The sequence below is a fragment of the Phoca vitulina genome, unplaced genomic scaffold (genome assembly GCF_004348235.1).
Source record: "Phoca vitulina isolate PV1807 unplaced genomic scaffold, GSC_HSeal_1.0 scaffold49, whole genome shotgun sequence".
Taxonomy (NCBI): Eukaryota; Metazoa; Chordata; class Mammalia; order Carnivora; family Phocidae; genus Phoca; species Phoca vitulina.
In genome coordinates this window covers 11,632,489-11,776,667 of record NW_022589752.1, presented here as the reverse complement: position 1 = coordinate 11,776,667, position 144,179 = coordinate 11,632,489, and the positions used below count along the sequence as shown (strand labels likewise).

General features: G+C 36.2%; 2 protein-coding genes across 2 annotated transcripts; both read left to right on the top strand.

Annotated features, from left to right (window-relative positions):
* The first annotated feature begins 3,182 nt into the window (after nucleotides 1–3,182).
* LOC116621597 (60S ribosomal protein L32-like) lies at nucleotides 3,183–3,656 on the top strand. The gene has a single exon (XM_032387468.1). The coding sequence runs from the start codon at nucleotides 3,183–3,185 to the stop codon at nucleotides 3,588–3,590; it is 408 nt and encodes a 135-aa protein (XP_032243359.1). The 3' UTR covers nucleotides 3,591–3,656.
* Nucleotides 3,657–38,900: 35,244 nt separating this feature from the next.
* On the top strand, nucleotides 38,901–106,500 carry ABCD2 (ATP binding cassette subfamily D member 2). The gene is made up of 10 exons (XM_032432751.1): nucleotides 38,901–40,075; nucleotides 41,848–42,028; nucleotides 51,447–51,568; nucleotides 54,817–54,985; nucleotides 56,188–56,282; nucleotides 59,556–59,701; nucleotides 83,050–83,195; nucleotides 94,462–94,546; nucleotides 99,071–99,196; nucleotides 104,268–106,500. Exons 1-10 carry the CDS (start codon nucleotides 39,137–39,139, stop codon nucleotides 104,485–104,487), a joined length of 2,229 nt encoding a protein of 742 aa, XP_032288642.1. The 5' UTR covers nucleotides 38,901–39,136; the 3' UTR covers nucleotides 104,488–106,500.
* The last annotated feature ends 37,679 nt before the right edge of the window (nucleotides 106,501–144,179 follow it).

Genomic DNA, 144,179 nt, shown 5'->3' with positions numbered 1-144,179 from the left:
GAATAAATGAATTCAGTAGAGTTGCAGGATACAAAACTAATGTGCAGAAATCTGTTGTGTTTCTATATACTAAAAATGAAATAGCAGAAAGAGAAATTAAGAAAACAATTCCATTTGCAATTGCATCAAAAAAAATAATAATAAAATAGAGATGCCTGGGTGGCTCAGTCAGTTAAGTGGGGACCCTTGATTTTGGCTCCAGTCATAATCTTATGGGTTGTGGGATCCGGCCCCACATTGGGCTCTGCCCTCAGCAGGGAATCTGCTTCTTTCCTTCTCCCTCTGCCCCTCCCCCTGCTCACAGTCTCTGTCTCTCAAATAAATAAGTCTTAAAAAACAAAGAATAAAATACCTAGGAATAAATTTAACCAAAGAGGTGAAAGACCTGTTCTCTGAAAACGATTAAGACCTTGATGAAAGAAATTGAAGGCAACACAAATAAATGGAAAAATACTCTGTGCTCATGGACTGGAAGCATTCATATTGTAAAAATGTCCTTACTGGAATGTCTGGGTGGCTCAGTCAGTTAAGCGATTGCCTTTGGCTCAGGTCATGATCCCGGGGTTCTGGGATTGAGCCCCACATTGGGCTCCCTGCTCAGCAACTTCTCCCTCTCCCTCTGCCCCCTGCTTGTGCTCTCTCTCTCTCTCAAAAAAAAAAAAAAAAATGTCCTTACTACCCAAAGCAAGCTACATATTCAGTGTAAACTGTATCAAAATACTGACTGTATTTTTCAGAGAATTAGAATAAATAATCCTAAAATTTGGATAGGACCACAAAAGACACTGAATAGCCAAAGCAATGTTGAGAAAGGAGAATGAAGCTGAAGGCATCAGAATCCCAGATTTCAAAGTATACTACAAAGTGATAGTAATCAAGACAATATGGTATTGATACAAAAATACATCACCAAGACCAAATAGCCCAGAAAAAAACCCACATTTATATGGTCAACTAATCTATGACAAGGGAGGCAAAATATACAATAGGAAAAAGACAGTCTTTTTGATAAATAGTATTGGGATACTGGACAGTTACATGGAAAAGAATAAAACTGGACCACTTTCTTATACTACACGCAAAAATAAACTCAAAATGGATTAAAAATGTAGATGTAAGACCTGAAACCATAAAACTCCTAGAAGAAAACATAAGCAGTAAACTCTTAGACATCGACCTTAGCAATATTTTTCTGAATCTGTTTCCTTAGAAAGGGAAGTAAAAGCAAAAATAAACTGGGACTACCATCAAACCGAAAAGCTTTTGCACAGTGAAAGAAACCATCAACAAAACAAAACAGTAACCTAGTTAATAGGAAAAGATATTTGCAAATGATGTATCCAATAAGGGGCTAATATCCAAAACATATAAGACTCCTACAACTCAAAACCCCCCCCCAAAAAATCCAATTAAAAATGGGCAGAGGACATGAATAGACATTTTTCCAAAGAAGACATACAGATGGCCAACAGACACATGAAAAGATATTCAAAATCAATAATCATCAGGAAAATGCAAATCAAAACCACCATAAGGTATCAATCACCTCACACCAGTCAGAATGGCTAATATCAAAAACACACACACAAAAAACGTGTTGGTGAGGATGTGGAGAAAAGGGAACCCTTATGCACTGTTGGTGGGAATGTAAATTAGTGCAACCACTATAGAAAACAGTATGGAGGTTCATCCAAAAATTAAAAGTGAAAAAAATCATATGATCCAGTAATTCCACTACTAGGCATTTACACGAAGAAAACAAAAACACTGACTAAAAAAGATATATGCATTCCTATGTCTATTGCAGCATTATTTACAATTGCCAAGATATGGAAACAACCTGAGTTTCCATGGATATGAAAGATGTGGTACATATACACAATGGAATATTACTCAGCCATAAAAAAATGAAATCTTGCCATTCACAACAACATGGATAGCCTAGAGAATATTATGCTAAGTGAAATAAGTCAAAGAAAGACAAATACCACTTTACTTCCTTTATACATGAAATCTAAAAAAAACAAATTAACAAACAACATAAAAAAAAAAACAAAAACAGAAACAAACTCCTAATTATACAGAACAAACCAGTGACTGCCAGAGGTGCGGGGGATGGGAAAAAAAGGTGAACTAGATGAAGAGGATTAAGAGGTACAGATTTCCAATTATATAAACTAAATAAGTCATAAGAATGTAAAATATGGCATAGGGAATATAGTCAATAATACTGTAATGACTTTGTATGTAACAGATATTAACTACACTTATATGATTTTAAATCACTACTACAATACTGTATGTCAACTAAATTTTAATTAAAATTCTTTTAATTTAATTTTAATTAAATTACTACATATTTTTTTAAACTGGGAGAGATGGCTATTTTAACTTATACACAGAAACCAAAATAGAGAGTAAAGGAACATTAAGAAACAGAGGAACATATTTCAAAAAAAGGAACAAAATATATTTCCAAAAGAGATCTTAATGAAATGGAGATAACTGATTTGAATGATAGAGAGTTCAAAATAATGGTCATAATGATGCTTACTGAGGTCAGCAGAAAAATGCATAAACAAAGTGAGAATTCCAACAAAGAAAAAATATTAGAAAGTACCAAACAGAAATAACAGAGCTGAACAATATAATAACTTCACTGAAAAATTCAACAGAGCAACAGAAGACTAGATCAAGTAGAAGAAAAGATCACTGAGCTCAAAGACAGAGCAGTGGAATTCATCCAATTAAAAGAGCTGGTAAAAAAAAAAAAAAAAAAAGAAGAAGAATGAAAAACAATAGACTGTTAAGGGACATATGGGTCAACATTAGCTAAACCAATATACCCATGATAGTGGTCCCACGCTTATTCAAAGAAATAACGACTGAAAACTTCCCTAACAAGAAAAAAGAAACAGACTCACATCCAGGAAACTCATAAAGTACCAAATAAGATGAATACAAAAAAATAAACACCAAGACACATCATAATGAATTGTCAAAGTTAAAGACAGAGAGACTCTTAAAAGCAGCAAGAGAAACACAACTTGTTATTCACAAAAGAACCCCCATAAGACTGTTCGCAGATTTTTCAGCAGAAACTCTGCAGGCCAGAATAAAGTAGCACAGCTCTCTTCCTCGGGGCTGCCTGCGGAGGTGGCAGCCATCTGTTACTGGGCATCATGGCTGCCCTCAGACCTCTGGTGAAGCCCGAGATTGTTAAAAAGAGGACCAAGAAGTTCATCTGGCACCAATCAGACCGCTATGTCAAAATTAAGCACAACTGGCGGAAACCCAGCGGCATTGACAATAGGGTACGCAGAAGATTCAAGGGCCGGATCTTGATGCAAAACATTGGTTATGGGAGCAACAAGAAAACAAAGCACATGTTGCCCAGTGGCTTCCAGAAGTTCCTAGTCCACAACGTCAAGGAGCTTGAAGTGCTGCTGATGTGCAACAAATCTTACTGTGCAGAGATTGCTCACAATGTCTCCCCCAAGAACCGCAAAGCTATTGTGGAAAGAGCAGCCCAGCTGGCAATCAGAGTCACCAATCCCAACGCCAGGCTGCGCAGCAAAGAAAACGAATAGACAGCTTGTTGTGCACGTCATATTTGTGTTAATAAAACCATAAAACTACAAAAAAAAAAAAAAAAAGAATAGAGTAGAATATATTTAAAGTGCTAACAGAAAAAGACCTACCAACCAAGAATACTCTACCAGCAAAGTTGTCCTTCGGAATTAAAGAAAGATGGAGTTTTCCAGACAAACAAAAGTTATGGAGTTTGTTACCACTAAACCAGCCTTACCAGAAATGTTAAAGGGAATTCTTCAAACTGAAATTAAAAGATATTACTAACAGGAAAACATATTAAAGTATAAAACTCACTAGTAGAGAAATATATAAATAAATTCAGAATATTCAAATTTAATGGTGGTGGGCAATCACTTATAATTCTCTTATGAAAGAAATAGGATTACAATATAACTACAATAATCTGACAACAGACACAGAATGAAAAAATGCAAATTGTGACATCAAAAAAATGTGGGGGTGTCAGTAAGGGGAGTGTGAGACTCTTGATCTCCTGGTTATGGGTTTGAGCCTCACATTGGGTGTAGACATTACTTTAAGGTCTGAAACACACACACACACAAACATGGAAGTGGGAGAGCTTTGACGTACATCTCAAGTTAGTTATTATCAGCTCAAAACAGACTGTAATGTTTCATATAGGCCTCATGATAAACACAAAGTAAAAGCCTATAAAGAAAAATTTTTTAAAAGGAATCAAAGCATACCATACAGAAAATCATCAAACTACAAAGCAATAGAGTAAGAGAGAAAAAAGGGAATAGAGAAATAAAACAACCAAAAAACACTTAACAAAATGGCAATAGTAAGTCCATAACTATCAATAATTTCTTTAAACTAAATGGTCTCAATTCTCTAATCAAAAGATAGAGTCACTTATTAGATTTTTTTTTAAATGACCCAACTAGAAGTTGCATGTAAAAGACACACCTCAGCTTTAAGGACATGCACAGACTGAAAGTGAACAGATGGAAAAATGATACTTCATGCAAGTAGAAACCAAAAGAAAGCTGGAATGGCATACCTATATCAAGCAAAATGGACTCTAAGCCAAAGACTGTAACAAGAGACAAAGAAAATTATTACATGATGACAAAGGGGTCAAATGATCAAGAAGATATAACAACTGTAAACACTAATGCACCCAAAAATGGAGCATCTAGATTTATAAAGCAAATATAAGCAGAGCTGAAGCAAGAAGCAGCAACAGAATAACAGCACGAGACTTCAATAATCCACATTCAACAAAAGACTGATCATTATGATACTCTGATATATAACAAGAAAAGTATATTTGGTTTTCATCCCCAATCCTGGCTCAGAGCTCCTAAAACCCTTGGAATTTCTTAATGAGAGCAAAAAAAAAAAAAAGAAAAAAAATAACATAAATAAAATGATAAAAGGAAAAAAGGGAAAGGTTCTTTTGTTATGTTAATGAAGTATCTTTTGGAACACACCTGAGGATGGGGACTAGCTGCCAGGAGAACCAACCATGTAATTAGAGAGTTGGAACTTTCAGTCTCACCCCCTTAACTTCCTGCAGGGGAAAGGAACTGAAGGTTGAATTAACTAATAATAACCAGTGATTTAATCAATCACACCTACATAATGAAGCCTCCATAAAAACCAAAGGGACTGAGTTTGGAGAGCTTTCAGGTTGGTGAACACATGGAGATTTGGGAAAATGGAAATGGAAAGGAAATGGAAATTCCATGGAATGGAATGGAAATTCCATGCTCTTTCCCCGTACCTTGCCTTATGTATTTCTTCTATCTGGCTATTCCTGAACTATATCCATTTAAAATAAAACTGTAATCAAGTAGATAAAATGTTTCTCTGAGTTCTGTGAGCTCCTCTAACAAATCCATTGAACCCAACAAGGGCCTCAATGGAATCTCCAATCTATAGCTAGTTGGTCAGAAGCACAGGTGACAACCAGGACTTGCTATTGGTGACTGAAGTAGGGGGCAGGAACAGTTTTGTAGGAATCTAACATTATCTCCAGCTAGATACTGTCATAAATGAGTTTAATTGTATGACACTAATTGTAGGACACCAAGCTACTTTTGGAGAATTGCTTGGTGGTGGGGGGGGGGGGAACAGACACATCAGAATCAGATATAAAATCAATAAGAAAATATTGGTCTTAAACTATACATTAGATGAGATGGACTTAACAGGAAGAACATGTTACAGAACATTCCATCCAACAGCAACAAAATATACAGCCCACATAGATCATTCTCCAGGACAGATCAAATGTTAATCCACAAAATAAGTCTTAAATTTAAGAAGACTGAGATCATATCAAGGATCTCTTCCAACTACAATGGCATAAAACTAGAAATCACAGGTCCCTGGCTGGCTCAGTCAGTTAACATCCAACTCTTGGTTTCAGCTCAAGTCATGATCTCAGGGTCACGAGATCGAGCTCTCCCCTCCTCGTCAGGGTCCATGCTCAGCATGCAGTCTACTTGGGATTTTCTCTCTCTCCCTTTCCCTCTGCCCCTCTCCCTGCTCATGCATGTTCTCTAAATAAATAAGTAAATAAAATCTTAAAAGACAAAACAAAACAAAATAAACCGAGAAATCACTTCCAAGAAGAAAACTGGAAAACACATTTATGTGGAGACTAAACATCCTCCTGAACAACCAATGGGTCAAAGAACAAATTAAAAACAAAATAAAAACGTATCTTGAGACAAATGAGAATGAAAACACAATATACAAAAGCTTATGGGATGCAGCAAAAACAGTTCTTGGTAGCAATAAATGCCTATATTAAGAAAAAGAGAAAGAGCTCAAAAAAACCACCTAACTCTACACCTCAAGGAGCCAAAACAAAACAAAAACAAAGCACAAAGTTTGCAGAAACAAGTCTACAGCACAGAGAGTAAAAACAAATGAAATAGATACTAAAAAGACAATAGAAAAGATCAATGAAAATAGCGGTTGAGTTTTTGAAAAGATAAAATTAACAAACCATTAACTACATTTATCAAAAAAAAAGATATGAATGAAATAAAAAATGGAAAAGACATTACAACTGACATAATACAAATAAAAAGCATCATAAGAAGCTACTATGAACAATTATAAACCACAAATTGGACAACTGAGAAGAAATGGATAATTTGTTGAAATATACAATCTACCAAAACTGAATAATGAAAAAATAGGAAATCATAATAGACCAATACTACTAAGGAGACTGAATCAGTATTCAAAAATCAACCAATAGAGAACAAAGACTAGATGGCTGTACTGGTGAAGTCTACCAAGCATTTAAAAAATAACTAGTATCAATCCTTCTCAAGCTCTTCCAAAAAAAACAGAACACTTCTAAACTCATTTTACCAGACTAGCATTACCCTGATAGAAAAACCAGACAAAGACACACAAGGAAGGAAAATTACAGGCCAATATACCTGTTGAACATGAATGCAAAAATCTTCAACATAATATCAGCAAACCAAATTTAACATAATAGCAAAAAGATCCTTCACTATGATCAAGCTGGATTCATTCCAGGGATGCAATGATGGCTCACCATATGCAAATCAATGTGATAAAACGCATTAACAAAAGGAAGCTTAAAAATCATGATCGTTTCAATAGCTACAGAAAAAGCATTTGCCAAAATTCAACATTCTTTCATCATAAAAACTCCTAACAAAGTGAGTACAGAAAGAACACACCTCAACATAATAAAGGCCATAGATGACAAGCCCATAGCAAATCTCACATTCAAAGGTGAAACACTGTAACCTTTTCCTCTGTGATCAGAAACAAGGGTGCCCACTCGCATCACTTTCATGCAACGTAACAAGGAAGTCCTAACCAGAGCAATCAGGAAAGAAAAAGAAATAAAGAACATCCAAAACAAAAAAAAGCAAGTAAAACTGTATTAATTTTCAGATAACATGATATATAGAGAAAACCCTAAAGACTCCACCAAAAAAAATTGTTAGAATAAACAAATTCAGTAAAGTTACAGAATATGAATATACAAAAATCAGTTGTGTTTCTATACACTAACAACAATCTATCAAAATGAGAAATTAAGAAAACAATCCTACTTACAATAGCAGTAAAAAAAATAAATAAAATAAATTTAACCAAGGAGACGAAACATCTGTATACTGAGAACTACAAGACATTGATGAAAGAAACTGAAGAATACACAAATAATGGTGAGAAATTTCATGCTTATGGATTGGAAGAATCAATATCGTTAAAATGTCCATACTATTCATAACAATCTACAGATTCAATGCAATCCCCATCAAAATTCCAATAGAATTTTTCACAGAAATAGAACAAACAATACTAAAATTTGTATGGGACCACAAAAGACCCCAAATAGCCAAGGTAATCTTCAGAAAAAGAACAAAGCTGAAGGCATCACACTTGATTCAAACTATACAGATCTTCCTTGACTTACAATAGGGTTACATTCTGATAGACATTGTAAGTTGAAAATATTATAGTTGAAAATGCATTTAATACACCTAACCTACCAAATGTCATAGCTTAGCCAAGCCTACCTGAAGCATACTCAGAACACTTTACATTAGCCTACAGTTGGGAAAAATAATCTAACACAAAGCCCATTTTATAATAAAGTGTTGAATATCTCATGTAACTTATCATATGCTGTACTAAACGTGAACAAGAGAATGGCTATATGGGTACAGAATGGTTGTTAGTGTATCATTGTTTACCCTCCTGATTGCATGACTGACTGGGAGCTACAACATGCTGCCATTGCCTAGCATCTTGAGACAGTATCATACTACATATCACTAGCCCAGAAAAAGATCAAACTTCAAAATTCAAAGTATGGTTTCTACTGAATGCATACTGCTTTTGCATCCTTGTAAAGTCAAAAAATTTTAAGTCACACCATCATCAGTCAGGGACTGACAAACCTATGGTACTGGCATAAATGTAGACATACAGACTGAGATTCTGGAATAAAACAGAGAGCCTAGCATGCATATATGTCATAAATTAATTGATGACAAAAGAGCCAAGAAAATATAATGGTGAAAGGATAATAAATTGTCCTAAAATAAATGGTAGGGAAAACTGGATGGTCACATGCAAATGAATGAAATGAAAGTGGACCCCTATCTTACACCATACACAAAAAGTCAGTCAAAATGAAGTAAAGACATGAACCTAAGACCTGAAAACATAAGTGCTAGAAGAAAACACAGGGGGTTAAGCTCATTGATGTTGGTTTTGGCAATAAATTATTTAGATTAAACCAAAAACAAAGACAACAAAAGCAAAAATAAATAGAACTCCATCAAACTGAAAAGCTTCCACACAGCAAAAGAAATCAACAAAATGAAAAGGCAACCTAAGGAATGGGACCAAATATTTACAAATGTTATATCTGATAAGATGTAAATATACACAATCTATACAAAACTCATACTACTCAATAACACACAAAACAAAACAAATTAACTCAATTTAAAAAGAGGCAAAGAGGCAGCTCATCCTGCCCATCGGTCATGGGCAGGGTAGCAGGACCCTTAGCTGACTTCATTCTACAGATACAACTAGATAACACCCACATCAGTTTCAATAACCCAGAAAATGATGCAAGACTAGCAGAACAGACTCTCAACAGTTAAATGTAGAAAAAAGGCCACATCAAAGAGGGCAGGAAGGGCAGAGATGCAGTCCAGAGCTAAATGGACCTGTGGGACTGTGCCTGGAAGGGAGGGACACTGCCCATGAGAAGAGGAGAGGAAAGGACCCCAAACCAGGTACCCCAGGCATGGGGGACCCACACTGGGACAAACAAGCCCCATAATATTTGACTCTGAAAACCAGAGGGGCATAATTTCATGAGTTCTTACAATCAGGGGGGCTTAACATCTAGAATTTACAAAATGAGTTGGCTCAGCTCTGGGAGAGCCAGGATGGCAACAGGAAACTGAGTCCCCACCCTTAAAGACACAGCACAACAGCCCAGTGATGATACAGCATTGAAGTAGCAGTTTGAAAAAATACCTGAGGTATATGGGAGGGAGATTTGTTTACTAATCTCAGAGTGTATGCTGGAGGGGTAGGGATCACTGGGAGATTTCTCTGGAAACAAAAGGTCTGGCAGGTGCCATTTCCCGCCCCAACCCTGAAGCCTAGACCCTTAGATACCTGCAGAAATCAGCACAGTGCCAACACTAGCTACCTAACTTGCCAAAAGCATAAATGCCCCTGCCTTTTCCTGTCCAACTGCCCTCTCCAATACACCCTTGGCCAGATCCATCCAAAGTGGTGCCACAAGCCTGGCAGTGTGCAAGCAGCCCCAACAGGGGCCAGTACCACTCCAAAGTGACTCCTGCCCCAGTGAGAGGGAAAGATAACTACACACACCAGTCAGACTATGGCCCCAGCAGTAGACTGGGGACAGGAATCTGGTCTGACAGCAGGCTCCGCCCACCAGCAAAAGCTTCTCAGGGGACAACACAGGGAAAGCACCTTGCAGTTCAGTGCTACTGCGTTTCTGGCAAATGCCTAGTCTGACTCAAATCAAGACCAAGGCAGCCCCAGACAGGCCCACTAAAAACACAGGGACCTAACCCTGCCCACAATAGGCAAAGAAAACCATTTCAGATGACTGGACTGAAGGAAACATTGGCTCTGCAACAACAGCAAGGGACAAACACACAGGAGACACCCCTGAAGTGCCAGGTTCTGCTAAACAGGGGATACTGCACTGCAGGGCATTACAAAAACCTCTTCTTCATAAGGCCAGTACTTTCAAGAGCAGGAGATGTAGCTTACTTCCTAACACACAGAAACAGACACACAGAGACAAAATGAGGAGACAGAGGAATATGTCCCAAATGAAAGAACAGGGCAAAATCACAGCCAGAAAGCTAAATTAAGCAGATAATATGCCAGGATAGAGAATTTCATAATGGTCATAAAGATAACACTGGACTTGAGAAAAGAGTGGAGGACCTCAGTGAGATCCTTAACAAAAAGATAAAAAATGTAAAAAAGGGGACGCCTGGGGGGCTCAGTCAGTTAAGCATCTGCCTTTGGCTCAGGTCATGGTCCCAGGGTCCTGGGATACAGTCCTGCATCAGGCTCCCTGCTCAGCAGGGGGCCTGCTTCTCCCTCTGCCAGCTGCCCCCCCTTCGTGTGCATGCACTCTCTGTCAGATAAAATATTTTAAAAGTTAAAAAGATAAATAAGTTTTAAAAAAAACAAAAACCAATCAGGGATGAAGAATCAGTAACTAAAAATTACAAACACACTAAAGGGAATAAACAGTAGACTAGAGGGAACAGAAGAACAGATCAGCAACCTGGAAAACAAAGTAATGGAAAGCAATCAAGCTGAATAGGAGAGAAGAAAAAAAATAATAAAAATGAAAATAGACTTAGGGAACTCGGCAACACCATCAAGTGTAATAACATTTGCATTACAGAAAGAGAAGACAGAGAAAAGAGTGCAGAGAATTTATTTGAAGAAATGATAGCTGAAAATTTCCCAAATTTGGGAAAGGAAACAGAAATCCAGATCCAGGAGGCACAGAGAGTTCCCACAAAATCAACCCAAGGAGGTCCACACCAAGACATACAGCAATCAAAATGGTAAAAAGTAGTGATTTAAAGACAATTTTTAAAAGCAGCAAGAGAAAAGAAAACAGTTGCATACAAGGGAAATCACGTAAGGTTATCAGCTATTTTTCAGCAGAAACTTCACAGACCTGAAGGCATTAGCATGACATATTCAATGTACTGAAAGAAAAAACCTGCAGCCAAGAATACTCTACCCAGCAAGGCTATCATCCAGACTAGAGGGAGAGATAAGGACCGTTTCCCAGAAAAACAAAAGTTAAAGGAATTTATGACCACTAAACCACTCTATGGGATATGCTAAGGGGATTCTTTGAATGGAAAGGAAAAGACCACACTCAGTAGTAAGAGAAGTAGGAAACACAAAAGCATTCAAATTAAACATATCTATAAAAGCCAGTCAAGGGATTCACAAAATAGAAGGATGTAAAGTATGACGCCTTGTACCTAAAATGTGAGGAGAGGAGTAAAGAATAGGTTCAAATTGAAGTGACCATCAACTTAATACAGACTGCTATATATGGAAGATGTTATATAAAAACCTAACAGTGGAGCACCTGGGTGGCTCAACTGGATGGGCATCCAACTCTTGGTTTCAGCTCAGGTCATGTTCTAAGGGTCATAGGATCAAGCCCCGCATTGGGCTCTGCACTCAGCATAGAGTCTGCTTAGGATTCTTTTCCTCTTCCTCTCACTCCTCCTCTGCACCTCCCCACCCCACCCCACCCCCATTAGCACGTGAATGCTCGCTCTCTCTAAAATAAATAAAATCTTAAAAAAAAAAAAAACCCTAAGGATAACCACAAATCAAAAACCAGTAATAGATATGCAAAAACTGAAGAAAAAGTAACCCAAGGACATCACTAAATAAAGCCAGTAAACCATGAGAAAAGAAAGCAAAAGAATGAACAGAGAACTACAAAAACAACCATAAAACAAGTAACAAAATGGCAATAAGTACATACCTATCAATAATTACTTTGAGTATAAATACACTAAACGCTCCAATCAAAAGACATGAGTTAAAAAATGGGTTAAAAAAGCAAGACCCATACATATGCTACCTACAACAGACTCATTTCAGACCTAAAGACACATGTAGATTGAAAGTGAAGGAATGGAGAAGGATTTATCATTCAAATGGAAGTGAAAAGAAAGCTGGGGTAGCAATACTTAATCGGAAAAAAAAGAGACTTTAAAACAAAGACTATAACAAGACACAAAGAAGAACACTACATAATCATAAAGGGAACAATCCATAAAGAAAATATAACAACTGTAAGTATTTATGGGAGCACCCGAATACATAAAGCAGCTAATAACAAACATAAAGGAAGTAATTGATCATAATACAATAATGGTAGGGGACTTTAACCACCCACTTACATCAATGGATAGATCATCCAAACAGAAAATCAACAGGGAAACAGTGGCTTTAAATGACACACTGGACCAGATGGATCTAAGATATATTCAGAACATTCCATCCCAAAACAGCAGAATGCACATTCTTTTCAAGTGCACAAAGAATACTCTCCAGAAGAGATCACATTTTAGGCCACAGAACAAGTCTCAACAAATTCAAAAAAATTGAAGTCATTCCATGCATCTTTTCTGACCACAACATTATGAAACTAGAAATCAACCACAAGAACAAATCTGGAAAGAATACAAATACATGGAGATATAACATGCTACAAAACAATAAATGGGTCAACCAAGAAATCAAAGAAAGCAAAAAAATACATGGAGACAAATGAAAATGAAAACACAACAGTCCATTATCTTTGGGATACAGCAAAAGCTGTCCTATGAGAAAAATTTATAGCAATACAGACCTACCTCAAAACGAAGAAAAATCTAACCTTACACCTAAAAGTGCTAGAAAAAGAACAAAACCCAAAACCAGTAGAAGGAAGGAAATAACAAAGATCAGAGCAGAAATAAAAGAAATAGAAACGAAAACAAACAAAACCAGAACAGATCAATGAAACCAGGAGCTGCTTCTTTGAAAAGATAAGAAATTGATAAACTTTCAGTCTCATCAAAAAATCAGAAAAATATATTTTTAAAGAGAAAGAGAAATGACCAATACCATAGAAATACAAAGAATTAGGGGTGCCTGGGTGGAGCAGTCAGTTAAGCATCTGACTCTTGGTTTTGGCTCAGGTTGTGATCTCAGGGTCGTAAGATCAAGTCCCATGTCAGGCTCCATGCTCACCATGGAGTCTGCATGAGATTCTCTCTCTCTCTCTCTCTCTCTCTGCCCCTCCCACTCATGCTTGCACACACTCTCTTTCTAAAATAAATAAATCTTCAAAGAAAAAAAAGGAAATTGGGGTACCTGGGTGGCACAGTTGGTTGGGCCTCTGACCCTTGGTTTCAACTCTGATCGTGATCTCGTGGCCATGGGATTGAGCCCCACATTGGGCTCTGCACTCAGCAAAGAGTCTGCTTTAGATTCTTTCTCCCTCTCCCTCTCCCTCTATTCTCCCAGCTTGTGCTCACTCGCTCTCTAAATATGGAAAAATCTTAAAAAAAAAAAAAAAAAAGGAAATATAAAGGATTATAAGAGAATATTTTGAAAAATTACATGCCAACAAACTGGGCACCCTAAGGAAATGAATAAATTCCTAGAAACATATAACCTCCCAAAACTGAATCAGGTATAAATAGAAGACTGAACAGACCAATTTACCAGCAATGAAATTGAATGAGTAATCAAAAAACTCCCAACAAACAAAAGTCCAGGACAAGATGGCTTCACAGGTCAATTCTATCAAATATTTAAACAAGAGTTAATTCCTATTCTTCTCAAACTACTCCCAAAAAATTGAAGAGAAAGGAAAGCCTCAAAATTTATTTTATGAGGCAAACATTACCCTATACCAAAACCAGATAAAGACACTACCAAAAAAAGAAAACTAGAGACAAGTATCTTTGACAAACATAGCTGCAAAAATCCTTAACAAAATATCAGCAAACTGAATCCAAGAATACATTAAAAAAAAAAAAAAAAAAAAACAACACCATGATCAAGTCAGATTTACTCCTGGAATGCAAGGGTAGTTCAATATTTGTAAATCAATCAACATGATAAACCACATCAACAAGTGAAAGGATAAAAACCATATGATCATTTCAACAGATGCAAAAAATGCATTTGATTAAGTACAACATTCATTCAGGATAAAAACCCTCCAACAAAGTAGGGTTAGAGGGAACTATATCTCAATACAATGAAGGCCATATATGAAAAAACCTCAACCAACATCATCCTCAATGGTGAAAAACAGTTTTTGTTTTTCCCCTAAGATCAGGAACAACACAAGGATGTCCACTCTTACCACTTTTATTCAGCATAGGACTGGAAGTCCTAGCCACAGCAATCAGGCAAGGAAAGGGAATAAAAGGCATCCAAACTGGTAAAGAAAAAGTAAACTGTTCAATATTTGCAGATGACATGACACTATATATAGAAAACCCTAAAGACTCCACCAAAAAACTGCTAGAACTGACAAATGAATTCAGTATGATCGCAGGATACAAAATCAATATACATGTGTCTGTTGCATTTCTGTATACTAATAATGAGGCGGCAGAAAGAGAAATTAAGAAAACAACCCCATTTACAATTGCACTAAAAATAATAAGATACCTAGGAATAAACCTAACCAAAGAGGTGAAAGACCTATACTCTGAAAACTAAAACACTGATAAAAGAAATTGAAGATGATGCAAATGGAAAGAGATTCCATCTCCTGAATTAGAAGAACAAATGTTAAAATGTCCCTACTGCCCAAAGCAATCTACAGATTTAATGTAATCCCTATCAAAATACCAACAGCATTTTTCAAAGAATACAACAAATAATCCTAAAATTTGTATGGAACCACAAAAAAACCCTGAATACCCAAAGCAATCTTGAAAAAGAAGAACAAAAATAAAGGTATCACAATCCCAGATTTCAAGTTACACCACAAAGCTGTATTAATCAAAGGAGTATGGTACTGCACAAAAAGAGACACACAGATAAACAGACCACAACAGGAAGTCCAGAAACAAACCCACACTGATATGGCAAATTAATCTATGATAAAGGAGCAAGAATACACAATAGGAAAAGTCAATCACTTCAACAAATGGTGTTGGTTAAACTGGATAGCTAGACGCAAAAGAATTAAACTTGACCACGTTCTTACAGCATACACAAAAATACTCAGAATGGAAAAAAGATCTAAATCTGAGACCTGAAACCATAAAAATTCCAGAAGAGAGCTCAGGCAGTAATTTCTCTGACATCAGCCATAGCAACATTTTTCTAGGTATGTCTCCTGAGGTAAGTGAAATAAAAGCAAAAATATACTATTGGGACTATATCAAAATGAAAAGCTTCTGCACAACAAAGGAAACAATTGACAAAACTAAAATATAACCTACTGAATGGGAGATATCTGCAAACTGGATATCCAATAAAGGGTTGGTATCCAAAATATATAAAGAACTCATGCAACTCAACATCCAAAAAACAAATAAGCCAATTTAAAAATGGGCAAAAGAAGACATTTCTCCAAAGAAAACATACAGATGGCCAAAAGACACATGAAAAGATGCTCAACATCACTGATCATCAGGGAAATGCAAATCAAAATTCCAGTATCACCTCACACCTGTCAGAATGGCTAAAATCCAAAACACAAGAAACAACAACTGTTGGCAAGGATGTGGAGAAAAAGGAACCCTCTTGCACTGTTGGTAGGAATACAAACTGGTACAGCCACTGTGGAAAACAGTATGGAGGTTCCTCAAAAAGTTAAAATTAGAACTACCTTATGATCCAGCAATCACACTACTGGGTGTTTACCCCCAAAATACAAAAACACTAATTCAAAGAGATATGTACATGTTTATAGCAGCATTATTTACAATAGCCAAACTATGGAAGTAGCCCAAGAGTCCATCAATAGATGAATGGAAAAAAGGGGTGGTATGTACCACCTCACTGATCAGAATGGCTAAAACTAACAACTCAGGAAACAACAGATGTTGGTGAGGATATGGAGAAAGGGGAACCGTCTTATACTGTTGGAGGGAATGCAAACTGGTGCAGCCACTCTGGAAAACAGTATGGAGGCTCCTCAAAAAGTTAAAAATAGAGCTACCCTACAACCCAGCAATTGCACTACTAAGTATTTATCCAAAGTATAAAACACAGTGATTCAAAAGGGCACACACACCCCAATGTTTATAGCAGCAATGTCCACAACAGTCAAACTATGGAAAGAACCCAGATGTCCATCAACACATCAATGGATAAAGAAGATGTGCTGTACACACACACACACAGACACACACACACACACACACACACACACACACACAATGGAATATTACTCAGCCATCAAAAAGAATGAAATCTTGCCATCTGCAATGATATGGATAGAACTAGAGAGTATTATGCTAAGTGAAATAAGTCAGAGAAAGACAAATACCATAGGATTTCACTCATATGTAGAATTTAAGAAACAAAACAGATGAACATAATGGAAGAGAAGGAAAAATAAAAGATGAAAATAGAGAGGGAGGCAAACCCTAAGAGACCCTGAACTCTAGGAAACAAACTGAGGGTTGCTGGAGGAGAGGTTGGTGGGGGGAAGGGATAAATGGGTGATGGGCATTAAGGTGGGCACTTGATGTAATGAGCACTGGGTGTTATATGCAAATGATGAATCACTAACTTCTATCCCTGAAACTAATAATATAGTTAATTAAATTTAAATTAAATAAATACATTTTAAAGAGAGTTGGAATGTAGGATTGGGGAAGAGATGGTGGAGGAGTAGGGGACCCGATTCCAACCAGTCCCCTGAATTGAGCTGGGTATCTACCAGATCACTCTGAACACCCACGAAATCAGCCTGAGATGTAAGAAGTTAGATCTGGATCTCTACAAACAGAATATCGCAGACAGTTGGATTTGAGGTATGGAGCGGGGAACCATGATTCCACGGACAGATATCGGAAGATAAACGGAAGGGGAAGGGAGCCGTGGGGATCCTGCAATGCCAGTGAGTGAGAGCCTCCCACGTTGGGGACAGGGCACAGACTCACAGACCGGAAGCAGCAAGGAAAGGACTTTAGGGCAGCCCCCCGACTGAAACCTGGAGCGGTGGGGCCACGTGTGCGAACTGGGGGTGGCTGGTGGTTTCAGAAGCACAAAGGGCAGAGATGTGCCCCGACCTGGATGCGAGGACTGGGAGCACTGCTGAAGGGGTGCACAACACAGGACGCTTCAGTTTATAGCAGCACAGACAAAAACGGAGAGTGTGGCCTGGAGAACTCACTGAAAAACAGACTGTGATTGCTCTACTCTGAGACACAGGGTTGGAAATGATCTCTTCTGCTCTGATTCTCGGAAGAGACGTGGAAAGCCACCAGAGAATAAAAGCCCCCAAAAAACGGTTTTCACTGCACCCATCCCCCGCCACAGCAGGCAGGGCAACTCTGCCCAAACAGGGTTGCCTGAGTAAGAGCGTGGCAGGCCCCTCCCCCAGAAGACAGGCTGGGAGAACAAGAGGCTGACAACCCTAAGGTCCCTATAAAACAGGTGCATCTTGGGGCGCCTGGGTGGCTCAGTTGGTTAAGCGACTGCCTTCGACCCAGGTCATGATCCTGGAGTCCCAGGATCGAGTCCCGCATCGGGCTCCCTGCTCAGCAGAGAGTCTGCTTCTCCCTCTGACCCTCCTCCCTCTCATGCTCTCTGTCTCTCATTCTCTCTCTCAAATAAATAAATAAAAAATCTTTAAAAAAAAAACAGGTGCATCTTGCTTGGGTTGTGGTCAATAATTTGGACTCTGTACATTCCCTTAATCACCCCTCAACAGAATGACTAGAAGGAGGAACCCCCAAAATAGGAAAGATGCAGAGATTGTGACTTCTGCCACAGATTTACAAATGGATACAGATATAACCAAGATGTCAGAAATGGTTTTCACGGTAACAGTTACAAAGATGATAGCAGGAATGGAGAAATCGATTAATGGCAACATAGAGTCTCTAAGGGCAGAAATGAAAGCTGAACTGGCAGAACTTAAAAATGCTATCAATGAGATCCAATCTAATCTAGATAATCTAACAGCTAGGGTAAACGAGGCAGAAGAATGAATTAGTGGTCTAGAAGACCAATTAATAGAAAAGAAGGAAAAAGAGGAGAAACAACTCAAAATCCACAAAAAGAATCAGAGAAATAAGTGACACCATGAAATGTTCCAATGTCAGAATTACTGGAATCCCTGAGCGGGTGGAGAGACAGAGAGGACTAGAAGATGTATTTGAGCAAATCATAGCTGAGAACGTCCTAATCTGGGGAATGAAACAAACATTCGTGTCCTAGAGGCAGAGAGGAACCCTCCCAAGATCAAGGAAAGCAGGCCAACACCCCGGCATGTAATAGTAAAACTCGCTAATCTTGGAACCAAGGAAACCATCTTAAGGGCAGTTAGGGGGAAGAGAATCCTTATGTACAGAGGGAGGAACATCAGAATAACGTCAGACCTATCCACAGAGACCTGGCAAGCCAGAAAGGGCTGGCAAGACATATTCAGGGTTCTAAACGACAAGAACATGCAGCCAAGAATACTTTATCCAGCAAGGCTGTCATTTAGAATGGATGGAGAGATGCAGAGCTTCCAAGACTGGCAGAAACTGAAAGAATATGTGACCACTAAGCCGGCCATGCAAGAAATATTAAGAGGGATTCCATAAAAGGAGAAAGACCCCAAGAGTGATCTAGAACAGAAATTTACAGAGACGATCTATAGAAACAAGGACTTAACAGGCAACATGATGACAATAAATTCGTATCTTTCAATAATCACTCTCAACGTGAACGGCCTAAATGTTCCCGTAAAACGGCACAGGGTTGCAGATTGGATAAAAAGACAGGACCCATCCATATGCTGTCTACAAGAGACTCATTTTGAACCTAAAGATACATCCAGACTGAAAGTGAAGGGATGGAGATCCATCTTCCATGCCAACGGACCTCAAAAGAAAGTTGGGGTAGCAATTCTTGTATCAGACAAATTAGATTCTAAACTAAAGACTGTAGTTAGAGACACAGGACACTATATCATTCTTAAAGGGTCTATCCAACAAGATCTAACAGTTCTAAATATCTACGCCCCCAACATGGGAGCAGCCAACTGTTAGCCAAAATAAAGAGTCATATTCATATTGATAATAATATGTTAATTGTAGGAGACCTCAATACTCCACTTTCAGCAATAGACAGATCATGTAAGCAGTAAATCAACAAAGAAACAAGAGCTTTGAATGACACACTGGACCAGATGGACCTCATAGGTACATACAGAACATTCCACCCTAAAACAACAGAACACTCATTCTTCTCAAGCACACATGGAACTTTCTCCAGAATAGACCACATACTGGGTCACAAATCAGGTCTCAACCGATACCAAAAGACTGAGATTATTCCCTGCATATTCTCAGATCATAATGCTTTAAAACTGGAACTCAATCACAAGAAAAAACCTGGAAGAAATTCAAACACTTGGAAGCTAAAGACCACTCTGCTCAAGAATGTTTGGGTCAACCAGGAAATAAAAGAAGAACTTAAACAAGTCATGGAAACCAAAGACAATGAAAACACATTGGTCCAAAACCTATGGCATACAGCAAAGGCGGTCCTAAGTGGGAAATACATAGCCATCCAAGCCTCACTCAAAAAAAAAGAAAAATCCTGAATTCACGAACTAACTTTACACCTTAAAGAACTAGAGAAAAAGCAACAAATGATGCCTAAGCCACGCATTAGAAGAGAAATAATTAAAATTAGAAGCAGAGATCAGTGAATTAGAAACCAGAAACACAGTAGATCAGATCAACGAAAATAGAAGCTGGTTCTTTGGAAGAATTAATAAGATCGATAAACTGGCCAGATTTAGCCAAAAGAAAAGAGAAAGGACCCAAATTAATAAAATTATGAATGAAAGGGGAGAGACCATGACTAACTCCAAGGAAATAGAAACAATTATTAGAAATTATTATCAACAACTATATGCCAATAAATTGAGCAACCTGGAAGAAATGAATGCCTTCCTGGAAATGTATAAACTCCCAAGACTGAAACAGGAAGAAATGGACAACCTGAATAGGCCAATAACCAGTAACGAGATTGAAGCAGTGATCAAAAACCTCCGAAAAAAACAAGAGTCCAAGGCCTGATGGGTTCCCTGGGGAATTCTACCAAACATTCAAAGAAGAAATAATACCTATTCTACTGAAGCTGTTTCAAAAAATAGAAACGGAAGGAAAGCTTCCAGACTCATTCTATGAGGCCAGCATTACCTTAGTCCCCAAACCAGGCAAAGACCCCATCAAAAAGGAGAATTTCAGACCAATATCCCTGATGAATATGGATTCCAAAATTCTCAACAAAATCCTAGCTAATAGGATCCAACAATACATTGGAAGGATCATCCACCACGACCAAGTGGGATTTATCCCCGGGATGCAAGGGAGGTTCAACATTCGCAAACCAAACAGTGTGATAGAACACATTAATAAGAGGAGAGAGAACAACCATATGGTCCTCTCAATTGATGCAGAAAAAGCATTTGACAAAATACAGCATCCTTTCCTGATTAAAACTCTTCAGAGTATAGGGATAGAGGGAACATTCCTCAAGTTCATAAAATCCATCTATGAAAAACCCACAGTGAATATCATCCTCAATGGGGGAAAGATGAGAGCCATTCCCTTAACATCCCAGGAACACATTAAGGATGCCCACTCTCACTACTATTGTTCAACATAGTACTAGAAGTCCTAGCAACAGCAATCAAACAAAAAGAAATAAAAGGTATTCAAATTAGCAAGGAAGAAGTCAAACTTGCTCTCTTCGCAGACGACATGATACTTTATGTGGAAAACCCAAAAGACTCCACCCCCAAATTACTAGAACTCATACAGCAATTCAGTAATGTGGCAGGATACAAAATCAATGCACAGAAATCAGTTACTTTCTTATACACTAACAATGCAACTGTAGAAAGAGAAATTAGAGAAACGATTCCATCTATAATAGCACCAAAAACCATACGATACCTCGAAATAAACCTAACCAAAGAGGTAAAGGAGCTATACTCTAGGAACTACAGAACACTCATGAAAGAAACTGAAGAAGACACAAAAAGAAGGAAAAACATCCCATGCTCATGATCGGAAGAATAAACATTGTTAAAATGTCTATGCTGCCCAGAGTAATCTATACACCTTTAATGCCATCCCGATCAAAGTTCCAATGACATTTTTCAAAGTGCTGGAACAAACAATCCTAAAATTTGTATGGCATCAGAAAAGACCCCAAATCGCCAAGGAAATGTTGAAAAAGAAAAACAAAGCTGGGGACATCACGTTGCCCGATTTCAAGCTTTATTACAAAGCAATGATCACCAAGACAGCATGGTACTGGCACAAAAACAGACACATAGACCAATGGAACAGAACAGAGAGCCCAGATATGGACTCTCAACTCTATGGTCAAATAATCTTTGACAAAGCAGGAAAAAATATGCAATGGAAAAAAGACAGTCTCTTCAATAAATGGTGCTGCGAAAATTGGACAGCTATATACAGAAGAATGAAACTCGACCATTCTCTAACACCATACACAAAGATAAACTCAAAACAGATGAAAGACCTCAATGTGAGACAGGAATCCATCAAAATCAGAATATAGGCAGTAACCTCTTCGACATCGGCCACAGCAACTTCTTTCAAGATACATCCCCAAAGACAAGTGAAACAAAAGCAAAAATGAACTTTTGGGACTTCATCAAGATAAAAAGCTCTGCACAGCAAAGGAAACAGTCAACTCTGCACAGCAAAGGAAACAGTCAACAAAACAAAGAGGCAACCCACAGAGTGGGAGAAGATATTTGCAAATGACACTACAGACAAAAAGCTGATATCCAAGATCTATAAAGAACTTCTCAAACTCAACACCCAAAAAACAAATAATCAAGTCAAAAAATGGGCAGAAGACATGAACAGACACTTCTCCAAAGAAGACATACAAATGGCTAACAGACACATGAAAAAATGTTCATCATCATTAGCCACCAGGGAAATTCAAATCAAAACCACATTGAGATACCACCTTACACCAGTCAGAATGGCAAAAACTGAAAAGGGAAGAAACAACAAATGTTGGAGAGGTTGTGGAGAAAGGGGAACCCTCTTACACTGTTGGTGGGAATGCAAGTTGGTACAGCCACTTTGGAAAACAGTGTGGAGGTGCCTCAAAAAATTAAAAATAGAGCTACCCTATGACCCAGCAATTGCACTACTGGGTATTTACCCCAAAGACACAGATGTAGTGAAAAGAAGGGCCATATGCACCCCAATGTTCATAGCAGCAATGTCTGCAATAGCCAAACTGTGGAAAGAGCCAAGATGTCCTTCAGCAGATGAATGGATAAAGAAGACGTGGTCCATATATAGAATGGAATACTACTCAGCCATCAGAAAGGATGAATACCTAACTTTTACAACAACATGGATGGGACTGGAGGAGATTATGCTAAATGAAATAAGTCAAGCAGAGAAAGTCAATTATCATATGGTTTCACTTATTTGTGGAACATAAGGAATAGCATGGAGGACATTAGGAGAAGGAAGGGAAAAATGAAGGAGGGGAAATCGGAGGGGGAGACGAACCATGAGAGACTACGGACTCCGAGAAACAAACTGAGAGTTTTAGAGGGGAGGGGGGCAGGGGGATGGGTTAGCCGGGTGATGGGTATTAAGGACATGTGCTGCATGGAGCACTGGGTGTTATACGAAAACAATGAATCATGGAACACTACATCAAAAACTAATGATGTACTGTATGGTGACGAACATAACATAATAAAATTAAATTAAATTTAAAAAAATGAAAAACATAAAAAATCAAAAAGAGAGAGGTGGAACATACATACAATGGAATATTATGCAGTCATAAAAAATAATGAAATCTTGCCATCTGCAGTGACATGGATGCATCTAGAGAGTATAATGTTAAGTGAAATAAGTCAGTCATAGAAAGACAAATACCATATGATTCTACTCATATGTGGAATTTAAAAAACAAAGAAAAAAAAAAAAGAGAGACAAAGTCAAAAACAGACTCTTCACTATAGAGAACAAACTGATGGTTACCAGAGGGGAGGAAGGTAGTTCCGAAAGTAAAACAGGTGAAAGGGATTAAGTGTACACTATCATCACGAGCACTGAGTAATGTACAGAATTGCTGAATCGCTATATTGTACACCTGAAACTAAGATAACACTATGTTAACTATACTGGAATTAAAACTTTAAAATCATACGAGTGCCTGGCTGGCTCAGTCAGTAAAGCACACGACTCTTGATCTTGAGGTCATGAGTTCGAGACCTGCATTGAACATGGAGCCTATTTAAAACATAAATAAAAATAAAAATTGTAAAACACAGGCAAAGAACCTAAACAGACACTTTTCCAAAGAAGACATACAAATGGCTAACAAGAGCATGAAAGGTGTTCAACATCACCAATCATCAGGGAAATGCAAATCAAAACTACAATGATTTATCACCTTATACCTAGGAAGAATTTTATCAAAGAGAAAAGAAATAATAAGTGCTGGGGAAGTAGAGAAAAGGGAACCCTTCTGCACTGTTGGTGGGAATGTAAATTGGCACAGCCACTATAGAAAGCAGTATGGAGTTCCCTCAAAAAGGTAGAAACAGAACTACCATATGATCCAGCAATACCACTTCTGAGTACATATCCAAAGAGAATTCAATATCTCAAAGACCTAGTTCTACTCCCATGTTCACAGCAGCATTATTCACAATAGCCAAGATATGAAAGCAACCTAAGTGTCTGTCAATAGAGGAATGGATCAAGAAAATGTGGTGTATTGTATGTATATGTGTGTGTACACACATATACACACACAATGGAATATCATTCAGCCTTTAGAAACAAAAAACATCAAAACCACATTTGTGATAACATGGATGAACGTAGAGGGCATAATGATAAATGAAATAAGCTGGACAGAGAAAAATACCACATGGCATCACTTACATGGGAATCTTTTTAAAAGTCAAATTCACAGAAACAGAAAATAGAAAAGTGACTGATGGAGGTTTGGGGAAACAGGGAAAGATTTTTTAAAGGTTACAAAGTTTTTCAGATGAATGAGGTGGAGGATCTAATGTATAACATGGTAACTATAGTTGATAACAATGTAATATATAATGGAAATTTACTGAGAATAGATTTTAAATGGTCTCACCAAAAGAAATAATACGAGCGGTGATGGATGTGATAACCTGATGATGGGAATCCCTTCACAATGTATACAAATATCAAATCATCAGGTTGCACACTCTAAATATCTTACAATTTGTCAATTTTACCTCACTAAAGCTAGAAAAAAATAAGATAGCAAAGGGAGAACATAGCCCCTAAATAAAAGGGGGAGCAAGAATTATACACCTGACAAAGAAAAACGTGCACATAATTAAAACAGTTTGCCATTATATAATATGAATCCCCCAAAAGTCATCTGTTACTTTGACAACTGCAATATTAAGTATGTAGCTAACTACCATAATTATATTTTAGAATTTCCTGGATTTTATTCAAATGTTCTCCAATACATTTCACTATATTGGAATCCCAATAAACACAGCTCTGATTATCACTTAGGGACATGACTTCCATAGTCTGTCCACAACTCAGATTTCAACCTTATTTCCATTCTTCTACTTCATGCATTCTAACACCCAATCAAATAAAAGTATATGCTTTTATTCTCCTTATATGGACACTTCTCCCACCACACTTCAGTATTCAAAACTTTCAATACCCTCAAGGCCCTAATCATATGCAAGTTTCTTCATGAAATTTATATGCACTTATATAACTTTAAGAGCTTCTCTAAATTTTGCCTTTAAATTTAAATTACTAGATAATTAGAGGTGTGGAGGTGGGAATGAGGCTAATCTTTTTAACAGCAATTACTATGTTATTCAGGGAAATGGATTTTTTAAAAAATATATTGCAACCATCTCTTTCAATAGAAGAATGAACAATATTAGTTGCCATTATAGCTACACACTAAAAGAAAATCAGTAGTAGGTCATAACCTGTTCACAGAACACTCTACAAGTTATCAATTCTGGGAAGCAGGAATATAGATATTTGTTACATTATTCATTGTAAGAAAGAATACAGTAAAATAGAGAGGTGTAAAAAGGTCAAGGGAGGGAAAGAAGTTAAGAGATGGGGGAGGGAAGGAGGAAAAAGGATAAGGGATGAGAAAACAGAGACACAGAAACACACAAAGAAACAAAAGCATGCTGACTACAGTAATGTATCAGAGCATTCTGCCCCTTGTTATGCTTTCTAGTAAGGAAAGATTTAAAGAAAAGGGCTGAAGAAATACTTTCTTAAAAAAAAAAAAAGACACAAAGGCAAGAGGTTGACAAAGATAAAAAACAACACTAACATACATTTTACATGGAGTATGCAGGAGATATTGAAACTACAATATGAATTAAATACTATGGGTATCATATGTCTTAACTCTTGAATTGTTTTTTGTTTCTTTTGTTTTGCTTTTTAGTTTGCTGCATAGTTTATTTTTTAGTGGCATGGTGCCATGCAAAAGAAACTGTTTCCAGACTGTTAAGATCTTGTAATAGTATCTTAAGTGTGATTAAAAGTGGAAAATGTAAATAAAATAGAGCAATAACAAATGAAAAACAGTATTTTATAGCTCGTATTACACTGAAATTAATTTAATCTAAAAGATCATAATCCAACATTGTTAGCTAGCAAACTTATTAAGATTCAGGACAGTAACTAGCCTAGAAAAAGTACTTACATTGGCTTTCCACAAAACTAAGACAGGTCTACCTGATGTGTCAGGAATAGTAACGATATATGTAGAACATTATGGCTTTTACATAAATTTTTTTCTTATAATACGAGAAAAAAGTTTTTAGAGATGCATAAATTATAAAAGGTAAGGTATTGAGAAAAAATTGTCAAATCAATAAGGCAGAAATCTAATACTCAAAATACGGGGCCTAAATTAAGTAAGTTCTTACAGACTGAATTTTTATAGTATTTTCACAAAGAAAACATTATTTCACAGTTATAGGGTACAATGATAAACATGAGCAGCCATCTCCTGAGTCACATAGTGGAAGAGATTTTAGAAAGTGAATGATACCCCAACATGAATGTATGTTTCAGGCTATTCACAATTAAATCTCAAAAACTTTATTTTCAATAATTTTAATTCACTAAAGCTTCAAATGTTCAAGTTTTTCCACTCTATTTATGGCATAAAGACTTATTTATTTTGAATAAAGATTTTTTTTAACAAAATGTCACCAAAATTTAGAGGACTTGCTTATAAAAATGTTCAAAACAATGTAAGACACATGGATTGATTTACAAAGTAATTCTTCAAAGACTCAAATGTTTATGAAATTCAATTAATGAAAGGCAGCAGAGAGAGCTTATAATGACATGCCAAAGTATTTTTCAACATTAGTATTGTCTCAGAAACACTGTAATTCAGTTACATTAACTGTGCATATATAAAATTGTTCAAAATTTTGACAACTGCAGCTTCCATTTGGTAAAATATCAAGCTTCTTTGGATGCAACTATGAAATAGGTGTAAACCACAATCAATCCAAGTATACCTTGGTCACATAGGTTATATAATTTAGTAAGAACCCTCTTTAACACATGAGGCTTTAATCCACCAAATGTGTATTCACATTATCATTGCAGATATAATTTTTTATCTTCAATGTTCTGCAGTTACATGTGTCAAATTATTGTTCGCCACTATCATCTCCTTAAAATAACTACTAAATCTGAAAGTAAATCCTGATGCTTTTTCAGTAGATTTGTGTCTTCATCTTGTCATGTAGTCAATGATATAAACAGGAGAGATGCTAAATTGTTGGTAAAAATTTTGTGCATAACTTACAGGTTCATCATCAACTTATAAACAAAATATCAGTACTTAATTTATTTTTAAGCATTAATTTTCCTTTGAGTTCTCTGCTACCAAAAAGATTACCAAAGCATTACCAAACAATATAAAAAAAATAGTTGACAAAAATCATTACAGCAACAACATTCCTACTACTCTTTGTATGCTCTCTAACAGGACAGGAGCTTAGCCTTATAGGACAGGAGCTATTCCTTATAATTTCACTTACATCTAACCTAAAATTTCCCAGGTTTCATACTGACCCCACCCTCTGGTATGGCAGCTATACAAATCACTCAGACCTTAGCTTGCTATAGCACAACTAGCTGGTACAACTGGCCAGCAGGGACAGCGGCATTTAATACCTCTGCAACCCCAACCAGTAAGTTAATTGTCCCTAGCTGCTCATGTCCCAGCACACCCTATCAACTAGTGCCCTCTATTCTGTCTTCAAAAAGAGTAGTTAATTATCTTCGATCTGGAAAGTGTCTTTCCCGAGTTATCATTGCATGTCTTTAGATTTAACCACATGTTAAAGTGAGAACTCTCTTCACTGCACACTCGGCTCATGCACTAATACAGACCATGGCAGCAGAAATTTAAAAAAAAAAATAGGCCACTCATTGAATCTATCTGGGCTCATTTTAACATAAACAGTAATGGTAGTTTCTTTAGTTAAAAAACAAAAACTCCCTAGACACATGCTAAACTGGGCATGCCTCTAGGACCGCAAGCATAAATCATGACTGCATCAGGCAAATAGGGCAATGTTCACAGTGCATTTAACAGATAAAGATGCACAGAGACTAATTTACTATAAAGAGAGTTTATTGTAAAGTTAATTAAGGTTAAGCTTCAGGGCCCTTAACATGAAAATGCCCCTTCCAAGCCCTGTATCTAATTTTGTAGTCGTGATTTTGCATTATTTTTCCATACAGAAGGTTCTGCCCTTGTATGGAGAGGGTTAATAATTAACCGAAAATCACACGGCCCATGAAACCTACAAAACGAGTTAGGACTTGTGTTAATTTGAATTGGAGAATATACAGTGATACCAGAAAATGGAAAAATAGTATTAACTTTTTTTTCCCCCAGCAGAATCCTAACTGGTATCATTATCTTAAAGTTTTTCCTCCACTATTTCCAAACTACATAACACTAATATCACAGTCATTACAATTTTGATTGTGTTACTTCCAAATTTGTATGACTCAATAACAGATTAAATTTCAACTTCTCAGTCTGGCTTTCAACCTCACTATCAAGCAGACACATACACACATTTTAAATATTTAAATATATAATCTTATCTCCAACTACTTATGTAATGTTTATTTGCATCTTTGTTTTCTCCGTCTAAACTATCCTTTATTCTTGTTTCTGACTGCCAAAGCTTCAGCTAAAACTATCCTATATTCTACTATTATTGTTCAGAGTATCTATTTCTTAAAGCATGCATTTTGGGCCCTTACCTTAAACATTTTCAAACTTAATGGCATGTCATATCCCCACCCCCTCAATAAAATATAAATCTCTCAGAAAGAGACTAAATTTCATTATTTTGCATGCCTACCTGGCACAGTGCTTGGTACACAGCACTCAACAAATATTTTGTACAAACGGTCTAGGCCTACATTTACAAATGCAAACCTCTCCCTTACCTAAATTTAAACAGAAATTTATCTGTGTCCATCTTATGACACTGGTTGCATTATTCAATCTAAGTTGCAAATTAATTTCCCCTAATTAAAAAAATTTTTTCTTATACTTCATATATAGTGCAATATAGTCCATCTATAGTCGAACTCATCTAAAACGCATATTGTAGCCCAAAGACTGGATACATCCTTTTACTCTCCTTCCTCTTCTATCTTCCTAACACCTTCATGTATGAGGTGGCTATGAATTTGGTGAAACAAGTCACTGACCAATAAATAGGAAAATAAAAGAGCATCATGTCCAAATTTTAAAAAATCAGTGGTTAGGGCGCCTGGGTGGCTCAGTTGGTTAAGCGACTGCCTTCAGCTCAGGTCATGATCCTGGAGTCACTGGATCGAGTCCCGCATCGGGCTCCCTGCTCTGCAGGGAGTCTCCTTCTCCCTCTGACCTTCCCCCCTCTCATGTGCTCTCTCTCATTCTCTCTCTCTCAAATAAATAAATAAAATCTAAAAAAAAAAAAAATCAGTGGTTATACCTGTCCTGTCTCAAATTTATACCTCAATCTGAGTAGGAAAATACAGGGTCTAAGTGACTTATAGAAAGTATAAAACAAGAATCAGAGTTCTAGAGCAATGATTCCCAGACAAGTAAAAGAAAGAAAAAAAAAACTTTAAGTGGCAAGACTGACAAATGACTGATATTTTAACTCTGTCAAGAAAGGACTTAAAAGGGGAGGGGAATTTTAAAATAAAAAATATATATATAATCTTGGAAAAAAAGAAAGAACAGACTATTAAATTGAAAAACCTGACATTACCAAGATTAGTAAGTTTCAGAGACAGCCGATTGGGAATTGCTATCATAGACATGTAAATTACTCTCAGACCAAATCTCTAACCAAAATGAGACTGAAATGAAATGTTATGATATCTTGCAAAAATGTCCACAAACTATAACACTAAAGCCAAAGCAAGTAATTTTGAAAAGAAAAATATAAGGGAAGCTTACTTCTTCCCTAGCCATCAATCCTTTCCCTTTTTTATTTCACACAAAAAAAAACAAGACACTTTATGTATGACTGTAAGAGTCCCCAAACTGAAGAGTAGCAAAAAATCAAATGCCAAGTTTGTTTTATGCCAAGAAAAACTGTAAAGACCTTTGCAATTATAAAGATTCTCCTATTGGGGCGCCTGGGAGGCTCAGTCGGTTAAGCGTCTGACTTTTGGTTTCAGCTAGGTCATGATCTGGAGGTGGCAGGATTGCGCCCGCATGGGGCTACAAGCTCAGCAGGTAGTCTGCTTCAGATTTTCTCCCTCTGTCCTTACCCGCCCCCCTTTAAAATAAATAAATAAAATCTTTTATAAAAATTCTACCAAATGATTCTGCAATTAAACTTATCAGGTTCCTACAACATACAAGAATACTCTGCTTCGATGTTGTGTATACAATCAGACTGCTATGATCAAAACATAAACTGCTATAACCTGCTTCTTTAATTCCCTTATCAAAAATCTGTAAAGCCCCTTACTGGTTTCCTGTGTTAATGCAGACCCACGGGCTGTCTGACAAATAACCCTTTCAATTTCTTTAATACCTCCCCTCTCAACCCATCTCTTCTAAGCCTTGCTAAAAACTAGGTCTCCAATTTGATCAATTATTTATCTCACCTCCTTTTCAAATTTTAAGAACCTGTGCTTCATTGCTTCTCTATGGTGCTTGTTCTGTGCAATATCACTAGCCTTCAAGGCTTCATGTAATTTCCTGTTTCTCTGTTCTCTAAGTATCCACAGCCCTTTACATGTGCCACTTTTACAATACTCATGTTTCTACACAGCATAGCATAGTGGTTAAGCACATTGTTCTCAAATCCTAACTCTGCTACTGATTAGCTGGCTGACCTTGGGAAAGTCACTTAACCTTAACAGTGCCTCAGTTTCCCCATCGCTAAAATAGGGATAACATCTGTATATACCTCATGAGATTCTTGTTAAGAGTAAATGAGCTAATGTGTAAAAAGCACTTATAACAGTGCTTGTTTTAATATTAAGTGCTATTTAACTAGTCAGTATTATAGTCATTTACCTAATTCTATTCTCACCATTCTACCACAGATTATTTTTGTGGATCAAAATTACATCTTTTTCTTTTCTGAATTTCCCTCCCCCACCCCATACAGAGATTAACAATGCCCTAAACAGGGAGGGATGTGACAACCTATTTGTTTAATTAATGTTGAATGCTCTGAGGGAGTTCTCCCCGCGCCCCCAGGGAGTTCTGATGGAGCTTTGTAAATGTTCTCCAATTATTTCATTTGTCTATATTTAAGTTCTTAACAGTTCTCAAAATTTTCAACCAAAAACCAACTCTAGGGTCACCTGGGTGGCTCAGTCGTTAAGCGGCTGCCTTCGGCTCAGGTCATGATCCCAGGGTCCTGGGATCGAGCCCCACATCAAGCTCTCTGCTCAGCGGGAAGCCTGCTTCTCCCTCTCCCACTCCCCCTGCTTGTGTTCCCTCTCTCGCTGTGTCTCTCTCTGTCAAATAAATAAATAAAATCTTTAAAAAAAAAAAAAACAACTCTAATAATGGAGGGTAATAAGTACTCTAGGATGGACTGGGATATGGATTAAAATGTCTGTTCTATAATAGCTCTAATCAGCAGCTAGTAGTCATTATTAAGCACTGTCTTGGATTCTGAGGCCCTTTAGGGCCTCATGATCATAATATCATGATCAACTAATCTTTTTCACCCTTGCTACTGTGATAGTAGAAAATGGAAATACTCATTGTATCATTACCAATCTGGGGTTTAACCTAAGGAGTCCATTCCCCCAAGAAAATATATTAAAAATTGCAGATTTTACCTTAAAGTATCGCAAGAGTTTTGCACTTTACTCCATAATGTATCCATGTTTGTTTAAATTTAAAAATATTTTCTTCTCTAATCCCTGAGTAAAACTGATGCTCCAGGGAGAGGTGTCATGTTTCTTCTGTGGTTTCTTAAGCCCCAGTGGTACCTAATACCTCCAGGCACAGCACTACCTCATTTTGAGAAACACACCGCTCGACTAAGTTTCCTGCAGTATATTGCTTTTGCATCCTCCCAATAGCAACTAAAATATTACTCTTTAAATAGCCAGAAGTTTTAAATATATGAGAGAATAATGGCACCTACATTTTAACAGTACTTAAGCATTTGTAAAATGATTTCATATCTCATTTAATATTCACATTTTAAAGACTGTCAAATTCAAAAACATCAAATTATAATCACATATCACCTAAATCTTGCGAAGCCTGTAAGTGAATTTTGGAAAATTCAAAGTAGAAGTGTGATGCTAGCACACCAGCCAGAATTAATTCAGAGACATTTCTAAAATACAATGCTAACATATTCTTCAACAGAATAAATGCTTCTGCTAAAATTACTGGGCATAGTTACAATACTTGGTGTACACAAAAGCTGTCTTTCTCCTTACAAAATTCCTTAGAATGTAAATGTATTATATTCTAACCATATCACCACTCCTCTAGGTCTACTTGTGATGAAAATTGTATTTAACAGATTAGTATTTCAATTTTAAAAATTCCTTTCCTCAAGGAATTTCATCAAATGAAATCACAGGCCCACATTATTTCTATCCTAATGGACTGTAGGCCAATAGTAATGAAAATGTTATATAAAACTACACTGTCAACCCATCATGCTTTATGTGATTAATGCTAAATACAAAATAAATTGCAAATTCTAAGTTATTGCAATTAAAAACTGTTCACTTTAGGGGCACCTAGGTGGCTCAGCTGGTTAACCCACAGACTCTTGATTTCAGCTCAGGTCATCATCTCAGGGTCTTGGGATAGAGCCCCAAGTCACGCTCCCTGCTCAGTAGGGAGTCGGCTTGAAAATTCTCTCTGCCCCTCCCTCCGCTTGAGCTCACATGCGCGCATGCGCGCGCCTGCTCTCTCTCTCTCTCTCTCTCTCAAACAAATCTTAAAACTGTTCACTTTACCTCCCTTTAAAAAAGCAAACTAAATTAAATTTATGATTGATACTGCCACCCCCCCCCCCCAATGGATTTAGGGACAGCAAGGAATGGTCTCTTCCATAATACTTTCCAAATTCATGCAGAAACTATATATTGCCCGAGAAAAAAAATTTCTCCCGAGAGAGCGGCAGAGGCGGGAAGAAGGCAGAAGGGGGCTCAGGTGCTGAGAGGCCTCATTAGAGAAGGAAGACGTGGGACACGGGGGACTGAGCGCAGAAAACCTCACCCACGGTGGGCCCCACACATGAAGCCTTTGGAAAGACTGTGGGGAGAACCGATTTACTTTTGGTTTATAACAGAGAGGTGGTGACTAGGGTCTCCCAGCTCGGCTACCAATGAAAAGACACACTGGTGGCAAGGTATCTCCAGCTCAGGCTATGCCTGCCCCTCCAGGGATTAGGAAAGAGGCGCCATTTACGGGAATGAATGTACAGGGACTCAAGGCCTAAGTCTCAAGCTCCAGCAGCACAACTCACCGGGATCCCCCGACCCAATTCATCTCTCAGAAACTTCTGAGGCCCCAAAGGCGGGAGCTCAGACGTCTCCGCTCTCTGCCACTCCACAGCTTCTTCAGCCTCAGCCGACCTCTTCCCGGCCCCTGGGGCGCTCTGATCCAGCCTCCCGACAGCCTCTGCGCCCAGGCCGGCTTCTTGCGAGCCTCCCGAAAGCCTCTGCGGTTTCTGCGGAGACAGTAGCCTGATAGGGCCGCAAGGGACGCTGTGGGAGAGCAGCCAGTCCGCATAAGCGAAGAGGAATCAGCAGTTTTAACCGCTCAGGCAAGGGAAGCCTAAGTAAATGAAGTTTCGGACTGTGGCCACAGGGTTAGTGTTTCAAGCCACCTCCACCACAATTTTATTTAGTCCTGTATTGGTCTCAGCCTTCTTTTTCAGATCAAAGATCAGACTTGGGGGAGAAAAAGAAGGCAAAGACAAAGTTATACGATCCCTAATCCTAAAGATGAAGCTTGCATTCCCACTTATCACACCCCATCCAAATCCTTTAAGTATCTTTCACATACTGTTTTAATATTCAGTAAACAGTTGTTTATTAGGAACGTTGCACCGTAGTGATTTACTATTCTGTACATTTTGAGTTTCTGAGAGTGATCAAAATTTTATTTAACCTGTAAAGGCCCAAAGACTCTCAAATTCTTACTGAAAAAATCTCCAAACAAAAATTGGATTTTGCTGTTCATTTCTGTTATGTTTGTATATCCTCATAAAACATTATCCTACAAACTGTTCTATGATATTTTGGTTGGAAACTAGAAATCTCTTGTCCCAAATAAATGCACAAAGTACCCTCCCCCCCCCATTGTCATGATTATTTTCCAGAATTTAACCTATTCAAATATATTTTCTGTTAAGTCATTGGGAAGAAGTACATAAAATAGGATTATGTCCCAGGGTAGATATCTTGTTTAATCATGTAAATACTGATTTTTAAAATAAAAATTCACCAAAGTATACCTATTATTGGTTTGAATTAGACCAGGTAATACAGCATTTCAGAACAAATTCGTCTTCCACATGGAGTGGCTGGTCATTTTTCAGTAACTAAACTATAAGCCAAGGCAGAAGCAATGACCCAGAGTTATTAGCCTTTCCTACTTTCAACATTTTTAAACAGGTACAAATTGACTAAATTAACTAAAAGGGGAAAATAATCTGCTAAAGGATTAACTGACTCTTTTGATGTATTATATGTGAAAGGACAATAAAGGAGAGGTTGATCAACTTACTGAGAAATCAAGAACTCTCACTGCTTTCCTTCCAGTCACAGAGAGGCAGTAGAAGTGGTAAGTTAGGCTAAGGAAAAAATTAATCTATGAAACACATCTTCGGACAAGATATTTGCTGATTTTTCCTTCACAGCAAAAGACATTTCCTTATTAAACAGTTATTAGGTGGTTATTTGTAACAGCTGAAATGTTGACCTAAGATCTCATCTTTAGTGTTGTTTATGCCTCACATGAATAAGACTAACATGATCCGATAGATAATGAGTCAAACACAGTGCTATTTTAGGGCCAATAGAGCAATTAGGTAATCTCTTGGGTCAGGAAACAGTTCAAGAAAGGAATACAGCACAGATGAATACTTAGCATTTGGTGAAAGGAAATCCATATAAAATTCTTAAACCTTAATCTATCTTTATTACTAAAAAAATATTTACTTCCTGGTGATTTACTATCTAAACGTACAACATATATATTATCTACATTATATATGTTTTTATTTATATGCTTGTATATGTAGATCTACTATAAAAATCACTTCTGATGTTTTACAGTTTATAAAACATGTTTAATATGTTTTATATATATTCTTGAATATATACAAAATCTACTTAATCTGGCTCTTCCATGGATACTGGTAGTATTCACTTTGACACTGACATTAAGAATATCACACCTAAGGGGCGCCTAGCTGGCTCAGTTGGTTAAGCATTTGACTCTTGATCTCAGCTCAGGTCTTAGTCTCAGGGTCATGAGTTCAAGCCCCACACTGGGCTCCACCTGGGCATGGAACCTACTTTAAAAAAAAAAAAAATCACACTTGAGAACAGAGTAATTTGATAACTATTACTTATTTTTAATTTTCATTCATTTTCTAAGATTTTTCTCCCCTCTTAAGAAAATTTTAATACTTTTCCACACAAACACATGTAAAGTTAAAGAAGCTTGAGTAGAAATTAGGCTGAATTACGTTTAGTGTAGTAACAAGTGATTTTTTTCAACCTCCTTTTTCTCACCTAACTTGGAATTCAAAGCAAATTAACATTATCTTTATTTTAACTGTTTATTGCCAGTAGAAAAAATGAAAGAAGTACCTTGACATTCTTACTTTCTTACTTAAGTGACATATATTTCCAGCTGGAATTACCTATCTGGTTTCCTATCATCCTGAATTCTTCCTCTGAATTTCCTGAAGGCTGGAACATAGTCTCAGATGCTAGGACCAAATCTGACCTTTGGGAGCAGGGTGGAATGAAGGGTGGGAGTAGAATTTAAATGGTTTTAGTTAGGTCTGTACTAAAGGGGCTCAACATCAAGTCAAATCTCACATTGACCTCTTCCCCAGTTCTAGCAACTGGCTTTCAACTTTCCTTGTATACAATTCTAGCAACCAAATCTCTGTCTTATTTTCCTCATACCTACATCCTCATTCTAACAAGTCTTTCACTCCGCACGTTAAAAGCTTGCTCCTGTACCCCAGCCTCAGTATCAGTTGGTAAACTGATCAACCTACAACTAAGTGTGGGCCTGTTTGGGTCTCTAATGTTCTTTGCATCTAGAGTCCCACTGCACTGCTCCTTCTATGAAATGGCTGTCCTATGCCAGTCATGTAAGCCACTTTCCTCGACTGCCAGCTTCTTTCTGACCTACACATCCCTCTGTGTAGCATGTTCTGCCTGGCTGAACATCCTCCTGTCATTCCCACTTAAGTTTACCCTGGACTTCCACTTGTCCTGTCACAGTCAGGAGATGTGACATCAAGAATTAAAATTTATAAATGTCAGACAGCCTTATTCTGACACATGAAAAGCATAAAATTAGGAATAAAAGATGTTGAAAATAACCACTATAACACTATGATCTCTAAATACAGACTTAGAAAGTCTTAATGAAATGATTGTGCCAGCTAATATGGCCAACTCTCAAAGAGACTTGCAGGAATTTGCCACTCATGCATTATAAATTTGCTGAATTGAATGCAAACAAATGAAAAGAGACCTGTGATGATTCTTGGAATTAATATAAGTACATGGGAAAAGAATTTTTAAAGTTTACGAATATTGTTACTTATAAAAGTCAGAAGAGTTCTTTACTCATAGTTAAATAAATAATGAAGATCATTCAACACTGAAACAAGTTTTATATTCTATCACAGGGGTTGGCAAACTTCTTCTAAAGGGAGTCAGGTAGTAAATATTTAGGCTCTGTTTCATCTACTCAATTCTGTCACTGTGGCTTGAAAACCATAAACAATAAATAAATAAATGGGTATCAATATGTTCCAATAAAACTTAATCTCTGGATGCCGAAATAAAAATTTCAGAAAAGTTTCATGTCACAAAATATTCTTCCTCTTTTGATGTATTTTCTTTTTTTTTTTTAAGATTTTTATTTCTTTATGAGAGAGAACAAGAGAGCAAGAGCACAAGCAGGAGAGGGTCAGGGGGAGAGGGAGAAGCAGGCTCCTGGCTAAGCAAGGAGCCCGTCGTGGGGGCTGATCCCAGGACCCTGAGATCATGACCCGAGCCCAAGGCAGACACTTAACTGACTGAGCCACCCAGGCGCACCTCTTCTGATGTATTTTCAACCACTTTACAATGTAAAAGCTATTCTTGGCTCAAGGGCCAAATTTTGCTCACTGGTTGGGTTGTAATTTGCCAACCTCTGTTTAATGCATATTTTCCCAGACTTCCAGATGACTAGAAATGTATATGTTTATGCTGTGTATGGGGGAGGGGAGAGGGGGGCAGGTGGGAAAGCAAAAATGTTTTTGCATATTCGAGGATATACCCATCCTTACCTTAAAAAAAAAGTCCCTTTACATTTTTTTAAATATGCAGAATTTTGCTTGACTAGTTAGCAGTTTAAGTCCTCCATTCGTGATGTACAGAATTTTTCTTAACACACTTGGTTTTTATCAAATAACCAAGATGGAAATGGGAAGTAACCAGAAGATTATCTCTAAGCCTAAACAAAAGAAACAAAACAAAAGCTTGAAAAAGACAAAGACAAACAAACAAAACTCTTGAAAAATAAGTAAGGTTCTGGAGAAGCTATTTCCACCATCTAACTCCAGTTGGATTCCCAAATGGTTAACTTTTGATTATAGAGTCACATACCTCCAAGCGACAACTATATAAAGGACACAAGGAGATGGAAGAAGTGAAACATTGCACTGGTTTATTTAATAGTCACATTGTAAATAAATATGCTCCATTGCTAAAAATAATAGTTATGGGGCTGGAAGATTTTTTTTTTTTAAGATCTTATTTATTTATTTGACAGAGAGAGACACAGCGAGAGAGGGAACACAAGCAGGGGGAGCGGCAGGGAGAGGGAGAAGCAGGCTTCCCACTGAGCAGGGAGACTGATGCGGGGCTCAATCCCGGGACCCTGGGACCATGACCTGAGCTGAAGGCAGACGCTTAATGACTGAGCCACCCAGGCGCCCCTGGAAGATTTTTATTATAAGGATAAGTAAACACGGAGATGAAAGCATAGCAAATAATTATTTTTTTATAATACAGAAGACTTCTATTTATTTACCAAAAAAAACCAAAAAACAAAACAAAAAAAAAAACAAAAAAAACCCTCAACCACAACTTGTCTGATAGGTTCTAGGACTTCATGTGATATCACAAAGAGAAAAAAATAAAATGGGGGGAGGGGAGCGGCACCAAAAAAACAGATCTAAGTATTTGATACTTTGTTCTTTCCAGTGTCCTCTAAACTTGTCACTTTCTTCTCTCTCCATTTTAGATTCATTGCATATCCTTTTCAGATTCTTTTTATGTTAACCCTCTTGTCCCTCTTCCCTCATCTCCCTTGTTCCTTCTCGCTCATCTCGTTTTATAGCTCTTGAAAATCTCCCTTTCTTTTTACTCTTCCCCTTGTGGTACCTACTAAAACCTTAGAAAAGAGATGTATGTTCTGAAACTTCTGTGGGCTTCTAAGTGACGCTGAGCATGCTCAGTAGCTGGGGCAGGTTTTGTCGCCAGCAGCTGCCCTGATTCGACCTCTCCAAAAATAGACATTTAACTCTTTGAACTCCTGTTTAAAGATGTAATTCGTTTCGCTCTCTCCTCATTTTCAAGGTTCAAAGGGAGGCAGCGAGGATTCCGAGGTCCCACCGCTCTCCCAGCCAATGAGGAGCCTGAGAGGGAGGAGCCTGGGGCGGCTTGGTGCAGCTTGAGCTTCTGAGGGATTCATCCCGGTAGATGCCGAGCAGCCTGAGCTCTGCTGCATCTGTCACAGCAGAACAAAATTAAAACAAAAACAAAAAGCAAAAACCAGAAGAGGGGAAATGCTGCAGACTATCGAACGCTGTAGGACTTTCTGAAACATTTGCTGGGGATTCCCGTGGAGCATGATCTTTTAAAACCAATTCTTTTTGAAGCCTGTTTGGGTAACTGGGAAAATGACAAATATGCTATATGCAGCAGCTGATCGGGTGAAATGGACCAGATCGAGTGCTGTTAAAAGGGCTGCCTGCCTGGTGGCTGCCGCATATGCTCTGAAAACACTCTATCCCATCATTGGCAAGCGTTTAAAGCAATCTGGCCACAGGAAGAAAAAAGAAGCAGTTTATCCGGCCGCAGAGAACAGAGAAATACTGCATTGCACCGAGAACACTTGTAAAAAACCTTGTCCTGGAGTGAATGCAGATTTTTTCAAACAGCTACTAGAACTTCGGAAAATTCTCTTTCCAAAACTTGTGACCACTGAAACAGGCTGGCTCTGCCTCCACTCGGTGGCTCTAATCTCAAGAACCTTTCTGTCTATCTATGTGGCTGGTCTGGATGGAAAAATCGTGAAAAGCATTGTGGAAAAGAAGCCTCGGACTTTCATCATCAAATTAACTAAGTGGCTTATGATTGCCATCCCTGCCACCTTTGTTAACAGTGCAATCAGGTACCTGGAGTGCAAATTGGCGTTGGCCTTCAGAACTCGCCTGGTGGACCATGCCTATGAAACCTATTTTACAAATCAGACTTATTATAAGGTGATCAATATGGATGGGAGGCTGGCAAACCCTGACCAATCTCTTACTGAGGATATTATGATGTTCTCCCAGTCTGTGGCTCACTTATATTCCAATCTGACCAAACCTATTTTAGATGTAATCCTGACCTCCTATACGCTGATCCAGACTGCTACCTCCCGAGGAGCGAGCCCAATTGGGCCCACCTTGTTAGCAGGACTTGTGGTATATGCCACCGCTAAAGTTTTGAAAGCCTGCTCTCCCAAATTTGGTAAATTGGTGGCTGAAGAAGCTCACAGAAAAGGCTATTTGCGGTATGTGCACTCCAGAATTATAGCCAATGTCGAAGAAATTGCCTTTTACAGAGGACATAAGGTAAGATAGAAATTAAGGTGATGAGTGAAATGTGAGAGTCTTCCAGCTGCCACTGCAGTGCTAGATACCATCTGTTGTCCTGTTGACGGACCCACTTCTTTAGCGTTTTAGATTTCTGTGACATCTAAACCTGTATTGAAATATATGCTTCCTTACCTTTCTAGTTACAAGCTGTTAAAGAACTGTGGAGTGCAAACTTTTCTGAAGTTTCATGGGGATAAGGTTTTCAGCAATCTGAAAAACAGTCTACTTAGCCTCAGTAACTATCCAAATATGCTCAAAATTCTCTCCAAAGCATTTTCCTAAAACTTAAATTCTAACTGGTTGGTCCTAGAGCATTAGAAGAAAATTTTTGTTTGGAAACTCAGTAAACACATTTCCACTGAGATGGAAAATTTAGGATGGTATTCTTGTTGTTGTTCCTTTGTTTTTCAAGAAGGGAAAAAACCCATGCTTTTACGTGAAAGACAAGTTTGACAATTTTGTGTGTCTGGTCAATGGAATGACCTCAGTCCTCAGAATTGCAGGAGAATGTGTCTCACAAATAGCATTTGCATTACTCTTAGTTAATGTTCAGCACCATATTTTGAGACAGATAAAATGAGGCAGTGAAATGAAATTTTGCCTAGCTTTGAGGGAAAAGCTAAGATTAGAGAAAAAATGAGGATGAGAAAAGGAGTTCCACAATGTTATTTTTAAATATTAAAGATTTTCAACATCAAGTAGGTCCCTAAAATAGTTAGCCTAATTACATAAGCTTGCAGTGCATTAAAGTAACTTCAGAATATTAACTATGATGGAAATTTTTAAGGTGATGCATCTGAAATCTTAATACAAGTGAATTTGCCAATGAAATATTAAGGAACTCTAAAGCTGAAAATGGTATTTTAATTACCAAATAGAATTATTTAATTTTGGAAGCATCATCAATTATCAAAAAAATTTTAAAGTAGTAGCAACCTGAAGAAGAAAATTTAAAGCAAATTTAGGACTTCTACTCCCTCTTGAAAATTGGTCTCATGTGTTATATTAATCATACTGATTGGTCATTCCTCTTGAATCATTGAACTCAGTGATGTAAATTATAGCATGCCGTGGGCTTCTTGCATTTAAGACAAAATCCAGTAAATTGAGTTAGTTCAAAAGTGGAGTCTAATTACACATGTGTCTTGTCTTTATTTTTAGATATTTTGGTTTGATCAAAAAAGATAAGGTTCTAACATTGTTTATTCCTGTCCTATAGGATATTATTTATTTTTAACATCTTATACATATAATTTTGAAATCATAGTTATAAATCACTTATATGTATTTTATACTTAACATTATATTGACTGAGTATTATGTTTTTAAAAAATAATACAGGTGTGACCAAAACTAGATAATAATGGTTACTCCTGATATTGATCTATATTTATTGGTTCTTAGAATCATAGATAATACTATACTAAGTGGGCGCCTGGGTGGCTCAGTTGGTTAAGCGACTGCCTTCGGCTCAGGTCATGATCCTGGAGTCCCAGGATCGAGTCCCGCATCGGGCTCCCTGCTTGGCAGGGAGTCTGCTTCTCCCTCTGACCCTCCTCCTTCTCATGCTCTCTGTCTCTCATTCTCTCTCTCTCTCAAATAAATAAATAAAATCTTTAAAAAAAAAAAATACTATACTAAGTAAAACAAAATAATATGTACTTGTCTTTTAAGAAAGTCCTCAAACGTACAATATTTAATTTTATAGCTCATGCTAGGTTAATTCTTATCTCTTTTTCCCTCCATAGGTAGAAATGAAGCAACTCCAGAAAAGTTACAAAGCTTTAGCAGATCAGATGAACCTCATTTTATCCAAGCGTTTGTGGTACATCATGATAGAGCAATTCTTGATGAAGTATGTTTGGAGCAGCAGTGGACTGATTATGGTGGCTGTACCTATTATCACTGCAACTGGCTTTGCAGATGGTGGTAATGAAATTTATGCTCAATCTCAAGTATATGTTTAAGATTAGTTCTCTTGAAGGTGTCACTGCTGGTTTTGTGTGAGTGAAACTGTGTCTGCAGTCATTATTCTATGGTCATTATTGGTCAGAAACAATGGCAGACCTTGCAACATCCAATAATAAGATCAGCAATATAAAAAAAAAAAGACAAGTGGCTCAAAATACCTTTCTAGTTCTGAGATATTTCAGAGATCTCTGATGCAGTGTTGCTAGGAGTTAACCTTGAGCAATTTTAATTATTCTGTCTAACACACAATGATTCTCTAGTTTGCACTAAAATTCAAAACAAATTAATACCTTCAAAGAGAGTATTATACAAGTTCTCCCCATGTGTTGTAAACTTCAGTTCTGCACGTCCTATGCTTTTAGTCTATAAATATTCTATAACTGGATTGGCCCTGATTTGTGATTTGAAGAACTGGTTGACTACATGAAGGAACCAGGAGTATTATTTCAGGGAATGTTTCCTGCCAATAAACAAAGTCTCCTCTACTTATAGGTAATACAGATAACATCCTATATAGCATGATTTAGTAGCATTGTGGAGGTAGGGGTTAGCAAGTTGCAGGCATCTAATTCTATTCTATCACTGTCTCAGTGGCTTTTACCAACATTTTCATCCTTTGGAATAACTAAAAAAGATAAGGGCAAGAAGGATAACATTACAATGTTGTATAAAACCTAAGATAGGAGTTTGGGTTGTAATTGGCAAGGGCAAGGAGGAATTAATTAAAGAAGCATCATTTTCTCCTCTTCCTCCAAAATAAAATATTCTCCCTCCTCTTTAAAAACCACTTGACCAAAATTGGCCTTGGTGTTGAAGGCGCTAGAGAAAAGCATGGGCTTTGTAATTAGACAGAGCTTTGCTCAACTCTTGGCTTTCCCTCTTCCTGCCTGTATCCTCTTAGTCATAGTAATTAAACTTTCTAAAAGTCAGTTTCCTCATCTATAAAATGAAAATCAGAAAGGCTACTTCAGAGAGTCATTGTGAGGATTTAGTAAAAGAATGTTTATAAAGTATAGAGCATATTCTTGATGTTCTTGATATATGGTGACAATTATTATCTAGAAAACAAAAGGCAACACTAATAATACTATAACAGAATTCACACTATATTAGTTATTTTGGGTATAGAATTGAGAATCAGTAGTTATTTGTTTGAAGTCATCTAATAAAAACAAGTACAAAATTACCTTTTATTTAATATATTCAAACAGTGCTTCAATGCTTTAACTAATTCTTACAAAAATATTTATCAAATTTGAGTCATTCTTAACCTAAAATTGTTCACTTTAGTAAATTAAGATTTGTCAATCCTTTGTGAAGAGTACTTTACATATACCAAATACATTCCACAACTTAACTGTCTAATTGTCAGTGTATTTAGACCACTAGGAAAACTAAATTTTATGTTTTCATATTTTATTTTTAAAAAAATTTTAATAAGTTTATATTGAAAAGGGCACAGTTAGTAATAATACTTTTAGACTTAATCCTTCCATAATGAAATAATTACTTTTTCAAAAGAGTATTAGAGAAAAGACACTTAAAAACCTATGGTCTTAAGATTAGTTTTACTAAGAAACTTGACAAAATTATCAGATATTTATAGTGAGTCTCTTTAAATTTATGGATAAAAGTTTCATATATGATGTATATTAGAGATAACCCCAATGAAAAGATTATGGTGTCGTTATGTTAGTCCTTGGAAGCACTGGTCTTATTAGAAAACCCTGAAGTAGTGAACATAGAACAGAGAAAATGCAGCTATTAATGGTGACAAATTAACCCCACAGAGAACAGTTAGAAGTAAACAGTGTATGCAAAGAATCTAACAATCTTCTGTAGGTGATGTAATAAGATGTTTAAAAATAATTCTTACAAATCCTGAAAATATCTTATTAAACTGAAGAAATAACATTAAAATTTTAAATAGAAATTATGATAATGATTATATTTATGCAAATAAACAAGGTAATTCTTAAAGCTTCCTTTCAGAAGAAAATTTTATATAAAGAGAAGCAATATGACAATTACATAGACAAAAAGTGAATTCATATGTCAATATTATGAGAGTACACTTCAATATCTTCTGTAATTTCTAAAGTTACTACATGTATGCTTATAATGTTTATATGCATATTTTTACTAAATATATTTTACCTATAATAATTTAACACATGAAAATATTAAGTTACCATTCTACTCAGATAAAATTACTTATTTATTTTTTTAGATACTGATATGTCTTTGAGGTTTTAGGTCTTGGAATTATATACCCTATATTCTAATCTTGTCTTCAATCTTAATTTACACATATGCCCTGTATTGCCCTTTATGTTAGAGATGAATCAAGTACATGATACTGTGTATTTTAAGACAAAAATACATGGAAAAAAATGGGTGAATAAAAGAGGTATGGCAAAGAGAAAAGGAGAAAAAGTAGGATAGAGAAAAGAAAGAAATGAATAGAGAAAGAAGCAGGCCACTGTTCAGATTTTGAGTCTGCTATTTAATACTTATCCATCCTTGAGAAAGTTACATAAGCTTTTTATGTCCCAGTTTTCCCATCTTAACTATAGGGATAAGAATATATATGTCACAGAATTCTTATGAAATTATATATAAAGCATTTAATGTGCTTTGAAACAGTCCTCGGCAAATAGTAAAAACTTAGGTGGCAGCAATTGTTAATATTTACTATACTCCTACCATGTTAGCACTGGAGTCAGATTTTCTGGGTTCAAATGCTGGCTCTTTTACTTACTATGTAAGGCTGCAACTATGAGCAAATCATTTAACCTTTTTGTGCTTCAACTTTCTCATTTCCAAAGTGGGGGAAATTATAGCAGGGTAGTTACAAGGATTAAAGAAGATGACATATGTAAAACTTAGAATACTGCCTGCCTTATAAGAAATGCTCAATAGATGTTTGCTGGCGTGGTTACTGTAGTTAAAGGAGCAAGGCATTTGGAAATGATTAGCAAATCAGAGGTAAAAACACCAATAGGAGGAAGAGCATGCATAATTTTTCTTTTCTTTCTTTTTTTTTTTTTGGAGGAGAAAAGAAAAATAGTTCTATAATAGTTTTGTTATACTATTTACCTACAACTTTAAGTGAAATCTTATGGTAAGGACGGGATTATGTTTATATTTAAGTTCACATTATGAAATTTCATGTGGAATCATGCCATTTTCACATCAGAAGAGGAGCTTCCAAGTCATCTAGTCTGGAGCCCCAGAATTGCCCACGGTCACACAGATGGTTAGTGGAAGCACTAAGGATAGAAGACACTATATAATTCCTAGTGCACTGCCTTTTTCCCCTTCACCATGCTGCCTCCATATTAGCTATATTGGAACTTGCTCTAGAAGGGATTTAACTTAGTTTGACACTAAGTGATCTTGTGACCAAATGATTGAAAAAGAGGCATTGAAATAGTTAATTATGTATATTTTCTGTTTTGTTTTTTAGAGGATATTACCCCCTTTATTTTATATAAAGAGAGAGATTGAAATTATATGAAGAAAATAGTTACCTGGGAGCTATCATCTCAATTTTTTTTTTTTATTTTAAGTTCCAGTCTAGTTAACATAGTGTTATATTAGCTTCAGGTGTACAGTATTGTGATTCAACACTTCCATACATCACCCGGTGCTCATCAAGGCAAGTGCACTCCTTAATCCTCATCGCCTACCTCACACATCCCCCCCATCCACCTCCCCTCTGATAACCATTACAGTTAAGAGTTTGTTTCTTGGTTGTCTCTCTCTCTCTCTCTCTTTCTCTTTTTTTCCTTTGCTCATTTGTTTTGTTTCTTAAGTGCCACATGAGTGAAATCATATGGTATTTGTCTTTCTCTGACTGACTCGCTTAGCATTGTAATCTCTACCTCTATCCATGTTCTTGCAAATGGCAAGACTTCATTCTTTTTTATGGCTGAATATATTCCGTTGTGTATGTATACCACATCTTTTTTATCCATTCATCAATTGATGGACACTTGAGCCACTTCCATACTTTGGCTATAGTAAGTAATGCTGCTATAAACATAAGGGTGCATGTGTCCCTTTGAATTAGTGTTTTTGTACTCTTTAGGTAAATATCCAGTAGTGAGATTACTAGATCATATGGTAGTTCTATTTTTAATTTTTTGAGGAACCTCCACACTGTTTTCCATAGTAGCTGCACCAGTTTGCATTCCCATCAACAGTGCAAGAGGGTTTCTTTTTCTCCACGTCCTTGCCAACACTTGTTGTTTCTTTTGGGTTTTAGCCATTCTGTGAGGTATGAGGTGATACCTCACTGTAATTTTGATTTGCATTTCCCTGATAATGAGTGATCTTGAGCATCTTTTCTGTGTCTGTCGGCCATCTAGTATCACCTCAATTTTTTAATATTATAGGCCACTTTTCTTCTCTTCGTATCAAGAACAGTTATGGGCAAGGCCAAAGAAAGCTGCTTATAAGTCCCTCCTGCCAGACCTTATCACAGACACGTAACAGGGAAGAAAGCATCTAAGCCACGAGCCCTGCCAGTGGTGTCTGTCTGTTGGTGGTCTGTTAGTGTAAGGTGGTACATCAAAAGTAGCACCTGAGAGACACTGCTCTTAAGAATGGAACTAAACTCACCTAGTTACATGGGTGATGTTTTCTATTCCTAAAATGTACCTCCAACAAGACTATATCCATAACTCCTGTTGTATTAGTGTCTCATATTCTAACGTCAAATTATTGGAATATAATTTTATATTATGGATCAATTTGGATATGCTTCCTCTCCTGTTGACCAATTATTGTAACAGTAATTAGCAAAACATGAAGGACATACTTTTTAGCTGTAATTAGCTATCCCTATTACATAGCTATACTAGGTAGCTATAATTTTTAAAGTATAACATCCAGGCCATAAAGGACCCAGTCGTTAGTGTACCACTCAATGAACTGCCACAAAGTTGACACATACATATAATCACCACTCACAAAAAATAGAAACATACCTTCATCCCAGAACCCCCATGACCTTCCATTTTTATCCCCATCCTCAGCCCACTATCCCATCCCCACTTACTCCTGCTCCCAACATGCTGCAGTAAAGGTAATTATTTCACTAATCATTCAATAGTGTTTGCTGGGTTTGAAACTCGTATAAATATATCATACAGTATGTATGAGAGTTCTAGTTGCTCCACAAACATTTGTCAATATTTGATGTCAGTCTTTTTCATTTTAGCGTTCTCAAGAGTGCATAGTGGTACATTATTGTGGTTTTAATTTGCATTTCTCTCATGACTGATGAAATTAAGTACTTTTTACTTGTTTATTCACCATTTGGATAGCTTTTCTTATGAAGTACCAATGAGTTTTTTGTTCACTTTTAAATTGACTTATCTGTTTTTTTCTTATTGATTTAAAAGCTCTTATGTACTCTGTAATGTGACTTTCATCAGACATACACACACACAATCTCAAATACCAGTTTTCCCACTCTATTCTTTTTTTTTTCTGTTGCCTTTTTAAAAAATTTTTTTATTGTTATGTTAATCCCCATACATTACATCATTAGTTTTAGATATAGTGTTCCATGATTCATTGTTTGTGCATAACACCCAGTGCTCCATGCAGAACGTGCCCTCCTCAATATCCATCACCAGGCTAACCCATCCTCCCACACCCCTCCCCTCTAGAACCCTCAGTTTGTTTTTCAGAGTCCATCGTCTCTCATGGTTCGTCTACCCCTCCGATTTCCCCCCCTTCATTCTTCCCCTCCTGCTACATTCTTCTTTTTTTTTTCTTTCTTAACGTATATTGCATTATTTGTTTCAGAGGTACAGATCTGAGATTCAACAGTCTTGCACAATTCACAGCGCTTACCAGAGCACATACCCTCCCCAGTGTCCATCACCCAGTCACCCCATCCCTCTCAGTTTTTCCACTCTATTCTTACTTTTTCAGTCTCTTAACAGTGTATGAGAGGAGTTCATAATTTTAACATAGTTCAGTTTATCAGTCATTTTTTGTGTGTGTGGTTAGTGGTTTTATGTCCTGTTTAAGAAATACTTGCCTAATCCAAGGCAATGAAGATACCCTCCTATTTTATCCTCTAGAAATGTATTGGTTTTTCATTTCACATGGGGATCTTCAATCCAATTAGATTGGATATTTCTTTATGGTATGAGGTAGGAGAAGACCATAAGTTCTTGCTGAGATTTGTGTAGGTGATAGTTTTCAATTAGCAGTAATCGCTCCTCGGATACTGCCATTGCACAAAGCTTGAGACTTGTCAAGGTGATAAGGGTAAAATGCAAATGAAAAGAAATAAACTCAGGTTATAAGTCCAAAGAAAAAGCACAGAGGAATAACCTACTTTTTTTCATTTTAAAAAAATTAATAGACTTAGATTTCTTAGAGCAGTTTTAGGTTTACAGAAAAAATGATCAGAAAGTACAAAGAGTTCCAAATATCTCCTCTCCCCCCCACAGTTTCTCCCATTATTTACATCTTGTATTTGTGTGGTATATTTGTTACAACTGATGAATCAATATGCATGCATTATTAACTGAAGTGCATAGTTTACATTAGGGTTTATTTCTTTGCATTGTACACTTGCATGGGTTTTGACAAGTGTATAAAGACCTAACCTTAGTTTCTAAATGCTTTCTCACCTTTTCCGTGAATAACAGCAGATGTCACCATTTTCAATATAATTACTTTTTATTAGCAGAGCTGAAAAGTAGCAGTAAAATGAGCAGATACAATGTTAAGTATTACATCCTCAAATGAGAAACATTTGACACAATATTTCAAATATTTGGTGAGAAAAATAAAATGTGTTGACCTATGATACAAAACAAATGAGTGCCTGAGGTCATGCATTTATATTCTGAAACTAAGGAATCTGGCTTTTTCATAGAGGTTATGCAGTCGGCCGTTGTGTGCATGACAAAATACTATGGGCACTGTTCTCATAGTGCCTGCCAAAAAACAACCAGTAGAATAAAAGTCAGATGAAATCTGTTCACAGCTATTTGTAATTTTGTTGCTAAAAGCATGAAGAAAACCCAGTAGGCATTAATCTGCCAAAGCAACATGGAAAGTACCATGCCATATCAAATACAAGTCCATCTGTGCTCATGTTTTTCCTTCTTAACAGAGGCTGTTGATGTGAGCTGCTACCCAAACCCCTTTTAACCCAAATTCATAAAATTCCGTAATTATTTTAGATCATCAGCCAGATTCTCTATGAGCCAAAACTATTCTGAGAACTTTAACTGATACAGCAATTCATTATTTTGGTAGCTTGCTGAGAATCCTTTGGTAATTTTTTTGTGGCTATCTAAATTTTATCACACATTTAAATGTGTTTAAGAATATCTACATTCTGTTCCCAGTCTATTTATCCAGTCACATCTTTCAGTCCTCACTTCTACCAGCACTTGAAGCCTTTTTTTTTTTTTCCCATTATGAGGGAAACTAACTTCAAGGGAACTAAGGGTAGTTCTCAGGGCCGTGACTGACAACAGAGCTAGGAGGGACCATATCGGACTATCATAAAAGGTCCCCATGAACACATGGTAATTCCGATACTCAAGTGAAATCTGTGCCCGATATCGCCCATACTGTAACATGACAGGCTGTTAATCATTCAATTGGCATTGCTTGAAATTTCCTTTCTCTGTGCCATTGCTTATGCTGTACTTGTGGTCTATTAAAATTGTACATAGTCTTCAAGGCCTCCCTCACAGTATGCTCCTCCATGAAGCATTTCCTGTCTCTTGCAGCAAGAAATGATTTTTGCTTTCGGCAAACACTTCACATTAACTCTCATCATAGGCTGCTCTGCAGTTATTTAGGACCTTGTCTTCTCTCTGCTACCAAACTGTGAGGCCCCTAAGGAAAGAGTCTGAAAATTATATTTATCCTTGTATGTCTTATAACACCTGCGTAACTTCTTGCACATCTAGTTGTTCAGTAAATATCTACTGAGTGAATTTTACCTTTTATTATGTATGGATCCCTTTCAAACTCAGCTGAGCTGTCTATGAGCAAGTAAAGGTAAAAGTATCTGGTATTCCTAGGAGGGCACAAGTTAAATATCTGCATTGTTATAGAAAAAACAAAACAAACAAAACAAAACCTTTGCACTGAGATAAACCAGAGAGAAATGTATATCAAAATGGGCCTATGGCTATCTATATCATTCTAATACTTTCATTAATTTACAGTATATAATTTAGAACTTTGGAGATAATTTATAGAAGAACCAAATAGAGAATCATATTGATGGGAAGTTTAAAATAATGACTGGGGAGAATAATTTAGAAGACTAAGACTAAATTGAGTACATACACAATAATAATAACTAGCTAACATCTAGAGCACTTATAGGCCATGGATTATGCTAATACTTCATTTGTGTTTCACCTTTAAGCCCCACAACAATCCTTTGAGGTAGAATTGTTTCAGATAGTAGTATTAATTCCCTCATTTACACATGAGAAAATAGGCATGGAGAAGATAATTGGCTTGTTCTACTTATCTTACCATTTGTCAATAGTGGTAGAGCCTGGATTCAAACCTAGTCTAACTCCTACTCTTGACCATAATTCTGCATTAACAGTAATTTAGGATGTTCATCCACCTATCCGTTTACTCATCCATGCATTCATTCAGTATATATTGAGGAGTACTATGTGCTAGACACTCTGCTTTGTACAGGGAATAAAGAATACAAAACATAGTCTCGACCTTTAAGGAATTTATAGTCCATTGGAAAAACCAGGCAAGGTTTTCCAGGGAAACCTATATTAAAGAGTTAACTTTCTTGAAGAAAGAACTAGGCAAAAAAGGAAGGGAAGTATTTTAATGTCAGAAGAAATGGTATATGCAAATACCAAAGGATAAACAGAGTATTACATGTTTGAGGTGCCGTGGAATGTAGGTGCAGTTTGGGTGAAACAGATAAACTGAGTCTAGATTATGAAGGTCAGCTAATTTGCAGTTCTACTAAAGGAACCACACTAGAAATATTTGCTTATACTCCAGTTATTAGTATTTTCTTGACCAAATCAGTAGTATTTTATTGCCTAACCATAAGAGGGACAGAGAATTGAATTTGGAAAGGGTTAAAAGAATGCTAAATGAAAACAGTCTTAATTGTTAATTAAGTGTTTTAACTCTCCTCCCAGAAAAATGATAAAACAAAAGGAAGCTTTAAATAAAATCCGGTACAAATACTATATTTTCAGTAATTCATTAAATTTCTAGGAAATTGCTGGTACTAATGAAATATTTACATGTGGTTTTTTTTAGCTGCAATTCCATTTGTAAAAAGAAAATAGTTACCTGAAAAAAACTCAATAGTTTTATAATTTGCTTTCAGATCTAGAAGATGGCCAAAAACAAGCTATGGTTAGTGAACGGACAGAAGCCTTTACCACCGCTCGAAATTTATTGGCCTCTGGAGCCGATGCTATTGAACGGATTATGTCTTCATACAAAGAGGTATTGGCATTTCTTGTTGTCAATTTGATTAAAATAATACATATGAAAATCAAGAAAAATGTAAATCATCAGATGTACTTAGCATTTTGGAAACATATCTTTTCTCTACTAAAAATTCCTAAGAGTATAATCAAGATAAAGGGCAGCAACTCCCAAGTGTATTGTGCTAATACTCTAGTTTTTACACTCTTAATTGTAACTCCTCTTTTTCTGTCTGTAGTATGACATATTTGTTTTTAAACTAAAAAAGAAAAGAAAAGTCTGTTAGGTATGGATTCTGGAACCAGAGCACTTAAATTTAAAATCTTGCTCCAGTGTTTACAAATTATGTGAACTTGATCAAATTCCTTAACCTGTCTGTGTTTGTTTCCTTATCTGTGAAGTGGAGATAATGATAGCATTACTTGGTAGGGTTGTTGTGAGTTAATATATGTAGAATATTTAAAACAACACATATTTAGGAACTCAATAACTGTTAGCCAATGATATTTATACACCTTGCAAACTTTTATTACTCATCCTTCATGACAAGTCAAGCTTCACAGACCACATATAAAACCCTCTTGTGATTCTACTTTCTTCTCACCTTCCCTGCAAAGTCTGGGTCTTCCTTCTCTGGGTTCTGGTGAAATACCACATTATAATGGCCCATCTCCTCGCCAGACCCTGAGTGGAAAGCAACAACAGTTTACTCATCTTTGCATTCCTAATATTCATTTTAATGCTTGGAAAATTGCATGTGGTCAAGAAATATTTGCTGAAAGAATGGTAATAAGACTTGGCAGATATCAGAGGGTTAAAATTAGAAATTATTTATTTCAGATATTATAGGATATTCCCATGGTCAGTCATTTTCACTATTAATTCCTCTTGTGGCTTTTGTATCAATATGAATCACCAGAGCATCATTATAAATTCATCTGCCAATTAAATCATCCTTGAATAGACCATGTAAAAGAGTAACAAAATTTGTGATTTGCTCACGAAGCTTCCAGTGTCATTCAACAATTGATTTATTGAATTGGGTTTCTTTAAAAAAGTAAAACCAATTGTTTAGGGCCACATAGCAAAACAACTCAGTTTTTTAAAATTTTTTCAGGGTCACCTGGGTGGCTTAGTCAGTTAAGCGGCTGATTCTTCGTTTCAGCTCAGGTCATGATCTCAGGGTCCTGGGATTGAGCCCCTGTGTCGGGCTCCATGCTCAACCTGGGAGTTAGCTTGTGGATTCTCTCTCTCCCTCTGCCCCTGCTCGTGCTCTCTCGCTCTCTCTAAAATAAATAAACAAATAAATCTTAAAAAAAAATTTTCAAATAGTAATTTTGATAATCTGTAGATACAGTTTTGGGGATAGGTTTTTTGATGTAATAAATCCCTTATTAAAATTAAATGACATCAAAATTTTATCCATCTCATATTAAAATACTTTGCTATCTAAGTCACAGAAAGAATATTGACTAGTTTTTCTACATTGTATCCAATACAAGAAATAATTGCATTTTGCTTTATTTTCCCTGAATGTGCTTGGGATCATAGAATGCTCACTTCTAAAGAATCTTACTACCACTGTGACAGCAAATGAAAGCACCAAACCTTCTCTCTGCTAGTTCTACAGGGAACAAGATTCCTTTTCAGTATTAAGAGTCCTAGGGCAAACTCCCTGCCATGTATCCCAAAGTAATTTGCCCACAGTCACGTTCTCAGTTTTTTTCAGACACTCTGCCCACTCCATCATGCATCCTAGTGTGTTAACTCATTGCCTCCTGCCTTTCTTTAACTGACCCATGCATTTAGTTTTGGATATTTTTCTCAATGCAAATATATTTACCCAGGTTTCTTTTGAATCTGTATTTTGTTAATTCTTAGCTGTTTTCCTCCACTGGGGAACTCAAGAGATTCTTCAAGATAACATTTTAGAAATTAACCCTTAGGGGCGCCTGGGTGGCTCAGTCATTAAGCGTCTGCCTTAGGCTCAGGTCATGATCCCAGGGTCCTGGGATCGAGCCCCACATCGGGCTCCCTGCTCAGCAGGAAGCCTGCTTCTCCCTCTCCCACTCCCCCTGCTTGTGTTCCCTCTCTCGCTGTCTCTCTCTCTGTCAAATAAATAAATAAAAATCTTAAAAAAAAAAAAGAAAGAAATTACCCCTTAAATAGTTACAACATTAATATACTGAAATACAATGCTAATGACAGACCTCTCACACGGTGGAGACATGTGGTGGAAGGCTTTTGATAAAAACACCTACTCATTTATGGCTTAGGTTTTACACACCCATAAATCTTACACAAATGTCGGCATTGTTGTATTATTCCACGGTTTATTAATGACATGCCTTGCTTGTTGGTGCCAATTTCCTAGTAAATATTCCTAAAAGGGAATGGTTTTTGTGCTTTCCTTTTCACTGAGAAAGATGGTCTTGACGGGAGATGAATCACCTTTCACATTACCCTGATAACAAGGTGTTCTTTTAAAAGAAAAATAGCAGGAGATTCCACCTAAATTGATAACTGGCAGAATAAGAGCAAGACCCTATTCTGTTGAGCCTTATGGACAAAAAGCAGAGCTTGATCTCATTTTATAATCTCCCCTAGAATAAAAGTCATATTTAATGTTTTTCTTTGGGCATGTACATCATGTTTGTCTTGAAAAGAAGCTGAATCGTGGGATTTGGACTGAAAAGGATTTGTAGCTTTTCACTGAGCTCACTCCCAATATTGATATCTTCTGACAGGTATTTTCTTTGGTAAAGCTTAGGAATGTTGACAATCAATTTGACTCAGAAACATTCATTTCATAACAAGAAAGAAAATGTTTTTCTTATATTTAAAATCTTCTATTTTAAATCACAGAAAGATATTGAAACAAAAGATCATTATGACCTTAAGTTTTTCACAAAATTTCTAATTTTCTGGAAATGAAATTTGTCCTGTAAATGGAGCCAAATCAGAAATTTGACTGAAGGATCTTTAGCCTCACTAACATTCAGAAATCTTTACATTTATTTTGAACCCTGGCTTGAACGAATAATGTTTTACAGGTTTTGTAATTCCTGATGTTGACACCTTGCTATGTTGCTCTCTGGGTAAGCCTTTTACTGTTACTTGTGATAGTTATCAGGTGTATTTTTTTTCATGCATAGTAAAATAAGATCTTTAACATTAAATCAGGACGCTAATAGTATTGCATATCTTTTTCAAAAAGTCCATCTTGGGTATATTAACTCTATTTTACCCCTCCGTGTTGGTTTTAGATCACAGAATTAGCGGGCTATACTGCTCGAGTGTACAATATGTTTTGGGTCTTTGATGAAGTGAACAGAGGCATTTATAAGAGAGCTGCTCTCATGCAAGAGTCTGAAAGCCACAGCAAGAATGGAGCTGACGTAGAATTACTCCTCAGTGACGCACTGGAGATCAAAGGTATTGAATCAAATGTTTTATATTTTCCTAAATTTAAACGTTTACTTAAAAAAAAAAAAAAGATTTTATTTATTTATTTGAAAGAGAGAGAGAGAGAAAGAGCATGAGCAGGGGAAGAAGGAGAAGCAGGCTCCGGAGCAGGGAGCCCGATGCTGGGCTCGATCCCAAGACCCTGGGATCATGACCTGAGCCGAAGTCAGACGCTTAACTACTGAGCCACCCAGGAGCCCCTTTAAATGTTTACTTTAGCAACAGAACCAAACATTTCTAGAAGATAGCGTTTAACAGTTACAAAGAACTAATACTTGCTTATTTAAACAGTTCTTCCTAAAATTAGTGTCGCAATTTGAGGAGTGGTGACTAACATTACCATAAAAAAATTATGCTACTTTTATTTAGGACAAATTTCTAGAATTATTTTTGGAAACTGCTCATATGTTTTGGAAACTGCCCAAATTGTTTGCTTTTAAAATTCAAACACAGAATTAGAGCTAACATCTTATTGTTCTTCATCCTTCTTTGAAGTTTTTTTAATTTTATTTTATTATGTTATGTTAATCACCATACATTACATCATTAGTTTTTGATGTAGTGTTCCATGATTCATTGTTTGCGTATAACACCCAGTGCTCCATTCAATACATGCCCTCCTTAATACCCATCACCAGGCTAACCCACCCCCCCACCCCGCTCCCCTCTAGAACCCTCAGTTTGTTTCTCAGAGTCCATAGTCTCTCATGGTTTGTCTCCCCCTCCGATTCCCCCCCCTTCATTTTTCCCTTCCTACTACCTTCTTTTTTTTTTTTTTTTTTTAACATATAATGTATTATTTGTTTCAGAGGTACAGGTCTGTGATTCTATGAAGTTTTTAAACTTAAGTTTGGTTATCACATTTTTAAAAATTGTACTCTTCCTTGTCTTAATTCCCTTTTTGCAGTGCTGCATTTTTTTTTTTTCTGTGGGAAAGGTTAATTTAGTGAAATAAGTAATTGTAAAGAATATGGCTGGGTTCTATCAGATCGAGTTTATCCCATCATGCTCTCATTATGACATTGACATTAGATTATTGTAAAATCATGTTTCTGAGAAAGAAAGATTTTCCAAATATATGTGTCAGAATCCACATTTACATTAAAATTTGCTTTAGATGTAGATGCAACATGTAGTAGCTTTTATAACTTAAACTATTCCTTAACTTTTAGGAAGAGTTATTGATGTGGATCATGGAATTATTTGTGAAAATGTTCCCATAATTACACCAACGGGAGAAGTGGTGGCTTCCAGGCTAAACTTCAAAGTAAGATGATATTCAAGAATCTTCTGATTGTTGCCATCACACTAATACAAAACAACTCAGAATTCATGTACCTTATGTTAAATACTTGGAGGAGCATATGGAAAGGAGGGGAAATCAAGAAAGGTATGCACAGTGGCTCAATTACAGAAGCAGTTAGTTCTTCAGAAAACAAAGAGAAAGAGAAATTTGATTTCTACTGCTTTTTTGCCAGGTTGAAAATCAAAATTTCTCAGTGCACTGAGGGCCTATACAAGGTAACTTTTGGGAACAATAGAAAAATTCATCAGAAATTAATATCTGGAAATAAATTTTAATTTTTTCCTTATAGGGATTATTCAAAATATATAAGCCTATATTGTAATACATTTACTAAAATATGAGGAAAGAGGTCCTTACCAAGTTTACCTCCATTATTGAATATTTTCTAAATTTAATTTATATTTCCAATAATCTCATCTTCCATTCGGAAAAAAATAGAAGATTCGTGGATTAGTTTTTAATTTTGTTGAGAATAAGAGATATTTGTTATTTATTGTTCTATGTCTTGATTATAGAAACCAAGATGTAAAAATTTCTTTAACAAACCTGAGGCCCTAATTTTAAAACACTATAAAATTTGAACATACATTTTGGAATTTAAGTACACAATAATTTGCGGATAAGCATAAATGACTTTAATGAAGGCTTCTAAGTGTAGTTCAAACAAAGACATGATTGGACTTGGTAACAGAATTGCAAGCATGATAATACATGTACTAATGATTTTAGTATGGACCTCAGTCTAGGATTATTTTTAAAGATGGGTCTGCAAATGAGTAAGTGTGCTGGAAGGTGATATGTACTGAACATAGGGAAATTCTGTGTTAATAAATATAAGAGAAATTGTGTTCTAACTACAATTTGATTAGGTTTTATTTTTCCATTTATAGACCTACAGAGTGATTTACTTATTTGGATCTGATCATGAGTACCGATTAGGTGTTAATGATGCACCATAATCTTAAGTAGATTTGAAATAAAACTACTTGAAGAGGCATACATGGAATGTTTAATTACTTATTAATAGTTTAGCAATTTATAATTTATGACTTTTTATATAGAATTTGTCAGGTTAGGTTTTGTAATATCAATTCTTATTGCTCCATTTATTAAATAGAATTAAGTCTTGAATTCTGGCACCTACTAACTACATTATTGTGGACACATCATGCTCTGTGAAAAAAATTCAGGGCTCAGTTAATTTTTTTATAAAAAATGAATTTTAAAATACTTAATCTAATGAAAATGTCATGAATTTTGAACTTCTACAAAGATATATGTTAATATAGTACACTTTATGATAATTGGTATTTTTCTGACTCAGGGGGGTTTATTTAAAGTGTCAGTTCCCTAAAATATAATAAAAGTTCTGTTTCCTGTATGCACTGACAAATAAACAGGTTTCTACAGGAAAAGGTTCTCATCCTTTTGTAGACATTGTGGAATTAAAAAACTGGAGAAGAAAATTCAATGGATGTGGGAATTATTTTTGCTTCACACTTGCTGTTTACTAAACATAAGAACACTTATGCCAATAAAATAATTTGAATGTAGAATAGGCTTCTATTATGACTCCAAATGTGTTAAAAATCTGAGAATTCCTGAGAATGATGCTATTAAAATATTTTGTGAATATGCCTTTTGCCATGGCACATACCTTTAAAAAAATCATTTGGGAAGTATTCATGCTTCTACAAAATTAAACTTCCTTAACCCTCTAGGAAGGGTTTCCCATTAGGAAATGTCTAATTATTTAGACAGAATATATATCTGAACTATTTTTGCTTTACATGTACTTATTATATACATTCCTAGTTCCTTTAACTCCATCCCAACCCTTCTCTTTTCCTTCCCTTCCTCCCTCTCTCCACCACCTTCTTTCAACAAAAAGATTTCAGCTTATGTTATTCACAATGTGTAGACATGGAACTAACCCCTTATACTGGCATAATCCAAGTAATATAATGTTTTTCATCTTTGAATTTTCAATATGATATATTCTATATCATTAATACTTAGATATTTATATCCATATTATACAAAGCTTTATCTACAAGCATACTGTAGATTTCTGCCTCTCATATTTTGATGCTGTATTCACTTTTTAATCACCATTATAAAATATTGTTTGTTCTTAGAAATGTTATCATTGTTCTTAGAGCACATTTTTAACTGCTGTTCCTTTCCCTTGTTCTTTCCAATACTCTTTAAATACCATACTAAGACAGCTTCCTGATCCTATTGGGTGGAATGGGAACTCATGAAATTTAACTGTTTAAATTTAAATGACAAATAAGATGGAAGATTCTAAAAAGAAGCATCCAGTTGATAATGGATAAATAACTTCTAAGATATATACATATATGTACATATATATATAGGTTTTATTTATTTATTTTTTAAAGATTTATTTATTTGACAGAGAGAAACACAGCGAGAGAGGGAACACAAGCGGGGGAGTGGGAGAGGGAGAAGCAGGCTTCCCGCTGAGCAGGGAGCCGGATGCGGGCCTTGATCCCAGGACTCTGGGATCATGACCCGAGCGAAGGCAGACGCTTAACGACTGAGCCACCCAGGCGCCCCTATATATAGGTTTTAAATTCATTCCTAGACATAAGACTAAATTATAATCCTCTTGCTTTCCTCTGTCTTGGTTTAGTAAATGTATTTTCTCCATCTGTGAATAAAACAGAATTAGAATCATTTCATCTGTCTGATTATGGGCTTTTGTGATTGTGTAACATTTCAGACTGCTGAAGTATAAAATTAAGCTACCCAGCTGGATCTTAGAATAGCTTTGTAGCTAATAACTCCAACTGACAAATACAACAAAGTTTTATTTGAATTCAATATAAATTTAACCAAATATTAATATAAAGTAAAATGTAATGTGTTTTAATTAAAAATTTTATATTTTCTTACTTCCCATGTGGCTGTGTTTCTACATATGTATGTAGTATCTGATGATGAGACCGCAATTAAAATTTTAGAAAGGCAGTACTCATTCCAAGAAAATCCATTTACTTTGAAGTTGGATTATTTTATCATGCTTTTAGCTTCAGAGCATAGTCAAAAGCCAAATTTGATGTTCTCCATCCTGATTTTTTTTTTTACTCCTTGCCTACCCTGGGTTATCATGTGTTTGAAAGTTTTTAAAAAACGAATCACTTTTAAATGCTGCCAAATGAAATAATTTTAAAATATTGCAGTTTGTAATTTTATTTCTTACTTTAGGTACAAGAAGGAATGCATCTTTTGATAACTGGTCCTAATGGTTGTGGGAAAAGTTCTCTCTTCAGAATTTTAAGTGGGCTCTGGCCTGTGTATGAAGGAGTCCTCTATAAACCACCTCCCCAACATATGTTCTATATTCCACAAAGGTAGGTACATATTTTATATCACAAGAAAATTTCAGTTTGCTTTTGAATTATCTTGATTCCTTAGGCTCCTCAGTTTATAATCTTTAAGCATGTTTTCATTGAGAGAAACTATTAAGGAAATACAAATTCAGTTATCCAAAAAAGTTTTATTATTGCTTTGATTATAAGAGTTTCCAGGACAAGACCCCTTCTTTTTATTTTCACATCTATCTAGATATAATGAGCCCTCAAAGACTATAGATGTTAATCTCAAGGAAGAGCAGGCTAGTCAAAGGAGTAATTTGATTGCCTGAGATTTCAGATTATCTCTTCTCACAGACAAAATTGTACTTAGATAGTATACTAATCTCTTTATCAAGCTGCATACGTTCATAGGTTCTAAAATTGTTCACTATGTTTTAAGAGCCTCCATAAAATAGTCTTTATTACAGTCATGCTATATTATTAATTAATGATTTGAAACTACCTTAATTTAAAAAATTATGAATGAGTGTAAAGCATAGAAATATTTTAAAAGAATATTGTTTCTTCTGAAGTCTTTAGCCATATTTCGTCATAACAATTTAGAAACATCTAAATACAAAGTTATACTTGAGGATTTGGAATATTTATTGTGGATGAGAGAAAATGAAATTTGAAGAAGAGACACACTCATGCTCATCTTTTCCATCTGTCATCACCCTGGGTTAGGTAGAAATCACAGAGCACTCCTAATGTATTAGAAGACTATGCTGTGGAACCTAATAGAGCACTTAGGCTGAAGTACAGAACCAGAACAAATATAAAAGTTACATCAAGTATGGTACTATCACATGTCTCTCTTGCCCCTTTTCTCTTGTTAAAAAGTGCTTGTACCATCCTGCCACTGGTCTAATTTTTAGACCACATGTTGTAGTTAGGCACATGAGGGTTTGTGGGGCTCTTTGCTTTAAAGTATGATTTATGTTAGTAGTAAGATACTACTTGAAGTATGGGAGAATGAACTGCATTGGCAATAAGAAAATGTTGGATGTGAGCAGTGTCATGAATTCTTATGTTTACCATAAAATAGATAACATTTTGTGGCACCAGAATCATTGTCTCTTCCTCTGTATGCTTTAAAGTCTTTGGGGAAACCTTCTGAATCTGACAACTAAATTATCCTGCCAAAGCTTAAGTTTCAGACATTAATGTGTTAAGTAGACTGATTTTATTTTTTTAATTTAGGTTATAAGGCATAAAATCACGAGGAAAATATTCTATCACAGAATTCTACTCTCTTAATTCAAATAAAATCATATATATAAATTTTATATTTTTAGCTATTTTAGATTTCTTATATAATATGAAAGACATTATTCTTGAATATAGCTGTGACCTGAGCAATACAAGATATTTCCAAGGCCTAGAAAAGTGCATAATCCAGCAAAATCATCTTTCAGAAATTAAGGAGAAATAAAGTCTTTCCTAGACAAACAAAAGCTGAGGGAATCCATTGCCACTAGACCTGCCTTACAAGACATGCTGAAAGGAATTCTTGAAATTGAAATGAAGCTAACTAGTAACATGAAAATATATAAATATACCAGTAAAAGTAAATATATAGTCAAATTCAGAATATTCTTTTTTTTTAAATTTTTTTATTGTTATGTTAATCCCCATACATTACATCATTAGTTTTAGATATAGTGTTCCATGATTCATTGTTTGTGCATAACACCCAGTGCTCCATGCAGAACGTGCCCTCCCCAATACCCATCACCAGGCTAACCCATCCTCCCACCCAAATTCAGAATATTCTAATATGATGGCATGTTAACCACTTAAATATTAGTATAAAGGACAAAGTATTAAAAATAACTATAACTAGTAATAATTTCAATATAAAAAGAGATAAGTTGTGATATTAAAAACTTAAAAGAGGGAGAGTGAAAAGGTAAAGTTTTTGTATGCAATTGAAGTTAGGTTGTTACCACAAAGCAAAAACCTATAGTAGATTCATAGATAAAGAGAAAGGAATCAGAGAGAGAACTACTATAGAAAATAACCAATTCACAAAGGAAGGCTGTAAGAAAGGAAGATAGGAGCCAGAGAATGCCAAAAAAGCCAGAAAACAATAAGATGGCATTAGTAAGTCCTTGCCTATTAACACTTACTCTAAATGTAAATGGATTGAATTCTCCAGTCAAGAGGCGTAGAGTGGCTGGATAGATAAAAAAATAAGTCCCAACTATATGCTGTCTACGAGAGACTCACTTCAGCTTTAAGTACACACATAGATTGAAAGTGAAGGGATGGAAAAAGATATTCCATGTAAATGGAAACCAAAAGAGAGCCGGGATAGCTATGCTTATATCAGACAAAATAGACTTCAAGTGAAAAATGTTAACAAAAGACAAAGATCATTATATAATGACAATGTGGTCCATTTGTCAAGAAGATGTAATAGTTGTAATATATATGCACCCAACAGTGGAGCACCTAAATACATTAAGCAAAAATTAACAGATCTGAAGGAAGTTACACAATAATACATTAATAGTTGGGGACTTTAGGACCCTAATTTCAACAACAAAAAATCATCCAGACAGAAAATTAACAAGAAACATTGAGCTTGAACCATACATCAGACCAAATTGACCTAACAGACATATGCAGGCATTCTATCCAACAGCAGCAAAATACATATTCTTCTCAAGCATGCATGGAACATTCTCTAGGAATATCATATGACACAAAACAAGTCTTAGCAAATTTAGGAAGATTGAAATCATGCCAAGTATTTTTTCCCATTACAATGGTATGAAAGTAGATATCAATAATAGGAGGAAAACTGGAAAATTTACGAATATGTGAAAATTAAATAATATTCCTAAGCAACCAACAGGTCAAAGAAGAAATCAAAAGAGAATTTTAAAAAATCTTGAAACAAATGAAAATAGAAACCAAAACATATGGGATGCTACAATAGCAGTTCTTTTTTTTAAATAAAGATTTTATTTATTTATTTGACAGAGAGAGAGAGAGGGAGAGAGAGAGCACAAGCAGAGGGAGCGGCAGGCAGAGGAAGAGGGAGAAGCAGGCTCACCACTGAGCAGAGAGCCCCTGGATCCCTGAGCAGATCCCAGGATCCCAGGACCCTGGGATCACAAGGCAGACGCTTAACTGACTGAGCCACCCAGGCGCCCCTACAATAGCCATTCTAAGAGGATCATTTATAGTAGTAAATGCCTATATAAAGATGAAAAAAGATTTCAAATAAACTTAACTTTACACCTCAACAAACTAGAAAAAGAAGAACAAATAAAGCTCACAGTTAACAGAAGGAAGGAAATAACAAATATCAGAGCAGAAATAAATGAAATAGAGACAAAAAGAATGATAGAAAAGATCAACAAACCTAGGAGCTACTAGTTTGAAAAGATAAACAAAAGATAAACCTTTAGCTAAAATAAGAAAAAAAGAAAGAAGACTCAAATAAATAAAATCAGAAATGAAAGAAGAGACATTACAACTGATACCTCAAAAATATATAGGGTCTTAAAAGACTACTATGAACAATTGTATACCAACAAATTGGATAACCTAGAAGAAATGGATAACTGCCTAGAAACATCCAACTAACCAAGACTGAATCATGAAGAAAGAAAATATGAACAGACCAATAGCAAGTAAAGAGATTGAATCAGTAATGAAAAATCTCTCAGCAAAGAAAAGTCCAAGCCAGTTGGTTTCACTGGTAAATTTCTAACAAATTTAAAGAAGAATTAATGACAATCTTCTCAAACTCTTCCAAAAGATCAAAGTACTCCCAAACTCATTTTATGAGGCCAGCACTACCCTTATCCAGATGAGGACACTACAAAATAAGAAAACTACAGACCAATGTCCCAGATAAATATAGATGCAAAAATTCTCAACAAAATATTAGCAAACCAAATTTAACAGCCCATTAGAAGAATCAGACTATGATCAAGCAAGATTTAATCCTGAGATGTAAGGGTGGTTCAACATATGCAAATCAATAAGTGTGATGCACCCCATTAATAGAATAAAAGATAAAAATCATATGATCATCTCAATAGATGAAGAAAAAGCACTTGAAAAAAATACATGATTTCATGACAAAAACTCTCAATGAAGCAGGTATATAAGGAACATACCTCAACATTATAAAAGGCCGTATATGACAAACCCACAGCTAACATAATACTCAACAGTGAAAGATTGAAAGCTTTTTCTCTAAGATCAAGAACAAGACAAAAAAAAAAAAAAAGAACAAGACAAGGGTACCCAATCTGACCACTCTTATTCAACATAGTACTAGAAGTTCTAGCCAGAGCAATTAGGTAAGATACAGAAATAAAAGGCATCCAAATCAAAAGGGAAGAAGTAAATTGTCTTTGTTCGCAGATGATACAATCTTACATATAGAAAATCCTGAAAATTCCACCAAAACATTCAAAACGAATCAATGAACTTAATAAAGTTGTAGGATACAAAATCAACATATAGAAATCAACTGCATTTCTATACACTACCAATGAACTATCTGAAAAAGAAATAAAATAATCTCATTTATAATAGCATGGAAAACAATAAAGTACTCAGGAATATTGGACCAAGGGGGTGAAAGATCTGTACACTGAAAACTATAAGACTATGATGAAAGAAACTGGGGAAGACACAAAAGCAAATGGAAAGATACCCAAGTTCATGGATTGGAAGAATTAATATTGCTAAAATGTCTATACTATCCAGAGCCATCTACAGATTCAGTGCAATTCCTGTCAAAATCCCAATGGCATTTTTCATAGAAATAGAAGAAAACTATCCTAAAAATTGTGTGGAGGCACAAAAAAGCCCTGAGGAGCCAAAGCAATCCTGAGAAAGAACAAAGCTGGAGGCACTGTGCTTCTGATTTCAACTATACTATAAGTGTATAGTCATCAAACAGTATGATGCTGGCATAAAAATAGATATAGACCAATGGAATAGAATCAAGGGACCAGAAATAGGGACACTTGGATGGCTTAGTCCGTTAAGCATCTGACTCTTGATTTCAGCTCAGGTCATGATGGCAGGATCATGAGCTTGAGCCCTGCATCAGGCTCCATGCTGGACATGGAGCCTCCTTAGGAGTCTCTCTCTCCCTATGCCCCTCCCCACTCCCATGTGCTTGCTCTCTCCCTCCCTCTCTCTCTCAAAAAAAAAAAAAAAAAAAAAAAAAGGAGCCCAGAAATAAACCCAGGCATATGGTCAACTAATATCTGACAAGGGAGCCAAGACTACACAAACAAGGAAAGTGTAGACTTTTTAGTAAATGTTTTTGGAATAACTGGATGAGCACATGCAGAAAAATGAAATTGGAACCCTATCTTACACCACTCACAAAAATGAACTTGAAATAGATTGTAGATTGAAAACTTGAATGTGAGGGGCGCCTGGGTGGCTCAGTCGTTAAGCATCTGCCTTCCGCTCAGGTCATGATCTCAGTCAGGGTCCTGGGATCGAGCCCCGCATCGGGCTCCCTACTCCTCAGGAAGCCTGCTTCTCCCTCTCCCACTCCCCCCTGCTTGTGTTCCCTCTCTCTCTGGGTCTCTCTCTGTCAAGTAAAATAAATAAAATCTTAAAAAAAAAAAAAATTCTGAAAACTTGAATGTGAGACCTGAAACTGTAAAATTCCTAGAAAAAAATAGGGGAAAAGCTCCTTGGCATTGGTCTGGGGAATGATTTTTTTGGATATAACACTGAAAGTACAAGTAACAAAAGCAAAAATCAGTAAGTTGGCCCTACATCAACATATAGAAGGGGAGAAAATATTTGCAAATCTTGTATCTAATAAGGGCTTAATATCCAAAAAATATAAAGAATACATACAACTCATTAGCAAAAAATCAAACAGTCTGATTTGAAAATGGGCAGAGGAATTGAATAGACATTTTTTTCAAAGACAAATGGCCAACAGGTACATGAAAAGGTGCTAACATCACTACCCTTAGAGAAATGCAAACCAAACCCACAATGAGATATCACCTAACACCTGTTAGAATGACTATTATCAAAAAGACAAGAGATAACAAGTGTTGGCAAGGATGTGAAGAAAAGAGGACCTCTGTGCACTATTGGTGGGAATGTAAGTTGGTTCAGCCACTATGGCAAACAGTATGGAGGCTCCTTAAAAAATTAAAAAATAGAACTATCATATGATCCAGCAATACCATTTCTGGTTGTATATGTCTAAAGGAAATGGAAACAGGATCTTGAAGGGATACCTGTACTCCCATATTCATTGCAGCATTGTTTACAATAGCCAAAATGTGGAAACAACCTCAGTGTCCACTGACAGTTGAATGGAAAGAGAAGATGTGGTACAATGGAAACTTCTTCAGCCAAGAGAACATGTGACAACGTGAAACAGACCCTGAGGAAATTATACTAAGTGAAATAATTCTGACAAAGAAAGACAAATATATGATAGCACCTATAGATGGAATCTAAAAAAGCCAAACTTAGAGAAACAGAGAATAGAATGATGGTTACCAGAAGCTGGAGAGTAGAGGAAATGGGGAGATGTTGGTCAGGAATACGAAATTCTAGTTAGAAGATGAGTAAGTTCTGGTAATCTAATGCACAACATTGTGGTTACAGTTAGCAGTAACATATTATATACTTGGAGTTGTTGAGAGAGTTAGTCTAAAATGTTCTCACCACAATAAAGTCATGGTAATTGTGTGAGGTGATAGAGTCATCAGGTAACACTTCAGTGATAATCATTTTGCTATATAAAGTATATCAAATCAACATGTTGTATACCTTAAACTTACACAATGTTATATGTTAATTTTATCTCAATAAAGCTGAAAAAAAAAACAAGAAAAAAATACCACTAAGCTGTACATATAAAAATGGTAGAACAAATTTTATGTTATGTGTATTTTACCAAATTTTTTAAAAGTGGGGGAAAAACACAAAGTAAATAAATTCCAGTGTTTGCCCTCAGAGAGACCTGTGTTATTTTGCAACAAACATAAATCACTGGGGAACTTTTTCTTCATTTTAAAATTTACTGTTGCCTAAGCAAAAGGTCAACCGTAACTTAGTTAAGGAGAAATCAAAGTGCAAACTCTATTTTTTTTAAGGCTAAAGTGTTTTAAAATAATTACTGTTAAAAGTAATTTTATCTTGACTATATAACTTCTAGAAACATGAAAATTTGTTTTTATGTTTAAAATTTTATAAGACCGATCTTGCAAAAAAGCATAAAATATATTGAAATGTATATGTAAACCAAGAGAGTCTAAATGTATTTATTTCTTATATTCTAAATGCTGCTATTTTCTTCAAGAAAACTTGAAAATAATCTTATAAGTATTTATGATTTCAAAGAAAGCTGCTACAACCTCTTTCAAAGTATTTATCAGTAGGCATTCTTAAATATTTCTTCTTTGAATATTCTCATTAATATTATCTGTTTATTGCATTACTTTATAGCAACAGAATATTGGTTAAGTACTAGTTTGGCAGGAAAAAAAAACCTGTAAAGTGAATACAGAATTGAGTCTTATGTACCTACAGAATAAACTTCTTAAGTTATAAACAGACCTTACAATAATCTCCCTGTTTTCACTTTTTCTGACTGAAAGACTTCTTGATAGAGGATGGATCTCCACGCAGTGATCAAATGTATATTAATTGTTATTTTCATGGGGAAAAAAGGAGTGGATTTTGTTAAAGTGGGTTTCTATTAATGTCATTTATATACAAAAGAAAAAAGAACTACTGAGAGAAAAAATTTGTAATTAAGCAAATTAGGACACATATTTCAAAACACATCTTCAGAGAATGTTGCTATGGCTCAGTGTGCAAGCTGGAAAATCTGAATTCCTAAGAAATTGAGAAATCTCCTCAATATTATTCCAGTTAATGTCTTCTAATACTTTAACAATGTTAATAATGAAAACCAGATAAACGAAAATCTGGGCCTTAGTTCAAGAATACAAATAAAAAGTTGTGTTAGATAAATTAGTTTCAAAACAGCTTTCTTTTATCCTATTTCATTAATGATTGGGTATGATAACTACTAGAACATTTGATAAGTTTTAGCAAAGAAAAATTTCATCTCTAACGTAGATTTAGCTACTCTAAATCTATGGAATAATATGTGGTAAATGCTTAGTATTGCTCAAGTGTGACTTTAAAAAATTTTTGAGCAATTTTAGGCTGTTCAAGACTGAATTTCCTGAGCAATGCGACTGTAATGTAATCTTCAAACTGATGATGGAAACTCATTGTTTCCTACTATTAGCCATCTTGACCCTCCGGAAAAGTCTTCCAGTTGGATACAGATCCTGAATTTCTTTTGTCAATTCTTGGTGCAGTTTTTCCTGTCTTCCCAACTACCTAAGGGTAGATTTGTGATTTCCTGCTTTTGCATTCACTAATCCACTAATTTATGACCCATTAGTCACGTAGTAATTTGGTAGTATGTCTCTATCTTCAGCCATTAAAGCCTCAAAAGCCCAATCTTTTGTTTAGCTCACCTGCTAAGAAAACATTATTATATGCTAACATTCACCAAAATAGGATTTGAAACATCTTGATAGGGGTTGGGGCAAAGAGAGTGAGGAGAGGAAAGAAGAAAGTGGGGAGGAACATAGAGGGAAGGAAGGAGGGAAGAAAGACATAAGAAATAGTTGTTTATTGACAAAAGGTAGCAAAATCTTATGTTCCTTTCTTTTTCCTTTTTTTAAAGATTTTATTTATTTGACAGAGAGAGACACAGTGAGAGAGGGAACACAAGCGGGGGGAGTGGGAGAGGGAGAAGCAGGCTTCCCGCGGAGCAGGGAGCCGGACGGACGGCTGGATCCCAGGACCCTGGGATCATGACCTGAGCAGAAGGCAGACGCTTAACGACTGAGACACTCAGGCGCCCCCTTGTGTTCCTTTATATTACTGTTTTTTTCTTAATCATCCAGAGGACCATTTGTGTACATATCTCTCCTCAGCAACAGTCTCCAGTTGGGCACCAACCCACTATGTAATTCTGTTCCCAGAGCTCTTGCTCTCACTACCCTTCCTTGGTAGAAGTATCTTGGGACAGAAATTTTTACCATGATCTTACTACTCCATCCTTATGCCTTAATACTTACATTCAACAGATCTGAAATAGATTCAGACTTCCCATAATTTTGTATGAAAACGTAACTTGTGCAAATTTCTGTCCATCCTTTACTTTGGAATTTAAGAAATGAAAGGTTAGGAAAGTGGGAGAAGGATTGTATTATAAGGGTCAAATTAAGTTTAACTAAATATTTTTTAAAAGGAGAAAAAAAGAAAAGAAAAAAACAAGAAAAGGGGGGGTGAAATGGCTAGGATATCATACTTCATATCTTGGGAACGTTAATGTACTTTATTCTTTGTCGATACTCTACTCTTTTTTCTAGATTTTAAGTATTTATTAAAGCCCTGCTATTAGATACTATGGAGGATAGACAATGAGTAAGACACAGTCACTCTCAATGTGGAGCTTATGTTAAATTTGGTTATAAACAAAAACATGCAACCAACTTCAATACAAATCAGAATAAGTGCCTCAAGAAAGGCAAGAAATGCTGCAGATGTTCAAAATGAGAAAAACCACAATATAACAGTGTGTCCTTTGATCTAGGTTTTGAAAGTTAGGATTTTAATAGTTGTCATGAATTGGATGTTTCTCCAGTGACTAAATAGATCAGAAATGCGTCAGAGTCAAGCAGGCACGCAATTTTTGTTCTTGCTTTTGGACACTTCTAGGCAAGTTTGTCCTATCCACTCTCCCTCTAGTACACCAAGCTGAGAAAGGTAAATATTTATTAATTCAACTCCATTAATATTATGCCATTGGTACGTACTGGAAATCATAGCACCCATTCCCTAGGTTGTTAAGCATTGCTAAAGTGGCCTTTATGCTGAAGTTCTCTGAATTACTTTTTAAAGTTATCTGGTGCTTTGTAGGTCTGCCATTTGCCCAGTTTCCACCTAAGGAATTTATCTCCTCTCTATAAGTAAATGACAGATTTTTCTTATATTCATATGCATATTATTATATATACATCATATATATATATATAATCGTATATGTTAAATTTTAGTCTGTTACTGCTCCTCAAGAAACATAACAAAAGATGACAATAACTTCTCTTACACTCATTGCATCTCATTCTCTTTTGCCAGAAGATATTCTGAAATTATAAATAACATTTCATTTATCAAGTCAGTATTTGTTTACTACTTCATTCACAGGATAGTATATTCAAGTACCATGTAGTTTAATCTTCTAGACTAAATGCTTAATAAATAAAGTAGTTATGAACCACATTTTTAAATTAAATGAAACATGAAAATCCTAAATTTGATTGTATGCAGGAATGATAGCATGACTAAATAGGTTGTAAGGAAAATTAAATACAGATAATGTTACTTCTATCTTTCAATGTATCAACAGTACATATTGATTATGCTCTGCATAAGTCATGCTAAATAGACTGTTTTAAATAATTAAATTGGAGTTCAAAGAGATTAGAGACTTTAATACTTTGATTTACACAGCATTTCAGAGCCAGGGCTGGAATTCATCAAATCTCTGGATCTCTGCATTCACTGCCTCTTATTTTCAGATGAATAAAATAATCATATTAAAAACATCTACCTGTGATTGAAAAGAAAAAAAAAACAAACAAACCAGTGTTTGACCTTAAATGTTTTCTCAGACAATCATAGTAATTAAAGCCTCTCCAGCACTGTCCCAAATTTATGGGAGATAACAAACTATGATCCTTTTATAGTTTGCATTCACTTTCAAAAATTTCTGTATTCATCAATTGTTTTTCTTAGTCAGAAGAGCTTATGACATGAAATCTCAGCTTGTAGCAGTGCCAGCATTTAATCCATGCTTTCTTTGTTGGCATTTCTACTCCTGCCTTTAATGATACAGCCTATGCATTTTTTTTAATTGAAGTATAGTTGACCAGCCTATGTATTTTATTTTATTTTTAAATTTTATTTTATTATGTTATGTTAGTCACCATACATTAAATCGTTAGTTTTTTTAATTAGTTTTTTCTATTTATTTATTTGTTTATTTGATGTAGTGTTCCATGATTCATTGTTTGCGTATAACACCCAGTGCTCCATGCAATACATGCCCTCTTTAATACCCATCACCAGGCTAACCCATCCCCCGACCCCCCTCCCCTCTAGAACCCCTAGTTTGTTTCTCAGAGTCCATAGTCTTTCATGGTTCATCTCCCCCTCCAATTTCCCCCCCTTCATTTTTACCTTCCTACTATCTTCTACTATCTTCTTTTTTTTTTTAACATATAATGTATTATTTATTTCAGAGGTACAGGTCTGTGATTCATCAGTCTTACACAATTCACAGCCCTCACCATAGCACATACCCTCCCCAATGTCTATCACCCAGCCAGCCCATCCCTCCCACCCCCCACCACTCCAGCAACCCTCAGTTTGTTTCTTGAGATTAAGAATTCCTCATATCACTGAGGTCATATGATACATATCTTTCTCTGATTGACTTATTTCGCTCAGCATAATACCCTCTAGTTCCATCCACGTCGTTGCAAATGGCAAGATTTCATTTTTTTGATGGCTGCATAATATTCCGTTGTATATATATACCACATCTTCTTTATCCATTCATCTGTTGATGGACCTCTTGGCTCTTTCCACAGTTTGGCTATTGTGACATTGCTGCTATAAACATTGGGGTGCATGTACCCCTTCGGATCCCTACATTTGTATCTTTGGTGTAAATACCCAGTAGTGCAATTGCTGGGTCATATGGTAGCTCTATTTTCAACTTTTTGAGGAACCTCCATACTGTTTTCTGGAGTCAGCCTATGTATTTTTAACATAAAGTGAATTAATATTGATTTTTATTTTGAGAATATTATGACCTCTTAAATAATTGATGGATCCTGGAGCATCTTTAGCAAGAGCTAGACATCTCTGGCCTTATTACTTTGTTTGTTTTGTTCTGTTTTGTTATTTTACAAGGTGACAAGTGATTGCTTGCATTACTCACTATTCTACACATATGTTTCTAATTTTTCTGTATGAAAACCCATAAAGTTGGTGTTAGTATCCCTGTCTTTAGATGAGAAAACTTAGGTTGAAGTCATCCAGCTGAGTGGAGCTAATATTTGAACTTAGGCAAGTCTGACTCTAAAGTTATTTTGTCTTGGTTGTTGTTGGCAGCAGGGCACATTTCTCTGAAAACTTACTACTCTTTTGCCTGATCTTGCAAGTATCACCAGCTAAGGTTGTTTGCTTGGTATGCTAAATCTGTACTTATATTAAGCTATTGTTTGGAAGCAGAGGTCCTTGTAAAGCTGGGGGTGGAGGATAATCCAAGACAATTTTAGCATAATGGGGGCTGGGGGACTTGTGTGACTCACTTGGGTAAGCGTCTGCCGTCAGCTCAGGTCATGATCCCAGGGTCCTGGAGTCCAGCCCCATGTCGGGCTCCCTGTTCAGAGGGGAGTCTGCTTCTCCCTCTGCCTCCCCCGATCCCCCAGCTTGTGCTCTCTCTCTTGCTCACTCTCTCTCAAATAAATAAATAAAATCTTTAAGGAAAATAAAAAAATAAAAAAATAAAATCACATTTCCTGCAGAGATATAAAACAAATCTTAATTTTCATTATGCATTATGACATTAAAAATCATTATTTAACCTTTATCTTGTCAAAAGAAGAGACTGTCTTTTGCAACAGAGTAAAGATTTTTCATGTAAGAAGTTCATCAGAATAAACAAAACACGTAACACCAATAACACCAACATTGACACCACTGCAAGCTAAGATATGCATGTGTCTAATTGAGTTTTGTAGATACTTAAAAATATGAACATCCCTTTGAATTGTTTCTATATAAATACCTTTCAAATCCAGGATTTCCTATTTGGAGGGATAGGAGAACAATGTTACTGAAGGACATCATTTAACCCATACATATAAAACCAAATAACGACTATTAAAGAACCAGGAGCACATGAGATCAAAAGGGAGGTTAGAAGACCTAGTTTGCCTCCTTTTTCCATGGCTGAGAGGGTGCCCTCATAGTCAATAAAGTATTGTTAGTGAGATCCTTGCTTTTCTTTTTTTTGCCTCAGATCGCAGATTAAAAAATGAGGATGTGGCTTGAAAAGGGACCTAAGTAAGAATATGGGGGAATGCTAGTTTAAATATCTTGATTACTGTTTTCCTCTTGGTCTCTAGTTTTTGGACTTTTTGAATCTTAATGGATCTCTAGGTGCAAAAACACCAATAGGGAGAGCCTCTGAAAGACAAAGAGTGTGTTTATTTAAGTAAGATGCAGGCTTCCCCAGGGCCATTGCCTGAGAGGAATGTTGCTCTGAAGGGGCCACTGGAATAAAGGAAGAATGTGATATGGCTTAATTCAGGCGTACTCATGGAGCCCCATACACAGTCGGTTACACATACACTGGTCTTGCTGCCCCCAAATTAGACAAATCTTAGGGAGTGGGAGTTGTTACTAGAACAGACTTTGCCCATGTTGACTCACTGTTGAACAAATTTTCATAGAATATAAGCCAGAAAGGGCATCCTCACATCTGTACCACACTGGTGGTATCCTACTGAATCTATAGAATCTATAGAATGGCATATTACAACAGTGCAATGAACATACGATGAATGATTGAATGAATGAACGAATGAACATCTCCACAGATTTGGTTTCTACTGCCAAATCAGTCTGGCTCCATACACTAATTAGGAAGCAAACTATTTTGTTTCTTGCACTAGATACGTCATATAATCCTCTTTATGATGGGTATAAGTATTTGTCATTTAATATGTCCCTTGTAAAAGAAATTATTTTAGCCATGAAGAAGGCTCAGTAATATGCTGTAGCTAATTTACCTATATTCCTTTGCTTTCTGACTATTAGACTCAAAGCAAGTAAACTGCATAAGTATCTTTGAGCAACTGGCTGACAAAATTGTAAATTATACATTTTGGTATCTCCTGTGTAGTAATTGGTACATTCAGTTTTTTAAAACTCTCTTAAAGGAATCTATAAATGTAAACAATTTCCTATAGTTTCCTGTTGCTTGGAAAAATGTTTAGGATACATTTTTTTCATATTTAACTCTTCTATCAGTTAATTTATAAAAATAATAATGGTGAAAAATCTTCTTTTGGGTCTAAAAGTTTTCCTTATTTTATGACTCAGTTATTAAGTTGAACCCATATGGAATTAGAATTTTTGTAGGTCAAAAAAGTCAAATAACAGGGATTTCATACAGTAATCTAATGACAAATACTCTTAACCAAAGTTGATTTTTAAGAAGTTTGGATTCTCATCAGGTTAGCAATACTTTGATTATTCCACTAACATTATTCTTATTACTTGGAAATAAATATAGTCCCTGCTCTTCAGAGGCTGTGCACATCTCTGTTTTGGCACCTAGAAATAACATCCTAAAAATGTGATTGCAGTAATAGTTATTATCTCTTTTCAGTTGAGTACTTCTTCTTGTTTGCTACATATTTTTTTAAGAATATTAGGAATGACTTATGCATTGAGGACTCAAATTTAATTCTTGGTATTCATGAAAGGATCTGATGACATGATTGGTCCCAGTGTGTACATTTATATGAATTATTAATAGTTAGATTTTATGGCTTTCTGATTGCTAACTTCTTATCACTATGGTAACACAGCAGTACTTAGCTGTACCTTAAACTTAACACATCTCAGGCTTAAATATAGTTAATATTGCTGTGAAATTTTTGCCAACATTTTGACAATTAAATTCTAGATGACTATGAAACATTTAGCATTTTGGATGATCATTCCAAAGATGACAAGCACAAAAACAGCCAATATTTCTCAATGCCTTCTCCTTTTTTCTACTTTTGTCTCTATTAAAGAGAAAAATACAGAACAATATAAAAAAGAGAAAAGTACAGAAGAATATAACAATATAATATATATTAATACATTTTACCAAAACAATCATAAATTGTCAGATTTTTAAATGTTAACACAGAAAAGTATGGAGTAGAATACAAATTATAGAAGTACCCTGAGACATTGGTAATATAAAATAAAAAGCCATAATCACTGGGAATAGATTTGATCTGAACTAACTTTAATTCTACTCTTATTATTAACAGTTTTAAATGTAGATGCATTTGAAGTAACCCCAGATTACAAAGAAAAACAATTATGATAATTGTTTAAATAATAAACAATTATTTAAATTGTAATGTGATACCTATGAGTTTATTCCCGTATCTTTTCCACAACAAATAGAGGTAATTCTGGGTTTTACTTAGAGAAGTAAATTAAAACTAGTTAGTGTTTCTTTTCTGATAGTTGCTCATTATAAGCAATATATTTCTTTTGTTGCTTGTAGTAGGTATGTTGCGTGATTCCCTCTCTGATGGGCCAGAGCAAGTAAGCTAATAACTTCCTGACATGGTAACTTATCTACCTGAAATATTTAGAAGATAATCTGAATAGGTCTATATATCTAGAAAGGAAAGCTTAGTAAAGGGTACTTTAAGTTCTTATCCATTATGTATAACTTTAGTAAGACTAGAGCAACTTGAGCTAGCTTAAACTGTTAAATTCCAGGCCTTTGAGCTGGAAAAGGATCACATGCAAACTAATCATATAAACATTGGATATAGGGTCCTCTGTTTCCTGTGCTTTCAAATAAATTCAGCATCTTCCCAACTTTTCTTGATATAGCTTTTCAAAAGAATTTGGTGGTAACCTTAACTTTATAATATTTTTAAATAATTATATTAATAAAATCTATCAAAGTATCCTTAGTTGGGGGCGCCTGGGTGGCTCAGTCGGTTAAGTGGCCGACTCCTATATTCAGCTCAGGTCATGATCTCAGGGTTGTAAAAAGGAGCCCTGCATTGGGCTCTGTGCTGGGTGTGGAGCCTGCTTAAGATTCTCTCTCTACCCCTCTCCAGCTGTCCCCCCCTTAAAAAAAAAGTACCCTTAGTTGCTATGTACCACATTAAACACATTCATAGAATGTGTTATTTTTATCATTTTATATGATGGTAAAACAATTGAGAGGAAGAGGGACTCTAATAAAGCAGTATTTGTTGAGTCCTCATAAATTTGTAATTTTATAAATATTTCTTGTATAATTTCATCTGCATTCCCTTCACATAAATTTTCAAAGCAGCAATTTTCATACTCTAATCATTTTGAGTAACAATAGCTCATATAAGTTATGTGGACACATTTGCAGTTCTTCATTTTTCATCATAAAATGTTTATGGTTTGGCATTTTATTTAAATTTCGTGCTGATCGAATTTAAAAAGTTAGTAGCTAAACACCATGTTTGTTTTGTTTCGACTTTTTTTTTTTTAAGATTTTATTTATTTGACAGAGACCCAGCAAAGAGAGGGAACACAAGCAGGGGGAGTGGGAGAGGGAGAAGCAGGCTTCCCGCTGAGCAGGGAGCCCGATGTGGGGCTCGATCCCAGGACCCTGGGATCATGACCTGAGCCGAAGGCAGACGCTTAACGACTGAGCCACCCAGGCGCCCCTGTTTTGTTTTGACTTTTATTTCAAGAGTGCATATTCAAAATGTTATGAGACTTATAAACTCAATAAAAACTTTAGCATTGCAAAAACATAACTATTTTACTTTGCCTTAAGAGCCCTTATGAAATGTTTCCTTATCTATTCATTAAAGAGAATCAACAGATTTCAAAAATCATAAAGAAATCATAAATAACATAAATTAGCCTTTTAAAGAAGTTTCAAAGTTTTGCTCTTCCAAGTTCTTACAAAGAAAGCATAGAGCAGCCTTATGTGCACTGACCTTTCAGGTCCTATAAATTGCTCCAGTGAACTAAGTGGTGCTCCAGTTACTAAAAGAAGTACTTCTAGGTAAACCTGACATGCTTTCTTGGGCGTTTAACAGAATATAATTTCTAAAATTTATATAATTAGGTACTTGTTATTTATTAATCTCATGAAAATAATAAAAATTTACTATGCGGTATAAAACCACAAGTCTCTTAGCTGGTTAAATAGAAATTCTTTTGCATCTGTTCTTTTTTAAGATGTTGCCTTTTCACATAAGTAGCAAACTTAAGCCTAAGTAGAAATGAACTTTTTTTTCTGTAACAGATTATTGAGTGCCTACTTTGTACCTATACTTATGAGGTGCTCTGACTACATTGCTTCATTTATACTTTATAAAAACACACTGCTTCATTTAGGTTTCATAGCAAATGGAATAAAGTAAGTCATTTTACAAATGAGGTAGCTGTAGTTCAGAATTTGGGTCACATTGTTAGTAAATAGTGAAATTGGAATTCCAGCCCAGACCATCTCTCCAAAGCCTATTATCACAACCATGACTCTTTACTGTCTTCCTTGAAATGTAGATATAAAATCTGATTTCATTAAATATTGCCAGTTAATTTAGTCTTATGGTAGAATCCTGAAGAAACATTAGTGAAATGAATGTTCAGATGTATTTTAATCATTGTAGTCTCCATTATATATTGTGTCATGGCTGTTCTATAGCTTGAATTATATCTGGGGTTTATACTAAGGTATAGGATACATTTGTGCTTCTAATTTACATTAAATTGGAGCAGGTATCACTTCGGAAGTTAGCAAAAGTACCGCCCACTATGGTTTCCTTGTATTTCTTTTTTAAGTAGTCTCAGAGTACCAGTTGAAAAACTACTCATTGGCTCTGATAGCCAATTTCTATTTTATGCTACTATTATTATTACCAGATATTAATTTAAGATATTGTCACATTATATGAATGTTTAATATAATATAGACAAATAACTGTGTGTCCTAATTCTATTTTTTTTTTAAAATATGGTTAGACCAGAGAGGGAAAGGGAAAGAAAAAGGCAGGAGAGGAAGATATAGGGATATGGTAAAGAAACGTGACCAGAAATGATATAGACACTTCAGAAAACAGTTGGGTAGTTCCTCAAAAAGTAAACAAAGAGTTATATGCCCCAGCAATTCCACTCCTAGGTGTATGCCCACTGTTCATAATAGCCAAATAGTGAAAACAACTGGAATATCCATCAACTGATGAATGGATTAACAAAATGTGGCATATTCATACAGTGGACTCTTATTCAGCCATTAAAAGGAATGAAATACTATTGTATGCTACAACATGAATGAACCTGAAAGCAGTATGCTAACAGAAAGAAGGTCATCACAAAAGACCACATATTGTATGATTTCATGTATATTAAATGGCCAGAATAGGCAAATCCATGGAGACAGAAAGTAGATTAGTGGTTGCCAGGGGTTGGGAGGAGAGAAGAATGTGGACTGTCTACTATTGGGTATAGAGTTTCTTTTTGGTGTGAAGAAAATATTCTGGAATTAGATAGTGGTGATGGTTACATGAGCTTGTGAATATACTAAAAATCACTGAATTGTGTACTTTAAAAGGGTGGATTTTATGATATGTGAATTATATCTCGATTTTTAAAAAAGATTTATTTATTTGAGGGAGAGAGAGAGAGAGAGTGAGCAGGGGAAGGGCAGAGGAAGAGAGAGAATCTCAAGCAGACTCCCCGCTGAGTACGGAGCCCGACTTGGAGCTTGATCCTATGACCCTGAGATCATGACCCCAGATTAAAGCAAGAGTTGAATATTTAACCAACTGAGCCACCCAGGCACCCCTATATCTTAATTTTTAAAATATGACCAGGGATTCCCATATTTGTAAAGATCCCATTGAAAATTTTCATATGAGTATATATATGTATCATTAAAATACAAATATTTTTATTTTCAAATATTAGTTAAGTCTGTTGTAAAATAACCTTGTGTTATCTGTCCTTCAACTGAATCATTTGCATATTATGGGAAAATAGGTAGACAATTGATCTACAAAAACATTTGTATTTTAAACCTTCAACTTACTCTCTCTCTTTCTCCCACCCCCTCCCCTTTTAAAAGTAAGTTGCAGCAATCATAAATCTTCATCCCTAACTACTTTAGGATGTATTTCCAAAGAGCAAAGATATTTTCTAGCATAACCATAGTATAATAATCAAATTCATGAATATTAACACTGGTATAATGTTATTACCTAAACATATTTTTGGGGTGCCCAGGTGGCTCAGTCGTTAAGTGTCTGCCTTCGGCTCAGGTCATGATCCCAGGGTCCTGGGATTGAGCCCCGCATCGGGCTCCCTGCTCAGCGGGAAGCCTGCTTCTCCCTCTCCCACTCCCCCTGCTTGTGTTCCCTATCTAGCTGTCTCTCTCTCTGTTAAATAAATAAAATAAAATCTTAAAAAAAAAAAAATTTAAACATACTTTTGTTGGTTCACAAACTGGCCTCTGTACATGGAGGGCAAAAGGAGATGGAAGAGACTACTCCAGATTGGTAGGTGGCAGGTTTAAGAAGCAGGGGAATTAACATGAGGTTTGTCATGGTCAGCTACAAGGTGAGTGGATCTCTGCACTTGCCCACCAGAATCTTAAGTTTGTATAGAGGCCTTAATTGGGTTAAGTCACATATAGCATCCAGATGGTCCCAACAACACATTGCTCTCTCAAGGCTGCTTCCTTGGAAACAGTTGCAGTGATGGGAGTGGTGGTCAGAGCATACATTCCAACCACATGTGAGGGGGTGAGGAGCCTCTGATTGTCCCAGTCCAGCTCATGGTCAACTGGCAGTCATGTCCTCTCAATGGCCCCCAACAATTCTCCATATTTTTTTATAAATATATGTTTTTAAGATTTATTTATTTTAGAGAGAGGGAGAGAGAGTCCATGCATGATAGGTGGGGGAGTGGTAGGGGGAGAGAATCCTGAAGCAGACTCCCCACTGAGCATGGAGCCCCACTCGGGATTTGATCCCATGACCCATGAGATCTTGACCTGAGTCAAAACCAAGAGTCGGACGCTCAACCCACTGAGCCACCCAGGCACCCCAACAACTTTCCATATTTAAATATTGCCAATTATCATAATACTATCCTTTATAATAACTTGTTTTTCTCAATTCATTTGCATTTTAGTTGTCATGTTGCTCTAGTTTCTTTTAATCTCACCTCCTCAGCTTCTCTTTTTTTAATGACATTGATATAAATAGAGTGCAAAACTGTTGTTATTTTTTTTTAAAGATTTTATTTATTTATTTGACAGAGAGAGAGACAGTGAGAGAGGGAACACAAGCAGGGGGAGTGGGAGAGGGAGAAGCATGCTTCCCGCGGAGCAGGGAGCCCGATGCGGGGCTCGATCCCAGGACCCTGAGATCATGACCTGAGCCAAAGGCAGTCGCTTAACCAACTGAGCCACCCAGGCGCCCCGAACTGTTGTTATTTTAAGAAAGTTCTTTAAGTTAGTCTGGTAGTTTTCTGATGCTATGATTCAGGATATGCTTTTTTTTTTTTTTTTTTTGGGTGCAAGAATACTACCTATTTCCAAAATCTGCTGGGTAACCAAAATCTTGGTGGTTTAAAACAACAGAAATGTATTCTCTCATAGTTCTGGAAGTCAGGAGTTCAAAATCAAGGTGTTGACAGGCCTATCCTCCCTAAGAAAGCTCTAGGATAGAATCTTTTCTTGCCTCTTCCAGCTTCCGGTGGTGGCAGGCATTCCTTGGCCTGGGACAGCATAACTCCAATCTCTGTCTCTGTCATCACATAACTTCCTTCCCTTCCTTTCTCCTCTTCTTATAAGGGCACTTACTGGATTTAGGGCCCATCTGGTTAATCCAGGATGATCTCATCTGGAGATCCTTAACTTAGTTACATCTGCAAAGACCTTTTTTTTCCCCCCCAAATAAGGTCAAATTCACATGTACGTGGGGTTTAGGACTCAGGCATATCTTCTTGGGTCCACAGTTCAACCCACTACACTACCTAAATGATGTTGGGTCCTTCTCAGAGGATAATGTCAGGATATACTGAGTGTAGACAGAATAGGAAATAGATTTTTTTTTAAAGCATGAATTCATACTGACACTCGAATTCAAATGAAGTATTATAGTTTTTCTTGCCTTCTCACCTGCCATGTTTGTATCTTCTTTCTTCAGAGGGAGCACCCTGGCTCCTAACAGTAAAATGTTTACTTCTTTGGTCAGTCCTGCAAGATAGGTAAAATAGTTTCAGAATTGCTACACCTATATCATTACCAACAAGAAACTTGCCAAATAAGGTTCAAGATTTCTTTGTGGTTCTCTTGGTCTTCAACTGAAATTGGGTGGCCAGTTTCAAGTTACTTGGACCAGCACCTCCTCCCCCTTTTAGGTGGTTGTTATTCATTGGATACACCATTCAGTTCATTTGTTTCTGTTTGTATTTAATTTTAAGGTTTCTACCTTTGCTGGTTATTGGTGTCATGTTATTTTTTTGAATGATAACATTTAACATTATTCTAAAAGTGAAAACTATATAGAAAGGACACTTAGAGAGGTCACTCCCTCCCCTATCCATTCTGCCTTGTTTTTCCAATCTCCAGTATGTGGCCAGTTTTATTAATTTCTGGTTTACGGTGTTTCCTTTTATAAATGTAAGCAGATAAATGTATACTTACTTATTTTGCTTTCATTTTGTATAAAGGTAGTATGCTGTATATTAGTGGTTCTCAAATGGAGATGGTTTTGTCCTGTAGGGGGCAATATCTGGAGACTTTTTATTGGGGGCGGAGTCACTACTGTAGGAGCATCTGGTGGGTGGAGACCAGGTATGCTGCTAAACATCTACAATAAGTAAGATAGCCCTCAACTACAAAGAAGGACTAGTTCCATATATCCATAATGCTGCTGCTGAGAAACCCTGCTAGACATCTACTTCTGCACTTTGCTTTTCAACTTAAAAGTATATTATGGAAAATCACTCTATAGAGAACGTCCACATCCTGTTTTACAGCTCCATAGTGTAGGTGCTATAGTTTATTCAGTCTCCTTTTGATGGACATTTAGATTGTTTTCAATATTTTGCAATTACAGATAATGATGCAATGGATCTTACACACTCCTATTGTTGTTATTTTTGGAAGTTATATATATATATATATATATATATATATTTTAAAGATTTTATTTATTCATTTGAGACACAGAGGTACAGGAGAGAGAGAGCATGAGCAGGGGGGGAGACAGAGGGAGAGGGAGAAGCAGGCTTCCTGCTGAGCCAGGAGCCCGACGTGGGGCTCGATCCCAGGACCCTGGAATCATGACCTGAGCCGAAAGCAGACGCCTAACCATCTGAGCCACCCAGGCGCCCCTGGAAGTTATATCTTTAGAGTAAATTGCAAGAAGTGGGTCAAAGGCCAAAATATATGATGCTTTGCCAAATCCCCTCCAAAAGGTTGTAAATTTTCGCATTTTCACCAATCCTGTTTCTCTATATTTGCTAACTGAGTTGTCAAATTTTTGAACTTTTACCAATTTGAAAAGTAAGAAACTCAGTGTAGTTTTAATTTGCATTCATTTTATTATTAATGGCATCTTAATTACTTATTTATTTTTTAAAGATTTTATTTATTTGTTTATCCTAGAGAGAGAGAGACGGAGAGCAAGCGCAAGCATGCTCCCACACACAAGTTGGGGGGAAGGGCAGAGGAGGGGAGAAGGACAAGCAGACTCCCCCCCGCTCCCCGAGCCCAGAGCCTGACGCGGGTGGATCCCACCACCCATGAGATCATAACCTGAGCTGAAAGCAAGAGTCCATGCTCAACCTACTGAGTCACCCAGGTGCCTCATGAACAGCATTTTTTAAAAGTTTTGCTTGTTCACATCGCTGGGTCAAAACCTCAAATTTTATAATATTTAAACCAAATAATTTTAGATGAAATGCAGAAGCAATGTTTATAAAATACAGTGAAACAGGGTATGTATTTCTGCACTGAAAATATCCAACTTTTTCTTGTGGCTATGTCTCAATAAATTTTTACATGAACATAACAGAGTATGATCCTGTCATGCCTGAGAGAGAAATACTCATCACCAGGTAATAAATGTAATCCTAGACATATGGTATTTAAAGTCTGCTCTGGAGTTTTCAGGCCATGGGAATGTCACACTGAGTAAACTAAAATGCCTTTGTACTAGGATTCTTTTTTTTTTTAATTTTATTTATTTATTTGACAGAGAAGGAGAGAGAATAAGCAGTGGGGAGGGGCAGAGAGAGGGAAAGAGAGAGAGTGAGAGAGAAGCAGACTCCCCACTGAGCAGGAAGCCTGATGTGGGGCTCGATCCCAGGACCCGGAGATCATGACCTGAGCCAAAGGCAGACGCTTAACCGACTGAGCCACCCAGGCGCCCCTGTACTAGGATTCTTGTGTGCTTGGTGTTTTATAGGCCATACATGTCTCTTGGAAGTCTTCGTGATCAAGTCATCTATCCTGACTCAGTGGATGACATGCATGATAAAGGCTATACAGACCACGATCTGGAATGTATTCTACACAATGTCCACCTCTATCACATAGTTCAAAGAGAAGGAGGTAAAGTCTATCACTTTTAAAATGCATTTAACTTTGTTTCAAAAAAAGAAACTTGGGTAAATAGTCCATGGTTTAATTTGAACGTATGCTATTATTGGAACATAAACACAAAAGACAGACTTTATAGCATTTATTGCTTTTCCATTATTGACATCCTCTTTTCTGCTTGGGTTATATTTCCTGCAGCACACTAGGCTTTTTATTGTCTGCTGCTAGCATTTGAAAATAATTTTTCCTTCATATTTGAATATACAATTGTCCCTGAAGCCATCATCAATCTAGATGTATGTAAAGTCTGTGACAGAAATATTATCCTGTCGAGTTCTCAGCTTACATTAAACTAAATAATTTGAGAAGTAGGTATCGCAGAATTACTTTTTTGTTTTCAGACCCACAGTCTTACCAATACATTTTTTCCTTTTTCGAGTAGCACATAGAGAATTAGATAAAATACAGAAACTTCTATAGTATGTGTTTTATTCATAAGACATTTTTGAAAGAGTAGAATTAACAGTTATACATATGAGCTTAAAAAAGAATTACTTTCTAATAGTCAAACCTTTTTAAATTAATTTTTTATTTAAATTCAATTAATTAACATATAATGTATTATTGGTTTCAGAGGTAGAGGCCAGTGATTCATCAGTCTTATATAATACCTAGTGCTCATTACATCAGTGCCCTCCTTAATGTCCATCACCCAGTTACCCCATCCCCCCCTGCACCCCTTCCCTCCAGCAACCCTCAGTTTGTTTCCTATGACTAAGCAACTAATTAATCATTGAATACTACACCAAAAACTAATGATGTGTACTATATGTTGGCTAACTAAACATAATAAAAAAAAAAGAGAGAGTCTTTTATGGTTTTTTTCCCTCTTTGATTTCATCTTGTTTTATTTTTTCCTCTCTTCCCATATGATCTTCTGTTTTGTTTCTTAAATTCCACATATGAGTGAGATCATATGATAATTATCTTTCTCTGATTGACTTATTTCACTTAGCATAATACCCTCGAGGTTCATCCATGTCATTGCAAATGGCAAGACTTCATTTTTATTTTTTTTTTTTTTTGATGGCCGAGTAGTGGTCCATTGTATATATACACCACATCTTCATTATCTATTCATCTGTTGATGGACGTCTGGGCTCTTTCCATAGTTTGGCTATTGTGAAAATTGCTGCTATAAACATTGGGGTGCACGTACCCCTTCAGATCACTACATTTGTATCTTTGGGGTAAGTACCCAGTAGTGCAATTGCTGGGTCATACAGTAGCTCTATTTTCAACTTTTTGAGGAACCTCCATACTGTTTTCCAGAGTGGCTGCACCAGCTTGCATTCCCACCAACAGTGTAGGAGGTTTCCCCTTTCTCCACATCCTCACCAACATCTGTTGTTTCCTGACTTGTTAATTTTAGCCATTCTGACTGGTGTGAGGTGGTGTCTCATTGTGGTTTTGATTTGTATTTCACTGATGCCGAGTGATGTTGAACATTTTTTCATGTGTCTGTTGGCCATTTGTATGTCTTCTTTCTAATAGTAATACTTTCAAATACTTGATTACACATAATTTGATAGCCTTGAAAAACTATTGAAATAACAAGCTAGAATTCTAGGTTTAATTTTGCATAGGTTTTATGTTTCATTTCCTAGCCCATTTACCTATCAGAAGTACAGTGATTAAGAATGTGAACTTTGAAGTCAGAGTTCTAGAATCTTAATTAGCACTGTTGTCTGTATCTTCAACTGTAAAATGGGGATAACTATCTACCTAATAAGGATTCTGTGAATATTAAATAAGACTCTCTGTAGAGTCCCACAACTATGTGGTCAATTAATCTTTGACAAAGCAAGAAAGAATATCCAATAGGAAAAAGACAGTCTCTTCAACAAACGGTGTTGGGAGAACTGGACGGCAATATGCAAAAGAATGAAACTGGACCACTTTCTTACACCATACACAAACATAAATTCAAAATGGATTAAAGACCTAAATGTGAGACTTGAAACCATAAAAATCCTAGAAGATAACATAGGCAGTAACCTCTTTGACATCGACCATAGCAACATTTTTTCCAGATATGTCTCCTGAGGCAAGGGAAATAAAAGCAAAAATAAACTATTGGGACTACATCAAAATAAAAAGCTTTTGTAGACAGAAGACATGAACAGATATTTCTTCAAATAAGACATCCAGATGACCAAGAGACATATGAAAACATGTTCATCATCACTTACCATCAGGGAAATGCAAATCAGAACCACCAGGAGGTATCAACTCACACCTTCCAGAATGGCTAAAATCAACACAAAAAACAATCATTGGTGAGGATGTGGAGAAAAAGAAACCCTCTTGCACTGTTGGTGGGAATCCAAACCAGTGAAGCCACTCTGGGAAACAGTATGGAGTTTCCTCAAAAAGTTAAAAATAGAACTACCCTGTGATCCAGCAATCACAGGGTAGTTTACCCAAAGAATACAAAAGCACTAATATGAAAGGATAGATGCACCCCTGTGTTTATAGCAGCATTATTTATAATAGCCAAGATATGCCAGCAGCCCAAGTGTGCATCTACTGATGAATGGGCACAGAAGAGGTGGTGTATCTATATACAGTGTAATATTACTCAGCCATAAAAAAGAATGAAATCTTGCCAATTGCAATGACATGGATGGAGCTAGAGAGTATTATGCTAAGCAAAATAAGTCAGTCAGAGAAAGACAAATACTGTATGATTACACTCATATGTGGAATTTAAGAAACAAAACCAATGAGCAAAGGGAAAAAGAGAGAGAGACAAACCAAGAAATTGACTCTTTATTACAGAGAACAAACTGATGATTCCCAGAGGGGAGGGGAGCGGTAGGTTGGATTTAATAGGTGACAGGGAGTAAGGAGTGCACTTGTGATGAGCACTGGGTGTTGCATGGAAGTCTTGAATCACTATAATGTACAACTGAAACTAATATTACACTGTATGTGAACTAACTGGAATTAAAAACTTTTTTAAAAAGACTCTCTATAGAGTATTTAGAACAATGGCACATAGTAAATGCATAAGAATTAGTAGCTAATGGCAATATTACTACTCATAATATTGATACTATGATATTTTATCTTTTTGTGATGATTAGTACTTGATTTTTGTATGGAAATTTCATATATATTATTTCATTTGATTCTTATAATCAGCAAATGATGCAGACAAGAGATGTATTATTCTGTTTATTTTTATGATATTGATAATCACGAGTCATAAATACTAAAAATATGGAAAGCAGATCATCTTTTTTTTTTTTCCATATAGTTAGCTCCTTCCCAGTTTCAAAACACCAGGGCAGAATAAATGCTGCATGTTAATCTTGGGGAAATTATTTTGGGTAAATTTGAAATCCAATCATCTAAATAGAAATTTACAATAAACATGGGCCATTCTATTCTTTCAAAGTCATCAAAAAGTTTAAGAACTTCTTTAAAGAATGTTTCAACCTTAATAATGTAACAGTAATTGTTATGATTTACTGAGTGCTTACCTTGCAGAATACATTAAGCAATGTACATTGTCATCTTATTTAATATTTATAACTGTCTCATGATGTGGGTTTTAATAACCCCCTTTCACAGGTGAAATTCAGAAGTTTGGAAACTTCCCCAGGGGCCTACCACAAGTGTTAGGACAGGGATTCAAATACAGATCTCACTTGAAAGTCAATGTTCCATACTAGGCCCTGCCACTGTGCTATGCTATCTACTGGCTTCTTAGACATGAATGAGAACAGTTATATCCTTACACATAAAAAAAAATTCCAAGGAAGCCTACTCTCTACTCACTTAATCCTTAAAACATGAAACATGTTTCATGTTTTTAAGCAAAGCTGGAAAGCACCTAAATTTGCAAGGACATCACATACTTTAGAAGAAGCCTATTGAAGTTCTATTTAGACTAGCTAATACTTTGCTTAGAGAAATGCTTTGCTTTAGTTAAAGATGGAATTAAAAACTATGTTTCCGGGGGGAGGAGCAAGATGGTGGAGGAGTAGGAGACCTAAATTCCATCTGGACCCAGGAATTCATCTAGATAGGGATCAAACCATTCTGAACACCTACGAACTCAACAGGAGATTGAAGAAAAGAATAGCAGCAACTCTCTGAACAGAAAAGCGACCACTTTCTGGAAGGTAGGACATGCGGAGAAGTGAATCCAAGGCCATATTCAGGAAGATAGATGGCGGGGGAGGGGGCCTCCGTCAGCTGCTACCGGCAAGTGATAGAGCAGCAGAGCACAAAATCGGACTTTTAGAAGTTGGCTCTGCTGAGGGACGTCACTCCAGTGGCTAAGCGGGGGGTGGAACCCTCGCTGGGACAGTGTGGTCTCAGGACCCTCAGGGTCACACAAAGACCAGGGGTGCCTGAGTGTGGCAGAGCTCCCAGGTATCAGAGCAGGGAAGCCGGCTGCAGAGACGGAGCCGAGGCACGGGTACTCAGCTCGGAGTTGCCATAAACCATGATCTGCGGCACAGTCAGGCCACCGCTCTTCCAGCAGGGACCCAACAAGAGGCAGATCTGGGGAGACTCCCCTTCCCCCAACCCCAGGAGCAGCACGGGAGTGCACCGCCGGGATCTGCTGGGTTTGGAGACTCCAAACGGGGTTGTGAGCCAGAGATAGAAACGCTCAGTCACAGGCCAGGTGAGCATGGAGTGCAGCCGGAGACTGGTGAGACGGGAGAGATTGACTGCTTTTCTCTGGGGGCTCACTGAGGAGTGGGGCCCCAAGTTTTTGGCTCCTCCAGGGCGGAGATTGGGAGGCTGCCATTTTCACTCTTGTCCTCCAAAGCTGTATGGAAAGCTTGCAGGAACAAAAGGTCCCGAGAGCAAACCTGAGCAGATTACTTAGCCCGGACCGGCAAGGGCAGGGCAATTCCGTCTCCGGCAAAGACATTTGAGAACCACAGCAACAGGCCCCTCCCCCAGAAGATCAGCAAGCACAGCCGGCCAAGACCAAGTTTACCGATCAATGAGAATGGCAGAACTCCAGCACTAGGGGAATACTGTACATAGAATTCATGGCTTTTTTCCCATGATTCTTTAGTCTTTCAGAGTTAATTTTATAAAATTTCTTTTTCTATTTTTTTTTTTTGGATTTTTCTTTTTCCCTTTTTCAACCAACATCTTATCAATCCCTTTTTTAAAAATTCTTTTTTATTTTTCATTTTTAGAGTCATATTCTATCGCTTCATAGTAGTTAACCTTATTTTTGGTATATATATATATATATATATATATATATATAAGCTGTTATCTCTTTAAAATTTTGGGAAACAGTTTCTTCTAACAGACCAAAATATATCCTAAATATCTAGTGTATGGCTTTGTTCTAGTCTCCTGCCTGATCACATTCTCTCCCCCACTTTTTTTTTAAATCCTCTTCTTTCTTTTTTCAACCAACTTCTTATCTTATCAATTCCTTTTATAAAATCTTTTATAATTTTCATCTTTACAGTCATATTCCATCCCTTCATTGTATTAACTCTTATTTTTGTACATGTGTAAGTTTTTCTTTCTTTAAAATTTTGGGAGGCACTTTCTTCTAACCGACCAAAATACGCCCAAAATCTAGTGCATGGCACTGATCTATGCAGCAGCCTGATCATATTTGCTCATATTCTGTTTTTTGTTTGTTTGTTTTTTATCTTTTTCTTTTCTTTTTTCTTCCTTTACCTTTCTTTTCCTCTGATTTCAGGTCTCTTCTGATTTGTTTAGTGTATATTTTTCTGGGGTTGTTTTACCCTGTTAGCATTTTGTTCTCTCATTCATCTATTCTCCTCTGGACAAAATGACAAGATGGAAAAAATCACCTCAAAAAAAAGAACAAGAGGCAGTACCAACTGCCAGGGACCTAATCAATACGGAAATCAGTAATATCTCAGAACTAGAGTTCAGAATGACGATTTTAAAGATACTAGCTGGGCTTGAAAAAAGCATGGAAGATATTAGAGAAACCCTTTCTGGAGAAATAAAAGAACTAAAATCTAACCAAGTCAAAATTAAAAAGGCTATTAATGAGGTGCAATAAAAAATGGAGGCTCTAACTGCTAGAATAAATTAGGCAGAATAGAGAATTAGTGATATAGAAGACCAAATGATAGAAAATAAAGATGCTGAGAAAAAGAGAGATAAACAACTACTGGATCACGAGGGCAGAATTCGAGAGATAAGTGATAGCATAAGATGAAACAATATTAGAATAATTGGGATCCCAGAAGAAGAAGAAAGAGAGAGAGGGGCAGAAGGTATATTGGAGCAAACTATAGCAGAGAACTTCCCTAATTTGGGGAAGGAAACAGGCATCAAAAACCAGGAGGCACAGAGAACCCCCCTCAAAATCAATAAAAATAGGTCAACACCCCGACATCTAATAGTAAAACTGACAAGTCTCAGAGACAAAGAGAAAATCCTGAAAGCAGCTCGGGAGAAGAGATCTGTAACCTACAATGGTAGAAATATTAGATCGGCAACAGACCTATCCACAGAGACCTGGCAGGCCAGAAAGGACTGGCATGATATATTCAGAGCACTAAATGAGAAAAATATGCAGCCAAGAATACTATATCCAGCTAGGCTGTCATTGAAAATAGAAGGAGACATAAAAAGCTTCCAGGACAAACAAAAACTAAAGGAATTTGCAAACACGAAACCAGCCCTACATGAAACATGAAAGGGGTCCTCTAAGCAAAGAGAGAGCCTAAAAGTAACATAGACCGGAAAGGAACAGAGACAATATACAGTAACAGTCACCTTACAGGCAATACAGTGGCAATAAATTCATATCTTTCGATAGTTACCCTGAATGTAAATAGGCTAAATGCCCCAATCCAAAGACACAGGCTATCAGATTGGATAAAAAAAACAAGACCCATCAATATGCTGTCTGCAAGAGACTCATTTTAGACCCAAAGACACACCCAGATTCAAAGTGAGGGGACGGAAAACTATTTACCATGCTAATGGACACCAAAAGAAAGCTGGAGTGGCAATCCTTGTATCAGACAAATTAGATTTTAAACCAAAGACTATAATAAGAGATGAGGAAGGACATTATATCCTACTTAAAGGGTCTATCCAACAAGAAGATCTAACAATTGTAAATATCTATGCCCCTAACACAGGAGCAGCCAATTATATAAGCCAATTAATAACAAAAGCAAAGAAACACATCAACAATACAATAATAGTAGGGGACTTTAACACCCCCCTCACTGAAATGGACAGATCATCTAAGCAAAAGATCAACAAGGAAATAAAGACTTTAAATGACACACTGGACCAGATGGACTTCACAGATATATTCAGAACATTCCATCCCAAAGCAACAGAATACACATTCTTCTCTAGGGCCCATGGAGCATTCTCCAGAATAGATCACATCCTGGGTCACAAATCAGGTCTCAACCGGTACCAAAAGATTGGGATCATTCCCTGCATATTTTCAGGCCACAATGCTTTGATACTAGAACTCAATCACAAGAGGAAAGTCGGAAAGAACTCAAATACATGGAGGCTAAAGAGCATCCTACTAAAGAATGAATGGGTCAACCAGGAAATTAAAGAAGAGTTAAAAAAAATTCATGGAAACAAATGAAAATGAAAACACAACTGTTCAAAATCTTTGGGATGTAACAAAGGCAGTTCTAAGAGGAAAGTATATAGCAATACAAGCCTTTCTTAAGAAACAGGAAAGGTCTCAAATACACAACCTAACCCTACACCTAAAGGAGCTGGATAAAGAACAGCAAAGAAAGCCTAAACTCAGCAGGAGAAGAGAAATAATAAAGATCAGAGCAGAAATCAATGAAATAGAAACCAAAGAACAGTAGAACAGATCAATGAAACTAGGAGCTGGTTCTTTGAAAGAATTAACAAGATTGATAAACCCCTGGCCAGACTTATCAAAAAGAAAAGAGAAATGACCCAAATCAACAAAATCATGAATGAAAGAGGAGAGATCACAACCAACACCAAAGAAATACAAACAATTATAAGAACATATTATGAGCAACTATATGCCAGCAAATTAGATAATCTGGAAGAAATGGATGCATTCCTAGAGATGTATCAACTACCAAAACTGAACCAGGAAGAAATAGAAAACCTGAACAGACCTATCACTACTAAGGAAATTGAAGCAGTTATCAAAAATCTCCCAACAAACAAAAGCCCAGGGCCAGACGGCTTCCCAGGGGAGTTCTACTAAACACTTAAAGAAGAATTAATACCTATTCTTCTGAAACTGTTCCAAAAAATGGAAATGGAAGGAAAACTTCCAAACTCATTTTATGAGGCCACCATTACCTTGATCCCAAAACCAGACAAATTCCACATCAAAAAGAATTACAGACCAATATCCTTGATGAACACAGATGCAAAAATTCTCACCAAAATACTAGCCAATAGGATCCCACAGTACATTAAAAGGATTATTCACCACGACCAAGTGGGATTTATCCCTGGGCTGCAAGGTTGGTTCAACATCCGCAAATCGATCAATGTGATAAAATACATTCATAAAAGAAAGAACAAGAACCATATGATCCTCTCAAGAGATGCAGAAAAAGCATTTGACAAAGTACAGCATCCTTTCTTGATCAAAACTCTTCAGAGTATAGGCAGAGAGGGTACATACCTCAATATCATAAAAGCCATCTATGAAAAACCCACAGCAGATATCATTCTCAATGGGGATAAACTGAGAGCTTTCCCCCTAAGGTCAGGAACATGGCAGGGATGTCCACTATCACCACTGCTATTCAACATAGTATTAGAAGGGTATGTGCTGTGGTGAGCGCTGTGAATTGTGTAAGACTGCTGAATCACAGACCTGTACCTCTGAAACAAATAATACATTATATGTTAGAAAAAAGAAGATAGTAGGAAGGGAAAAATGAAGGGGAGGAAATCAGAGGGGGAGACGAACCATGAAAGACTATGGAGTCTGAGAAACAAACTGAGGGTTCTAGAGGGGAGGGGGGGGGATGGGTTAGCCCAGTGATGGGTATTAAGGAGGGCACATACTGCATGGAGCACTGGGTGTTATACGCAAACAATGAATCATGGAACACTACATCAAAAACTAATGATGTAATGAATGGTGATTAACATAACATAATAAAATAAAATTTAAAAAAAATTAAAAAAATAAAAAGTATGTTTCATTCTATGAAAGAGGTTACGAAATAGACAGGAGTAAAAGTGTTAACAAATGTTAACATGAACTAGAGCATTATGTACATCTCAAGGAAGCAGGAAAAATGTTTTCTTTGCTGGCCTCGGCTCACTAAATCATCATCAGAGGTGAAATTATAACTCAGAGTTTTGATTTATATGTTCTATGATCAAGCAATATTGCCTACTAAAACTTTTGGGTTTAGTGGAACAGAGGACATGATTTTATTTAAATATGTAAGGCTAAAGTTTCCTTTGACCCAAATACTTTTCTCTTGTGCTTTCTCAGTTGGCAGGGGAAAAAAAAAAATTAAGCCCAGACTATTTCTCCATTTTGTAGCAATCTGAACTTATTTTTCAAATCCTTGCTTATGTTTCATAAATGCTATAAAATTCAGTTATAGAGAAAAATTGTATTTCAACAGTTTTCACTAGAAGCAAGAACTTTAAACCAGATGACATTTTGAGATTTTTTTCCTAGTATAAAATTGTAAGGATATGTTTTTAAATGAACAGAAAATTCCTGGAATTTCACTCAAGAAAATGAACAGTGGTACCCACTGGGGAGTATTATTAAGAAATAGGGAAAATCTTTTCAATCTAGTGCACAAAAAACAACAAAGACTCTACTTCCTATTTTCTTTCCCTTTGTCCAAGTTTATTTAGAAAGTTTAATAAAGGTGAAAATTTAGTTGAGGGATAAGGAATAGGGCAAAGAGCCTGAATTTTTTCCAAATGAGAGAATTAAGCCTTGAATACTTGGGATTTGGAATTGTTGTCCTGAGTGTATGTGTTAAGTTTTGGCAGTCATTTTGCTCTTTGAAAATCAGACTTTGCCTACTCTGATCTATTTTCTGATATTCCCACAGATAAATATTTGATATGGCCCTATCTCTCATAGGCCCCATGGTTTTGTTTTTGCATAAGCTTTTCTTGTTACAAAATACAGCCATAAAAATAATAAAAATCATCAAATTTTCAAATATAAAAATGTGTAACTGAGAAAGTAAAAGTCTCATCATTCCATTCCTGGAGGGGTTTGTGGTGTGTGTGTGTTTATAGAAATGCAATCATAATTTATATAAATGTATATGCATGTATATATCTACACACACACAAAATTCTGCAGCTTGGTTTTTCATATAAAAAAATATTCCAGTACATTTCTACATCAGTATGCATATATGTAACCGATTTTAAAAATAGAAGCCTTGCTTTTTATATAAATATCCAACAGAAAGTCAGTAGTTAAGATGTTGTGAGAGGTGGTGTGAAGGTAGACCTACATATAAATCTTAGCTCTGATCTCTAGCTGTGCAAACTTAGACTACTCTGTGGATTTCAATTTACCCCCTTATAAAATGCAACCAGTAAGATCTAGCTCAAAAGGTTGTGGAATAGATGATGAGAAAACTCATATAAAGTACCAGGCACATGGAAGCCATTTAAGTTAGTTTCTGTCTTACTCTTTGTAGACTTTGCAATAGGCCTGTGTAAATTGTTGGTCTTTTCTTCTACCATCCTCCAAAATAAGCATAAGTATACCAACTTTTTAGAGATATTCAGAAACAAACAAATTTTAAAAGTGTCCGTATTTGGAATTCTTAGAACATGTTTTATCAGTATAAGGAATTATTACCATTAAAAAATATGAAATCCAGGGTGCCTGGGTAGCTCAGTTGTTAAGTGTCTGCCTTTGGCTCAGGTCATGATCGCAGAGTCCTGGGATGGAGCCCCACATCGGGCTCTCTGCTCAGCAGGAAGTCTGCTTCTCTCTCTCCCACTCCCCCTGCTTGTGTTCCCTCTCTCACTGTCTCTCTCTCTGTCAAATGAATGAATAAAATCTTTAAAAAAATAAAAAAAAATATGAAATCTAAAACAAAATGCTTATAAATGAGGCCCTCTAGTTTATCCAAGCATATGTTCTGTAAAATACGAGGTCCTTTGCATCAATAATTTAAACTTGCCAGGAATCGATTGTCCAGGGTAAAAACAGTAACAAACAAATGCCTTATAAAAATATATATTGTTATATGTTTTTAAGGATGGGATGCTGTTATGGACTGGAAAGATGTTCTGTCAGGAGGGGAAAAGCAAAGAATGGGCATGGCTCGCATGTTTTATCATAGGTAAGTATGCCATCGTTGTAACTAAAAAAAATCTTTGGACAGGATTCGATGTCCTCATCTTTAGTTTAAAAATATCTTCCTGGGGAATGGAGGGGTAGGCAAAATGGGTGAAAGAGAGTGGGAGATACAGGCTTCCAGTTATGGAATGAATAAATCACAGAAAAAAGGCACAGCATAAGGAATATAGTCAGTGACATTGTAATAGTGTTGTCTGGTGACAGATGCAGCTACATTTGCGGTGAACATAGCCTAATGTATAAACTTGTCCAATCACTCTGTTGTATACCTGAAACTAATGTAACACTGTGTGTTAACTATACTCAAATAAAAAAGAAAGAAAAAAGGAAAAACAAATGCTTAGAATTTACAGGTTTAATTTTCTTGTTATTTTTTTTCATGTGTTGGAAATCTCCCAGTCTTTTTTTCTATTTCTTAGGTTGAGTAATGTTAGATGACAAAATTAAATTTTCACATATCCTAAGTTTGAAAAGATTATTACTAATTTTAAAATGTGATGAATACATAACTACTATTATATTGTGGTGAACACAGTAGGTAGGCATTCAATACTACTTCTGAATTAAATTATTAAATTCAAACTAAATTAACTTTTCAAGCACTCAGTAGTCTTTTAAGTTCAGTAGTGCTCTCCTCCTTAAAAATCAGACACTTATCTAATGCAAAAAGGAACCAACCAGCATAGGTCTTAATGGACTCAGAAAAAGAGAGATACAGCAAATAATTTCTCTTGATAAAACTTTTCTCTCTGCAATCAGCTTCATAGCCTTTTGAGGTTCAAGGATACCAAGCACAAGAGGCTGGAAAGAAATATTAAGCCTATTCTGAAATATTCTTCTTATCTGTCCTATTCTTTTCTGAAAAAGATCTCTCTCTGCCTCTGTCTCTTTCTCTTAATCTTTTATCATTGAAAAAGGAACATATTATTTAAATAATTTTATTAAAATATAATTATATGTACATTTCATAAAAGTAGAAAATTTAGATAAGTTAAAAAAAAATCTATTTTCTCATTACCTATGTTAAATAACAAAAATTCAGGTAAATTTTAAAGAAACAATTGGCTTTATTGAACAATTCATGAATAAGACAGCATCCCATCTAGCAAGTAGAGAGGAGCTCCAGAGGGCTACAGAAAGGGAATAGTTTTTAAAAGTAGGACAAGGAAGTCATGAACAAACTCACCTCTTACAGGGAGTCTAAAGGGTCTTAATTAGGTGGATTACCTCACCAATGCTGACCAGGAAATTCTAGACTGACCGGTTCAGATTACATTCCTGGGGAAGGTTGAACCTGCAATTAGGTTAGATATTAAGCCCCAGTTTGGTGACATGGACCTAGCACAAGTGACTCTATTTTGGGCCTGTATGTAGTATCTAGCTAGAGTTTTTTAATAAGAAAAAATATTGTATTAATAACATGGTATTTGGAATTTAAGAAACAAAACAGATGAACTTAGGGGAAGGGAAGGAAAAATAAAATAAGATAAAACAGAGAGGGAGGCAAACCATAAAAGCCTCAACTACAGGGAACAAATGGAGAGTTGCTAGAGGGGATGTGGGTGGGGGGATGGGGTAACTGGGTGATGGGCATTTGGGAAGGCACTTGATGGAATGAGCACTGGGTGTGATGTGCAACTGATGAAGCACTAAATTCTACCCCTGAAGCTAATAATACACTATATGTTAACTAAGTTACATTTAAATAAAAAATTAAAAGAAAAAGAAAAAAATAACATGGTATTTATAATAATGTGCATGGTTAGCTCAAGAATATGGCAAGCTAATTTGCATTGACATGGATGGAGCTAGAGAGTATTATGCTAAGCAAAATAAGTCAGTCCAAGAAAGACAAGTATCATATTGATTTCACTCATGTGGAATTTAAGAAACAAAACACTGGGTGATGGGCATTAAGGAGGGCACGTGATGTGATGAGCACTGGGTGTTATATGCAACTAATCAATAACTGAACTCTATACCTGAAACTAATGATGTACTATATATTGGTTAATTAAATTTAAATAATAATAATAATAAAAGAAACAAAACAGATGAGCAAAGGGAAAAAAAGAGAGAAAAAGAGGCAAACCAAGAAAGAGATTCTTAACTATAGAGAACAAAGTGATGGTTACCAGAGGGGAGGTCGGTGGGGGGATGGGTGAAATAGGTGAAGGGGATTAAGGAGGACATTTATTGTGATGAGCACCGGGTGATGTATGTAAGTGTTGAATCACTTCATTGTACACCTGAAACTAATGTCACATTGTATGTTAACTAACTAGAATTTAAATAAAAACTTTTAAGAATGAATATGGCAAGCTAAAAAATTACAAACCAAAATTTGCTAACTCAGAATTTTTAGTGCAGTGTATTTTAGAATGCCCCTTTCTCAGATGATGGGGTGAGATTCAAGAGTAAACTTTACTGTTTGACATTTATGACCAGCTGTTACCCACTATCCCCCGAATCTGTTTGAGCCTTGTCCATAAATATTCAGTAATATGATCACCAGCATAGTGGGTGAAATATAATATGATGGAATGTAAAATGCGATGATAAATTTCTCACTGTGTTGGTGTGTTAATAAAATAAACCCTGTAACAAAGAGCAAGAGGCATTAATCTCAACCCAAAGAGATTTTTAAGTACTTGTAACTTGAAATAAATAGTTGATACTTGGTATCTAAAATATTTTGGATACAATGTGAGACTAAATAAATATCAAGTTACAAGCATACCAATAGAAAGAAAATTTAGTGACCTATAGAGAGATCCGTGAAGATGAGCAACACACACACACACATACACACACACACCCCAGTTCCGCCAAGAAAACAAAAGAACAAAAGTATGGAATCTATCTTGCATCTGCTAGCCTAAGGATTACCATGACAACTAAGTGTAAGACATATACTTTATTTCTAATTCTAAGATGGCATCTCTTCTCTGTTTAGCTCAAAGCACTCTGAAAAATGACACAGTATAATAAATAACTAAATTACTAGAAAGAGATTTACACAGAAAAAGAAAAATTTATCTCAAATTGCTCTCTTTTATTCTTCCTTTTCTTCTCCCTTTTTTCTACTTAAAAAAGTTATACACAAAATAGTAACCAACTCTGAGACAAAGAAGTAGTGCTTAATAGTTAATCAGAACAGTAACCAAAAGCCAACCAGCACTATTTCTGTTGATGTTATGGCGAATCTCCAGTGATCTTTCATTTCTTTGCATGGAGAGCAGTTATTAAAGTCAAACGGGGTGTTAAAGCTATCTTGACTCCTGCATCTATTAGCCTTGACTATCCTCCCTGGAATAGGTAACAGGATCCTACCAGTAAATAAATCCAGCTTATAAAAACAATTTAAAGTGCTAAATAAGTATGGTGAAGGAGAAGTTATTACTGGCTTTAATGTTTACCTTTTCATTGTCATTTATTTTTAAAGATCAGAGTATCTTCATGGAGGAAATTGTCTTGGTAAATACTTGATACTGATTTTCAGCTCTGAAATAAATAATAGATGACAGTGCATGTGTTGACCTTTGGTCCCATTAACAAAGCTAAGTCATGTTGCTGGGTACCAAATACGTACCTAAAGTCCAGATAGGCTTGAACGAAGACAGGGAAAGGAAAAAAGAAAGATAAGAGCAGGGGGGCTTAGAAGAAAGGAAGAGAATAAACAGAAGGAAATGGTAGCAAACGTTAGGTGCCTCTGACAGTAGTGGAAAGTCATTTCCAAAGTAAAAATCAAGCTGGAAAAATAACTCACTGAGTATAATCAGAAAAAATATATACCGATTTTTTCCCCTTAAGAATTTGATTGCAAAGCATGGTCTCAATGTTACCAGGTTAAATGCCCACTCTAAATTTGTCAGATTAGGCACACTACCTTTTGCGGAATCTTGCAGCAACGAAATTCCGTTAATCATGCTTTGGTACTTACATTGTTGATAAAGTTATCTTCTCAATAAATCTTTGCTAACAGGGCTTTTGGCCTGTTTGATAAGTAGCTACTGTAATGTATTTTTCATGTAATTAGTCAGAACCTGTCACCAGGAATGAACTTGCCTTCTGTGGGAAAATGCACTCAGTGACCTGCCTCATCTTTCCTATGTCTCATACCCATGATTCACCCATCTGCATAACAATAAAGCTTATTGTATAGAGAGCAGGCATCAGGAAATCTATTTAAAATTGCAGAAGAATATAATATTCTAATCCAAAGAGGGAGGATGACTGCTCTTTTGCTTTATCATTTATCACCTTTAATAATGTGATATACTCTTTTGCTCCTTTAAAGTTAACATTGTGGGGCACCTGGCTGGCTCAGTCGGTAGAGCATGTGACTCCTGATCTTGGGGTTGTGAGTTCAAGCTCTCACATTGGGTGTAGAGTGTACTTAAAAAAATAAATTAATGAAGTTAACGTGGCAACTCATATTGTCCATGTAAAGATTTATAATTCGGATGGGAAAATCATTCATTTATTTGTGTTTATTTTTTTCAAGACCAAAATACGCATTGCTGGATGAATGTACCAGTGCTGTCAGCATTGATGTTGAAGGAAAGATATTTCAGGCTGCAAAAGGGGCTGGAATTTCCTTACTATCTATAACACACAGGCCTTCTCTGTGGTGAGTGTTCCCAATGTTAATTTGCAATAGATGGTTTTTCTTTACAATTCTCAGAGGATAACTTTGCCTAAACTTTCACTATAGAGCATAGGACATTTCACTTATTTTCTACCCATATTTCTGTTAAATTGAACACTGGTAGTGTAGATACCCTAAACCTAACATTATAAGATTAATGCGCTATTTGAAAATGGTTATCACATTCCAATAATTCTGAAAAGAAATAGAAAAATCCAGTGATTTTTTTTAACTGAAAATATTCATAATGCATAGCATGTACAGGGAAAAATATATTTATGTAATTTTAGATCATCTTTTTAGCCCCTTTTACAAAATCCAGGAAAAAAAATTCCACAATTTAATATTCTCCCAAATGGAGAAAACACAGGGGACAAAGCTTTTTTGGGGGAAGGGTTTTGTTTTAAGGAAAAATGAATGAAAATATTTTCTAAATAACAGCTCATTAAACTCAATGGGATTTCCCCTATTTTAAAAAAAATGATAACACTATTTTTACCATTCCCCTACTTTTGTACTGATTCATCGCCATAATAATAGTTGCTGTTGCAGATTCAGCACCTATTCTGTTCCAGGTTCATTTTATTTAAGTCACATAACAACACTATATTGAGTATAGGTAGTCAAATTATTCCCATTTTACAGATGAAGAAACTGAGAACTAGAAAAATGAGGAAAGTAACTTCCATGATCACACTCTCTATACTATAGTATGCTGCTCTTCTTATTATAAGGAACTCAAAATGCACCGTGTATGTAAGCCATAAAAACACTTGTTCATTCATAGTATACTCCACTACTTGGATATTTCTGTTTCATCAATCAAAATCTTTTCTTTTGGTATATTAGTAACTACAGTGGACTCTATACGCATTAGCCTCCTATTTTCCAAGGGACAGAAAGGACTTCTCCCCTCTCTGTAGCAGGTGGCTAATCACATTCTATGCCAAAGCTGTCGTCATGTACGTGACTTCCAACCTAGGCTGAGTAACAAGCTTTATTGGAATTAATCCTGGAAGCCCTTCTAGACTTTTCACTGTATTGAGAATGTTTACTTTAAAATTATGAGTTAACTGAGTGTGCAGTTCAAATCAGGCTTTCATTGTTCAACATTCTTTGATTCTGTGTTCTACTTCTATTGAGACGATAATAATCTATTTTCACTCTTCATTTAAACATTCAAATTTTTCAAAATTTTTTCCCTCAGAGAGGTGACCTGAAAATAGAGCATTTCATGAAGTGACCTTTTCTATAGAACTTTGTGGTTTGTCTCTTTGTCATTAAGCACTAATTGGCATCTGGAGTGATAAGAGCCTGACTTACTAATCTCTCCAGAAGCGGTCTGGATCTAGTCCAGGATGAGTACATGGCAATGAGTGTGATTCCTCTGACTTTTCCCTTGAGAAAAACCAACAGGAACTGGATTTTCATGACACATGACATTTGTCTATAAATCCCTGAATCAGTGATGACATAGAGCCACGCCAGAACTCTTGAGCCCTTTCTGGACTTGTCATTTCCAGACATCCTTCCTAATTGATCACATGTTGGGATAACATGGAGTTATGTCTTAGTTCTGGTGCTTTTTCTGACTTTATCAATGGATTTATTATCCTATTCTGTCATTCAGTTCCTTATTCAAGTAGCCTAAAGAGTCATTGGAAGCACGTTCAGCCATTTTTTTTTCTCAACTGAAGGAACAAATGGGTTTTTGTTGTTGTTGTGTTTTTAAAGATTTTATTTAGAGCAATGTTATGGTCACAGAAATATTGAGAGGAAGGAACAGAAATATCCCATATGCTCTGCCCCCACACATGCATAGCCGTATTATCAACATCCTCCACTAGAGTGATACATTTGTTACAATGATGAACCTACATTGACCCATCATTATGACCCAAAGTCCATAATTTACATTAGGGTTCACTCTTGGTGGTGTACAATCTATGTGTTTGGACAAATTTATAGTTGCATATATCCATCCTTACAGTATTGTACAGAGTATTTTTACTGTTCTAAAAATTCTCTGTGCTCTTCCTATTCATTCCTCCCTTCCCTCGAGCCATAGAAACCACTATCTTTAATGTCTCCATAATTTTGCCTTTTTCAGAATGTCATATAGCTGGAATCATATAGTATGTAGCCTTTTCAGTTTGGCTTCTTCACTTAGTAATATTCATTTAAATTTTCTCCATGTCTTTTCATGGCTCAATAGCTCATTTCTTTTTAGCACTGAATAATATTCCATTGTTTAGATGTAGACAGTTTATTTACCCATTCACCTACTAAAGGACATCTTGGTCGCTTCCAGTTTGGGCAATTATAAATAAATCTGCTAGAAACATTCATATAAAGGTTTTTGGGTAGACACAAGTTTTCTCAACTCCTTTGGGTAAATATCAAGGAGTGCAATTTGCTGGATCATATGGTAAGAGTATGTTTAGTTTTTAAATAAACTGCGAAATTGTCTACCCAAGTGGCTGTACCATTTTGCAATCCAACCAACAATGAATGAGAGTTTCTGCTGCTCCACGGCCTTGTGGGCATTTGGTGTTATCAGTGTACTGGATGTTTGGCCATTTTAATAGGTGTATAGAGGACAAATAAATTTTAAAGCAAATAACAAAATCTGTAATTTTATGCCTTTTAACAAGAAAAATGTGTTTTTAATTGCAGCTATTCATAGTATATTTTCCCATAAAACTAAAAGTCATGTTACTTCTGCATTATGAATTAATTTAGACATTGTAGGTTGAAGAGATCCATCATTTCTGATTAGCCTTTCTTCCTAGATGAAATTCTTATTTTCCCTGAAAAGATTTCAGAAGAGAGAAAAAAATGTATTATATTTTCCCCATGACAGCAAAGGGGTAATTGTTGATTGTAAAGATTAAAATCAATATCAGTATACAAAGAGCTCAACAATTATAGAAGCTTATTAAATTATTTGGTTCCTGGATAGAATTATAGCTTTATACCTACCACTTTCCTAAGCTTGATCCTATTAGTGCAGGAAGTCTACAGATTATTTCCAACGAGCCTCAGTTAATAGTTTCCTTTAAAATCCTCTGAGGCAAACCCTGAAATATTATTTTAGCCCATTATATATAACATACCTCTGAATCTCAGGTCATGAAGCACCCATACATTTTCTTCCTCCCATGTAGAAATCAAATAATGTTGTGGGACTGGAGCGACGAGCCAAACCTTCAGTATACATTGAAGACAGGAGTTGCCCAAGATCAGAACTACTGCATTTTAAAATTGCTCCCAGTTGTAATCCAACGTTAGGAAAGGCCAAGAATATTAAAAACAAGATCATTCATCTCTGTCATATGTTATCAAACACATGAACTTTCAACCTTCAGCTTGAGAGTGATTTTTACTCTTTTAGACACAGTTTAACACAGGTTAGTTTCCCCATCTTACAGCATGATCCATCCAATCAAAATGAGATGAAACCAGAGGTTTTTCGGTTGATGAATAGATAAAGTATGTAAAATCATGCAGTGGAATATTATTCAGCCATAAAAATGAAGGAAGTACTAATACATGCTACAACTAGATGAACTTTGAAATCATTTTAAGTGAAAGAAGTTAGTCACAAAAAGCCACATATTATATGATTACAGTATATGAAATGCCCAGAATAGACAAATCCAGAGAGACAGAAAGGAAACTGATGATTGGCAGGGGCTGAGCGGGGGGCGGGGGAAGGGGTGGGGACTGCTAATAGGCATGGGGTTTCTTTTGGGGATAAAGAAAATATTCTGGAATTGGATAGTAGTGATGGTTACATGAGCTTGTGAATCAAATAAAAATCACTGAATTTTACACTTAAAAGAATAAGTTTATGGCATGTGAATTATATCTTGTTTAAAAAAGGAAGTAAATCTACTTGAAATAACCCCACTGATCATAGTAAATAATGACAGATGAGAGCTTAAAAGGGATCAAGAAGCAAGAAAAACTGGACGCCTGGGTGGCTCAGTTGGTTAAGCAACTGCCTTCGGCTCAGGTCATGATCCTGGAGTCCCGGGATCGAGTCTCGCATTGGGCTCCCTGCTCAGCAGGGAGTCTGCTTCGCCCTCTGACCCTCCCCCCTCTCATGTGCTCTCTCTCTCATTCTCTCTCTCTCAAATAAATAAATAAAATCTTAAAAAAAAAAGAAGCAAGAAAAACTATAAGGAAAAGACAGGAAAACTGGGGACACACAGGAACATGGGCCACTTCAGCATAGTGACAAAATGGAGCGGCTCAACCATGCAAGGCCAACTCTGCTAGCATTACTCTCTCCACACATTCCCCACAAATCCCAGAAACCACAGTGACTTTAGCCTCTCTTCAGGACAAGATGGATTGTCTCTTGTCTCATCAACAAAATAATCTCTATGCCTGTCTGAAATTTCTAATTATGAACCAGAGCCATGAGAAAGTAGATTAAATTATATGAAGGCATGGAAGTATCTTTAAAAGATTTTTATCAAAGAGTTTATTTTTAAAAAGTGTTTTAAAACTTTTTTTTTTTTTAAATATGCTCCACACTCTGCATGGTACTCACAACCCCGAGATCAAGACCCAAACTTAGATCAAGAGTCCGACGCTCAACTGACTGAGCCACCCAGCCACCCTTTGTATTTCCTTTATTTTTCTTAGGTTTTTTTTTTTTTTCCTGTATAACCTCTAAAATTTTTACTTTCTTTCCTCAGCTTCCTTTCCTTATTCCCATTCTAACTAAGCTTTGATATTTATTCAGGAGTCATAGTGGGTTTGAAGATAAATTAAATAGATAGAAACAGCATGTCTTCCTTAGTACTTCATATACATTCAGAATATAAAAGAAATTTAATATAAGCAATAGAATTTCCAAGAGATCAATGACTTCTGGAGTTAAAAAAAATCACAATATTCAACCTCTTGAGGGATTCTTGAAAATCAAATGTAAAATAGGCACCTTACTTAAAATTTGCCTTTGAATGTCAACTGGAATGATAAACCTAAAATGGCTTTTCACAATTATTGCTAATAATATTATTTCATTTTAATTATGCAGGAAATACCACACTCATTTATTACAGTTTGATGGCGAAGGAGGTTGGCGCTTTGAACAATTGGATACTGCTATCCGTTTAACACTGAGTGAAGAAAAACAAAAGCTAGAATCTCAGCTAGCTGGAATTCCCAAAATGCAACAGAGACTCAATGAACTATGTAAAATTTTGGGAGAAGACTCAGTGCTGAAAACAATGAAAAATGAAGATGAGACATCCTAATTTGTTTTGACATGTTTTAAAAGTTACTTTTTAGGTAAAGACTCAAAGACAGTCTGTTACAGTGCATGCATTGTGTTTAAGCTAAGCACAAAGAAAATAAGGAAGTAAGAAGTGTTTTATAAAATTTTAGCATCAAGGAAATATATGATCTGACTTTTCAGAAGAAAATAAACAAATGCGTTATGTGAGATTAGTCATTTTGGCTTATACTAATTCCTAGTGAAGGCATAATTCACCTGTCAAACAGGATTTTCTAGGTGAATTTATGAAGAATACCAGATTTACTATGTGTATGTGATGTGCCTGAAGTTCTTAACAAACATGGAAGATATCTTGAGGATGGAACAACTTAAGAACAGTATATGGTTTGAAACCAGGTGCCTGGTTTCAAAATTAGAAGTTTGAGTAACATTTCAGTCCACTTATGGTTATTAGGTTTAATAGGTAGAATTCATGTTCATCATTACTCGTGATCAACGAAACCCTGTATACAAAATAGCTGGCAGTTTGATAAATAATTTCAATATGAAAAAAATTATTTTAATGACAGTGGTTGAAAGAAAGAAGCATGGCTAAAGATGTATAAAATGCCATATTTTTAAATTTTAGATTTTGAGCATCTTACTATGAGCACATAACAAATTAGTTTTAATGAGAATCTTACATATTTGTTAATAAACTCATTCATTTTAAGAAGCGAACTGCCAATACAGAAAAGGAGTATCCCAACAATGTATGTCTCAGCCTGTTACTTTGCTTGGCAGCATTATCTACTGCAGCTTCTGTCCAGAAATACTCAGCTTGTTTTTGTGCTCAAAGGACGAGTCCACCACATTTTTAAATAGCAGTGCTATAATAGAATATAGGGATTCTCAAAATCACAGTAGTAATAACGTACAATGAAAAAGCACTTTATAATTTACAATCCTCATTTATATAATTTCATTTTATTTCTTGTGGCAATCTTTTGAGGCAACTATTATTTACCTCATTCGCTTTTGAGAAAATTGACACTCAGACTTGCCTTAATTATGCAATTTATTTAGGGACAGATCCAAGGATCAAATGAAGTTCTCCTGATTCCTTGATCCAGTGCTATTTCTACTTTCCACTATCATCCTCGAAATCTAACTGGGCTATAACTTCAATAAAAGTTAGATGAGATGTTGAAAAGAAAATAGATTTGGTAATGTTAGTGGTATTATTATTTGGTTATTGTTTACAAGATGTGGAAATTAAATACAAAGAAAGGTCACTGGGCTGTGGTTTAAAATGAGCCAAGAAAGTTAGCAAATTTTTCAGCAACTATGCACTCATACTCAATATTAACATACCTCTACAGCCAGCAATCAGAGGGGAAATTCATTGTGTTATAGGTAAATTTAATATTTAGTGAACATAATGAGAAAGAATCTGCATGGAATAGTCCATATAAAATAAATCTTACCTATTCGTGTGCCCTGACATTGGAAGTGCACAAGCCAGACCTGGCATTTTAATCTCCTACTGCCTATGCCATCATGTTGATAGGCCAGGAAAAATGAGAATGATCGGTTGTTAGTGGTTTGGGGATTTATTTACATATTTAGACACAACCGTAATCAATGCTAAGTCAGTGATTCCCAGACTTTTTCAGGTGGTAGAGTACCTGGAAGTCATTCATGATGACTGTAGTTGAACAGCATGACATTTTCACATTCTCAATTCTGCCATGCTAATTAAGACATTGTTAGTTATGGATAAATGTAACCATCTCATATGAAGGAATGCAGTATAAAATCATAATCAGTACAACTGTCTAGGTTTTTCTGTTAGTATCTTTAGGTATTCATATCCTTTTGTCAGGTACTGCTACTTCCTATTAGAAAAGTGAGGCAGGTATCAAAGATTTAAAAAAATTCACAGAGCCAAAACTTAAATTTGATAACAATCATCCATTAATCTTAACTTCTTTTTTTTTTTTTTTGTTTGTTTGTTTTTTAAAGATTTTATTTATTTATTTGAGAGAGAGAATGAGAGACAGAGAGCATGAGAGGGAGGAGGGTCAGAGGGAGAAGCAGACTCCCTGCCGAGCAGGGAGCCCGATGCGGGACTCGATCCCGGGACTCCAGGATCATGACCTGAGCTGAAGGCAGTCGCTTAACCAACTGAGCCACCCAGGTGCCCCATTAATCTTAACTTCTATATTAGCAGTTACTCAGTTTCTACTGCTGTAGGGAACAGTCTGAGGCAAGTGTTTTAAGTTAACTTTTCAAGGTACAAGAAGAAAATGAAAAGTCCTCGTTTGAAACGTGCATAATTTCCATGCCTTAATTCACAATTTGAAAAATAAAGCATTTAGGACATGATATATTGTGTTTTGAAACCTAGAAATGAATGCCAAAACAAATATTAGATTTGTAATTATCCCTTATTTGATACATTCTACCAGTGAGCTGAAGTAAATAGGATTCATTATTTATAATGTACAGGATTCGAGGATGTTTAAAATTCTGTACTAAAACTGTACACACTGTAATTTAAATGTTACAGTTCTAAGAAAAACATGTTTTACATGAGCTTTTTTGTGCCTATTTATTTTCTGAATTTTCATCACGGACCAATATCCTTTAACTTGGAGGGGAAAAAAGTCTGTGATTTGAATTTGTTTTGATGTACCATTTAACCAATTCCAAAATGGTCCAATGAGTATACCATATTTTACAATTCTTAGATTTTACAAAAAAATGTGAACAAGATTGAGAAATTAAAGAGGGTGGATGCGGAAAGGAAAAAGAAAATGTTTCAATTTTCAAAGTACTTTTACCATGTATTTACCATCTATTTGCGCAAACTTTTGACTTCTGGGATTTTGGTGTTTTGTCAAAGAAAGCTGTAAGTTTAATGGAGCTTAGATTTGTAAATGGGCATTTTTGGCTAACTTTTGAACTTGGAAAATAAGCTGCATTCCCTGAAAATGTTGCATTTTATTTCTCCATCATGTAGTGTTAGGCCAAGCATGAGTCTAAAATAGTGTGTGTTCTGGTAAACACAATAATGTTTAAAAAATCCCTCTCCAGGAATCTCAAGGAAAATGATATATCCTGATATTCAACTCAAGTTTACATTTGTTTACAATAGGAATGGTTTTCCCTTGACAGTAATTTGGGTTTTGTGTCAAACTTTGCTCTGCCAGTAAAGGTATAAATGAATATGTTAGTTTTTTATTTGAGACATTGGCCCCAAGTATAATTTCATATTTGGCAATAGGCTTAGCCTATTAAAATCTGTTTGGAATAATTTTTTGATTCCATAAGCCTAGAAAAATTTGTTACACACTGGAACCTAGATCTGGAGAATGTTACACACTTCTGAGATGCACAGAAAATGGTAATGATTATTAAATCATTGATTAAAAGAGATGACTTTGATAGAATTACTTTATGGGCAAATAGTATTCTCATTTAGAAATGTACAGCACTTTCATATAACCCAGGGTATTGACATTTCTGCCGATATACCTTTAGGTATGTCAAATATGTTTTAGAGTTGTACTTGTCATGTTTGCCACATGAGAACTTTCAGATGGATGTATAAAATATTTTTATTAAAAGCAAATCCCTTCTTCCATTGTTGGTGCCTTTCCTGATTACCAAGTACTAAACTGCTTTACAGTTTTTATCGTGAAATTCCCAAAACCAGTTATCTACACTTATACACAGGGCTTGTGTTAATGAAAGCAAGTGAGAAAAATGTCCTTCAGGGTAAAAATCACGATGTAGCTAAGCTAGAATGTGGCTATGTGTGAATACTCTATAGTATAGTCTCTGTCCAATGAGCAGTTACTTGAACTCAACATTTCTTGTGAATTCCTTAATCATCATCAAAAACATTTGATTAATCAAAGGAATTACAAATTATTCCAGGGGTAGAAAATGCCCTATTTCTATATTTTAAATGACTATTGGGTATGTGTCTACATACACTTCATTTACAAGTTGTATGATGTGCAACCTTATGTAGTACTATGAATAACAGTCCCCAAATAGTTGCTTAAGTATTTATTTTCTTTATTAATTCAACACACACTTACTTATTAAGAACCAGCCTATGCCAGGCACTGTGATAGGTTCTAGGAATAAATAAAATATGGTCCTTGTCCAAAGAAGTTTACTGTCCACTGAAAATTAGGAAAATGAGTACCCTGAGAAGAAAAAGTCGATAGCTACTATTTATTATTTACCAAGAAGGCACAAAGCATTGCATATATTTGACTCGTTACATCTTCACAAAACTGTAATTTAATAAAAGAGAAAAGTGAGGACAGAAAGGTTAAGTAATTCATCTAACCTCATACAGCTACTAAGCTATAAAGCTGAAATTTGAACCTAGCAATATTTGATTACGAAGCCTATGCAACTCCCCATCACTTTCCTTTTAATTAGTTTAGGTCAATTTTCATTATAACTGTTTTAAACTCTACAGTTATAAGTATATTTTTCACTGGCTCAAGGTTTCTGGTTAACCAAACATGCTTTTTTTTCATCTAAAAAGGAAACTTGTCACATAAGTTACATTTTCATTGTTTTTATTATAAATGTTGAATGCAATCATATGGGAGAAGGAGAACAAAAGGCAAATTTTCACATGTTTTGAGGAACAAATGTCCAAACTGGTTAACCAGTAAATATTTATTGACACATTCAAGGTACCATTTATTGTGCTAGGGATTCTAAGTGAACAGCACAGACCTGGTCTCAGTCCTCGCGAAATATTTTAGTACCCCAATATTAAACAACTGTATGCCCCTTGGATGTTGTGTCCCATCTAAATGGCATATTTGTTTTGTAATACCTTCTCAACTCTTGTATTTCCTGCCTACGACCACTCTGTTGCAACATTTAAGCAATAAGCATTTTCTGGCAGCAGGATTGCCTTGATTACACATTTAAAGACTTCGTAATCCTCATGCCCTCCAACTTGGTCTAAATGACAAGGTCCAATAGAAACCGGTCTGCAGGACTATATCACCCTTCACCAGTAGGTGCTCCCGTACGTTTAGTATGTTGCCTTGAAACCTGAGAAACATTAGCTTCTCAAGTTCAGGTCATGTAAAGTGAACCAGTTTTGGACAATGAAGAGTATCTCTCTAGTGTTTACACAGAATATAGATAACTGTAGCAGGAAAGTTCTAAAAAGCAAAAATAAGATTAAATTTAAAATAAATAATAAGTAATTATAAAAGTGAATACACAAGGCTTCTAAAGTTAAGCACATTGAAAATTATATGCTTTAGCTCAGTACTTGTTTGTTACCCAACGTAGAAGATAAATATTAAATTGATTAAATATTTAATCACCTTATGTGTTCTTACGTTATTTAATACCTATAATATAGATTATGCAACAGTGAAATAATGAAATATTAAACACTAAATAATCACTTGCCAAATCATTTAATTGTAGTTTGTTTAATCCATATAAAGTAGGAGGCAACCTTATATATCAAATATATTATTTATCTTTTATCTTTTGAATATATTAAATTCAGTAATTAAAATTTATTGGGTCTACAAATCTCTTACTAATTGAAAAATGTAAAAGCTTCTTATTCTAATGAATATATATAAAATGAATGTGAATAATGTGAATATATTTGTATATATGAAGTTGTACACACACAAAAATAGGATACACACTTTTTTAAAAATCCCAAATGGAACATTTACAACATTTGACCACTTATCAGGCCACATAGGCTCAATAAAGTTCAATCAATTTCTATCTGGAAAAAAAAAAGGAATTGGCCCTAAACATCATGTAAATGTATAAAACTACAAAAGTTTATGCTAGAAAAGTGTCTTAGGACTCACATAAGGATGGGGTAAAAGAGGTCCTATAATAAGACCTCATTTTTTTGGAAAGCTACTATAAAAAAAAAAAAGAAAAAGCCACTATAAAGTGACCTTTTGCAACATGTAGATATTGATAACTCAAGACTGATAAACAGTGATGAAGTAAGTGTCAAAGCCCTCTTGTTCAGGCTAGCTTCTTGCTCCATGCAACAACTTTCCAAGATCCACAAAGGTGGGGTGGAGATAAGTGAGGTTAATGTAGATCCAAGCAGATACATTTATTTTCCTGCAACCTAACACATACACACACACACGCACACATGCACACATGCACACACACACAAATTCTAAAAGTTTAATACAAAGGTGCCTGGATGGCTCAGTCAGTTAAGCATCTGCCTTGGGCTGAGGTCTTGACTCCGGGGTCCTGGGATGGAGAACAAAGTGGGGTTCCCTGTGCGGTCCTTCTGCCCCTCCACCTCCCCAGCTCCTGCTTGCTCTCTCTCTCTCTCTCAAATTAAAAAAATAAAAATAAATAAAAGTTTAATACAAAAACAGCATAATGATTTTGAGGACTTAAGTAACAAAAAAAATTTTCTATTGTGATAAAAAACATAAAGTTTACCCTCTTAACCATTTTCAAGTGTACAGTTTAGTAGTGTTAAGTACATTCACATTGTTGTGAAAGAGCATCATCTTACAAATTGGAAACTTCATACCCATGAAACAATAATTCCTCTTTCTCCCTCTCTCCAGTTCCTGGTAACCATCATTCAACTTTCTGTTTCTATGAATTTGACTGTGTGAGGTACTTCACACAAGTGGAACTGGACAGAATTTGTCCTTTTGTGATTGGCTTATTTCATTTAGCATAATTTCCTCCAAGTTCATCCATACTGTGACATGTGACAGGATTTTCTTCCTTTTTAAGGCTGAATAAAAGCCATTGTATGTTTATACCACATTTTGCTTACCCATTCTTCCATTGATAGAGCGGGTTGTGTCTGTCTTTTGGCTATTGTGAATAATACTGCTATGAACATGGGTATGCAGATATCTCTTTGAGACCCTGCTTTTAATTCTTTTGGGTATATACCCAGAAGTGGTATTGCTGGATTGATGGTAGTGCTGTTTTTAATTTCTTGAGGAAACTTCATACTATTTGCCATAGCAGCAATACCCATTTACATTCCTGCTAACAGTGCACAAGGGTTCCAATCTCTCCACATCCTCACCAACATTTGATGTATTTTAATAGTAGCCATTTTAATGGGTGTGAGGTGATATCTCATTCTGGTTTTGATTTGCATTTCTGATGATTAGTGATGTTGAGCATCTTTTCATATATTTCTTGGCCATTTGTATATCTTCTTTGGAGAAATGTATGTCTACTCCTTTGCTTGAATAATTTTTTTTTTAATTAAACCTTATTTCACAATGTTCAAGGCCCTCCATGATCTGGCCTTAATCTGTTTCCTCTGCTTCCAAAAAGCTGTCTCCCCTAACTAATTCCCCCTCCATCCCTGTGTTCCCCATTACCTTGGCTGGACATGGGGGGTGTTGCCTTTTACTTTCTCTCTTATTTATTTTCTCAGTCATAAATGCCCTTACTCCACCATCTTCATCTATCAACCCAATCAAGCTTTCAGGATGTCTTGAATTCTTTCCAGCTATATAAAACTTTTTTTTTTTTCTTTTTTAATTAAGTAGGCTCCACACCCAATGTGGGGCTTGAACTCATGACCTTGAGATCAATAGTCACATGCTCTACCCACCAAACCAGCCATGTGCCCCAAAACTTTTTCCTTTTTTATGCTTTAAAAAAGAGCACTTCAGACACATGAAAAAATGCTCAACATCACTCATCATCAGGGAAATACAAACCAAAACCACAATGAGATACCACCTCACACCTGTCAGAATGGCTAAAATCAACGAGTCAGGAAACAACAAATGTTGGCAAGGATACAGAAAAAGAGGAACCCTTTTACACTGCTGGTGGAAATGAAAGCTGGTGCAGCCACTCTGGAAAATAGTATGGAGATTCCTCAAAAAGTTAAAAATAGAGGTATCCTATGACCCAGCAATTGCACTACTGGGTATTTACCCCAAAGATACAAAAGCAGTGATCTGAAGGGCCACATGCACCCCAATGTTTATAGCAGCAATGTCCACAATAGCCAAACTATGGAAAGAGCCCAGATGCCCATCAACAGATGAATGGATAAAGAAGTGGTATACACACACACACACTCACACACACACAATGGAATATTACTCAACCATCAAAAAAAGAAAAAGAAATCCTATCATTTACAATGATATGGATGGAACTAGAGGGTATTATGCTAACTGAAATAAGTCAATCAGAGAAAGACAATTATATGATTTCACTCATATTTTCAATTTAAGAAACAAAACAGAGGAACTTAGGGGAAGGGAGGGAAAAATAAAACAAGACAAAATCAGAGAGGGAGACAAAATAAGAGACTCTTAATCATAGGAAACAAACTGAGGGTTGCTGGAGGGGTGGGGGTGGGGGGATGGCCTAAATGGGTGATGGGCATTAAGGAGGGCACGTGATGTAATGAGCACTGGGTGTTATATAAGACTAATGAATCACTGAACTCTACCTCTAAAAGTAATAATACACTATATGTTAATTAATTCAACTTAAATTAAAAAGTTAAAATAAAATAGCCCTCAACCAGTCCCTCTGGATCACATTGGTCAGTATTATTTTTATAGCCTATTTATCCATTTATCTTATTCACTAATTTGCTAGTTGATTCTCTCTGCCTATGACCCCTGCCCTCCTTAGCCTGTAAACTTTGTGGACCAGGAATTTTGCTTATGTTATTTACTGCAATATTCATAGCTCCCAGAACAATAAATGGCAGATACTTTAAAAGTATTTGTTTAATAGGTATATTAGTGAATGAGTGAACAAATGAATAAAAATAGAGCAAAATAACAAATATATGAATGAGAGAATTAAAATGATAATGAGGATGAACGAAATCACTGAGGGAAAAATATAAAAAGAAGTGCACTCTTTTCTTCATATTCTTGTATATTAAGCCCACACTGCTAGGTAAAACTATAAAGTGCAGTTTTTTTCTTTTCTGTTGAAATAAAAATTAAGCATCTTGGGGATTTCATAGTATTTGCTTCATCTGCTTTATCTCCTCCTTTCCAGAGTAAGTTGAGAAGTAATACTCTGGTTTTAATCTTCCCAAAAAGATACTTATTATATAATTTTTTATTTAAGATTTATTTATTTATTTTAGAGAGAGAGCATGGTGGGGGAGGGGCGGAGGGAGAGGGAGAGAGAGAATCTCAAGCAGACTACTTGCTGAGCGTGGAGCCCAAAGCAGGGCTTGATCCCATGACCCTGAGATCATGACCTGAGTCAAAACCAATAGTCAGATGCTTAACCGGCTGAGCCACTCAGGTACCCCAGCATGCTGATTATAAAAGTTTCACAAATACTTCTTCTAATTCACTGATTCAATAGAAATTAGAGATCCCATTAACTAACTGGTCTAGCTGGACCACCACTCTAACTGCTATATGTTTCCTATCTCTGTGATCACAAATGTACATCCTTCCTCTTTCTGCTTCCCTGGATAGGTCTCAACACCCCACAAGTCCAGTAGAGCATGCCCAGTTTCAAAGACCCTATACCCTCATTACTATCAATCCCAATGACCATAAAAAAGTCTTTCCTCAGATTAGTCATGAATAGATTTTTACTTTCTTTGATGTTTATATAAAATTCAATACCAACAGAACAACCTTATCCTAATGACCACTGGACTTCTGATGATAAGAACAAAAGGGTCAATTCAAAGCAGAAAGTAAATTTCAATTCCAACCTATAACAAAGCCTGTAAGAACACACCACCACTTATTGCCTCTGTAAGGGCCAAGGGCAGGCTGCCCCCAAGATGGGCCGCTTTGGCATGAACATTATTTTGAATTAAAAGCAGGGAAAACCCAGCAGACTCAGGACAAGCTTTTTACTTCCTCCTCAACTGCCTGCTTATACTTGGAAGAAAGCTATTAACAGAGATTCCTTTTTATTTAAGAAATTTATCTACATAATAGAGCAACCTTTGTTTTCCAAACACCTCCTTTCACCCTTCTGCTTATGGTCTTTCTCCCCTTTGTATCCTCAGACTCCTCCCCCACTCCTTAGCTCATAAACATCACGTTGCCTAAAAACAAACAAACAAACAAACAAAACAGAACAAAACAAAAACACACACACATCATGTTGCCTGACCATCTTTGGGATTTCCCTGTCTGTGTGGATTCCCCACATGTATGCCATTAACTTTTATTTTCTCCTGTTAATTTGTCTTATGCCAATTTGATCCTTAGCCCAGCTAAAGGACCTTGAAGGGCAGAAGAAATTCTTCCTCCCCAATACCTTGCCACAAGCCTAGGTGTAGGCTATGCTGGGCAGTGATTAGGAACATAGACTGAGAAGAAAGACTGCTTGGTTGAGTCCTGTCTCTGCCACCTCCCTACTGAGTATGCTACTTAACCTTTCGATGCCTTAGGTTTCTAGTTTTTAACCTGGAGATAATAATAGTACTTACTTTATAGTATGTTGTGAGGATTAAAAGTATTAACACATATAAAGGGCTTAGGAGAGAGCTTGGCATATGTTTATAGCTATTATAATTTATGCATAATATTGATATGAATTATTTAAATAAAAAACTAATCAGGACCCTTCCAGAAATGGTTGAATGGTTATGGAAGATAGAGGGTTAATTTAATGGGGAGGGGTGATTCTTTGGGGTGAGAAACCCCAAGTGTTAGTTGCTAGAAGACAGCTAGCTTCAGTGTATGATGCATGGTGGTTACTCAATATGTTTGTGGAACAAAGGACTGAATGACTGAATGAATAAATTAGTGCGGTATTGGCAGAAGAAAGAGAAAGGGAGATAGGCAAATGCCAAAGATAAAACTGCAATTTTGCCCAATGTCCAAATGTTAATGACATATCACTGAAACTGCATGGACTTGCTATCTTTGGGTACATTGGTTACTGTAGCCTGGAACTATGTATAAACTGCTGGGTCCAAAAGTTGAAATACTAATCTTCTTTTCTTTTTTTTTTTTTTTAAGATTTTATTTATTTATCAGAGAGAGAGAGACAGAGGCAGGCAGAGGGAGAAGCAGGCTCCTTGCTCAGCAAGGAGCCCGATGTGGGACTCGATCCCAGGACCCGGGGATCATGACCTGAGCTGAAGGCAGACGCTTAACCGACTGAGCCACCCAGGCGTCCCACTAATCTTCTTTTCAATGTAGTATCTCCAGTCCCAAATCTGCCAGGGTCCGGACACAACTTTAGTGTGTCTATTTCATGCTTATTTCTTCCATATAATCCCCAAAAGGGACTTGGAGAAAAAGAACAACAAAGAGAAAGTTAAAGAGAGGAAATGGTAATATGTGACTGTGGTGACAGTGACAATGGAAGTGTGCTTAGAGAGAAGAAGAGAGTAATCCTGGAGCCCTAGGACCCTCATCACGCCAGCTTCCCTCATCTTCTCTCTTCCCTTCTCGGGAGAACTTCCATATTCACAGGGAACTCTAGAACAGGTGCCCACTGAAGATCCTCTTCCTTTATGAAGAAGATGGAAAATTGAGATTTATTACAACCTCTTATTGGTCTATTTTGAATTATTTTAATGCCCCAAAACTCCTGGTGACACCCATTTGGCATAATTCTAATTGTGTGTGACCTTGATTGCCAATTCTCTTCATGCCTGGACAAGAAGGGATGAACGATGCTGGCGTAAGGCATTGTTCAGGGTAAAATGTTCACTATAAACTGGTGATGATCAAAAGATGTCTCAGTACCACTCAACAATCCCACTATATTCTTTAGGTCACTCACTTTCTCATTCTCCACAACTACTTTCTCTGCTCTCTGAACAAGTCCAACCTCCTTCTCTTTTTCTCAGAGCTCGTCTCGTGGCTGACCCCTTACCTTCTACTACCAAAGATGAAAACTTATCTTCATCCTCATCCTTTCTACCCATGTCCCTGCTGACAAACAAAGGCCTGCTTTTTTTTGTTTCTTAAATCAGTGGCTCCTAGGAATCACCCTGCTACCTCCTCATTCCTCATACTCTCTATCCAATTCACCACCAAATCCTGTTCATTTTATCTCCTAAATAATCACTTTCAAATAAGTCTCCTTTCCATCTTCACCATGTTAGAAAGATTCAAATAGAAATCTCCCACTTGGACTATTGCCACTGCTTCCTGACTGATCTTACTGTATCCATTCAATAACTCTATCTATTCTCTTTTTTTAAAAAAAAAGATTTTATTTTTAAGTAATCTCTGCAATCAATGTGAACCCACAACCCCAAGTCCAAGACTCCTATGATCCACCAACTGAGCCAACCAGGTGTCCCTCAATCAATCTAATCTTAAAAACAAAAAAAACCAAAAACTTTAAAAAATGTTTTTAAGTGTGATATCACATACTAAAAACTGCACAAAACATAAATATACAATGTATACACAATACATTTTCACAAATTGAACACCTGTTTAACCACCATCCAAGTTAATAAATAGGGCATTGCCAGCTCGGAAGCCCATTTAATACCACCTTCTAATAAACAGTCCTTTTTCCCCACTCCTAGTATAAGCATTATCCTGACTTCTAACACCACACATTAGTTTTATGGGCTTTTAACTTTATGCAAGTTGGATCATACTGTATGTATCCTTCTATGTCTGGTCCGTTTCATTTAACATTATATGCATGAAGTTTATCCATGTTGCAGTGTACAATCATAGTCTGCTCATTCCCATTTTTATTTTTATTTATTTTTATTTTTTTAAAGATTTTTTAATTTGTTTTTTGACAGAGAGAGACAGCGAGAAAGGGAACACAAGTACGGGGAGTGTGAGAGGGAGAAGCAGGCTTCTAGCCGAGCAAGGAGCTGAATGCAGGGCTCGATCCCAGGGCTCTGGGATCATGACCCGAGTTGAAGGCAGGTGCTTAACAACCAAGCCACCTAGGTGCCCCAATATTTATTTATTTTTAAATAGGCTCCACACCCAGCATGGAACCCAATGTGGGGCTTGAACTCACAACCCCGAGATCAAGACCTGAGTTGAGATCAAGAGTTGGACGCTTAACTGACTGAGCCACCCAGGCGCCCCTCATTCCCATTTTTATATACCAATCTATTGTATATTTACAGCACAGTTATTAATTCCACTCTTATTGAACATTGAGACTGCTTCTAGTTTAGGGCTATTAAGAACAGCAAACTGCTATGAACATTGTTATACATGTCTCATGTTACAAATGTGCACACATTTCTCTTGGGCCCATCCATTCTAGTCATAACAGCTACAGTGACCTTTTCCTAATGCAAATCTAATCCTATTACTCTTTTGTTGATTTTCAATAATTTTTGGGGAAAACTAAAATCCTCAATTTGGCCTGCAAAACCCTGCATAGTCGAGGATTTTCTCCTTCCAGAGCCTTTTCCCAAACCATGCCTTCTTTTCCTCCAGGTCCTTCTTTCCTTTCCTGAGACAGGAAATATTCCCCCTTATAATGGCGTCTTTTACAGTTTTTTCCACGTGCCCAGAGAGCTACTCTTCTGCCTCTTTACCTAGCTTGCTTATTTTTTCTTCAGATCTCAACCCTGTCTTCATTCCCAGAGGGAAGTTCCTCTGATGTTCCTCTCTGGTTAACTTTCTTAACATCACATGTGTCCTTATCATTTGTCACATTTGTAATTTTACCTTTCTTTGATTGACATCTATATCCAATCTGCGCCTCCTCCACCACACACACACACACACACACACACACACTATATATATATATATATATATATATATATATATATATATATATATCAGTTTCTAGAGGACAAGGACTATGGAACTTGATTCTGATTGTTAGGTTGGTTGGTTCAGTTCTAAATTTTTCCCCAGCCTTCTGCCTGGCCTATAGTAAGAACTCAAGAAATATTTGTCCAATGAACAAATGAACGAATCAATCAAATTACTACTCCTTACTGTGTGTAAGGGCTATAAGAATGAAGGTCAAGTATCAAAGAATTGGTGTTGGAGTCACTAAATCATTTTGTGAGAGGATTATTAAAACAACAACAACACAACTCTCTTCTTCATTTTCCAAATGTCAAGAATCTGTCACCATGCTCATTAGCCTCACTTAAAATCAGGATTTGGCTTGTTTCACATGTATAAAAATGTTAGTTTAATTTTGCCAATTGTAGATAGCATTTTATGGACAGATTTATAAGGGCCTTTTCTTAAAATATAACGTAAGCATGAGAATATATTTAAACACTTCCATATTGATGGAATGTTAATTATGGAGCTTCTGGATAATTAGCTCTGCTCAGTGCAGCTCTGAGCACAGAGACAACTCTCACTGCTACCAGCATGTGTGTGGTGGAATTCTTTGGGGTCTGGCTTATGCTCAAAAGTACAGAGCAACATTTTTTAAATGAAAGAATAATGAAAAAATAACAAACAGAAATATAAAGCACTTTCCCAGACATAAGGACTATGGCTGTATGTGTGAGAAGTGAATGAATAAATATAAAACGTACCATCTGGACTGAACAGTTTACAGGGATATTTCATTTCTTTAATTGTTTGTATTTTTAGTTGATACTTTTAAATATCCTATAACTTTTAGGTATAGGATATTTGCTGAAGGCTATTTTTCAATGACAGCATCATAGTTTCTATTAGTTTCTAGGTAGGTATGAGTACTTCTTGACATCTTTTTTATATATTTTAGAATGAATGGGTGTTCAAAGTTAAGAGATTGCCTTAATGCTTGGAGTTACTTGGATATCTAAGTACAGACTAATTTCAATTTGTTGAATGTTAAACAAAGCAAAAGTTAAAACCTACCTGAGATATTTCAAATATAGATATTTTACATTTTTAATTAAATGTGTGGATTTACTTTGCATTTTAAATTATTTGAATTGAATTAAAGAAAATATTTAGGGGAACCTGGGTGGCTCAGTCAGTTAAACATCCAACTCTTGATTTCAGCTCAGGTCATGATCTTTGTTAGGGTCGCCAATATTGAGCCCCACATCAGGCTCCATGCTGGGTGTGGAGCCTGCTTAAGATTCTCTCTCTCCCTCTCCCACTGCCCCTCCCTCCCCTGCTGGCACATTCTCAATCTCTCTTTAAAAAAAAAAAAAAAAAAAAAAAAAAAAAAACATATATATATATATATATATATATATATTTAATTAAGGCAATTTAAAGAAAATGGCTTTGTTGCTAAAGGAGGTTTATTCACCCTCACATGTGTCTTCTTTCCTTTCATAAAATGATTTAAAAGTTAGAAAACTTTCAAGAGAAAATGAGATTTATTTATTAACTCTAGATTTGTAGAGGTAGTGATTTGAAAACCATAACAATTAACTGTTCATATTTGTTTAAATATCTAGTTCCCTCATCTTTAAAATGTGTTGTATTAAATGTTTTCTAATGTCTCCTCAACACTATTATTTGACTCCTTTTTGATTCTTTGATTTTATTCTCTAATTTCCTACTGTGGTCAGGGTGAGTGGAATTGTATCCTGTTACATAGCCCTCTAGTGGCTAAAAAGGAAAATATTAAGGAAGAAAAAGAATCAATTATTCCAGAAAGAAGACCATCCATTTAGAGAAGGAAAAGCACCAGGAAGGTCACAAAGTAGGTGATAGACAGTGAAAGGAAAATTAAATGAGAGGTCAAAGTTAGACATTTTGAAATAGGTAGATGAGGAGATGAGGAATCAATATTTTCTGAGCAGACTTGGTATTAGGAACTTTTTGTGTATTTTCTCACTTTATCTTCACAAAAACTCTATAGGTACAACCCCATTTTACAGGCAAAGAAATTGAGGCTCAGAAGATAAAATAAGTAACATGCCCAAATCATACAATTAGGAACTAGAGAGCTGGAATTTTATTCCAAAGTCCATGCCCTTAAATATCACGTAAAGTTGGGAACACTGAAGATCAGCTGAATGGAAGTTTTCCTTCATTCCTTATAGGGTTGCAACTTCTTGTTGGCTCAACAACTAGATTAGCAGGAGTATGATAGATGGATGTGACAAGGGCACCACCCTATCACACCCACACCTATCCACCTACTTACGGTTCTTGTGGAACTGGAAGTAAGGGGTGGAGTTCACTGATGACGCCCAGGTTCATAGCTCCAACCGTAATGCACTAGCTCAAATGGGTGGAGGGGGAAAAAACAGCAATACCATGACAATTTAAGCTAAAGAAACAGTTTCTTTATCCCAGTTCTGCAAAACACAGTATTCACATGCAGCATGATGTTAAGAGAGATAATAGCCTTCATCTTTCATATATGCCTTCTGCTTCTTATTTTTCTTTATCTATTTTCATGACATGTAATACTGTATCTATAGCCAAAGGCTAGGGATGGGCTGTGTTTCGTAAAACACTACACTAGTTCCAGGCAATGTCTAGAGACATTGTGTGTCTCAGGCAAGGAAACAAGACAAGTGTCAGGGAGTGCCTACCTGTTAAATTCTGAATATTATTTGTCAGTTGTTACAAAAGTAGAGATTACTACTTTCTAAACAATGAGCCTCCAGCACATATAAAGAAGAAAATTTCCTATAAGGTAGATCTCATTACAATAAAAATGGCTGTGTTTTTGAATGAGGTATCCACATGTACTCTGAAGAGACTCAGGTTAGTAACGTGACTATCTGAATTTAAAATTTGAGTAGGTTGATCTTTTTCTTAAAAATATTATTAGGTATGAGAAAAATTCTTAGAGTTCTTTACTTAGACTGTTCTCTCTCTAGGTAATTTATTGATCTTTCAAGGCACATGAATTGTTCTGCCTCTTAATGCTATTCATATACTTCTCTTATCCCTTTTAAGATTGTAATTTCTTTTGAGTAAACAGATTATTTTGCTCATCATGGTAGTTTTGTTTTTAATGGTAAAAGTAATCCTAGTTAAGCTCATCAAAAAATTCAAGGTGTATAAGCAAAGCACTCGTAATCTCTGTCTTCTCCCTTCCATTCCTATCCCATGATATATCCCACGTGAACAAATTGGTGGGTAATCTTCCACACTTTTCTCTATTTTCATACTAACAAGCATAGGATTTGTTTTCTTTTTATTGCTTACTCCACATATAATTTTGTAACTTGAAAAAGTTTCTACATATATTTTCTCTTAAAACATTTATTTCTAACTTGTTTCTGTTTTAGTAGAAGCAAAACATTCCATACTATAAATGCATTATTCCCACTATTGATAGATATTTTGTTACCAGTTTTTTTTTTAACACTGCCAACAACACTACAATAAACAGATTTGTGCATTTGGCCTTCTGTATTGGTAGTTATGTTCCTACACAATAGCTTCTCAAGAATAGGATGGAAGAATTAACAGATATTTCCAAATCTGTAACCAAAAAGATAGTAGCATTCCCTTCAGGAATACATAATATCTTTTCACCTATTCAATTTCCAATGCTGAATATTATCAGTCTTTTAATATTTGCCAAACTGGTGAGAAATAGTATCCAATAATTTTCTGACTTGCTTTTTCCTGACTATTAGAGATGTCAAATTATCTTTTCAAAAGTCAAATGTCAGGTTCCGTTTTAAAGCTCTATTACCTAACACCCCTCATCGTAAGTTCTACCACTAACTGAGTCTTTTCAAAGTACATGTGGATACCTCATTCAACAACATGGCCATTTTGTTCCTTGACTATAGAAGAATGTCATCATAAAGACATGACCACTGATTGACCTGTGAACTGGACTTGGGCACTCAGAGGCTCCTCACCTCCTCCCTTGTCCTTGGAACGTGGGTTCTGCTTGCCTTACCTGCTCCCAGAGGCTGCTCCAAGGACATAGCCTTGAGATGGCAATGTTGAAAACACCTACACAGTATGTACCTTACTGAGCCTGTCAGGACCTCTTTATAAACTTTTAAGTTTGGAGAGTGGGTGCAGGGATTCATTTGTCTTGCTGCCGCCCAAGACTAGCCTTGTATGTTAGTTCCCTTTGTTATTATTAATACTACCACCTACCAGACTCTTTCTTTGGTCTCTCCCTGCCCTCCACATACAGGGCACGGTTTCAGATTATACCAGGAAAGCTCCCACAAGGGCTGGGAACCAACACTGACCTCTTCATCTTTAATGATATTCACCTCCACCCACATGAGCCATCCACTTCCATGGACACAGATGAGCTTGTCATCCTCTGGAACTGCTTAAACTTCTGAACTTAAATTCAGACATCTCATTCTGACTACTGCCTTCTTTCTACTCTTTTGCTTCTCTTTCTCAGATATTCTCACAATACGTGTTAATTCACCTAACTGAGGTTTTCAGTCCCATCTTCCTGTTCTCTGTAAGATCATCATCCCACAAGCAAGAAAGCATTTTTCCAAAAATGAGGCAATCAAAGCTTTGGAAAGCAATGCTTCTTGATCTTCCTTGGGATTATATAATATCCAGTGATTTTTCAATCCAAGAAGCCCTAGGGGGTGGATTGTTGTAAGGGATGGAGATTGTTTTGGGTTGTCACAAAGATTAAGGAGTCGTTCCTGACATTTGATGAACAGGCTTCCAAGGGATGTTATATGTCCTTCAAAATCTGGAACAGTCTCTAACAAAGAAGTATTGTCCCAAGTAAAATACCAATAGTGGCCCTAGTTAAAATACATCAAATGCCCTCAATAATCTGATTAAAAAGAGGAATGCAGATGTACATAAATTTTCTTTATGACTTATAGGGTTCTGCTGACCCCTGAAGTCCACTTACGGAGCTCAGATTAAAAACTCTTGCATCAGATTTCTGAAAACCTTTATAACGTGCCATGATCTTAGAACTTTGTGCCCATGTACTGACAGATTTCTTAGGAAAGTAATTCAGAGTAGTTCCTAAACATTAAGATTGCATTTTCTGACAGCTTTCATTGAAGTTTTAACTGCTGAGTTCAGGCTCATGGTCTTAAATAGACTCCATTATAGCATTTGAGAAACAGGGGTGATAGTTATAGTCACATCAGAGTAAATTCAAATACGCAACATTTATTATAGTGAATTTCTGGTATAAAAGGAAAATAACCTATATATGAATATTAATATAATATTCCTAAAACTTAAATGTTTTACTTAAAAAGTACTTTTTGTCATTAAAACTATAACAGACATATAGTAGACTTGTGTTAAATATGCTCTCATGCTTCCTTCACAGGGTGTTCATTTAGAAGAAAGCAACACTAATGATCCACAGAAAGCCTTATCAGTTTAGTAATTCTAGTTAATCTATCAAGATAATGTAATTATGTTTCATTTTGTGAGGCAGACAACAGTGATCTCCTATTTTGCTGTCACTTTTTCAATAATGTTTTGATTATGGGCCAAAAAACTCCCAACTCCTTCATAAACTAGATACTATTTAAAAATATGATTGGCAGCATTTAGCTGTTTCAAAACTTCCTCAATGTTGATATTTCTTATCTAAGAACTATTTTTGTTTATATCTTTTTTCCTTTAAAATTATATTTTAAAGGGCACCTGGGTGTCTCAGATGGTTGAGCATCTGCCTTCAGCTCAAGTCATGATCTCCGGGTCCTGGGATTGAGCCCCGCTTTGGTCTCTCTGCTCAGTGGGGAGTCTTCTTCTCTCTCTCTCTCTACTTCTCCCCCCCTGCTCATGCTCTCTCTCTCTCTCTCTGTCTCAAATGAATAAATAAAATCTTAAAAGGTAAAAAATACAAAAATGATATTTTAAACAAAATTTACAGGTGATTTTAAATTAGCATTTATTTACTATACATTAGGGAATAATCCAAAGATGAATTGTGCATTAGTCCATAATTTCAAGGATTTGACAATCTAGAGGCAGAATTTATGCAAAAGCAAGCAGCTATTGATTCGTTCTTAATTCATTTGGAAAAACAATGATAAATAGGATAGACATGATCACATCCCTCATGGACTTTACATCCTAGTGAAGGACTCAGACAGTAAATTTATATATAAATAGAGAAAATAATTCCAACTTATGATAATCACTAAAAATGAAATGAATAGGGAGTGGTTTTTTAAAAATTTTACTAACTTGTTTTTTGAGTTCTTCAAGGTGCTTCTGCAAGGAGAAGGAAAAGTTCCAAAGAATGAAATGTGGTGATTTCAATGTTCAGAAAGATTTACAGTCTTCCTTCTAATTCCTAAAAATAAGATAGTACATTTCTTTTCTATTATTATTAAAGATTTTATTTATTTGTTTATTTGACACAGAGAGAGAGGGAGGGAGAAAGAGCACAAGCAGGGGGAGCAGCAGGGAGAAGGAGAAGCAGGCTCCCCGCTGAGTAGGGAGCCCAATGTGGGGCTCCATCCCAGGACCCTGGGATCATGACCTGAGCAGAAGGCAGATGCTTAACCAACTGAGCCACCCAGATGTCCCAAGATAGTACATTTTGAAAAGTCTGAATATAAACCTCAAAATAGTCTAAGGAATAATAACTTTCATGTATATTCTTCATGTAAATAGCTATGAGAGATTTAACTTGTACTTCAGAATATAAGCCTTTACAATATGAAAATAATAACATAATGTAATGTTATTTATACACATTGAGAAGTACCAAATAGTGTAACTTTCAAAATAGCATTTTAGTTATTCTGAACAATTATTAGTTAGGCCTCCAAAGGAAAAGTTGTATGAAAGATGAGAAATAATTTTATGACTTCTACTGATTCAGGAGAAAAATAAATTAACTAATTCACCTTAGTACAGGCTTTGTCTTCATTATCCAGAAAATTGCTCTACTCTTCACTGATAGTCACATTAATATTTACTCAAATATCTTCATGTTAAAAAATTACTTTTGACATAAATCAATATTTAATTTGTGAAATATTTCCTCACCAGTATAAACAAAGGACTTATATAACTGTATCAGGTCATAAATATCCTCATAAAAGCTATCAGTAGCACAATAATTTAAGGCAATTTATATGTTTAATTTCACTATAGATGCTGTATTAGTCTGTTTGGGCTGCTATAACAAGAATGCCACAAACTAGGTAGTTTATAAATAACAAATTTATTTCTCACAGTTCTGGAAGCTAGGAAGTCTAAGATCAAGGTGCCTGCATATTCTGTGTCTGGTGAGAACCCACTTTCTGGTTCATAGACAACTGTCTTGCGCTCTTACATGCAGAAGAGGTATCTCTGGAGTCTCTCTTAGAGGGGCACTAATCCCGTTCATGAGGGTTCTACCCTGATGACCTAATCACCTCCCAGAGGTTCCACTTCATAATGCCATAACATTGAGGGCTATGATTGAGGGAGACAAATATTCACTCCATTGCAGGGCCCCAAATCATTGGCTTATATTAATATTCTTTATATTACCATCTATAACATTTAGCACAAAATAAACAGACCTACATACATGGTTATAAATGTATCATGGCTAGACTGAACTACCCATTTTAGAAGGTGCCTTTTTTTTTCAGCTACACATTTGATATATCAGTTTAACAGATTCTTTGTACAACAATCTTTCCATTGAAGATCTTAATTATTCGAAGGCCTCATCCAAGGAATACATAATTAGAAGTCCTATTGTTTTATTCTTATTTTACAGCAAAATATACAGAGTAGACTTCTCTCTTAACTCAGAGAACAGGACATCTGTTTTAAAATATTAAAGATTTAGGGCACCTGGGTGGCTCAGTTGGTTAAGCCTCCGACTCTTGGTTTCGGCTCAGGTCATGATCTCACGGGTCATGAAATCGAGTGCTGAGTGGAGCCCTGCCTCAGACCCCAAGTGGTGCCCTGCATTGAGCCCTCATTGAGCCCTGTGTTGGGCTCTGCACTCTGCTTTCAGCTGGGAGTCTGCCTGAGATTCTCTCCCTCTGCTCCTCCCCCCACTCACACACGTGGACTCTCTCTCTCTAAAAAATAAATAAATCTTTAAAAAAATATTGAAGATCTAAGTTGGACCTTTAATTATGGCTGATAAATTTATCTAACCTCATTACTTTTTGGTTGAATCCCTAAATGAAGCAGCTTCCATCAGAGAAAAACTGATTTAGAACCACAGATAAGAAAAGAGAGTACTACCAGCTCAGGCAAGCCCATCCCTTATATTCAAATACCATTTCATGAGCACATGCTCCTAAACAGAGTCAGTAGTTTCATTTTAATGTATGAAAGTAACCCCATTTTTCATGGACACCTAACACAGAGCTGACCACTCCTTTGATGACAGAGAAATCCAATAAAATACAAAGTTTTGCCCCAGAACAGAACACTTGGAAATGGAGCTGCTCAGTATTTGCTGAAAGAGTTGACAATATATATACTTAAAATGGTGCTTAAATATATATTACAAAAAGAAATCTTTAGCTCACATTCAGAAGTCACTGAATTGTAGATGTTATACTATGAACAGTCCAATAAAACTTTGCTTTTAACTTTTGAGAGGGCTAAAAATACTTTGACATGACTTTTAAAAGTACTAAGAAAAATGGACATTGAAAGACGTCAACAAAGCTATAAAACTCCTATTCCAAAGGAGGGGCTGGACAGTCAGAAAAATGTGGAGTTTTCTCTAACTCAGAAATGTGAGATGTTACTGAAATGTAAAAACTTAATGCTTAACTCCACTATCTAAATGATACAAAAATACTGACACTGAATATTCTTGTTATTGAGCAGTGCAATAAAGCCTATAAGTGAATGTACACCTTAGAAAGAAGACAACTGAACCAAGGAAATTATTATGACAAATTGTGGCTCAGTTGGTTCTGAATCCTATACAGTACTTTCTATTTTTTCTTCTGTAACTGAAAGTGAACATCTCTGATGAAGAATAAATTATTGACCAAGAATTGCAAAATACTTTTACAATTTTTTAAATATCTGATCGGTAATAAAACTTTTTTAACCAAATTTTCTAATATACTCATGGCATTTTTCAGGTGTGAATTTTCAAAGACACGCTGATGAAGAACACAAGAATTTCCTGACTAACATTGGCTCTGAGGAGGGCAACGGGTTTGGGAAGGGGCACAAGGTAGGGGTCACTGGCTTCTGTTGTTTATCATCTGCTTACTACCATCCAGAGAGGAAAGTAATCTGGAAAAAACATGGAAAAATGTTAGCATGGATCAGATTTTGAGGCTTAGGTTCTCTTTGTATAAAAGTAGGTGGTATCATGAACTGGTCAAGACCCAGTCTCTGGAGCCAAAGACTTGCATTCAAATCCCAGTTCAGCTGTTTATTTAGTTGTGTGGCCCTGGGCCTCACTTTCCTTACCTATAAAATGGGGAAAACTGATATGCTTACCCCAAGGTGTTAGTGTGAAAATCTAATGACTCAAACCATGTAAAGTGCATAAAACAAAACCTGGCTCACAGCAATTGGTAGGAATATTTGTTATTATTATTAATTTCCTGTAAGTTTGCAATCTCTTCTAACTTGAAAAATAAAAGGAGAGGAAATGCCATAAAAAGTTAAATTTTCTCCACTTATTCTGATAATTGAAGACAGAAGTTAAATTCTCAGAGGAAATTCTGTGGCAACTGATAAATGCTCAGGAGCATGTTTTGCACTGTATTACTGGAGACTTTAAACAAAGCATAAGAGGGGTGCCTGGGTGGCTCAGTCGTTAAGCGTCTGCCTTCATCTCAGGTCATGATCCCAGGGTCCTGGGATCAAGCCCTGCATCGGGCTCCCTGCTTGGCAGGAAGCCTCCTTCTCCCTCTCCCACTCCCCTTGCTTGTGTTCCTGCTCTCGCTGTCTCTCTGTCAAATAAATAAATAAAATCTTAAAAAAAAAAAAAAAGAAAGCATAACATAGGTCTTAAAAAATTAAAGAAAATAATGTGTCCTGCATCTAGAAGATGCAAATTTCTGCGAGAGGCTTAAACATATTCCAGCTAAGTTACATTCAAGTTTAATTAAAATACATGCACCATCTTAGAAGTTGCAAGCATTATGGTGATTGCTGACTAGCTTCTAATCAGCCATCATGGGCATGATTTTGCATCCTTTTCAGATTTTATCTACTTTGTACCATTTCACCTTTGGTAACAACAAATACTTACTTTATTCCCCCTTCTCAACACCCTTTCCCATATTTAAATTTATAAAGAATTCCTGTGCATTATCCTATTTGATCCTTATACAACATGATGAGGTAAGCAGGGTAGCTGCAGGGACAATGAAGGAGTAGGGAAGTTGGAATAAAGACTGGGCCCAGTGGGTTGGCAGGAGCTTCAGGAGCAACCATGTTATGTTTCAGTTGGTATAAATCCTGTGTGAGGAGTTTTAGCTGAACACACCTTGTTGGGGGCCCTAACCTGCTTTCATTTTACCTCTGAGGAAAATGAGTGGGTAAGGGGTTTCCTCAAGGTTACATGGTAGAGTTGGGCCTTAAACACCAAGTCTTTGGACTCCAAAACCAGTGCTCTTGAAGTATACAATGTTGCTTTCTTCAGATAGATATCAGTATTGGAAAAGTTTGTTGGGGTTAAGGACTATGCTAACAATGGAACCAAGACCAAAATTGATTTTCCGTTGCATCTAGTTCAGGTTAAGGTAGCTGCTAGCTTTTGTCTAATTCATTTCTATAAATAGTTTGGGGGGGGCCTCCATTTTAGTTCCCAATAATTTCAGTTCAAAATGGCTGTTCTGAGACACATTATGGGTTACCCAGGGTGTGTATACATGTGTATATGGGTTTGCAGAATTTAGGGTAGGTACAGACATACCCACACAAACATTCATATATGTATACATATCCTATAGTGTAAATCTCATTTTCTCTGCACCTCTCCCATCATCTCCTGTATTCCCCTCCATCCCTATTGGAAAATGGACACATGGCTATAAGATCATGACAGACAGCATAATGAATTCCTACCAAGTTCTTTAAATTAGCCAAAAAGCTATAAATACAATGGGAAGTGACATTACTCTTATGAAAACACTTACTCAGGAATGATAATCCTAAACCATAAAGAACAATATTTTAGCATTAAACTGGGAAAGCAGAATAGCAAGTTCTAGGAATAACAGAGCTGTGGGTTCTAATCTCAGCTTTACCATGACTCACCTGTATGACTGGACATGTCATGGAACCAATCTGCATTTTTATTTCCTCATAGGCAAGACAGGGATGACAGTACTCACCCTACCTCATAAGGAAGATGTTTGGACTACCTAATTAGTAATTGTAGAGTGTTATTAAAACACACTATGTAATTATTATTGGATCCGAGTCTCATCCTATGTAATTCAATGAGAATTTTATTATTACCCCTTTAATTATGGCTGCAGATTTTACATAAGGCTTCCCATTTCCTCTACCTTATTCCTCATAAAAGAAACTTTGCAATAGATCTCTGTGCTAAATATGTAGTTCTCCTCCTTTTTTTAAAAAAGATTTTATTTATTTATTTATTTATTTATTTATTTATTTATTTATTTATGAGAGAGCACAAGCAGAGGGAACAGCAGAGGGATAGGGAGAAGCAGGCTCCCTGCTGAGCAGGGTAGTTCTTTTTTTCTAACTACCTGTTGTGGAAGGATTATTGAAACCAATGAATAATATTTCTGTGTGGACACAGAAGATATTATGAAAGACTAAGGACTGTGATAGGAGGTCATCTTTTGCCTGAGGATTCAATAAATTAGCTCCTTGACCCCATTAGTAACACCTTCTGAAAGGAACTATTGTACTTAATTTTAGAATCAACATCAAAAATTGCAATGAGCTAGTATTTCTTAACTACATACAAATTGTGATCAAGGGGCGCCTGGGTGGCTCAGTCGTTAAGCGTCTGCCTTCAGCTTGGGTCATGATCCCAGGGTCCTTGGATCAAGCCCCACATCGGGCTCCCTGCTTGGCGGGGAGCCTGCTTCTCCCTCTCCCACTCCCCCTGCTTATGTTCCTTCTCTTGCTGTGTCTCTCTCTGTCAAATAAATAAATAAAATCTTAAAAAAAAAATTGTGATCAGCTTTTTACAGTGAACATAGTCATGAACATCATTTAGTGAATAGAGTATTGGGATTAAATATCTAACTCCAGCTGTTAGTGCTTGCATATTTGGGCAAGTGATTCCTTAATGTTGTTCTCTTTTTCTTTTATTTTTGATTACAAAAATCAAGCTAAATGAAATAAAGGTTCTCAAAACTAAAAATGTAACAGTATTTGCTAAGCCTTTTCTAAATTATAAAGTGTTACATAAATGTTACATTATTATTATTATTGTTACTGTCTTGCTATTGATATACCCTCCCAAAAATGCTGCTAAAGGGTTATTCTCTATTTCCCTGTCAGTCCCAGAGGTCAAATTGGTTCTTTTAAAATTGTGTTATATAATGGAACCATCTTGCCCTAAGTGGTAAGCTTGAGTGTATCACAGTAGGCAATGCTCCTGTATAGATTATATCTCAGAACATGTGACTAACCTGAGTCCAGAGAATACAAATTATTGCAAAAGGACCTAAAATAAATACACTACATGGACTGAAGATGGAGAGCAAATGCATAGATTAGTCATTTTTAATAAGTGAAGCAATTTCATTTGATTTCCCTACAATCCAGTTAACATTCATTGGTATCCTGAAGCTTCATCTTTTTTTTTCCTTTCCCAGTTTTATTGAGGTATAACTGACATATAACATTGTGTAGTTTAATGTGTACAACCTGTTGATTTGATATATTTATATATTGCAAAATGATCACTGCCATATCATTAGCTAACATAACTGTCCTGTCACATAAACATCATTTCATTTTGTGGTGAGAACATTTAAGATTTACTCTCCTAGAGACTTTTAAGTATATATTATAGCATTATTGGCTATAATCACTATGCTGTACATTAGATCTCAGAACTTATAATCTTATAACTGGAAGTTTGTACCTTTTGACTAATATCTCCCATTCCCCTCACACCCAACTCCTGGTGACCACCACTTTACTGTTTCTCTGAGTTTGACTTTTTTTAGACTCCACATATAAGTGATATCATACAGTATTTGTCATTCTCTGCCTGAGTTTTTCACTTAACATAATGCCCTCAAGTTTCATCCAAATTGTTGCACCTGAGAGGATTTCCTCCATGGCTGAATAATATTCATGGCTGGGTAATATTTCATTATATATATATATATATATCACATCTTCTTCATTTATTCATTCATTATGGACACTTAGGTGCTTTCCACATGTTAGCTATTGTGAACAATGCTGCAATGAACACTGAGCGCAGATATCTCTTTGAATCCTGTTTTTATATTCTTTGGATATATTCCCCAAAGTGAATGTATCCCCCAAGTGGGATTGCTGAATCATACATATGGCAGTTTTATTTTTAATTTTTTGAGGAACCTCCATACTATTTCCCACAGTGGCTGCACCAGTTTGCATTCCCACCAATAGTGCACAAGGGTACTCTTTTCTCCACACCCTTGTCAACACTTATCTCCAGAGGTTAGTCTTACCCACTTAAGGATACAGAGAAATGTCCATGGGTCAAACTTACCTACCAGAGTGGAAAACTGTGGAGTTAGAATTAGGGTTGTACCCCATAGTGACATCTCACTTTCTGGAATAGAATTAGAAAATCACTAATGGGAACATAAAGGCAAATGGGGTTTGGAAATTCTGCCTCCCTTGAGTCCCAAACAACCCACAGCTGATACCTTCAGAGGTTAGAGATATTATTTATGGATCAACATAAGTATAGTTATTTGCTTTTTCAATGTTTATCAGTCTTACAGAGAATATCAACATCTGTTTATTTACTTATTTTTTCAATTGAAGAGGTTATTTAAATTAGCATCCTAGCATTACAGGTAGACAGAGGGTAGTCTCACATGAGGTCTAGAGACCCATACAAGTGTAAAGAAGGATGTGAGCTCACAATAATTCACTCACAGTTCTTTTCTTGGTTACTTTTAGACATCATGAGATTGTGGTTTCCTTCACACCACAAAAGTTAGTAAGATGCCAGCAAATTTTACTGAATTTCAGTAGTCCTTAAAATCAGTTTATTAATACAGTCACCAGGGATTTCTAAAAATATATATTTCTGGATCCCAACCCCTGAAGTCCTGCTTGAGTAGGTCTAGTGTGCAGCCTGAGCATTGACGAACCAGTTATAGAAAACATGGCTCTACTCTTGACTACTTTCCTCAAAACAGTATCATCATTGTCTTCATTGTCAATGCCATCATCACCATTTACTGGCAGTTTATTAAACGCCATGTGCTATGCCAAGTACTTTTCATTTAATACTTAAAATCCTGGAGAGTAAGTATTTTAACAGAGAGTAAGTATTTTAACCATTTACCAATATGTAAACTGAAGAATAGAGAGATTTAATTACACAGATGCCAAATGGAGCTAGGATTCAAACCCGAGCTCTTTCCTTTTGATACCACCTCATACTTGACTCTATTCAGAAGTTTTTATTTCAGCAGTCTTTCTACCTCCCTTCTTTTCCTTCCTGCTCCTTGCTTACCAAGCACAAGCTTAGATTTTCCAAGAAGTTTTGCAAATATTTCAAAGACATTTGTTGAAAGCAATTTTTAAAATGTCCTCAGGGCGCCTGGGTGGCTCAGTTTTTTGAGCGTCCAACTCTTGATTTCAGCTCAGGTCATGTTCTCAGGGTCCTGGGATTGAGCCCCACATTTGGCTCCATGCTCAGCATGGAGTCTGTTTGAGATTCTCTATTTGCCCTTCCCCCTCTCGCCACCCCCCATGCTCTTGCTCTCTCTCTCTAAAATAAATAAATTAAAAAAAATTTTTTCAATGCTCTCTACCTCAGAAAACTGGTCACAAAACTTGGAAATAGATAATTTTTTGAGTTTACAAGGTATATTTTACTTTATTTCATTATTTTCACTGTCAGCCTACTCCAGGTTAGAGTTTTCCATGTAACACCCTCCCCCGCCCAGTTTTCCAAGTGTAACTGATTCATACACTAATTTGACATGTATCTAAAACTTCTCATGACACACATAATGCTTTCATTCACTGTGTGTCAACACTGACGCTAAAATAAATATTTTTGTTTCTCAGTGGCACCAAAACTCAGATTCTTTGCTGTTGAGATTATAATAGAAATGATTAATAAAGGTTACCTTAAACTGCCATGATCATGGTTAAAGTTCAAATGTTAGTCACTGATATTTACTAATCTGCTCTACTGGGCCTTGGGAGGCCTAAGCCTGGTCTCAAAAAAACTTTCCCACTTAACAAATTATATTATAAGCAAAAGATAATATGACAATTCTTAAACTTTTTGCTTCATCTTTCAGAAGTAGAGCTCAAAATGCTAGTTCTAGGGTTTTAAAAAAGGAAACACACACACATACAAATACATAGAGAATACGAATTTTAAATTTTTCTTTTTTTATAACATTTTAATGACTAGAATGTTTGTATCTTATTGTGGTCCTTCCAATATGTGAGTTCAACAGAATTCTTAAGGAAATGGCACAGTAAGTTTGGCTACTGTGATAGAAAGGCCCACTGAATCAATGAAAACGTCTTTTAGATGGGAAGACATCCTTTTGATTCTGGCTTTCATGATCCTGAGAGCTCAGGAGCTTACTAAATATTTACTCTTTTCGTTAAAAAGTATTTATTGATATCGGTGTGTCAAGCATTACATTAAGTTCTATTTTTGTAATATCTGTCAAATAAATTAGGTCAATAAAAAGAGAACACAACTTTGCAATTTTTATTTTGCTTTTAATGTTAAGGACTATAATGAACAGATAAAGGAATGCCATATTTTTATTTTTTCCATCTACTTATTTACTTTATAACTCTAGACTGTCCCTCCTTGCACACAGGAATGGAATCCATTAATTAATGTAAATCCAATAATACTATCTCATCCCAGTAGAACAAAAGATGAAAAAAAGTAACCATTTGAGCAAATGGCAAAGGAAGAGCTGCTTTAAATGTCAAGGCCTCCATTCTGGTTTTCAGTATTTCATCTTTAAGACCCCAAACCAAATATCACTTTTTTTTAAAAAAGATTTTATTTATTTATTTGAGAGAGAGAGAGAGAGAAAACATGAGTGGGGGATGGGGAGAGGGAGAAGCAGACTCCCCACTGAGCAGGGAGCCTGACATGGGGCTCCATCCCAGGACCCTGGGATCATGACCTGAGCTGAAGGCAGATGCTTAACCCACTGAGCCACCCAGGCACCCGCCAAATATCACTTTTAAGTAAAAATTAAATAGCTTTCCATCAGTTGTTTTCTAGCTTTCCTAAAAAGAAAGAATATATAGGTGGGTATTAGATAACACATGTGAAAAACTCTCTGACATCACCAGATGATTGTGTCATGGTTTTCCCATCGTTTTTTATATAGTATAATATGAAGGAAAGAAGGAACCTGTATCAATTGGGGCTCTTAATCACAAACAACAGAACTCATTCTAACTAATTTAAAGAGCAAGAAACAGATTAACAGATACTAGAAAGATCACAGAATTTCTATGATAGTCAGGTTTGTAACCAAAGCAGCCAGAAAGAAAGCCCAAATCACATTGCAGAACCACTCCAGCAAAGATCTCATTGCTCTCCTTCTGGGCACAGACCTCCCAGCCTACATCACTGACCTTGGACACTAGACATCAAAGACTCTACCACTCCTCCCTTGAAAACCATATATCTCTGCAACCATCTTCACCAGAAAATGTATATGATGTGGTGTCTGCGTCCTCACATTGCTCTCTTCCAACTGAAAGTCTCACCTGGGTGCATGTGAATAGTAGAGCTGAGGTTACCTGACTATAGCTTAGAGGTTTACACTGGGGGAGGATGTCAAAGGACGATGAAGATCCAAGTATGAGAAATAGGTGTTATGGATCTCTTTGTGGCCTGTCATAGATCTACTCATTCTTTTGTGTTAAAGATTCTTCTGGACAGGGGCGCCTGGGTGGCTCAGTTGTTGAGCATCGGCCTTCGGCTCCGTCATGATCCCAGAATCCTGGGATCGAGCCCCACGTCGGGCTCCCTGCTCAGCAGGAAGGCTGCTTCTCCCTCTCTTACTCCCCTGTTTGTGTTCCCTCTCTTGCAATCTCTCTGTCAAATAAATAAATAAAATCTTAAAAAAAAAAAAAAAAGATTCTTCTGGACAGTACTAGGTCCTCTTTCAAATGCAACTCATTGAATAGGCAACAGTTAAAGTCATATAAGACATAGCATATTTTTTTCGAGATTCCTTTGCTCAGATAAGAAGTTCTGGACTAACCTAGAGGGTATTATGCTATGTGAAATAGGTAGAGAAAGATAAATGCCATATGATTTCACTTATATGTGGAATCTAAAAAACAAAATAAATAAAAAACAGAAACAGACCCATAAATACAGAGAACAAGCTGATGGTTGTTGGAAGGGGGGTGAGGGGATGGGCAAAACAGGTGGAGAGTGGAGATATAGGCTTCCAGTTATGGAATGAGAAAGTCATGGGGATAAAAGGCACAGCATAAGGAATATAGTCAATGGTATTGTAATAGCATTGTATGGTGACAGATGGTAGCTACATTGTGATAAGCACAGCAAAACATATGCACTTGTCAAATCACTATGCTATACACCTGAAACTAATGTAACATTGTGTGTTGGTGATATGTCAATACAAAAAGTAAAAAAAAATGTTTACAATTAAAAAAAAATAAGTTCTGGACTATATTGGAGCAGAGAACATCTAAGAAAAGATGCAGACTCAAGAATTGGTATAGAATCAATAAGCAGGATAAATTTTGACTTCCCAAATTGTTTAGAATCTTGGATTCTAGAAGGTCAAAGAAGGCACTACAATCTCTTCACCATATTATTTGGAAATATATCAATATATGTGAGTATTTAGTTGTTATAAAATGCTCTTCTAGTGGCTTGTACAGATTAATACCACTTTACACCAAAGAGCAAGTAATTGGTTTCTGGTTTAGGTAAAGACAGTAAGATCTTGAGGAGCTCCATAAATTACACTAATCCTGTTGTCCTAAACTTTAGTAACTACAAAAATTCTATTCACTACAATTATGGAAGCAGAATCTCCATTTTTCCAGGAAACTGCTGAATGGGGCTCACAGTTAAGTTTCCCCAGGGGAGCCCAGGGTTGCTGAGAAAGCCACAAAAGAAATTGGATTGTTTGATGCTCTCATCTCTCTTTCTGCATCCTTAAATCCCAGGGAATTCCCTTTTATCCACCTGAAGCATCCAGTACCCATTCAAAGATATCTCCACCACAATCAAAAAAACACATTTTAGGGGTGCCTGGGTGGCTCAGTTTGTTAAGTGGCTGCCTTCGGCTCAGGTCATGATCTCAGGGTCCTGGGATTGAGCCCGCATTGGGCTCCCTGCTCAGCGGGGAGGCTGCTTTCTCTCTGCTCCTCTCCCCCGTCTCCACTTGTGTGCTCTCTCTCTGTGTCAAGTAAGTAAATACAATCTTTAAGAAGAACACACATTTTAGGAGAAGATCTAGTCTGTGTGCTCACACTATCAAAGTAATTTGATACGTGGATATCCTTACATAAAGAATATTTACCTCATGTCCAAATAAATACATACATGACTGAAATTAAAGTACCATGAAACAACACCTTTCCTTACTAGGAGGAATTAACTCAGATATTTTCTATTCTTTTCCATTTCATTTATTTTTTATTCAAGCCAAGATCCAGTATATTGATTTCACAGACATAGCTTTAAAAGCATTGGCTTCCTATGGTACAAATGCTTAGCAAGATTACTAGAAGAAAACATAGGGGATAAGCTCCTTGATATGGGTTTCGGCAATGATGTTTTTGGATTTGACACCAAAAAAAAAAAGGGCAACAAAAGCAAAAATAGACAAGTGGGACTATATCAAATTGAAAATCTTCTGCATAGCAATGGAAGTAATCAACAAAATGAAAGGCAACCTACCAAATGGGAGAAAATATTTGCAAAGTGTATATCTGGTAAGGAATTAATATCCAAAATATATAAAGAAATCATACAATTAGAAACAAACAATCTGATTTTTAAAATGGGCAGAGGATCTGAATAGACATTTTTCCAAAGAAGACATACCATGGCCAACAGGTACACAAAATGGTACTAAACATCACTAATTATGAGGGAAATGCAAGTCAGAACTACAATGAGATCACTTCACACATACTCGATTGGCTATTAGCAAAAAGACAAGAAATACAGCATGGTGACTATAGTTAATAATATTGCATTGCATATTTGAAAGTTGTTAAGAGAGTAGATGTTAAAAGTTTTCATCATAAGAAAAGAAATTTCTAACTATGTATGGTAGCAGATGTTAACTAGATTTATTACAGTTACCGTTTCACAATGTATATGAAAATAAAATCATTATGTTGTATACTTGAAAGCAATATAATGTTATATGAAAATTTTACCTTAATAAAACAAATTTTTTTTAAAAGACAAGACATAACAAGCATTGGTGAGGGTATGGAGAAAAGGAAATCCTTGTGCACTATTGGTTGTAAATGGGGGCAGCATATGGAATCCAATATGGAGGTTCCTCAAAAAATGAAAAGTAATACACACTTAAAAAAATGACACATTAGACCAGATGGACTTAATCGATACATACAGAACATTTCACCCCCAAACTGCAGAATACACATTCTTTTCAAGTACACATAGAACATTCTTCAGGATAGATCACATTAGGGAACAAAACTAGAAATCAATTACAAGAAGAAAACTGGGAAAAACACAAACACATGGAGCCTAAAAATGTTACTAAACCACCAGTGGGTCAATGAAAAATCAAAGAAGAAATCAAAAATTACTTTGAAATGGGGCACCTTGGGTGGCTCAGTCATTAAGCGTCTGCCTTTGGCTCAGGTCATGATCCCAGGGTTCTGGGATCGAGTCCCACATCGGGCTCCCTGCTCCGCAGGAAGCCTGCTTCTCCCTCTCCCACTCCCCCTGCTTGTGCTCCTGCTCTCACTGTCTCTCTCTCTGTCAAATAAATAAATAAAATCTTAAAAAAAAATACTTTGAAACGGGGCGCCTGGGTGGCTCAGTTGTTAAGCGTCTGCCTTTGGCTCAGGTCATGATCCCAGGGTCCTGGGATTGAGCCTTACGTCGGGCTCTCTGCTCAGTGGGAAGCCTGCTTCTCCCTCTCCCACTCACCCCTGATTGTGTATCCTCTTTTGCTGTCTCTCTCTCTGTCAAAATAAATGAATAAAATCTAAAAAAAAATACTTTGAAACAAATGAAAATGGAACGACAACTTTCTAAGACTATGAGATGCAGCAAAAGCGGTTTTAAGAGGGAATTTCATAGTGATACAGGCCTATCTCAAGAAACAAGAAAAATCCCGGGACGCCTGGGTGGCTCAGTCTGCCTCCGGCTCAGGTCATGATCCCAGGGTCCTGAGATCGAATTCCGCATTGAGCTCCCTGCTCAGCGGAGAGGCTGCTTCTCCCTCTGCCTGCTCTGCCTGCCCCTTCCCCCGTTTGTGCGCTCTTTCTCTCTCTCTCTGACAAATAAATGAATAAAATCTTAAAAAAAAAAAAGAAACAAGAAAAATCCCAAATACACAATCTAACTTTATATCTAAAGAAATTTAAAAAAGAACAAACATACTGCAAAGTTATTAGAAGGAAGTAATAAAGATCAAAGCAGAAATAAATGAAATAGAGACAAAAAAGATCAATGAAACTGGAAGTTGTTCCTTGAAAAGATAAGCAAAATCAATAAACCTCTAGCCAGACTTATCAAGAAAAAAAGAAAGAAGGCCAAAATAAATAAAATCAGAAATGAAAGAGAAGTTACAACTGACACCATAGGAATACACAGAACTGTAAGACACTACAAACAATTATACACCAACAAATTAGAAAACCTAGAAGAAATGGAAAAATTCCTAGAAATACACAAACTTCCAAGACTGAATCACAAAGATGGAAAATCTGAATAGACCAATTATAAGTAATAAAATTGAATTAGTAATTTTAAAATTCCTGAAAACCAAAAACCCAAAACCAGACAGTTTCACAGGTGAATTCTACTAAACACGTAAGAAGAATTAGTACCTTTCCTTCTCAAATTATTCCAAAAAATGGAAGAGGAAAAAGTGCTTCCGACTCATTTTACAAGGCCAGAATTTCTGGAGCACCTGGGTAGCTCAGTCTGTTAGTGGCTGACTCTTGATTTCAGCTCAGGTCATGATCTCTGGGTTGTGAGATTGCACCCTGCATGAGGCTCTGCACTCAGTGCAGAGTCTGCTTGAGATTCTCGATCTCCCTCTACCTCTGCCCTTCCTCCTGCTCACATTCACTCTCTCTCTAAAACAAACAAACAAACAAACAAATAAATAAAACAAGGCCAGTGAAACCAAAGACCTCCCCAGAAAGAGAAAATTATAGGCCAATATCCCTGATGAACATAGATGCAAAAATCCTCAACAAATATTAACAAACCAAATTCGACAATACATTAAAAGGATCATACACCACAATCAAGTGGGATTTATTCCAGGGATGCAAGGGTGGTTCAACATTCACAAATTAATCAACATGATGTACCACATTAACAAAAGAAAAATCCTATGATCATCTCAATAGTTGCAGAAATAGCAATTGACAAAATTCAACATCCTATCATCACAAAAACTCTCAACAAAGTGGTTATACAAGGAACTTACCTCAATGTGATAAAACAAAAACACACAACGAAAACCCAAAACAGGCTCATAGATATGGTAAACCGATTGGTGGTTGCCAGTGTTGGGAAGTGGGAGATGAGTGAAATGGGTAGGGTAGTCAAAAGGTACAAACTTCCAGTTATAAAATAAATAAGTTCTGGGGATGTAAAAATTTAAAAGTAAACAAAAACACACATAAATAAAACAAAGTTCACCATAATCTTACTACCCAAAATAACCACTGTTAATATTTTACTTTTCTTATGTGCATAATGACGTGCATAAAAAATAGCTAAATAACATATATTTTAAAAAATATATGATAAACATATTTTCATGGTAATAGTAATAATGCTAATATCCCATTGCAACTTTATTTTTAACTGACGGTATCCATTGTATGAATGTATCATCATTTACTTAACCAATCTCTCGTGTATAACTTTAAAGTTGTTTCCAATTTTTTGACATTATAAATGAAAGATCAATGTGAGGATATTTATGATTATTTCCTTAGGTTAAATTCCTAGAAGTGGAGTCAGTGGTGAAGGATTTGTACATTTAAAATACTCTGCCTTAGCTATTATACTTAGTCTGTGGGGTCAGAGACACAGAACTTGCCATAGCTAATGGTCTTGAGTAGGGTTCAGATTTCAGAACAAGTAGTACATTTGCTGACATTTGAAATGTAATTAATAACTGACTATCAAAGGAGTCCTACAAGGTAAAAGGAAGGAAAAAAAAAAGAAAAGTCACAAATCCTTTATGAGCAACTGAGATAGTTGTGTGGAAAGGAGTATGGTAGCTGAGCAACTGTCAACAATCCAGAGCTCATTGCAGGGGCTGGGGTGAAGCTATGAGCTGCCTCTGTGGTTGCATTTAGAAGCTCATGTTGGGGTGCCTGGGTGGTTCAGTTGGTTAAGCATCTGCCTTCAGCTCAGGTCATGATCTCAGGGTCCTGGGATCAAGCCCTGCATCTAGTTCCCTGCTCAGCGGGGAGTCTGTTTCTCCCTCTGCCTCTGCTGCTCCCCCCCCAACCTTCCCGATTGCGCGTTCTCTCTGTCAAATAAACAAATAAAATCTTAAAAAAAAAAAAAAAGCTCATGTCTATTTTAGCACCAACTTGTCTTACATCTCCTTCCTACCCTTCTAATTCCTTTCCTTGCTGAGTTCCAGTCTAGCCTCCTGACTTTGAAGTTGTGTGTTCTCTTTCAACCTTCAGGCCCCAGATAATTTCTTAATGAATGGTGTCAGTTTTGCTTGTAAACTGGAATCTGATCTTGTCTCCAGTAAATATCCAATAATGTATTGGGGCATGCCAATGAGTATCTCATTACTTTCATATATGAGATCAGCATCTTCTGTAAGCTTTGTAGTTCCCCATAATCTTGGGCCATAACAGAAAAGAGATACTTTCTTTTGAGGCAGAGATGAAGAAAGGGAACTGCAGTTAGGGAAAGGGCAAGGAAACATAGATCACAAAAGAGAAACTGGCCTTAGTGTATAGTATTAACAGCATTATCTTTGTATGGGACGGATTTGGAACAAATTCATTAATTTTTTATTTATTCATTAATTTATTGATTCAACATTTGTTAAATACCCACAAGAATTAGGCAATTAGTCACTGGGAAGTCAAGGTTAAATACTTCATAGTCATTGCCTGTAAGGAGCTCACAGTCTGAAAGATGTGCATGTAATATTTTTAGTTATATCTGAACTTAGAAGTGGGGAGAAATGGTAAATATAGTTTCCAATGTAAAGCTCAAGTTGGGATTGAAGAAGTAGCATAATTGGCCAAAGCACAGGCTGCAGCTAAGTAACATGCTGTAATGCCTGTTGGGTGCCCTGGACCCTGGAGAACCTAGGATTGTATCCTGGAATTGCATTTGGGTAATGCTCATCACGGACAGGTCACTGAACTAAGAGCTGCTAAGTAAAAATAATTACGTCCTGACTTCATGAAGTTTACATCTAAATCCATTGGTCACTGGAGCACCCAAAGAAGAGGAGAAAAGGAGATTTATTTAATGTTTAGCTAATGAGTGAAGTAAATCTGGTACAAGATCTTGTAAGACAAGTCATCAGAATGGATTTGGCTCAGTTGAGTTTATTCCAGAGGGCACTTACCAAGGCCAAGAAGGAAAGCTGCATAAAAAGCAGAGAGTTAAGAGGTAACTACCTTAGGTAAGAAGCTCATCTATCTCAAGTTTCTTAGTACTTCCTCCAGAGAAGTTGTACCATACAGTGTGCAATGGTTAGTCAGTATTGGGAAGGATGACAATGACAAATGACAGGAAAATGCAACAGTTAAAATTACATTGCAAAATTATGATAAGAAACAGATTACCCAGGGGAAATTGTGCTATCAAAACCTAGATACTGAAAAAAAACAACCAAACAAACCTGGCATCTGTGATGTTTGTGATTAAGTACAAAAACAAAATGAATTTTCAGGAATTTCAAATAAGTTCTATGCTTCTCTTTGGTGATGATCCCACACTTAGTTTTATGATAATCCAGGTATCTCCAGCTATCTCAACATATGTTGTGAAATTTTGTAAGCAAAATAAACTTACGAAGATAAAAATTAGGTATAGGAAAATATGCTTGACTAGAACTCATGAGATCTAAATTCCATTTTAGTTTGCCAATAACTAGTGTGAATTTGAGAAAAAGAATTCTCTTTCTGACTCTCAATTTCTTCACTTTTAAGTTATGGAATCTGACTGGTTTATACAGTACCATCTAATTGTGTTTTTGCACACCTTGGGCCCCATATATGTATGGGGCTGGGTGGGAAGTGGTATTAGTGATTTAGAAATCAGAGTTTTGTAACTCTCCAAAACTGGAGGCTCATTATTACATGCTAAAGAACCTCACACTTTCTTTGGGAAGAATGGGACAGAAATTTGTCTTGCAGCTAGGAGGACCCACAGAGCTCACAACTAAGCACATGCAAAGGGAAAATTAATACTTACTGGAGGCTTGAGTCTGGTAGTGAAGACAGGGGATGAGCCAAAGAAACCCATAATGGGAGCGTTTCCTGCCTATCTTATTATTTATTGAGAATCTCTGATTTTTAATTTAATTTTATTACTTAATTTGATTATTTTATTTTTCCTTTCACACTAATATCTGGCTGAAGAAAATTCCATAATATTCCTTTTCTGGGATTTTGCAATTCCTGAAGTCATCTTGCTGATTGCTTTACTTTAGTCTTGGCAGAAGCAGGTAACATACCCCAGCTTTTACATGATTTACAGCTGAACAAAGCCTTTTGTTTTCCCCTGCTCAGTTCTTAATAGGGCAGAACAATTGTTTTTTTGTGTTTTGTTTTTAATTTGAAGGAATCATTCTGAGCTGCAGTCAACACCCATCCCAGGCATGTAGAGTCAAGTGTTTTGGCCAGTCAAAAGGTGACTTTTGGGTCAGGTATTAACATGGAAAGGCATTCAGATATTTTGCCTATTGGGTTTTAAAAGACTTATTTGTGAAATACTTAACTCCAGGACTTTGTGGCTTTAAAAAGTGTGAAAATGTGTAGGTTGCCACCACTCAGAGTGGTTGCTCACAACACAACCAAGGTGTGGCATTTGTACCACACAGGTTCTATCTTGCTGATTATTTATGGTAATTACACGGGAGGTGAATGAACACACCGTGCAAGCTGTAAAAATAGAGATTGTGATTTGAGGGGAGGGGAGGAGAGACATTAAGAGAGGAAGGAATAGTGAATAAAAAGGGTGTGGTGTTATGTTCTGGTTCTGAAGCCTTAGTATCTGTCAACCATGCAGTAGATATGAAGATCTCTGTAGCATTAAAACTATTACAAATCCCATTTAAGCTTTTGTTCCTAACTGTTGCTTTTGAAATATATCCTCTTAAATATACACGAATTTGTAAAAGAACTATTTTCCAATTTAAAAAAAATAAACTAATTTGCCATTTCTCTTATCTGAATCTTTATGTGCTTATCAGAAGCACTGTTGTTTGCACAAAACCATTAGTTGATATTTCCAAAATTTTTATTTATTATTCTTCTGCTATGCTGCTGCTGAGTAGTTCTTTCCATAAGCATC

What these genes read in the sequence shown, in the direction of transcription:
- LOC116621597 (XM_032387468.1), top strand. Translation starts at nt 3,183, where the DNA reads ATGGCTGCCCTCAGACCTCTGGTGAAGCCCGAGATTGTTAAAAAGAGG.
- ABCD2 (XM_032432751.1), top strand. Translation starts at nt 39,137, where the DNA reads ATGACAAATATGCTATATGCAGCAGCTGATCGGGTGAAATGGACCAGA. An exon ending in CCTTTTACAGAGGACATAAG is followed by an intron (nt 40,076 to 41,847) that starts GTAAGATAGAAA and finishes TTCCCTCCATAG; the next exon opens with GTAGAAATGAAGCAACTCCA. An exon ending in TGACGCACTGGAGATCAAAG is followed by an intron (nt 54,986 to 56,187) that starts GTATTGAATCAA and finishes CTTAACTTTTAG; the next exon opens with GAAGAGTTATTGATGTGGAT.